Source organism: Artemia sp. Qi Xiang Cuo, chromosome 4, assembly GCF_049724085.1.
Source record: "Artemia sp. Qi Xiang Cuo chromosome 4, ASM4972408v1, whole genome shotgun sequence".
Classification (NCBI taxonomy): Eukaryota; Metazoa; Arthropoda; class Branchiopoda; order Anostraca; family Artemiidae; genus Artemia; species Artemia sp. Qi Xiang Cuo.
The window spans coordinates 6255464-6399642 of NC_142797.1; the positions used below are offsets into that span (position 1 = coordinate 6255464).

Genomic DNA, 144179 nt, shown 5'->3' on the forward strand with positions numbered 1-144179 from the left:
ATAAAGATGCATCCGCGATCTTTCTTCTGGCCAAAAAAAAAAAACAAACAAAATTCCATACTTTTGTCGACAGGAACTTGCAACCTATACAATAGAGTTCCCTGATATGCTAACTCTGATGGTGCGATTTTAATTATATTCCGGTGGATGTTTCTCCACTTTTTTCAAAAATCATCAGCTTTTCTCAGGCTCACAGCGTTTGACATTGACGGGTAACATTAAGCTGAATGAGTTTTGTATATCTGGTATCAGAATAAAAAGCAAAGGATATTCTGATTCATCCATTTTTAACAAAATTCCTTTTTTGTGTTTCAGTTACTGCTTGGCCGATTTGCTGTGTACTTACTATTCGTTACCACAAACTTTTTGATACCAGATAAACATATAAAATTGATTAGTAGTATGAATGAGAATTAAAAGTTAAGAAACGAGTCTTTTCAACAGAAAGTAAGGAGTCATTCTATAAAAACGACTGCTTCTTCTTGGAATGAGAAGCATTTTTAAGGGACGAATATTATTCTTCGAAGAAGCCTCGAAAAAGCTTCTTATTTAAATTTAACGCCCCATGTTTCAGCAGTTGTTCTTATGGAATGGGTCCTTAATTTCTTTTGAAAAAAAGGTTAAACTACTTAGCTACTTGTTTCAGCAGTTGTTCTTATAGAATGGGTCCGGTCCTTAATTTTTTTTGAAAAAGGTCTACTTAAGTTCTTTGCTCTTTTTGCCAAAATTTTTGAATTTGAACCTGAAAGATTATTTACCAGAATCATAACATTACTTTTGCTTCTTGAACGAAAAATACTGTAAATAAAAAGGGCCAAAGTTTTCCTCAACCTGAAAATAGAGGAAGGTTTGCTAGATGTTTTTTAAAGAAATTGCCGACGGATTATTTTGGATACCTGATTGGATAATCGTATCTCAAAGAGTAAGCTGTTCGAAAACGTGGGTCAAACCAGCTTTCTAAGCCTATAAGGAGAGAAAAGATGAGATGGCTAGGGAAAATTATGCAGATGAATTATGACAGACTCTTCTTGTCAGCCACTCGTCTAGGGTCCAATGTAAAGCAGGGTTCTAGGCGTTTTCCCCCCCCGGAAAATAGCCCCTCCCCCCGAATAAATACCCCCCCTGGTAAATACCCACCGGTAATACTCTCCCGTCCCCCGTGGAAAATAAGGCCTTCCGAATTTGAGAATTGTATTTGAGTTCTTTTTTTTTTTATTTCCGTAGGGGGAAGGAATTCTGGTACTGGTGTAGCCTATTGTGCGCCACTCACTCAAGTTTATGCTGCTTAAAACTAAAAAACAAATCGGTTTCTTCTTTAGTTTTTTCATCTTAGCGATAGAAAAGGAAAAGACAAGTGATAGAATATTTTTTAAATATATACTATGGGATATATATTTGACATAAGGGAGGGTGGTAAAGTATTTGGACAGTTTGAAGTCAGAAAACAATTCTTTCTAGGTATATGGCCACTAAAAAACCACAGACTAGTCTAAATGATTACATTTTGGTTGAGAGTTGTCCAGTTCCAGTTAATGTGGTTTATGGACAGGAGCTCGACCTTAAGCTGAATTTACCAACTAGATATTTGAAGTTGTGGATGAAGCTAAGTGCTAATTTGCTGCCAATTAGTTGTAGTTGAAAAGTCTTCATATTTACCTTCAAATTATAATAAACCAAATGGCCGTCTCAGAGTTTCATTCGGATGTCTTTTCGGGGGAAAGGAGGCAGAGGACTAGTTGCCCTTCATTCTGTTTGGTCACTTAAAAGACACTTACCTTTAAATTTTTTTGTTTAAATAAGCCCTCTCCCGATCTTTTAGGACCCTAGGTTTGATAAGATCATCCCTGGGGGGAGCTTTTTGTAAGCTTTATATGATTTACATAAATAAAGAATGATATAGAAGGGAGATACCAGCGGAGGACGGCGGGAGAACACAAGAGCGACGCTCCAGGGCTAACTCGAGGATTTATTGTTCGTGGGGGGAGTAAACTTTACAGGGAGGTACAAAAACTGTAAAAAACACATCAAAATTATGTTTTTATGCATTTTTCTTATGTTTATACAAGTTGGACAAACATTTCCACCCACAGAAGATAGATATATACAGTAGAATCATTCCATATCTCAACCATTATACAAAGCCGGGCCTAGATGCAAGTGCTCTGGAGAACGTTAAAACATATGTGACATTATTTTTTTTTTCACAGGTAGGCAAGTCAGATTTCTCTTGAACGCGAAACTTGGCTTCACCTTTGTAACACTAAATTTTAAAGAATCTAATTTTAAATTGATTTATACCAATACATATATAAAAATCGTTAATTAGTAATGCAATGTTATTATTAGAATATTTTTAGAAATTACAAGTAGGTTGCAAAGTCTCGAGCTGGCTTCAAAGGCATTTTGAGAAAGTTTCTGCCAAAATATGTGTTCTAGGGTAATATACTCTGGACCGCTGATGGCAGATCAAGTGAGAGCTGTTTGTACGCGCCGATACTAATTAAACCTTACGAAAATTAAAGTTTTTTAAAAGAATTATATACAAAAAAACAAGTTTTTTTCAACTGAAAGTAAGGAGCAACATTATAACTTAAAATCAACAGAAATTATTTCGTATGTGAAGGAGGTTGACTCCTCCTCAACACCTCGTTCTTTACGCTAAAGTTTTTTTAGTACTTTCAAAAAAGCGTCTAATTTTTCTATCTAAGCGAATCTTGTGTTTCACGAGTCTTTCTAGAAGATTTGGGGCAAAATTAGAACTTTATGGTAAAGTGGAGTTGTTGGAGGGGGCAACCCTCTTTATATACGTAATAATTTCTGTTCGTTCTGAGTTTTAATGTTGCTCCTTACTTTCAGTTGAAAAAACTTGTTTTTTTATTTATTTAATTTCTGATCGTTTTAAAATTATGCCAGTAATTTTGGCCCCAACTCCACGGAGAAACCTTCCTCCCCACGCAAATATCCTCTAGAAAGTTCAATCCCGCTGAAAATTTACCCCGGAAAATTACTCTTAACCACTCTGCGCGTAAAATTGAGACGGAAAAGAGAAAGCAAGACATAAAAAGAATTGTGTATAAGAATTCTAGCAAATTCTCCCAGTGTATAATTTCCCCTGACAAGTTCACTCCCTGGAAACTTCCCTCCCCATGAAAAAAAACTGCAGAAATCCCCCCCCCCCCGAACAAATATGCCTACATCCCAATAAAAAATACTATTCGAAAACAATGGGTAAATTTTATAGCTTAAAGATCTGTTCCTTGGGGCTGTGGGGGGGGGGGTCATGTTATACCCAAAGGCATAGTTATTGGGCCTTTCAACTATGATGAACAAAATGGCTATCTTAAAATTTTGATCGGAAGATTTTGGGAAAAAAATGGGGAGGCAGCCGAGTTGCCCTCAAATTGTTTTTGTCACTTAAAAAGAGAACTAGAACTTTTAATTTCCGTTCGAAAAAGCCCCCTCCCGATATTCTAGGACCATTGGCTCAATACGATCACCCAAGAAAAAAAACAGCAACAAACAAACAAACACGCATCCGTGATCTTTCTTCTGGCAAAAAGCATAAAATTCGATATTTTTACAGATAAGAGCTTGAAACCTATACAGTAGGGTTATATGATACGCTGAAGCTGATGGTGTGATTTTCATTAAGATCACTTGACTTTTAGAGGTTTTCCCTCTTTTTCGAAAATCAAGAAAATGTTCTCAGATTCCTATCCTTTGATGGGTAAGACTAAACTTAATGAAATTTATATATTTGAAATCACCATAAAAACCAATACTTTTGATATATCTATTGCTACCGACAGTCCGTTTTTTAGAGTTTAGGTTTCTCTTGAGCAGTGTCACTCCGCACTGACAGGTCTTGAAAACGAGCTATATGAACGTAAAGTACGTCACAAAACTCCCCTATCTCACTCCCCTCCCGGCGTATTATGCTTAACCCCCAGGGTGCAGATTATGTGTGTGTGCTGACGATAAATCTTTGCTTTTCACCTCTATCATAAGACTATTTTCAAAGTCTACAAAAGTACAATTAGACTAGATCGATAGACGAGGAAATCATTCGTTAAAACTTACCAAAGCATAAAATGTGTTTTTTTACGTCCTTAGAATTTCCGAACCTGATAAGGTTTAAACTGTTAAACTTTTCTTGAATAATTTAACTTATTCTATGAAATGTACTCATTTAAAATAGCTTTAGACTGTTAGACTAGTAATAATAGTTTTATTTATCATTCTAATTATAATTATTCGACCATTTATATAAAAATGACGTAGGCCTAATACTTTTAGAAAACTCACAATTTTTGTATGATTGCTCTACTAGTTCCTTTATTAGTTTCCTTATTGATATTTTATTTTAATTTTGTTTAACTAAACTGTTTTTCTTAACTATAGGGATAATGCATTCTACAGAATAACTCTCTGACGTTTTGACCAAGCCGAAACTCTTAGGCCCAAGGCCAATCGCTGAGGTGAGAAGGCTGACATAGAAGATTGCATAATTAAAATTTGGTATTGTGTGTTTCAGCTCCTGTGGGAAAGCAGAGAAATCAATTTTGATGCTAGATCTGCGTATAGACACTGGTTGTGAAGAGCTTTCACTAGTAGGGTGCAATATTTGCCTTACAGTAGCTCGTAATCACAGAACTTGTTTTGTGGAACGTTAGATGTGAGTGACAAGGATATGTCCTAATCGTCTATGAGAACAAATATGAAACAACATTTGATTTTATAAGGCTACTTTTTACCAAAAGTGCCAAAATTACACTGGCATTAGAATACATGACTAGTTGTTTCTTAGAATCTGTTTATAAACGCTGGCTAAAACTCTATTGAATTAGAAATCTGAAGCAAAAGTCTTAGACAGTCAGAGAAAATTTTAATAGTTGCTTGCAGAGTAAAGAGTACACACAATAGGAAAGACCTCAAAGAATACAAAAGGGAAAACCATAGAAATGTGATATTTGAAAGCGGAAATTTTCTCTGATAAGCTCTTTGAATACGCAACAAAGAATACGTCCAGGCGAAAAACCATTTAAATGTGATGTATGTCAAGAGAGCTTTTCTGAATGGAGTAATTTGAATAGGCATTAAAGAGTGTATACAGGTGAGAAACCATTCAAATGTGATAGACACAAAGAGAACTTTTCTCAACTGAGAAATCTGAATACGAAAAGTGGACTGCATGTAGATGAGAAATCGTTTATATATGATTTATGCAAAGAGCATTTCAATTTAAGTCAATTGAGAATCATCATCTGACTACCTGTTCTAGAAAAAAAAATTCAGCTTCTATGAATAGTGATTTTCATAGAAAAAAGAAGAATTGATAGAAAATTCAAGTTGCCCCTCATAAGCTAGCTCTCAGATCTGTATCGGAGTTTCGGTTATGCATCAATGAATGTACGACTGAGCTGGAGTTAGCAAAAAAAGCTTTCTACAAAGTAAGGCTTGAATTCCATCCATTGAGACTGCACAGTATAAACAAGTATTTATAAGACTGCGCTGCAAAAACAAATAAGTTATAAGTTTTTGATATAAGATTTTCTTAAGTTGAAAATTTGATCTGCAATGTCCTAAAAGGATGATAACCAGGATTTGTAGCATCTGAAAAAGTACCTAGAAAACAAGACAACACTTGGAAAGATGCCAACATTGTTAATTTTACTGAAAATCATGAAGAAGGAAGGGACAAGGAAAAACAGGGAAATCAGATTTGCCTAAATAGCCTTTGCACTGATGATACTAACAGCTGAGTATAAGTATAGAATTTGAAAGTAGCATTCTGTTTTGGAAACCTTTTTCGGCCTGATTTCTAGTAAACATAAAGTTAAGTTTTTTCTGTTTATTTTGTTTTATTTTTTTCTTAATTTGGAGTCAGTCCATATTGATTACGCCCTGTAATAACAATAGTAAAAAGACCCATGACACCTCATTCCCCGGTCTGTTAGTAAAAGTTTTTTTTTTAGAAATAACTTTAGTAAAAAGTAATATTATAAAATTGTAGTCATAAAATCTTGTGGCTTACTGGTTTGATGTCAAAATTCTCATAATCAAATAGAAATGCTTACCTGGAATTAGATTTTGCCGTGTAATGTGTTCTTTTTACGCTTAGTTCCCTTAACAAATTTTAATGTCGTCATTTAAAAATAAGCATATTTATATATATATATATATATTTATAAACATATTATATATATATATATATATATTCTATATATATATATATATATATATATATATATATATATATATATATATATATATATATATATATATATATATATATATATATATATATATATATATATATATATATATATATATATATCTGCGGGTATTCTTAATATTCCTAACTGAGACACTAGCTTGTTTTAAATCTTCTTAGCCCTTCAAACTGCCGTATCTGTGTCTAAACAGGATACTTTGTTCATCACGCCATCTGAAATGTTCCCTAACATGAATAAATACACAAATTGTAATTTTGCATTTCTTTTCTGTCCATTTTTGTTTTGTTGTTTTACTGACCATTTAGTATTCTAATTCTCAATGTCTTATTATTTATTGTCTGTTATTGTCTTACTCAAACAATGATTCAAAGTTGCCTTAAATGAAAGGCTCTTTTACGTGTATCCCATTTAAATGAGTCCTCATCTTGTGTATTCGAAGTACTTAGATGAGAGAAGTTCTTCTTGTGTATATCACATTTGAACGGGTTTTCACCTGTATGCACTCTTTTATGCATATTCAAATTCCTCGATACAGGAAATCTCTTCTAACACACATCACATTTAAATGGTTTTTCGTCTGAATGCACTCTTTGGTGCGTTTTCAAAGAGTTATCACAAAAACCTCTAATTTCAAATATCACATTTAAACGGTTTTCTCCTATGTATTCTTTGATATCTTTCCTATGTTATGTGGTTTTTACAATACATATGACAATATGTTATATGTCTATCTCAGCCCTTTGTTTAATAGTACATATTCAATTGAGTTAGAGCACACGATATAAACATATTCTATGAGACAATGTGTCGTGTAAGTCAATGTAAGTATACTTTATACACGTTTTTTTAAAATGTAACATTAAAAAGAACATGCTTTTTAATATAGCCAAATAGGTACCACGAAAAATTGGGGCCTCTCCTTTTCACTTCCACTTCACGTCCCCTCAAACAAAATCTCTGTAATCACGATCCATCGCTAGAAAAATATCGCAGCCTATTGGTGAAAGTTCTTCACAGACAGTATATATATGCAGATCTAGCATCAAAAATGATTTCTCTGCTTTTCCACAGGAGCTGCAACGCAAAATGGCCAGCTGTTAATTCTTCTATAGCCTTCTCTCTCAGCCTTTTCACCACAACGATCGGTTTTGGGTCTAAGAGTTTTGGTTTCATGACACCATCAGAGTTGAGCATTGTAGAATGTATTTATCTTTATAGTAAAAAAAAGTTTAATTATATTAAAAAAGATATATAAGTAAAAGAGCTGTTACAGCAATCATAAACTAAAAACGTTTAATAACTATTGCTCGATTTAGTTCTACATAGCAGAATAATTATAATTTAAATAACAAAGAAAATAATTTTCAAATAAAATAATTACAAAATAATAATAATTTATGGTCTAACGCTATAAAACTTATAACAGGTGCTAAGGAATAATTTCCCTTCTGTGTCTCTCCCCTCGTTGTATCTATGATAACTTTTAAAGTGTCTTTGTGATCGAATTATTCATCATGAACTGACCTTGACCCCTCAAAAGGTAAAATTTTTGCTTCGTATTTTACCGCTACTGGATTTTTATTGGTACTTCGTAGACTTAATCAAATTCTATTCTGCCTCCCTCCCAGAAATTCATTATGTCCGGACCTGGTTCCAGACTAGTGTATCATTAATTAAACTAATAGAGAATTTGAACATTGACCAATATATTTATACCGTCCATTTCATTCTTGTTACATTTTTTCCTTCCCCTTTTTTTTTATTTATCTTTGTTTTTCTTTTGAATTAATAAATTTTGTTTTCTTTTTTTTTTTTGTTGTTTTTGTGTGAAATTTTAAAATATGTTTTTGGAATAAAATAATTTTACTCATTTGCTATAATTTTAATAAATATAAATTCTTCTTTTGTACGTTTGTGCTTAGCTAATTATATTTTTAAACCAAGTATTTTAACCATTTTTTCTACTCAGAAAGATATTTGTCCATTTAAAAGTTTTAAATTTCATATTTTTGAAATTGAAAATAAATGTGTTCCACCTTGATGACGGTATTCTTCAGTCAGTACAAGTTCTTTGTCTAAAGTGACCTCAACACAGAAAAAAAGAAAATAAAAACAGAACCATAAGTTTTTTTCTAAATGCGAAAACTGTGAAACTAATGTGAAAACTACCTCCTTAAGTACTTGAAAAAGATGTTTTTTTTTCTCTTGACAACAAAATAATGTATGGAAAAATATTTTGATGTTATAGCGAAAGCACGTCACATCATTTCAACACTTTTTTGCCAAACTGGGCAAAATAATGCTTTTTTTTATTACCTTTAAACTTTCGGGTGGGTTTACTGGATCGACACGACTCTAAGTTTTATTTCAGATAAGGGAATGTGCTGTACACACCGCTCTTATTTATCGGCGGCGCCCTTACGTTCCACTGATACCAACGGGGCGGCACGCGGTTGGTCTGTCTGTATTTTAGCCTTATGGTTTTTGTGGTGATTTTTTGATAACTCTGTGCCAAGTAAGCTAGCGTGCTAAGAAACTTTGTAAAAGTCTATCGATACTGATTTCTAACCAGAAAATAAAAATAAGAGCTTACAGACAGATTAGGCAGTGGCATAATCAAGGGGTGGGCGGGGACCCTTGTCTTTCAAATGACTCAGGATGTCACGACGTGGCAAAATATTTGGAACTTAGAGGATTATAAAGTGTCCTTTTCTATAAACCTTTTCTTCCTTCATAAAACTACCCCACAATGTCATGTAGTAGCAAAAGATTTGAGCTGCTTGAATCTATAGAAGCCATTAATCTATAATGCCATTAAAATAAGCCATTAATCTATAGAAGCCATTACAGTTTTGGTTTGTTTCGAATTTTGTATATTAAAAACTTGGGGGAGGGGAGGGTGATACCTTCAATCGTTGTTTTTGTTTTAAAAACCAGATGAAAACTTTAACTCAGATCAACGATTCTAAGTTAAGAATATTTCTTAGGAGTCGCGAGTTGAAATTATATTCTTGAACTCTTGCAACCAAGGCCATTTTTGCTTATTTTATTTAATTGCTCACTTTTCAACTTTGGCGAAAAAAAGATGAAAAATTAAATAAGTCAAACTAATGCAAAAGAGAATAATTTAGGTAAGAAACAGATTTTACTTTCTTAACTTAAATTGGGCAGATATGGCAAAACTACAAAAATGCTAAGTTAATAAATTTTACGGTATCCGTTCTAAAAAATTTCGAAAAAGAGGAGAGAAAAATAAGATCAAAATCTTGAGCGAAATTCAGCCAGATCTCCGTGCAAATTCAACAATTAGTGCTACTACGCAAGCTAAGGGTATTAAGGTGAAACCTTCAGGGAATATTAAAGTAGATGTTGAACTAAATCAAAACAAACTATAAGCATATAGATTGTTAAACGGGTGACACAGCAATATTTCAAGAACGGCTTACATTAAGTCGGACCTTTCAGGATAAGTTGTGGTTGATTTTGAATTAGCCAGGAGGCACATTGTACATAATATTAATACTACTGCTACGATTGTTCTAGCTAATGCCGCTAAGGGTATTAAAATGAAACTTTTAGTGAATGTTTACGGGAGGTTTCAATTCCCCTAGGGTTTTGAAAAAGGTATATAAGTAATATTATAAGCAGCGCAGCGCTATCATAGATAGCAATATCATATAAATTTTAAAGGGGCTAATTTGATTGCAAATTAAAAATCCTAGTGTCGATTCTAAGAGTCAAAACTGATTAAAGGGCAAGGAGTCCTCCTTCCAAGCCCGTTTATTTTCCTACACATCTAATGAAAATTTTGAGATCGCTATTTTGTTCAGCATAGATGAACGGTCCAGTAACTACATTTCTGGAGGTAGACAAGTTAAATAGCTACACTTCCGGGGATGACAAAACCCCCCACAGCCCCAAGGGCGAACATTGTACGTTATATACGTTACCCATTGTTTATATATACAAGATTGTCTATTGAGAAAAGTGGGCGTGTTTTATACTGGGTCTCCAAAATGCTAAAGGTATTAAGGTAAAACTGTTGGAAAACGTAGGGGTGTCATTCATACACCATAGACATGGAAACTAGATAAATATTCCCTTTAGCCTACTAACCAATAAAAACACTGTCAATTAAAAACGAACAGATATTAATATAGAAAACTTTGCATAAAAAGAAGTTTTTCAAAGTGGAAGAAAGGTGTTATATTGAACTGAGGACCAGCATAAATTAATTCCTAGTTCATACGTAAAACGACCAGTAATTACTATTTAAGAATAAATGAAACTCGAAACGAACAGAATTAAATAAAATCAACCATCATAGAAAACAAATATAACAGGTTCACATATAAATGAATAAATAAATATTAAATAGCTTCCATTCCATATTTTTTTCCCTGAGGCACTTAACATGGAAGGGGTGATCATATAAACTTCGAAGGGGGTTTGTTCGATTGTAAATAGAAAGTTCAAGTGCCCATTTTAAGAACCCGAATTGATCAGAGGGAACCAGCCCCCCACCCTCATTTCCCCAAATGCACCTGATGAAAATTTTGAGATAGCCATTATGTTCAAAATAGTCCGAAGGTCAAATAATTATGCCTCCAGGGTGGACAAAACCTGTCATAGCCCTCAGGGCAAAGCTAGTAAATTAAGCAAGCTGTCCATTGTTAACTTATGCGGTTTTATGGAAGAGGTGGTCATATGCCTCCGGGGGGACTTTGGAGAAGGCTCTTTCGATTTAAAATCAAAAGTTCGAAGAAATAGTTCGAAGATCAGATAACAAAAGCTTCAGGGTCAGCACAGCCCCCCAAATACCCAGGGCAATAGTTTTAATTTATGCCCCGGGGGCATATAGGGTTTTTACGGGGAGCGGGGGGGGGGTATAAACATCAGAGGAGGCTCATTTGACTGAAAATTGCAAGTTCTAGTTCCCTTTTGAAGAGCCAAAAGTAATCAGGAACACCCCCCCCTACGCCCTCTTTTCCCCTAATGCATCCAATTAAAATTTTGGGTTCTTTGGTATTTCAAACATATTTCCTTAAGAAAAAAAAAACATGAGGGTCGATCCTGAGCAGGAAGCATTTCCAAAATACATCCTAGACCTGGGAAATGAAAATCTTCCCAAAAATGACTTTAGGGAAATCCAATTACCAGAATATATAATTTTCAGTGGTAATTTAATTGAGGAAGTATTTGGAGAATTTCTATCATACTAAAATTTCAATGTAATGAAGGATTGCGTTATTTTACCTTCAATCGACAACGAAGTTAGTAAAATAAATGCGAAATTGTCGATTACCTCCCAGGAGAGTACATATCTTATAAATGTTACGATTCTGTAAAAGATGAATAAAATAAGGATTCAAATTCACTCCAGAATTCCTCAATTCAATTGATACTGCAGCTACCACCCTATAACTTAAAAATACAGAAAAATACAATAGTTATACTTTTGCGTAATTTGATGTTTCACAAGGGATGTGTAACGGAGCCCGGCTTATTGTTACTGAACAATTTAACAACACAGTTAAGGCTGGGGAAAACAACACACAACACAGTTGCTGGGGGAAAATCAGGAAACGAAGTTCACATTTCTCTAGTTAGGCTCGACTTTAGCAAAGACCAACTTGGATGTACGGTTCAACGAGATCTATTTCCACTACGATCTGTATTTGTCATGACTACACATAAGTCACAAGGCCATATATATATATATATATATATATATATATATATATATATATATATATATATATATATATATATATATATATATATATATATATATATATATATATACATATATATATATATATATATATATATATATATATATATATATATATATATATATATATATATATATATATATATATATATATATATATATATATATATATATTTATATATATATATATATATATATATATATATATATATATATATATATATATATATATATATATATATATATATATATATATATATATATATATATATATATATATATATATATATATATATATATATATATATATATATATATATATATATATATATATATATATATATATATGAAGATTTATAAAGGCCTTACTACTACTACTAATACTAACAAAATTATAATAACATTTTGAACTAATGAGCTTTCACTCACCACAGCACTAAACCGCCTGATGCCAAAACAGCTACGCACCCTCGTCTTCCATCCCAATCTATTCAAAGCCTCCCTTTTTACACCCTCCCATGAAGTTCCCATTTCCTTTAAATCTTTTTTTTTTGACGTCCTTCCAACCCAGACGAGGACGACCTGCTTTCCGTTTAGCCCTAGACGGTTGGCCGGAAAGAACAATCTGTCATCCTTCATCCACACAACGTGGCCTAGCCACCTCAACCTTTCTTTCATTATAGCCCTAGAGAGCGGTATTGAACCATATTTTTCGTACAGCCTATAAAGGCCACAGTTCACTTTAAATATGTGTTATCTAAAAAGGAGCGGTCCGAAGTGACTGATCCTAAACAACTGGTTATTTATGGTAAATTCAATGGTGATTCAACATCTAGCCTAGCATGGCAAGACTATTTTTCGTCAGTTTTTAGTAAAATTAATTTTACCGTAGAGTCACAATATTCTCGGCTACATTCTGTAATTTTCAGCCTCATTAAGTCCATATTATTCCAGTGTCAGTAAAGCCAACAAAATGAATATCTGCAATATCGCGGGAACACTTTTGAGGACGATGTTGAAGGTTTTAGGTACTGTTAGGAAAACGAAGGGGAGAGACCTCTTCTAAGGTAAACGGAAAACGAAAAAAATGAAGGGGGGGACGTATTTTAAGGTAAACGGAAAACGAAAAGTTTTTAGGTCAAGGAAGATAAAAAATAAGAGCATGCAATATATGGATTTTGAAGACCTCTTCTGTGGTAAACGGAGAACGAACAATTTTTTTTATGTAAAACAAAATAAGAGCATAAAATATATGGCACTGCTTAACCACTAGACCAAACCAATGGTTCAAGCTTTTCATCATCCGGTAAAAGTGCATTTAACTCACTAGATAATTCTGTAATGTATTTGATATTCATTTCACATTTGGAGAGGGAGTGATTTATTTCACCAACACGAGAGAATCTTTCAGCAGCACGGGAATACATTTTTTGGCGTTCAGAAAACTGATGCATCAGTAAAGATATTGTCTCATCAATCTGGAAAAATTATAAGGCGATTATTAAAATATAAGGAAGAATAAAGTGGTAAATTAAAAAGAAATAAATCAAAATCTTTAATGAGATCAATTAATGAATTAAGAAACTAAAAAATAGAAAAACCAACTAAACTGATTTAAGATCAAAAGAATCACGCTTAAAGTATAATTTGTTGAATAGCCTATAAAATTGTCGTATTAGTATGATTACTTATAAGGTATAATTTGTTGAATAGCCTATACAATTGTCATATTAGAATACTAAGAAAGTCAAAATAAAAACATTTGTGATCACCTGGACCCATCTTAGGTCATTCAAAACTAAAACCACAATTTTTAATTCAAAAAAAGGAAATTAAAAGGATAAATTAAGCTGAGACCCTTAAATAAATAAATTAATTAAAAATATCTCTCATTAATTAATTTAACAAATTAAAAAGAAAGCTAAAAGTTAATAGACTGATTTAATTTCAAAAATATCACATTTAAAGTAATGAGAATGAAAAAAGGAAGTTATACTTTTTTAAATAGCCTAAAAAACTGCCGTACTAAAATACTAAGAAAGTCGAAATAAAAACATTTGTGATCCAATGGTCCCATCTTAGGTCATTCAAAACTAAAACCACAGTTTTTTAATTAAAGAAAAAGGAAATAAATTAAACTAAAACCCTTAAATAAATTAATCCAATTAATTCATTTAATTTAATAAATTAAAAGGAAAACTAAAAGGTAATAGACTGATTTAATTTCAAAGACAAATTGTCATATTGAAGTGCCAAAAACATTAAAATAAAACGTTTCTGTTTTTTCCTTTGGTTATTTAAAAAAACTGAAAACTACGAATTTTTAGGGCATTACAACACTTTCGTCAATGTTGCCACATTCAAACGTGAAACTATTTAGCAAAATTTGGAAACTATTTTGCCCGTAAAAACTAAAACATCAGCAACCTGTTGATTTCCAAAAACAACTATACCTTCAAAAGAAAGGGAGATGTTCCAAAGCTACTTAGTGCTATATATTTTTAAGTTATTTATAGCTAAATTTTTTACCAACGTTTCTCTTTTTTAAATTTGGCATCCACTGCTACCAAAAACTGCATAACTTCATCCATATGTCCTTTCGCTCTAAAACTGAATTGCTGATTTTTTCCTAATTTTTTATTATATATATGTGGATCTGCAAGTTTCCACTAAAACAATTGAAACTATCAGACTTTATTTCTTCATCACATTAGTGACACTGTGAATACCTGCTTCCGGCGTAGTGAAATTCCTCTGATTTCGAAAGGCTTTCGTTGATTTCCGAAAGGCTTTTAACACAGTTGACTTAAAATTTTGACTAAACGTTTAGAACGCCTTACTGTGAAGGGTGCTTGTTTGAACTGGTTTAACAGCTTTTTGTGCCGCTGGTCTAGTCAGGTTGTTATTAAAAGCGTTGTGTCGCCTCCTTTTGAAGGTAATTGTGGCACTCCTCATGAATCTGTCTTAGCACCACTTTTGCATCTACTGTGAATACCTGCTTCCGGCATAGTGATATTACTCTGACCGTGTACGTTGATTTCCGAAAGGCTTTTAACAGTTAATTAAAATTTTAACTAAACGTTTAGAACGGCTTAGTGTGAAGGGTGCTTGTTTGAACTAGTTTAACGGGTTTTTCTGCGGTTGGTTTAGTCAGGTTGTTATTAATAGCATTGTGTTGTCTCCTTTTGAAGCTAATTGCGGCGTTCCTCAGGGATCTATCTTAGGACCACTCTTGCATCTACTGTGATTACGGCCCCTCTTTCTTTACGATTAATTCTGACTTTTTTCTCGATTCTTTAAGAAAGAATTCACAAACATTAGGACCGCTTAATTAGAATGAACGGTTTGTCAAAGCTCATAGGGACTTCAGTTTAAAGAGCAAGGGATTTAGAAGGGTGCAGCCCCACAATTCTACCAAAAAAATGACCGGATATATAACAAATATAGAAAGTGAAGACATTGCTATATCTTTTAGTCAAATTATCGCTCAACAATTCCAATTTAAAGCGAATCATCTCATCGTAAAAATCATCTAATAACAAACTTGAAGTAAAACAGTAGTGCGCTTCGATTGTATGAGGTAATTGCCTATAGGCAGTAATGTTAGATAACCTCTGCAGTCACTTTGTCAACGTAGAATCAACCAGCAATACGAGAGTAGAATGTGACGTAAATCATGGTTGCAGCGGCAGCTGCAACCTAGTAAAGAGCGAACTACAGCCCATAGTAATCAAAAGTTTAAAAACGCGTTTCAAAAAAACTGTCTATTGAGAAAAAATTGCCATTCGACACTGAATCAGAAATCGTAACTATTGTTTCGGTTAGTCTTAGAAGTAAAATTTTATGGCAAAAATAATTTTATAGTGATCTCGAAAAAGAGCCTGAAACCCCCTTTCAAAAATGGCGTCAAATCGAAACGAAAAGCACACCATTGGAATCAGCATGGTCGGAAACCTTTTGAAGGATAATTACAGTCCCCCACCTTGAACACCAAGGAAAATGACTTTTTTGCAGGGGTAGCACCGATCTGTCTCCCTTTTTTTCCTTTCTTTTTTTTCTAGAAGGGCTAGGGGGTGGCCAGAGCATCATAGAGAGGTGTGTGATAGCTCATTCAAAAGGGAATTAAATTTGTAAGTGCCTTTTTTGAGTGACCTAAGAGATTGGAGGGCAAATAGCCCCCACCCCTCCCTACAGGCCCCCTCCTCCCAACTAGTCCTATAAAAATTTTGAGATAGCAAGTTTGTTTAAAATGGTTCAAAGGTCCAATATATATGGTTTTGATGATGATATGGCCCTCCACAGTCCCTGGGGAAGGGCCCCATGTGGAATCGGGCGTATCGATACCGCGCGAATCAGTATCATACGTATTAGCATCCCATATATAGCATCAGGTGTATCGTTATCCGCTGTTTTTTTTTTTCAGGCATTTTCTAGGCTCATATTTAAAGTCTGTCCAGACAAGGTATCATGGTTGCTGCAGTAGCTGCAACCTAGTAAAGAGTGAATCACAGCCCACAGTAACCAAAAGCTAAAACGCGTTTTGAAAAAAACTGCCTGATGAAAAAAAATTGCCATCTAACACTGACTCAGGAATCTTAACTATTATTTCGGTTTGTCTTAAAAGTAAAAGAAATTTAAAGTGATTTCGAAAAAAGCCTCAAACCCGGCGAAAATGGCATCAGATCAAAATGAAAAGTGTACCATTGGAATCAAAGTGGTCAAAACCTTGTACAGGGAAGTTACAGTCCCCCTCCCTGAACAACAATGAAAATGACTTTTTTGCATCAGTAGCACTGATCTGTCTCCCATTTTTGTTTTTTTTTAAACATATCTAGCGGGCTACCAGAACATCATAAAGATATTCTTAATTGCTCATTCAAGAGTTATTTCTTATATATACGTTCTTTAAGGTATAAGGAAATACATTTTTACTTTGAAACAAGTTGAGCTTTCTTGTCTGCAACATGAACACGCAGAAATATATGTACAAAAATTATCTTTTAACTTTTAGAATTGCTTCTTTTAAATACATTTTTTGTTAGTTTCTGTAAAGTAAAAGTTTATTGCAAAAAGAAATTTATGGCAAATAAACCCATCGAAAATGGTGTCAGATCAAAGTGAAAAGTCTACCATTGGAATCAGCAAGGTCGAAAACCTTGTACAGGGAAATTTCATTCCCCTTCCTTGAACAAAAAGGAAAATCACTTTTTTCATCGGTACAACTGATCTGTCTCCCGTTTTTTTTTTTGTTTTGTTTTTTTTCAACAGGCCTAGCGTGCTAACAAAATATCAGAGAGATGCTTAATCGCTCAATTTAAACCTATTACGCATATCTACGTGCTTTTTATCCATTTTACAATCCAAAAGTGCCATATAGCACTAAAAACATTGCAATAATTATGGTCCAAAGCCCCTAACTGGAGGTTTATTATACCCCTCATTTATACTCCCACTCCAGACCCTCTTAGTAAGTTTCATAAATCGCTTACTCATCTTAAAAGCAAAAGATTATTGCGAAAAAAAAATAAACTAAGACTAAATACTTTTCAACTGAAAAACTACCAAAAACTGAGTTTGAATGATCAACAGCTTTGAATTGACCCTTTAAACTTGACGCTGCGATAAAGCCTGTGCGCTAGTTCTAACGGCGGTAATTGAGGGGAAAGGACGTTCTTGTCCCCTTAGTTTTTTGCTCCTGCCTAGGTTTCGAAAAACACCTTTTTTGGGTCATTTCATTGGAAAAGATACTTTTTTCATTAAAAAAAATGGAGGAAACGAGCGAAAGTGCACTTTATGGGAATGTGCTATCAAGTCAAATTTATAAAAAGCGATTAGGTATAAATATAAGCTGTTAAATGAGCCCTTAAACAGCTTTCTTTTTTTACAGTAGTCTTCTATTTTCTGCTAGTCAGTAGGGGATTTATAAAGCCTTGTCTTCATTAAGGCTTTTTCAGGGGAAGTCGGCCGAGCAAAAACAGTTTTTTGTTCATCGAAAAACAAACATTCCTGCAAAACATGTATTGTTTTGTGAAGTATGGATGAACTCCATGTTATAGACTGAAAGTTTTTCCTAGCTGTCATGGTTGTTTTCAGTACTTCTTATAGATGTCTTGCCTCCTCTAGATTTGTGATAATTGAAACTACATTAAAATAAATTTTCAACTGAAACTTGGGAGCTCCATTAAAACTTAAAACAAACATACATTATTCTGCATAAATAAGAGAGATCATGGCAGTGTTGTTTCTACATTAAATTTTAATGATAAAACGAACAAAGATTAATTTAAAAAAACAAAGTTTTTTCGAAGGAAGTAAAGAGCGAAGTCGAAACTTAAAACGAACAAAAATTATTACTTCACAGCCTATCTAACATATATTAATAAAATTAGTACAAATAAACCAACTAATTGTGTTTCCCTATGCTTTTAGGATTATATAAAACAAGCGCTTTACTGAAAACACAAAAGTCAGGTATAAAAACAGGATTATTGATTTAAGAGTCGAAAGTGAGTATGCAGCCTGACAACGCTAAACGAATCTATATAGCTTTCCAAAGTCTTACACCAGTTGTGATATTGGTAACTTTCAGTATACAATTAAATTATCTTAAAAACATAAGCGTAAAACTAAATATTTTTTAATAGACGCAAAGTAATTGAACAGCATACAGAAATATTGGATTGATTTATCAAGCAGCATTTTGCTCTCACCAGCTATAATACCAATAGTGGGTAATATACAGTCTTAAATTGTAAGAAATGAGCTTTAGTATCACTTGAAATGGAGATCACATAAGACATAATACGAACTCTGGAAATCCGATTATTTCTCTCTATACAAGAATGAATTTCAAGCTATGATACAAATTCTAAAGCTCGTCTATAGTCCTAATGCTATCAAGATGGCCTTACTTCGAACTTGCATACTAACTAATCATGACAGATTGTCCTTTTCAGAACCAAAACGAGAGCCATTGAACTAAGTCATTGAACTAAGCCATTGTGCAGAAGTGATACCAAATTAAACGTAAAATAAAATAAAGTTAAATCCTAAAATGGATTGTTGCTTTATCTTAAAAGGAATTGATCCTAAAAGGGATTGATAATATTTTGATTCTATAAATAGTGACCTTAATTGGTTTGCTTTAACTGTACCGAAACTCCAATATTATTTTGTGTTTTCAGTAAAGGGCTAGTTTTTTTAATCCTAAAAGCATAGGGAAAAATAATCAGTTGGTTTATTTGTACTAGTTTTATTAATATATGTTAGATAGGCTGCGAAGTAATAATTTTTTTTCGTTTTAATTTTCAACTTCGATCTTTACTTCCCTCAGAAAAACTTTGTTTTTTTTTAAATTAATTATGCTAATAATGTACAAACTTTCCCTGAGGTTCTGCCTATAACTGAATAGATAAAATAAAATATCGTTCTCGCATCGTGAAACTCGCCAGCTATCAATGAACTTTTCTCTACTTCCAACGTTATAAATTTATTTTAAATTGCAAAGTTTATCCAAGGGAAGTAAAGGGCGAAGTTGAGACAAAAATGAACAAAAATTATTCCTTCCCAGCCTATCTAACATATCAATAAAACTAATGGAATTAAATCAGCTGGTGATATTTCCCTAGGTTTCCCTATGTAACACAAATTAATATAGGAGTTTTGGTACGGTAAAAGTAAACCTTTTAAGGACAATTTTAACAGTATAAAAGTAAAGCATTTTTAGATTGTTGTTTTGTTTATTTTTTTTTTCGTTTAATTTGGCATCACTTCTACACAATGAGCTCAGTTCAATGATTGAATGTTGTTTCGGATCTGAAAAGAACATTTCATGATTATTTTGCAGACAAGTTCGAAGAGAGGGAATCTTATTAGCATTAGGATGAAAAACTCGCTTTAAAATTTGTATCACAACTTAAACTCCTCCGTTTTAAAGAGAGAAATAACTGAATTTCCAGAGTTCATATTACGGTTGATATTTTCTTTATTTCGAGTAATACTAGGTGAGACCAAGATGTTACCTGATGAATCAATTGGTTATTTTATATACTGTGTAATCACTTTAAACGTGTTATTTTTATGCCTAAGTTTTTAAGAGAATTTTAATTCTATACTGAAAGTTACTGATATCATAGCTCCTGTAGGACTATGAAAAGCGTTATAGATTAGTTTGTTGTTGTGAGGCTACGTATTTACTTTTGACTCTTAAATGAATATTCTTGTTTTTATACTTGGCTTTTGTGTTTTCAGTAAAACTCTAGTTTTCTGTAATCCTAAAAACATAGGGAAATACCATCAGTTGATTTATTTGCATTAGTTTTATTGATATATGTTAGATAGGCTGGGACATAATAATTTTTGTTCGGTTTAAGTTTCAATTTTACTCTTAACTTCCCTCGGAAAAATTTAGTTTTTTTGAACAAATCTTACCTCGTTTATGATTAATATTTAATTTATAAGTAACAGTGCTATGATCTATCTTATTTATACGGAATAATTTATGTTCGCTTTAAGTTTTAATGTTGGTCCTTAGTTTCAGTTGAAAATTTATTTATTTATATAAATTTCTAATCACCTCCAATCTAAGGGAGATAAGACACCTCAACCCTTATTAAGGGGCTGAAATAAGAAGCCGTACAAGAATTTAAGGATAAAATAAGTTTAGAGTAGGGAAAAAAACATAGTGTTGTTTCTTTCTGAAAAGAAAAAAATACAAAAGAAGAAACAGATCTTTAATCCTTTGTTTTATAAAATTAAATTTAGTCACACTTAAGAAAGTAGCTCCAGGCGAGTAGCTTCGACACAAAAGGTTAACTGAGCGGACAGGTTTTGTATATCGACAAACTTACGAAAAATTTTGCTAGCTCAACAGAAATGTGCCTTTAGGCTTAGGGATTTTTTTGACCGGTCCCTTAATAATAAGCCACTGATTACTCAGAAATGGACGGAAAGTTCAGAAAAAGATCATTCCTTGTGTAGGTACGATAAATGGTATTACAAACTAAGTTTGATTTCATTTCAAAAATTTTGGGGAGGATTACCTGAATTCTCCTACAGAACTGTTTTCGTTTGTCTTTCTTCCTCTTTGGATGCACAATCTAACATATGGAGAGAATATTCCGGTGGAATTGTCAAGTAAATAATTTAAATAAGTAAGTATAACAATAAGTAACCTTTCTTTTAATTTACAACATTGAGTGGTTCCAGAACCACATGCTTACACTTCTCCAACCCCTTAGTGACAAGGGGTTGGGGCCAGGGGCGTAATTTTTTATGGGGCAGAGGGAAAACTTACCCTCCCAGACCTCAGTTTTCCTCCAACGCCAGTTTGCCCCCCTTTCCAGCTAAAATTTAGTTTCTCCAAAAATGTTGTCAAAATTAAGATAAGCATGCAGAATTCAAGCATCCACTGAGACAGGTCAGTTTTATTTAGTACATCTTTACCTTTTTTATTACTATACGGCTAGTTTTTCAGTTTTCTCTGTCATTTTCACTTGATTTGGGAAACTTGGCTCCAACTTTAACCCCTCCTTCACAGGATTTTGACAAAATTACGCCATTCGTTGGGATATGAATTTAGAGATCTGCTCAGAATGTCGTTGCAAACTATGAACTGGATGACCTCTACTCTCTTTTGAATCAAAATTCTTGAACAAATACCTTCCTGGAACAAGCTTTAAAAAAATGAGGGCATCACATTTACAAAAACAGTGAAATTATCTGAAAATGACCGTATAGAAGGGAGAAAACTATAACTGAAAAAAAAAAAACACCCAGTAAGGAATCGAACGCAAGACTTTCTATTTTGAAGTCGAACGATTTACCAACAGAATCACACCTCTAATAACGTGATTTAATATATTAGTGCTTGTACCTTAATTGCGTAGCTTATTAAGGGGCTTGCAGGAAGAACTTACGAGAGTTGTTCTTGCAAACCTCCAATTACGGGTTTTCGACCATAATTATTACAATGATGATTTCGTTTTATAGTTCCAAGCTTTTCTACTTAAGAAGTGACATCAAAAGTATTGTTTTTATCGTTCTCCACTTACGGATGGTAGAATTGGTAAACATCACGTAGATAGAGCAATAGCTATCAAATGAGCCATTAAACGTCACTCTTAAAAGTACTAGTAGCCCACTAGCCCCAGCTTTTCCACTTGAGACATGGCACCAAAAGTGCCGTTTATTGTGCAATTTGACACTTATGGATGGCAAACCCGATTAAAAGCATGTTGATATGAGCAACAGCTTTCAAATCAGCCATTAAACATCTCTCTAAGAAGTTCTGACAGATCACTAGCCCTTAGCTTTTCCACTTTAGGCATGGCATCAATAGTGTCATTTTTAATGTCATTTAGCACTTGCAGGTGGTGGAAGTTATAGATATGAAAAGTAAATTTTATGTGAGCTATTAAACATCTGTCTTTTGTAGCCCGCTAGACCCACTCCTTGAGAAATGGCAAATTATGTGCCATTTTTGTGCCATATTGCATTTGCAGATGGTGGAATTTATGAAAAGCACGTGAATTCAGAAATAGCTTTTGAATGAGCTATTAACCATCTCTCTATGATGTTCTGGTAAACCGCTAGGCCTGGAAAAAATACAAAAAAACGGAAGACAGATCAGTGCTACCCGTGCAAAAAAGTGATTTTCCTTGTTGTTCAATGTTGGGGACTGTCCCTGAACAAGGTTTTCAACTATGCTGATTCCAATTATACACTTTTCATTTTGATCTGACGCCATTTTCCAGGGGTTTCAGGCTTTTTTTCGAGATTACCATAAATTTCTTTTCGCACTAAACTTTTATTTTTATAACGAACAGAAATAAAAGTTACCATTCCTGAATCAGTGTCAGATGGCAATTTTTTTTTTCACTAGGCAGTTTTTTTCTAAACTCTTTTTTCAACTTTTGGTTACTATGGGCTGTTGTTCACTCTTTACTAGGTTGCAACTACCGCTGCAACCATGAAATGGTAAACTTCGAAGAAGTATGTTAGGTGTATTGAAAACAAATTAGGAATTTGTGGATGGCAACCACTTACCTGTTGTTACATTAAACTGCGTGACAACGCACTATGGGTAAGGAGTGACGCGGCTCAATAGTAACAGAAATTCTAAAAATGGAATTTTGACATCAAAATATATATAAAAGGAATTGGCTTATTATGTTGATTCTAAATGTATGAGATTCGTCAAGTTAAGCGTTACTCATAAAAAGCTACGACCCTGGTAAAATTTGCCTGATTTCAAAACAGGGGGAAAACACCCCCTAAAAGCCAATGAACCCTAATGATAAACACACCATCAGATTCACCGTATCTGAGAACCCGACTGTAGAAGTTTCAAACTCCCATCTGCAATTTTGTATTTTTTTGCCAGAAAAATATTACGGATTCGTGAAGATACATGTTCAGGGGGGAAAATTTTCAATTGTCAGGGGGAAAATTTTTAGCGGGTTGGGATTGTCTAAAGTATCTTTCCAAAGGGGCGGAGATTTTTCACGGGAGAAATTCTCCATTAGGGAATTTTCTATGGGTGCAACTTTCTAGTAGGGGGTGGAGGGTATTTGCGGGAGAACTTTTCCACGGAGTAAGCAATTTCCAGGATGATTTTAAAACAAACAGAAATTAAATTCTTTTTTCAAATGAAAGTGCGCTAAGAAAAATTTCTCACCCGGAATTGTCTGCAAGAAATTTTCCTGGGGAAATTTATAGCTAGAATGCTTACTTTCTCCTTACTTTCAGCTGAAAAAAACTAGTAAACTTTAATTAATGAGATGAAATGAGAAACGAGAGAGATCTTAACAAAAATTGGGAGTTTGTGGGTGACCAGCCCTAATCCGTTGTTACATACAACTTAGACACAGGAGCTTGAAACGAGAAACAAGAGATGCCTTGAAAAAAATTGGAACTTTGTGGATTAAGAACCCTTATTCCTATTTAAATGTAAAATTAGAAAATTTTTCTGGGGAAATTTTCAGCTAGAATAGAATTAACTGGGAGGAATTTTCAGGCGGGGGTATTTTGCACGGGAAGAACTTTCCATGGAGGGACTTTCCGTGGAGGGAAGGAATTTTCCATGGAGGGGGAACCGGATTTCCCGGCATATTTTAAAAATAATCAGAAATTAAATGAAACAAACGACTTTTTTTCAACTGAAAGTAATGACCAATACAAAAACTAAAAACGACCAGAGATTATTACGTATATGAGGGGGATTGACCCCACCTCAATATCTCACTCTTTACGCTAAAGTTTGACTTTTTGTCCCAATCCTTTAAGAACGGCTCCTGAAACACAATGGCCGTTTAATTAGTATAATAAGCCTTTTTAAAAGTTCCGAAAAAAAAACTTTAGCACAAACACCAAGGTATTAAGGAGGAGGCCACTCCCCTCATATACTTAATAATTTCTGTACGTTTTAAGTTTTGGTGTTGCTCCTTACTTTCAGCTAAAAAAAACTTGTTTCCATTATTTAATACAAGTTAAAAAACGACAGGTTAAAACAAGAAAAGAGAGATGTCTTCAAAATTATTGGGAAATTGTGGAAAACGAACCCTTATCCCTTGTTACATACAAGTTCGAAATGAGAACCCGAAACGATAAACCCCCAAAGTCCCCAATAAATTAACACTTTGTGCATGACCAACCCTAATCTGTTATCACATACAAGCTAGAAACAAGAGCTTGAACCGAGAAACAAGAGACGTCTTGAAAAAAAAAAATGGGACTTTGCGGATGAAGAGCCCTTACTCCTTTTTAGATACAAGTTAGAAACGATAGTTTGAAACGAAAAACGAAAGAAGTCTTCAAAAAATAGGGACTTTGTGGGTGACCAGCCCTAATCCGTTGTTACATACAAGTTAGAAACAAGAGCTTGAAACGAGAAACAAGAGGTGTATTGAAACAAATTATGGACTTTGTGGATGAAGAATCCTTATTCCTTTTTAAATATAGGTTAGAAACGAGACTTGAAACGAAAGACGAGAAAAGTCTTCAAAAAATTGGGACTTTGTGTGTGACGAAAATGTATGCATAAACGAAAACCGCAGAAAAACAGTGTTGCCAACTAGCCTGCCAAATTATTATCGCTAATCATTGTTGTCTGCTCGCAGTTTCAGATTAATTTAAAGATATGAAACCATTACAATGAGAAAAAAAAAACGTTTTCATAAACGAAAACCGCAAAAAACAGTATTATCAACTAACCTATCTAATTTTGTCCCTAATCATTGCAGTCCGTTATCAATTTCAGAATTAAAGACACAAGATCATTAGAATTAGAACAAAATAAACTTCAAAAATAAACAAAAAACACAGAAAAACAGCGTTTCCAACTAACCTGTCGAATTTTCAACCCTAATCGTTGCTGTTCGCAAGCAATTTCGGCTGCAGATTTTCTTAATGTAGCCTCCAACGACAAAGCTATCTTTTGCCATGCTGGAGTATCCAAGGAATGCATAATTTCATTATCTCGAGAGTATGTTGATGATATGGAAGATTTTATAACAGGCAGTAATAGAGGTAGCGCCTGAAATAAAGGTAAGTACAAACGAAAAGAACTATCCACTACAATAATATGATCCCAATATAACTGTTTAAAAGTTTAAAAGTTCTTGATTTGAGTGATCCAAAACAATAAATCAAACTTGATTTCCCAAATAAATTAATTTCCTGGTAAATTAGTATCAATAATCCGGTTTTATCGATATGATAATATCAATAAATTGAATTAACCTTCATAGATATAGAAGGAACTTGTATAAACAAAAATAAATTTGATAAATTGAAGTTGTTCTCACAAAACAATAGTGATAAGTTAATATAAACAAATAAAGTATTAAAAGTTAGAATAATTGTAGTGAATGTACGACCTTCTTTAAAAATCAGACATTCTATCATAGGCAGCGCGCTAGCGCCGCCTAAGTAAAGAACGATGTGGGCACAATGTGTTTTAGGTTTTTTTTCTCCATACCCGGGCACTTCGCATCGAAGGAATTGTCGTAGAATTTTAAAAAGGGCTCATTCGATTGGAAATTGGAGTGGCTAGTGCCCTTTTTAATAGTCAAAAGTGATTGGAGGGCAACTAGCCCCCCTCCCCCCCCCACACCTATCATTCCCCCAAACACACCCAATCAAAATTTTGAGATAGCCATTTTGATCAGCGTAGTTGATTTCCAGATAGAAAATATGTTTTAGAGGAGGAAAATCCCCCACAGCCCCCTGGGCAAGGATTTTAAGTTATGCCCCGGGGGTATATAAGGTTTTTATAGAAGGCGCTGCCGTAGAAACTTCAAAAAAGGCTCATTCGATTGGAAATTCAAAGGGCTAGTGCCCTTTTTAATAGTCGAAAGTGATTGGAAGGCAACAAGCCCCCCCCCCACGCCCATCATTCCCCCAAACACATCCAATAACAATTTTGAGATCGCAATTTTGTTCAACGTAGTTGATTTTCAGATATAAAATATGTTTTTGAGGAGGACACTCCCCCACAACCCTCAAAGCAAGGGTTTTAAGTAATGCACTGGAGGCATATAAGGTTTTTATAGAAGGCGTTGTCGTAGAAACTTCAAAAAAAGCTTATTCGATTGGAAATTCAAAAGGCTAGTGCCCTTTTTAATACTCAAAAGTGATTGGAGGGCAAGTAGCCCCCCCCACGCCCATCATTCCCCGAGACACAACCAATCAAAATTTTGTGATTGCCATTTTGTTCAGCGTATTTGATTTTCAGATAGAAAATATGTTTTTGAGGAGGAAACTCCCCCACAGCCCTCAGGGCAAGGGTTTTAAGTTAAGCCCTGGGGGCATATAAGGTTTTTAAAGAAGGCGTTGTCATATAAACTTCAAAAAAAGCTCATTCGAATGGAAATTCAATGGGCTAATGCACTTTTTAATAGTCGGAATTGTTTGGAGGGCAACTAGCCCCCCCCCCACACCAATAATTTCCCCACGCGCATCCAACATACACTTTGAGGTAGACTTTTTGTTCAGCGTAGTTGATTTCCAGATAGAAAACATATTTTTGAGGAGGACACTCCCCCACAACCCTTAGGGCAAGGATTATAAGTTATGCCCTGGGGGTATATAAGGTTTTTATGGAAATCTTTGTCGTAGAAACTTGAGAAATGGGTCATTTGATTGGAAATTGAAAGGAATAGTGCCCTTTTTAATAGTCGAAAGTGATTTGAGGGCAACTCACCCCCCCCTCATGCCCGCCTTTTCTCTAAACACATCCAAAGAAATATTTAAGATTGCCTTTTTATTAAACTTATTGAAGAGTTTTGGAAATTAGGTCTTTAAGGATGACACCCCCTCCCCCACAGCCCTCAGGGCAAGGGTTGTAAGTTATGCGCTTGAGTATATAAAGTTTTTATTGAAAGCGTTGTCGTAGAAACATCCAAAGGGCTCATTCAATTGGAAATTGAAAGGGATAGTGCCTTTTTTAATAATTGAAAGCAATTGGATAGCGACTAACGCCCCTCTCACGCCCACCATTTTCCCAAACACATCGAAATAAAATTTTGAGATATGCATTTTGTTCAACGTAGTTGAAAGTTCTGGAAATCAGGTCTTTTAGGATGATAACCCCCTCAGAGCCCTCAGTGCAAGGGTTGTAAGTTATGCCCTGGGGCATATAAAGTTTTTATTGAAAGCCCTGTCGTAGAAACTTCAAGAGCTCATTCAATTGGAAATTGAAAGGGATAGTGCCTTTTTTAATAGTTGAAAGTGATTGGAGAGCAGTGTGGTCTAATAAATTATTTAAGTTATGTCCAGGGGACATATAAGGCTTTTATTGAAAGCGTAGAAACTTCAAAAGGGCTCATTCAATTGGAAATTGAAAGGGCTAGTGCCTTATTTAATAGTTGAAAGTGATTGGAGAGCGACTAATGCCCCTCTCACGCCCACCATTTTCCTAAACATATCCAATCCAAATTCTGAGATATCCATTTTGTTCAACGTAATTGAAAGTTCTGGAAATTAGGTCTTTTAGGATGATAACCCCCTCAGAGCCCTCAGTGCAAGGGTTGTAAGTTATGCCCTGGGGGCATATAAAGTTTATATAGAAAGTTGTTATGGAAATTTCAAAAAGGGCTCATTTGATTGGAAATTGAAATTGCCCTTTTTAATAGTCGAAAGTGAGTGGAAAATAATTTACCTCCTTTTACACCCATTATTTCCCCAAAAATATTCAATCAAAGTTTAGAGATAGCCATTTTGTTCAACGTAGTTGAAAGTTCTGGAAATTATGAATTTAAGGATGACAAACCCCCCAGAGCCCCCTAGGCAAAGGTTGTATAAGTTCTGCCCTGGGGGCATATAAGGTTTTTATAGAAAGAGGTGTTGTATAAACTTCAAAAGGGGCTCGTTGAATTCGAAATGAGGGCTAGTGTCCTTTGTAACAGTCGAAAGTGATTGGAGGGTAAATAACCCCCCTCTCACGCCCACCATTCCTCCAAACATACCCAATCAAAACTTTCAGATAGCCATTTTGTTCAACATAGTAGAGAGTTCAGGAAATTATGTCTTTGAGAATGACACCCTCCCAGCAATCAGGGCAAGGGTTGTAAGCTATGCCCTGGGGCATATAGGGTTTTTATTGAAAGTTTTGTCGCAAGAAATTCAAAAGGGCTCATTTGGTTGGAAATAGAAAGTGTTAGGGTCCTTTTTAATAGTTGAAAGTGATTGGTGAGCGACTACCGCCCCTCTCACGCCCACCTTTTCCCAAAACGCATCCAATCAAAATTTCAAGATAGCCATTTTGTTTAACGCAGTTGAAAGTTCTGGAAATTTGGTCTTAGAGGATGGCAACCACCCTAACAGACCTTAAGGTAAGGGTTGTAATTGATGCCCTGGGGGCATATAAAGTGTTTATAGAAAGCGTTGTCGTTTCCAAAAGGGCTCATTCGATTGGAAATTGAAATTAGGTGTATTTGCTGAAGGTGTATTAGGGAAGAAAGCTAGAACTGCAGCTAAGAATAATAGTAAAAAGCTTTATGTTTAATAGAAAGGAGAAAGGACTTGTACAAGAATTATCTGAGTGATAGATCATGTGAAAACAAAAGGAATGTAAAGAAAGTGGAGAAAGCATTAAAATATGACCTAAGGAGGTGTGAAGTGGAGGCCATGGATAAAATTGCCGAGGATCTGGAAGATACAGCTAGACGGCATAATAGTGAAATATTGTACTGGCACGTTAACAAATTGAGAGGGAGTAGTCAATTCAGACTTGGCCCAGTTAAAGATAGTAATGGGGTCGCAATTAGCGATAAGGAAAAAACTAAAGAGAGATGGGCCGAACATTTTGAGAACTTGCTTAACAGAGCAAGAGTTACAGGAAAAAAAATAGAGGAAAATGAAAAAGTTTGTGATACCTTGGATGTGAAGGAAGATTTGTTTTGTGAGGAGGAAGTAGCAACAGTACTAAAAGGATTAAAAAATAATAAGGTTCCAGGTGCTGATAGTGTGATAAATGAGTTTCGTAAATATGGTGGCTCTAAGGTTAGAAATAAGTTACTGAAGATTATGAATATGATTTTTGAAAAAGGGGAAGTACCTAACGATTTTAGGAAAACTTTAATTAAGCCACTTTATAAGAAAGGTGATAAAAGTGAGGTTGGTAATTATCGAGGCATTAGTCTGGTCTCTGTAGGTAGTAAATTACTTAGTAATATTATGTTTAAGAGGTAATTACTTGGCAAAAAAAAAAAATAATAAAAAAAAAAAAAAAAATCCAGCAATTGAGACAAATGTGCACTTGAACGAGGCACTTGAATAGAAGAGCTTTAGTAAAGGTTTTATCCTTGTATGGTATACCAGACAAATACATTAAAGTGATTAGTGCTAGGTACGAGAATAACACTGCTGCGGTTAAGGTAGGAAATGAGGTAAGCAGCTGGGTTTGTATTTATTCAGGAGTTAAGCAGGGTTTTTATCTATCCCCCTTTATATGGATTATTTTGATGGACTTTTTTTTAAGGAGCACAGGAAAGGCAATGGGAGACCACGAATTCAAATGGGAATAAATTAGTCCTGCTAGGAGGCGTTACGCTGATGATTTAAGCAATTCTAGATAAACGTGTGAGCAATATGAATGAAGTTTAAGAAGTTTAACGAGTTCAGGATACTAGAATAGGTTTAAAAATTAATTTTAAGAAGACTAAGTTCCTAAGGCTAGGAATAAGTGAAGATGAAAAGGTGACTTTGGGTAATGAAAAAATTGATCAGGTGGGCAGCTTCACTTACCTTGGTAGTATTATTAGTAAAGATGGTGGGAGCAGTGAAAATGTTAAAAATAGAACAGCCAAGGCTCAGGGTGTTTTTTCACAGTTAAAAAAAGTCTGGAAGAATAGGAAGATAAGTCTCTAAACCAAGATTAGAATATTAGAAGCTACAGTGATGACAGTGGTCAAATATGGCTCTGAAGCATGGACGCTCCGAAAAGCGGGTGAAGATTTGCTAGATGCTTTCCAGAGAAATTGCTTAAGGATTGTTCTGGGTACCCGGCTGACTGACCGTATTTCAAACAATAGGCTATACGAAAAATGTGGTTCAATACCGCTCTCTAGGGCTATAATACGAGGTTGAAAGGAAAAGAAAGGTTGAGGTGGCCAGGGCACGTTGTGCGGATGAAGGATGACAGATTGCCGAAGATTGTTCTTTTCGGCCAACCATCTAGGGCTAACGGAAAGCAGGTCGCCCCCATTTGGGGTGGGAGGACGTCATAAAGAAAGATTTAAAGGAAATGGGAACTTCGTGGGCGGGTGTAAAAAGGGAGGCTTTGAGTAGATTGGGATGGAGGAGTGTGCGTAGCTGTGTTGGCCTCAGGTGGCTTGGTGCTGTGGTGAGTTTTTAGTAGTAGTAGTAGTAGTAATCCCCCTTATTTATTTAAAGTATTATTTTCTTTTTCCCTCAAAAGACTAGGCTATGTCAATATAAAACGTACAGAAATTAATTTAAAAAACTTTTTCCACAAAATAAGTTTTTCAAAGAAAAGTAAAGAACTTCATTTAACCAAAAATGAGCAAAAATAAAATCAAATAATCTACCAAGTGTGAAACTACCACATAAATGAAATAAATGAGATAAATAAATGAAACCCAAAACAAGAAAAAATTACACTAATTAACCAAGTCAAACTCAAAATGAGCAGAAATTAACATAAGTTGGGCGCAAAACCCCTATGCCTTCCCAAGCCCAGAAAAGAATTTGCTCTTTTCTGAAAATACAAATGAATTTGCATTGTCAGTTTAGTATACATATACGGAAATTTAGTAATTTAAGTGTTAATATTATTTGATTTATTAAAGTTATAAAAGTAAAAACATTAAAATTTTTTCCGTTAAGTGCAAATTTTGTTCTGGACTTGGAAGGCATAGGGGTTTTGCGCCCAACTTATGTTAATTTCTGCTCGTTTTGAGTTTGACTTGGTTAATTATTGTAATTTCTGTTTGTTTTTGGGTTTCATTTATTTATTGATGGTGATTTGCGGTAGCTTTACGTTTGGAAGTTTATTTGACTTTATTTCTGCTAATTTTTGGCTTAAAGGGGCTCTTTACTTTTCTTTGAAAAACCTATTTTGTGGAAAAAGTTTTTTAAATTCATCCATAACCATGTCCATACGGGCGAAGTGGATGGGACCAACTTCCTTCAATGGATCGGTAAAGGCCGTCGCTAAGAAAATATCCCCAGGTAAGGCCGGTAGGGTCTTCCCTAAAAGAAAGATTTTCAGATACAGGATATGATTTTTTTTCTTTTTTTAAGGCCGCTTTTATCTTAAAATAAGAATTGTGATCTACCGCAAGTATTGGCACGCTAGCATCTTTTGGCACCTTTCGGCTATAATCGCGTACTTCATCTGATGTATCTGTCAACGAAGATGCAATTTTTAATCCATGTTTATTCATATTAAAACCCAAATTATAACTCTAATTGTCAATACGTAATATACGCCGGTCTCTAAATGGTTCTATTCCATCTTTCTTTCCGATTCTTGACGAGTTTTTAATGCAACCAGATGTCATTCTTATGAACTTGTAATTTCGGTTGACTTCAACCTTCATTTTTATGACTGGTGGTCATCCTCGTCCTGTAATTTTCAGTCAGCTATGCCTGGTTGTGGATCATTACCTTCTGCATGTGTTCCAAGTCATGTAACTATAATTACAGCTTCTTTGCTTGATAATGTTTTTTCATCGTTGAAAATGGTGCAAAATTCAAAACTGTAAAGTAATATCACGAAACAATTTTCCAGGTTTTTTTTAAAGGTAAGAGTTTTCTGATTCCCTGCTTAGGAAGACCCACAGAGTTGGTTTTTATTCTTTAAAATTTAACAATCTAGAGTTGGCGGGTCATTCGTGAAGTATCTTTGAAATTGAATCCAACAAAGATTATCTGTTTTATTTGTTTGAAAGTAGTTATCTTGGATATATTTGATGCATCCCAGTCAAATCTAGCATCAATAAGGACTGCTTCACTTAACCTAAGGATGGCTCCTGAATTTCGTAAAATCTTAAGAAAGTGAAAGTCTTTGGAAGGTTTATAGCTCCTCTAATCCATCTTTGCGTGATTCTCACGTCAACTTTACAAAGCCTACAAAAGAGTTTGCAATCCGCTTTGCCAAAGGCTAAACCATCATTTTATTTTAGAAAATTCTCTGCAGTAAAGGCACTATGGAAACATGTCCAGTAATCAATTCTGCTATCTATCAGATCATTTTCTTTTCCTCCTTCTGTCCCTTCATATGTTTTGATAGACGGCGAAATCGTAAAAAGTGCGCTAAAAGTTCCAATTGTGTTTACTTTCTATTTAGCTTATAACAGCTTCTCCAGTAAAGAGCCTCTTCAGCCAAATAAAGAGCCTCTGCAGCCTCTTCTACATTCCTTCTTCTTCTTTACCTGATTTTAGGTCTTATCTAAGACATATTTGTCTTAAATCAATGGCTTTGAAAATTGTGTCTCTTTTTCCAGTATTTAATAAAATTCTGAGAAAGCTATGCTTTCTCGACTTCCGGATCATTTTTAACTAAATTTTTTTTTTCATGATTTCCTATTTAGTTTTAGGACAAAGCACTCAAATGAGCATTCATGTGCAACTCTCTTGAATATTTAATTTCAGTTGTTGACTCTTGCCTGATACCTGCTGTTCTGTTTCTCGATGTGCGAAAAGCTTTCGACTCAATAAAAGACAAGATTCTTCTTCGGAAACCATCCCATATAAGAGGGAATGCTTATTCTTGGTTTCTTTCATAATCACTTGGTCAAGTCATCTCGGTGGATCCACTGCTATGTAAAACTTTCGGAACAGAATTTGGCGTTCCGCAAGGATCTATCATTGGGCTGATACTCTTTTTAATTTATATTAATGGCCTTATTAATGTGGTTGAAAATCCAAAAACTACGATTTTTTGGTTGTCTTCAACAACCAGCATCCGCCACCAGCTGTAACACGAGTTTGTCTTTTCTGGGTACACTCATTGCTTTTGCTGATAACAATGCTCTTAGCATAACCAGTAGAACCTGAGTTTGATCTTTGTTCAAAGATGACAGTCCTTATTGAAAGAGCTATCAAGTGGTTTAATGTAAATTACCTTGTTTTAACTGTTGGAAAGCCATGCTTTCTCATTTTTTCATAGGTCACAAAGCCTTGTCCTGACTTGAATGAAATATACTTATCAAGGGTCTCTCTAAGTAGACCTAAGGAGCGTTGCTTTCTACTCCTAGGTATTTTGCTTTATTAAAAATCTTTCACTTAAGAATCATAATAATCTGATCATTATGAAAGTTTTTAAGAGTCTTTGAATTTATAGAAAGCTAGCACATACATTTCCAAGGTCAATTCTTAAAATCTTATTCTACAGCCTAGTTAAGTATAATGTTTCATATTGTCCTAATATATATTAGTCAACATATAGAAGTCACTGAAGCCACTTTCAAAACTTTAAAATAAAGCAAGGACTTTATTTATTCAGCCGTTTTAACGTCTATTTAAGGCCTATATCAAAAATTCGTATAATGAGTATAAAAAATATTCTATGTCAAAAATTATACTTAAAATCATAAAAACTACTTCTGCTTTTAGTCTGAAATTTTTTTCAAGAAGAAGTAAAAATTATTGGTTTTTTCCTTGCTTTGCACCATTATAAGATAATTTACCTGATTAGTGTCTGATACCTCTGTTTTTAATTCTTTACTGATCCTGCTCAAGTACCAAGCATTGTACCATTTGGAGATGGATAATTTGTCTGATAAATTTATAACATCCCTGGCTCTTCCTTCTTTAGTGACCCTGCATTGTACCATTTGGAGATAGACAATTTCTCTGATAAATTTACGTTATCCTTGGCTCTTCCTTCTTTAGTAAGCCTGCATTTTATCAATTGGAGATATACAATTTCTCTGATAAATTTCTCTTCCTTCTTTAGCAACCGAGCATAGCACCATTTTTCAGATAGACTATTTCTCTGATAAATTTATGTCATCCCTGGCTCTTCCATCTTTAGTAGCCCTGTTTGGCACCATACCCTGTATCATACAGAGATAAGCGGTTTTGATGACAAGCGGCTAGCATCCTTAGCTCTTCCTTCTTTATTAACCCTTTTTTGCATGACATGGAGATATATATTTTTTTTCCCTGAAAAGCGTCTCGCATCTTTGCCTCTTTTTCCTTTAGAAACCCTGCATTGTACCATTTGAAAAAAAACAATTTCTCTGAAACATGTCTGATATCTCTGCTCTTATTTCATTAGTAGCCCTGCATTTGCACCAAGCATTGCACCATTTGGAGATAGGCAATACTCTGAAAAGTATCTGTCATCCCTGGCTTAGCCTGAAAATTTTTTTTCAAATAGAAGCAAAAGCTATTGATTTTTACCTTGTGTTGCACCATTTAGAGTGCAACACAAATGTTGCACCAATCATTTTTATAAAAAATTATTCACATTTTTATGAAAAATGGTGGAATCATTTTACGTTGCACCAATCATGTCCTGCACCTCTGCCTCTTCTTCCTTTAGGAACTCTGCTTTTTCAGTGTACTTAGGCTAAATTCATATTGTGGTTTCTACCCTATGAATACTGTTGTGACCTGTGAGTCTTGGTATATTGTTCTACTCAGTAATTTGACCTAATTCTGTTTCTTATTTCTAAAAAAATACTCGTAAGGGGTTAGGAAAGTACTGTAGCTATTTTAATTAAAAACTGATATTCTTGTTCAAGTCAGCAAAAAAAAAGAACAAAATGTATTTTAATAGTAAAACTTTCCATAATACCTGAAGTCTTGATAGGTCAGTGTCAGATATACTTCGTTCAAGGATAGTTGGTTTTGAAACCGTAACAATGCCACCTTTCTTGTTAATACTTTCTATACTAGGCTGTCTTGTCTCACTTCTAGACCTTCTTAAGTTCGATATTGCTGGGTGTGGTTTCTTTTTTGAAATTGGAGAATCACCAGCTGAAATAGAACATTAAAGTTGTGAAGTGTATTGAAATAATTCAATTATTCACCTATTTATGGAAAATATATTGGTTTATTGAACCTCTACTTCTTGCAGAGGCAGTTTTAGGGGGTCAGCGGGGGCACTTGCCCGGGCGCAGAAATTTTAGGAGCGCAAAAATTAAAATAAATAATCTAATGGTCATACTCATTTTGTTACTTTTGAATTTTAATTTTAATAAAATGAAGTAGATGGCGCAGTTAATAAATAAAATAATTAATAAATTATTAATTAAGAAAATAAATTAATGGGTAAAAAATCATTAAATACAAATAATTAAAATAATTAAATAAAAAAAACGTTATTTGATTAACAAAATTGAAAATAATTTTATAAATAAATGATAATTTTGTTGAAATTTGGTCTGAAAATTTCATGAGAGATAGGGGGTGGGGCGCTAATCAAGGTTTTGCCCCGAGCACACAAGAAGCCAGAATTGCCATAGACTTCTTGGATCTAGGTAATGGCCTTATTCTGCTGGTACTGTCAATCTCTCTTTTGTCCTAGTGTCAATCAGCAAGCGGTTAGAAGTTCATGTGACTTTTTAGCTAGATAGAAAAGGTAAAAAGCAAGATAAAAAGGTTAAGGATAAAAACCTTAAATATCCAACTGAAATATTTGAACTTAACAACTTTTGAAAAGTGTCCACTCCACTAAATCTTTGGAGAAAAGGGTTAGCTTATAAATTTTAAATGGATTGCACAAATTAAGTGCAGCTATGTATTACTTTAAGGGCTGGGCACACGTAGCTGATTTCGGGAACTGATTTCCAAATCAGTGCCGATTTCCAAAGAAATCGGCGTCGATTTGAACTTGAAAAATTTTCTAGTTTTCGGCGCCGATTTTCATCATGATCATCACAAAAGAAACAGGGATAAAAATAGTCAGTCAGAGATGTCTGTGGTGAAAGACAAGCCCTTTATAAAGAAAATACTAAACTCAAAGAGTCAGTGATCAAAAGAATCCAATTGACCTTGTTACAGTACACATTAGGAGAAGGGGGAGGGGATGAAACCAGCCAAATTAGGGTAAGAAATAGATTGGGATTATGAACAGGAGATAGATTGTGCTTTTTCTTCTTTTTTTCCTGTTTTTGACCAATACTAAGACGAATATGCTTTTGACTTTGAAACCAGGTCTATTAATATTTACTTATATTTCTTAATTTCAGCTTTCCAAATAGTAACATAAAAGAATTGAATTAAAAAGTATCCCAAACTAAACGTGTTTACTCTGTTTTGAAATTCATGAAAAGTTGTTCTTTTCCATGAATATTCTAAAGCACTTTCTATAGATTATTAAATTAACTTAAATTATTACTCCTGTAAAAACATTAAAATGTTATGCCCGGCTATTCTAACCATTTCTTAACTTATGCACGTCACAAACGCATAACAGCAAGCAATTTTGTATCTACTTGAACAAATGTTGTTATGGTTGACTGAATAAATAAAACCAAAGACAAATAGGAATTTAAATAATCAAGTGAAACTTTAAACGAACATATCATAGGCAGCGCGCGAGCCCTGCCTAAGTAAAGAACGACGTTGGCACAATGTGTTTTTTTTTCTCCATACCCAGGCACTTCGTATCGAAGGAGTTGTCGTAGAAACTTCGAAAAGGGCTCATTCGATTGGAAATCGGAGTAGCTAGTGTCCTTTTTAATAGCCGAAAGTGATTGGAGGGCAACTAGACCCCCCTACGAACATCATTTCCCCAAACACTTTTACTTACTTAAAGCTCTTGCTCGGCAGCGTCGCCAGCGTAGAGGGAACCAGTCGTCAGCGCCGTCAGTCTTCTCCAGAGTGGTCGGTTCAAGGCGACGGTTGTCGCTTCAGCCGGGTTGATGTTTCTGGAGGCAAGCCGATCACGGATGAAGTCCGCCCATCTGGTGCGTAGTCTTCCCCTAGGACGCCTCCAGCCGTTTGCAGCCGGGTCTAAATCGAAGATGAGCCGGGCGGGTGTTTGGGCAGGCAGACAGAGAAGATGACCATACCAACGCAGCGAGCGAGACTCAAGCTGCTTGGACAGGGGTGGGAGTTTGAAGGACCTGAAGATTTCCGAATTTCGTACCCTGTCGGACTATCGGGAGCGTTCGATTTTTCGGAGGTGTTTCGTCTGGATGGCATCTACCTTCAGCGTCTGTGTCTGAGTCAGCGACCAAGTCTCGGCAGAATAGAGTATAACGCTGGCAACCGAAGCAGAATATATTCGTGCTTTGGTGAGGTGGCTGATCTGGGGCTTATGGAAGACTGTTTTTAGAAGGTGACCGAAGACAGAGTTTGCTTTTGCCGCTCTTGCTGATATTTCGGCATCTAGGCATCCCTTTGAGCAGACAATTGAACCAAGGTAGGTAAACTGCTTAACTAACTCTACAGTCTGGCCAAAAATTTCCACAGATGACAGGGGGTTGGACGGCGTTTTCTCAACGGGTATTATCTTGGTCTTCGACCAATTTATTTTCAGACCGAGTTTCTCAGCGGCAGAGGCCAGTGTTTCCAGTGTAGTTTTGAGGTCACTAATGTTTTCGCATATTAGCGCCACGTCGTCGGCAAAGTTGACGTCTGAAAGAACTCTTCCAGCAAAGCCTATGCCAAACGGCTGCTCCTGCTGTGTTTTATTCAGGATGTGGTCTATTACACAGTTAAAGAGCTCAGGTGCAGCGGCACATCCTTGCCGGACACCGTTTCTAATTTTGAAATATCCGGAAGGCCGTCCATTTACGATCACCGCACTTTCAGTGGTTTTATACAGCTCTTTGAGGAGACGGAAGATTTTCGTGGGTACGCCAGCAGACTGGAGGATTAGCCATAGTGACTGCCTATCGACAGTGTCGAAGGCAGATCGAAAATCGACAAAGGCAATGTACGCCTTCCTCTTATATTCAAGAGTTTTCTCTACTAGCTGTCTAATCGTATGGATTTGCTCGGTGGTGGACCTGCCTGGCATGAAGCCAGCTTGCTGGGGGCGACGGAGGGCATGAAGGTAGCTTGTTGCCCGTTTGAGAAGCAGCATAGCGAAGAGCTTTCCAGGAACTGAGAGTAAAGTTATACCACGATAATTGCTACATTCTGCTTTGCTCCCCTTCCTCTTGTAGATTGGTACAAGTAGGCCCTTCTTCCAGTCTGAGGGGATTTTTTCAGAGTGCCACACAAGGTTAAACAGCATTTGTAGCCAGAGGATCATGGCTGGACCCCCATTTTTAAGGAATTCCGATGTTAGGCCACATATTCCTTGCGATTTGCGCTTATTCTTTAGCTTGCGGGTGGCAGCTTTTATCTCCTCCGCTGTAAATTCAGGACCATCAGGAGCAGGTATGGTAGTAGCCACAGCAGCTGCTAGCTTGTGGTCTGTCTGGTCTGGTGGATCTGAGTTGAGCAGTTTCTCAAAGTGGTCCTCCCACTGGAGGAGGCATTGGGATTGGTCGTAGATATTCTCACCGCTAGCGCTTCGAAGGTATGACGTAGTTTGAGTGTGCTGACCTGACAGCTCACGAAGAATCTTGTAGGTAGCTCCACTGTCCTTTTTCTTGGCGGCCTCTTGCAGTTCAGATGCCTTGCTGTCAATAAAAGCCTTGCGGTCTTTACGCAGCATGGAATTGCGCTCTTTGTTTAGCAGTCTGTATGTAGCCATGTCCCCGCCAAGACGTGCTTCTCGCCTGAGCTCTATGATGGCAAGGGAGTGATTACTGATCCAGTCCTTTTTCTTCCGTTGCCTCATTCCAACAACGTCAGTTGCTGCCGCAAGAATGTTCTCTTTGAAGGACTTCCATGCAACTTCACTGTCATCGCATTGGCCAAGGACCTCAAATCAGTTGGATATCTCCAAATGGTACCGATCAGCCAGAGGGGGGTCCTGTTGGATACGACCGGCATCAATTTTCCGAGAAGACTGGCTGCTCTTCATAGCTTTGAGGCGGAGCTTAATTTTGGCTGCTCCCAGTTGGTGGTCGGTGTTCGCGAGCTCAGCGCCACGGTAGGTGCGGCAATTCTGGACAGCCGACAGCCATCGTCGACGTACGATGATGTAGTCGAGCATCTTCTTTGTTGATCCATCATTGCTATACCAGGTGTACTTGGCTATATTCGGTCTCTGGAACCATGTGTTCGCAATCGTTAGATTGTGGGCCAGACAACAATTCAGCAGCCTCTCAAAATTTTGAGATAGCCATTTTGTTCAGCCTAGTGTAGTTGATTTCCTGGTAGAAAATATGTTTTTAAGGAGGAAAATCCCCCACAACCTTTAGGCCAAGGGTTTTAAGTTATGCCCTAGGGGTATATACGCTTTTTAATGAAGGCTTTGTTGTAGAAACGTCAAAAAGGGCCCATTGGATTGGAAATTCAAAGTTCTAGTGCCCTTTTTAATAGTCGAAAGTGATTGGAGGGCAACTACCCCCGCCCCCCCCCACCCCACCCCACATCATTCCCCAAAACACATCCAATCAGAATTTTGGGATAGCCATTTTGTTCAGCGTAGTTGATTTCCAGATAGAAAATATCTTTTTGAGGAGGACACTCCCCAACAACCCTCGGGGCAAGGGTTCTAAGTTATGCCCTGGGGGCATATAAGGTTTTTATAGAAGGCGTTGTCGTAGAAACTTCAAAAAAGGCTCATTCGATAGGAAATTCAAAGGGCTAGTGCTCTTTTTGATAGTCTAAAGTGATTGGAGGCCAACTAGCTACCCCCACGCCCATCATTCCCCCAAAAACATCCAATTAAAATTTGAGATAGCCATTTTGTTCAGCGGAGTTGATTTCCAGGTAGTAAATATGTTTTTGAGGAGGACGCTCCCCTACAACCCTGAGGGTACCGGTTTTAATCCATACCTTGGGGGCTTATAATGTATTTGTAGAAGGTGTTGCCGTAGAAAGTTCAAAAAAATCTCATTAGATTGGAAATTCAAAGGGTTTGTGTCCTTTTTAATAGTCGAAAGGTATTGGAGGGCAGCTAGCCCCCCGCCCATCATTCCCCAAACACATCAAATCAAAATTTTGAGATAGCCATTTTGTTCAGCGTACTTGATTTCCCGATAGAAAATATGTTTTTGAGGAGGACACTCCCCCACAACCCTCGGGGTAAGTGTTGTGAGTTATGCCCTGGGGGCATCCAATCAAAATTTTGAGATCACCTTTTCCCCAAACACATCCAATCAAAAATTTTGAGACAGCCATTTTGTTCAACGTAGTTTTAAGTTCTGGAAATTAGGTCTTTGAGGATGACAACCCCCTCACAGCCCCCAGGACAAGGGTTATAAGTTATGCTCTGGGGTCATATAAAGTTTTTATTGAACGCGTTGTCGTAGAAACTTCAAAAAGGGCTCATTCGATTAGAAATTGAAATGGCCTGTGCCCATTTTGATAGTCAAAAGTAATAGGAAGGCAACTAACACCCCTTCCACGCCTACCATTTCCCCAAAAACATCCTATCAAAATTTTGAGATAGCCATTTTGTTCCACGCAGTTAAAGTTCAGGAAATTATACCTTTGAGGACACTCCCCCCACAGAGCAAGGCTTATAAGCCTTGCTTCAGAGCAAGGGTTATAAGTTATGCCCTGGGGATATATAAGTTTTTATTGAAACCTTTGTCGTAGAAACCTGAAAAAGAGAAAATTTACGACTGAAAATTCAAAGGTCTAGTGCACTTTTTAATAGTCGAAAGTGATTTGAGGGCAACTAGCCCCCCTCTCTCGCCCATCATTCCCCCAAACACATCCAATTAAAATTTTGAGATAGCCATTTCATTCAGCGTAGTTGATTTCCAGATTAATAAGAACGATGTAAACGAAATAAAACAAAGTTTAACGAAGTAAAGAACGATGTGGCCACAATGTGTTTTTTTTTCGTACCCGGGCACTTCGTATCGAAGGAGTTGTCGTAAAAACTTCCAAAAGGGCTCATTCGATTGAAAATTGGAGTGGCTAGTGCCGTTTTTAATAGTCGAAAGTGATTGGAGGGTAACTAGCCACCCTACTGTACCATGTTGACACAAGATCAATGTTGACACAAAGTACAGTTTATTATTTTTTTTCTTTGAAGTAGGGCACTTCATATACAAGGGGTCGCCGTAGAGACTTCAAAAGGGGTTCATTCGCTTGGAAATCGAGAGTTCTAGTGTCCTTTTTAATAGTCGAAAGTGATTGGAGGGCAACTAGCCCCCCCCCCTCACGCCAATCAGTCCCCCAAGCACATCTAATCAAAATTTTGAGATAGCCATTTTGTTCAGCGTAGTTGATTTCCAGATAGAAAATGTGTTTTTGAGGAGGACATTCCCCCACAACCCTCAGGGCAAGGGTTTTAAGTTATGCCCTTGGGGCATAGAAGGTTCTTATAGAATGTGTTGCCGTAGAAACTTCAAAAAAGCCTCATTCGATTGGAAAATCAAAGGGCTAGTGCCCTTTTTAATAGTCAAAAGTGATTGAAGGGCAACTAGCCCCCCCCCCGCCCGTCATTCCCCCAAACACATCCAATCAAAATTGTGAGATAACCATTTTGTCCAGCGTAGTTGATTTCCAGATAGAAAATACGTTTTTGAGGAGGACACTCCCCCACAACCCTCAGGGCAAGGGCTTTAAGTTATGCACTTTTTAATAGTCGAAAGTGATTGGAGGGCAACTAGCCCCCCTCTCTCGCCCATCATTCCCCCAAACACATCCAATCAAAATTGTGAGATAGCCATTTCGTTCAGCGTAGTTGATTTCCAGATAAAAAATAACGATGTAAACGAAGTAAAACAAAGTTTAACGAAGTAAAGAACGATGTGGCCACAATGTGTTTTTTTTTCGTACCCGGGCACTTCGTATCGAAGGAGTTGTCGTAAAAACTTCCAAAAGGGCTCATTCGATTGAAAATTGGAGTGGCTAGTGCCGTTTTTAATAGTCGAAAGTGATTGAAGGGTAACTTGCCCCCCCCCCCCGCCAATCATTCCCCCAAACACATCCAATCAAAATTTTTAGATAGCCATTTTGTTCAGCGTAGTTGATTTCCAGATAAAAAATATATTTTGAGGAGCACACTCACCCACAACCCTCAGGGCAAGGGTTTAAAATTATGCCTTGGGGGAATATAAGGTTTTTATAGAAGGCGTTGTCGTAGAAACTTCAAAACAGGTTCATTCGATTGGAAATTCAAAGGGCTAGTGCCATTTTTAATAGTCAAAAGTGATTTGAGGGCAACTAGCCCCCCCCATGCCCATCATTCTCCCCATCACATCCAATCTAAATTTTGAGATAGCCATTTTGTTCAGCGTAGGCTTGTTGATTTCCAGATAGAAAATATTTTTTTGAGGAGGAAATTCCCCCACAACCCTCAAGGCAAGGGTTTTAAGTTATGCCCTGGGGGCATTTAAGGTTTTTTATAGAAGGCGTCGTCGTAGAATCTTCAAAAAAGGCTCATTCGATTGGAAATTCAGAGGGCTACTGCCCTTTTTAATAGTCGAAGTGGTTGCAGGGCAACTAGCCACCCCCCCCCACGCCCATGATGCCCCCAAAAACATACAATCAAAATTTTGAGATAGAAAATATATTTTTGAGGAGGACACTCCCCCACAACCCTAAGGGAAAGGGTTTTAAGTTATGCCCTGGGGGCATATAAGGTTTTTGTGGAAGGCATTATCGTAGAAACTTCAAAAAAGGCTCATTCGACTGGAAATTCAAAGGGCTAGTTTCCTTTTAATAGTCAAAAGTGATTGGAGGGCAACTAGCCCCCCGCCACGCCCATCATTCCCCCAAACACATCCAATCAAAATTTGGAGATTTTCCATTTTCTTCAGCGTAGTTGAGCTATTTTCTTCAGCGTAGTTGATTTCCAGACAGAAAGTACATTTTTGAGGAGAAAAATCCCCCAAAACCCTCAGGGCACTGGGGGCATATAAGATTTTTATAGAAGGCGTTGTCTTAGAAACTTCAAAAAAGGCTCATTCGATAGGAAATTCAAAGGCCTAGTGCCCTTTTTAATAGTCGAAAGTGATTGGAGGGTAACTAGCCCCCCGCCCATCATTCCCCAAACACATCCAATACAAATTTTGAGATAGCCATTTTGTTCAGCGTAGTTTATTTCCAGATAGAAAATATGTTTTTGAGGAGGAAACTCCCCCACAACCCTCAGGGCAAGGGTTATAAGTTATGCCCTGGGGGCATATAAGGTTTTTATTGAAATCTTTGTCGAAGAAACTTGAAAAAGGGCTCATTCGATTTGAAATTCAAAGGGCTAGTACCAATTTTAATAGTCGAAAGTGTTTGGTGATATTTTTTGTTGTTTAGACCAGGGCACTTCGTATCGAAGGAGTTGTCGTGGGAACTCCAAAAGGGGCTCATTCGATTGAAAATAGAAAGGTCTGACGCCCTTTTTAAGAGTCGAAAGTGATTGGAGGGCAACTAATCCCCCTTCAACTCCCACCCACCCACGCCCACTCTCCAATTTGCCCATCATAGGCAGCACGCTAGCGCTGCCTAAGTAAAGAACGATGTGGGCACAATGTGTTTTTCTTTCTCCATGCTCGGGCACTTCGTATCGAAGGAGTTGTCGTAGAAACTTCGAAAAGGGCTCATTCGATTGGAAATTGGAGTGGCTAGTGCCCTTTTTAATAGTCGAAAGTGATTGGACGGTAACTAGCCTCCCCCCCCCACGCCCATCATTCCCCCAAACATATCCAATCAAAATTTTGAAAGCCATTTTGTTCAGCGTAGTTGATTTCCATATAGAAAATATCTTTTTGAGGGGGACACTCCGCCACAACCCTCGGGGCAAGGGTTTTAAGTTATGCCCTGAGGGCATATCATGTTGACACAATGTACCATGTTGACACAAGATCAATTTTGACACAAAGTACAATTTATTTTTTTTTTCTTTAAAGTAGGGCACTTCATATAGAAGGGGTCGTCGTAGAGACTTCAAAATGGTGTTCATTCGATTGGAAATCGAGAGTTCTAGTGTCCTTTTTAATATTCGAAAGTGATTGGAGGGCAACTAGCCCCCCCCCCCCTCAAACCAATCACTCCCCGAAACACATCCAATTGAAATTTTGAGATAGCCCTTTTGTTCAGCGTAGTTGATTTCCAGATAGAAAATGTGTTTTTGAGGAGGACACTCCCCTACAACCCTCAGGGCAAGGGTTTTAAGTTATGCCCTGGGGGCATAGAAGGTTTTTATAGAAGGCGTTCTCGTAGAAACTTCAAAAAAAGCTCAGTCAATTTCAAATTCAAGGGGATATTGCCATTTTTAATAGTTGAAAGTGATTGGAGGGCAACTAGCCCCCCCCGCGCCCAGCAGTCCCCCAAACACATCCCATCCAAATTTTGAGATAGCCATTTTGTGCAGCGTAGTTGATTTCCAGATAGAAAATGTACTTTTGAGCAGGACACTCCCCCACAACCCTCAGGGCAAGGGTTTTAAGTTATGCCCTGGTGGCATATTAGGTTTTATAGAAGGCGTTGTCGTAGAAACTTCAAAACAGGCCGATTCGATTGGAAATTCAAAGGGCTAGTGCCCTTTTGAATAGTCGAAAGTGATTGGAGGGCAACTAGCCCACCCCCGCCCTTCATTCCCGCAAACACATGCAATCACAAGTGGGAGATAGCCATGTTGTTCAGCGGAGTTAATTTTCAGATAGACACTCCCCCACAACCCTTAGGACAAGGGTTTTAAGTTATGCCCTGGGCATATGGTGTTCATTCAATTGGAAATCGATAGTTCTAGTGCCCTATTTAATAGTCAAAAGTGATTGGCGGGCAACTAGCCCCCCCCCCTCACTCCAATCATTCTCCAAAACACATCCAATTGAAATTTTGAGATAGCTATTTTGTTCAGCGTAGTTGATTTCCAGATATAAAATGTGTTTTTGAGGGGACACTCCCCCAAAACCCTCAGGGCAAGGGTTTTAAGTTATCCTGGGGGCATATAAGATTTTTATAGAAGACGTTGTCCTAGAAACTTCAAAACAGGTTCATTCGATTGGAAATTCAAAGGGCTAGTTCCCTTTTTAATAGTCGAAAGTGATAGGGAGGGCCACTAGCCCCCCCCCCCAGGCCCATCATTCCCCCAAACAAATCCAATCAAAATTTTGAGATAGCCATTTTGTTAAGCGTAGTTGATTTCAAGATAGAAAATGTGTTTTTAAAGAGGAGACTCCCCCACAACCCTCAGTTCAAGGGTTTAAAGTTATGCCCCGGGGGCATCTAAGGATTTTATAGAAGGCTTTGTCCTAGAAACTTCAAAAAAGTCTCATTCGATTGGAAATTCAAAGGGCTGGTGCCCTTTTTAATAGTCGAAAGTGATTAAAGGGCAACTAGCCCCCCCCCCCCCATGCCAATCTTTCCCCCAAACACATCCAATTAAAATTGTGATATAGCCATTTTGTTCAACGTAGTTGATTTCCACATAGAAAATAGGTTTTTGAGGACACTCCCCCACAACCCTCAGGGCAAGGGTTTTAACTTATGCCCTGGGTGCATATAAGGCTTTTACAGAAGGCAATGTCGTAGAAACGTAAAAACAGGCTCATTCGATTGGAAATTCAAAGGACTAGTGCCCTTTTTAATAGCCGAAAGTGATTGGAGGGTAACTACCCCCCCCCCCCCCACACCCATCATTCCCCCAAACACATCCAATCAAAATTTTGAGATAGGAATATTGTCAGCGTAGCTGATTTGAAGATAAAAAATATCTTTTTGAGGAGGACACACCCCCATAACCCTCGGGGCAAGGGTTTTAAGTTATGCCCTGGGGGCATATAAGGTTTTATAGAAGGCGTTGTCGTAGAAACATAAAAACAGGCTCATTCGATTGGAAATTCAAAGGGCTACTACGCTTTTTAATAGTTAAAAGTTATTGGAAGGCAACAAGACCCTCCCCACCTCCATCAGTCCCCAACACACAGACAAACAAACTTGGGAGATCTCCATTTTGTTAAGCGTTGTTGATTTCCATATAGAAAATTTGTTTTTGTGGAGGACACTCCACCACAACCCTGAGGGCAAGGATTTTAAGTTATGCCCTGGGGGCATATAAGGTTTTTATAGAATGCGTTGTCGTAGAAACTTCAAAAAAAGCTCATTCGATTGGAAATTCAAAGGGCTAATGCCCTTTTTAATAGTCGAAAGTGATTGGAGGGTAACTAGCCCACCCACGCCCATCATTCCCCCCAACACATCCAATCAAAATTGTGATATAGCCATTTTGTTCAGCATGGTTGATTTCTAGATAGAAAATATGTTTTTGAGGAGGACACTCCCCACAACCCTCAGGACAAGGGTTTCGAGTTATGCCCTGGGGGCATATAAGGTTTTAATTGAAGACATTGTCGTAGAAACTTCAAAACAGAATCATTCGATTGGAAATTCAAAGGGCTAGTGCCCTTTTTAATAGTTGAAAGTGATTGGAGGGCAACTAGCCCCCCCCCACGCTCATTATTCCCCCAAACACATCCAATCGAAATGTTGAGAAGGCTTTGGTTTTTATAGAAGGCGTTGTCCTAGAAACTTCAAAACAGGCTCATTCGATTGGAAATTCAAAGGGCTAGTGCCCTCTTTAATAGTCGAAATTGATTGGAGGGCAAATAGCCCCCCCCCCCACGCCCATCATTCCCCCAAACACATCCAATCAAAATTTTGAGATAGCCATTTTGTTCAGCGTAGTTGATTTCCAGATAGAAAATATGTTTTTGAGGAGGACACTCCCCCCCAGCCCTCAGGGCAAGGGTTTCAAGCTATGCCTGGGGGCATATAAGGTTTTTATTGAAGGAGTTGTCATAGAAACTTCAAAAAAGGCTCATTCGATTGGAAATTCAAAGGGTTAATGCCCTTTTTAATAGCCGATTTCATTCCCCCCCCCCAAACATTCCCCCTATTTTTTAATAGCCCATTATTCCCCCAAACACATCCAATCGAAATGTTGAGATAGCCATTTTGTTCAGCTAAGTTGATTTCCAGATAGAAAATGTGTTTTTGAGGAGGGCACTCTCCCACAACCCTCAGGGCAAGGGTTTTAAGTTATGCCCTGGGGGCTTATAAGGTTTTTATAGTAGGCATTATCCTAGAAACTTCAAAACAGGCTCATTCAATTGGTAATTCAAAGGGCTAGTGCCCTTTTTAAAAGTCGAAAGTGATTGGAGGGCAACTAGCCCCCCTCCCCACGCCCATCATTCGCCCAAACACATCCAATCAAAATTGTGAGATAGCCATTTTGTTCAGCGTAGTTGATTTCCAGATAGACACTCCCCCACAACCCTTAGGACAAGGGTTTTAAGTTATGCCCTGTGCATTTGGTGTTCATTCGATTGGAAATCGAGAGTTCTAGTGCCCTATTTAATAGTCAAAAGTGATTGGAGGGCAACTAGCCCCCCCCCCTCACTCCAATCATTCTCCAAAACACATCCAATTGAAATTTTGAGATAGCTATTTTGTTCAGCGTAGTTGATTTCCAGATATAAAATGTGTTTTTGAGGAGGACACTCCCCCACAACCCTCAGGCCAAGGGTTTTAAGTTATGCCCTGGGGGCATATAAGATTTTTATAGAAGACGTTGTCCTAGAAACTTCAAAACAGGCTCATTCGATTGGAAATTCAAAGGGCTAGTTCCCTTTTTAATAGTCGAAAGTGATAGGGAGGGCAACTAGCCCCCCCCCCCACGCCCATCATTCCCCCAAACAAATCCAATCAAAATTTTGAGATAGCCATTTTGTTAAGCGTAGTTGATTTCTAGATAGAAAATGTGTTTTTAAAGAGGAGACTCCCCCACAACCCTCAGTTCAAGGGTTTTAAGTTCTGCCCTGGGGGCATATAAGGTTTTTATAGAAGGCTTTATCCTAGAAACTTCAAAAAAGGCTCATTCGATTGGAAATTCAAAGGGCTGGTGCCCTTTTTAATAGTCGAAAGTGATTAAAGGGCAACTAGCCCCCCCCCCATGCCAATCTTTCCCCCAAACACATCCAATTAAAATTGTGATATAGCCATTTTGTTCAACGTAGTTGATTTCCACATAGAAAATAGGTTTTTGAGGACACTCCCCCACAACCCTCAGGGCAAGGGTTTTAACTTATGCCCTGGGTGCATATAAGGCTTTTACAGAAGGCAATGTCGTAGAAACGTAAAAACAGGCTCATTCGATTGGAAATTCAAAGGACTAGTGCCCTTTTTAATAGCCGAAAGTGATTGGAGGGTAACTACCCCCCCCCCCCCCCACACCCATCATTCCCCCAAACACATCCAATCAAAATTTTGAGATAGGAATTTTGTCAGCGTAGCTGATTTGAAGATAAAAAATATCTTTTTGAGGAGGACACACCCCCATAACCCTCGGGGCAAGGGTTTTAAGTTATGCCCTGGGGGCATATAAGGTTTTATAGAAGGCGTTGTCGTAGAAACATAAAAACAGGCTCATTCGATTGGAAATCCAAAGGGCTAGTACCGTTTTTCATAGTCGAAAGTGATTGGAAGACAACTAGCCCCCCCCACATTTTGCCTTCCCCACCACACCGCCACTCCAGAGTTAGAGATAGCCATTTTGTTCAGCGGTGCGGATTTCCCTATAGAAACTGTGTTTTTGAGGAGGACACTCCCCCACAACTCTCAGGGAAAGGATTTTAAGTTATGCCCTGGGGGCATATAAGGTTTTTATAGAATGCGTTGTCGTAGAAACTTCAAAACAGGCTCCTTCGATTGCAAATAGGAGTGGATAGTGCCCTTTTAAATAGTCGAAAGTGATTGGAGGGCAACTAGCCCCCCCCACGCCCATCATTCCCCCCAACACATCCAATCAAAATTGTGATATAGCCATTTTGTTCAGCATGGTTGATTTCTAGATAGAAAATATGTTTTTGAGGAGGACACTCCCCACAACCCTCAGGACAAGGGTTTCGAGTTATGCCCTGGGGGCATATAAGGTTTTAATTGAAGACATTGTCGTAGAAACTTCAAAACAGAATCATTCGATTGGAAATTCAAAGGGCTAGTGCCCTTTTTAATAGTTGAAAGTGATTGGAGGGCAACTAGCCCCCCCCCACGCTCATTATTCCCTCAAACACATCCAATCGAAATGTTGAGAAGGCTTTGGTTTTTATAGAAGGCTTTGTCCTAGAAACTTCAAAAAAGGCTCATTCAATTGGAAATTCAAAGGGCTAGTGCCCTTTTTAATAGTCGAAAGTGATTGGAGGGCACCTAGCCCCCCCCCCACGCCCATCCTTCCCCCACACACATCCAATCAAAATTTTGAGATAGCCATTTTGTTCAGCGTAGTTAATTTCCAGATAGAAAATATGTTTTTGAGGAGGACACTCCCCCCCAGCCCTCAGGGCAAGGGTTTCAAGTTATGCCTGGGGGCATATAAGGTTTTTATTGAAGGAGTTGTCATAGAAAATTCAGAAAAGACTCATTCGATTGGAAATTCAAAGGGTTAATGCCCTTTTTAATAGCCGATTTCATTCCCCCCCCCCAAACATTCCCCCTATTTTTTAATAGCCCATTATTCCCCCAAACACATCCAATCGAAATGTTGAGATAGCCATTTTGTTCAGCAAAGTTGATTTCCAGATAGAAAATGTGTTTTTGAGGAGGACACTCCCCCACAACCCCCAGGGCAAGGGTTTTAAGTTATGCCCTGGTATATAAGGCATATAAGGTTTTTATTGTAATCTTTGTCGAAGAAACTTGAAAAAGGGCTCATTGGATTTGAGATTCAAAGGGCTAGTACCAATTTTAATAGTCAAAAGTGTTTAGTGATATTTTTTGTTGTTTAGACCAGGGCACTTCGTATCGAAGGAGTTGTCGTGGGAACTCCAAAAGGGGCTCATTCGATTGAAAATAGAAAGGGCTGACGCCCTTTTTAAGAGTCGAAAGTGATTGGAGGGCAACTAATCCCCCTTCAACTCCCACCCACCCACGCCCACCCTCCAATTTGCCCATCATAGGCAGCGCGCTAGTGCTGCCTATGTGATTGGAAGTGTTTTGTACAATGTGTTTTTTTTCTCCATACCCGGGCATTTCGTATCGAAGGAGTTGTCGTAGAAACTTCGAAAAGAGCTCATTCGATTGGAAATTGGAGTGGCTAGTGCCCTTTTGAATAGTCAAAAGCGATTGGAGGGCAACTAGCCCCCCCCCCCGCCCATCCTTCCCCCAAACACATCCAAACAATATTTTGAAAGCCATTTTGTTCAGCGTAGTTGATTTCTAGATAGAAAATATCATTTTGAGGGGGACACTCCCCCACAACCCTCGGGGCAAGGGTTTTAAGTTATGCCCTGAGGGCATATCATGTTGACACAATGTACCATGTTGACACAAGATCAATGTTGACACAAAGTACAGTTTATTTTTTTTCTTTAAAGTAGGGCACTTCATATAGAAGGGGTCGTCGTAGAGACTTCAAAATGGTGTTCATTCGATTGGAAATCGAGAGTTCTAGTGTCCTTTTTAATAGTCGTAAGTGATTGGAGGGCAACTAGCCCCCCCCCCCTCACGCCAATCATTCCCCAAAACACATCTAATCGAAATTTTGAGATAGCCATTTTGTTCAGCATAGTTAATTTCCAGATAGAAAATGTGTTTTTGAGGAGGACATTCCCCCAAAACCCTCAGGACAAGGGTTTTAAGTTATGCCCTGGGGGCATATAAGGTTCTTATAGAAGGCGTTGTCCTAGAAACTTCAAAACAGGCTCATTCGATTGGAAATTCAAAGGGCTAGTGCCCTTTTTAATAGTCAATAGTGATTGAAGGGCAACTAGCCCCCTCCCCACCCATTATTCCGCCAAACACATCCAGTCGAAATTTTGAGATAGCCATTTTGTTCAGCGAAGTTGATTTCCAGATAGAAAATGTGTTTTTGAGGAGGACAATCCCCCACAACCCTCAGGGCAAGGGTTTTAAGTGATGCCCTGGGGGCATATAAGGTTTTTATAGAAGGCTTTGTCCTAGAAACTTCAAAACAGGCTCATTCGATTGGAAATTCAAAGGGCTAATGCGCTTTTTAATAGTCAAAAGTTATTGGAGGGCAACTAGCCCCCCCCCCCCAAGCCCATCATTCGCCCAAACACATCCAATCAAAATTGTGAGATAGCAATTTTGTTCAGCGTAGTTGATTTCCAGATAGAAAATATGTTTTTGAGGAGGATACTCCCCCACAACCCTCAGGGCAAGGGTTTTAAGTTATGCCCTGGGGACATATAGGGTTTTTATAGAAGTCGTTGTCGTAGAAACTACAAAAAAGGCTCTTTCGATTGGAAATTCAATAGGCTCGTACCCTTTTTAATATTCAAAAGTGATCAGAGGGCAACTAGCCCCCCCCCCGCCCATCGGTCCCCCAAACAAATCCAATCAAAATTTTGAGATAGCCATTTTGTTAAGCGTAGTTGATTTCAAGATAGAAAATGTGTTTTTGAGGAGGAGACTCCCCCACAACCCTCAGGGCAAGGTTTTTAAGTTATGCCTTGGGGGCAAATAAGGTTGTTATAGAAGGCGTTGTCGTAGAAACTTCAAAAAAGGCTCATTCGATTGGAAATTCAAAGGGCTGGTGCCCTTTTTAATAGTCGAAAGTGATTGGAGGGCAACAAGCCCCCCCTCATGCCTATCTTTCCCCCAAACACATCCAATCAAAATTGTGAGATGGCCATTTTGTTCAACGTAGTTGATTTCCACATAGTAAATAAGTTTTTGAGGACACCCCCACAACCGTCAGGGCAAGGGTTTTAAGTTACGGCTTTTACAGAAGGCGTTGTCATAGAAACGTCAAAACAGGCTCATTCGATTGGAAATTCAAAGGGCTAAGGCCCTTTTTAATAGCCAAAAGTGATTGGAAGGCAACTAGCCCCCCCCCCCTCTACGCCCATCATTCCCCCAAACACATCCAATCAAAATTGTGAGATAGCCATTTTGTTCAGCGTAGTTGATTTCCAGATAGAAAATGTGTTTTTGAGCAGGACACTCCCCCACAATCCTTAGGGCAAGGGTTTTAAGTTATGCCCTGGTGGCATATAAGGTTTTATAGAACGTGTTGTCGTAGAAAATTCAAAACAGGCCCATTCGATTGAAAATTCAAAGGGCTAGTGCCCTTTTGAATAGTCGAAAGTGAGTGGAGGGCAACTAGCCCCCCCCCCCAAGCCCATCATTCCCCCAAACACATCCAATCAAAATTGTGAGATAGCCATTTTGTTCAGCGTAGTTGATTTCTGCATAGAAAATATGTTGTTGAGGAGGACACTCCCCCACAACCCTTAGAACCAGGGTTTTAAGTTATGCCCTGGGCATATGGTGTTCATTCGATTGGAAATCGAGAGTTCTAGTGGCCTTTTTAATAGTCGAAAGTGATTGGAGGGCAACTAGGCCCCCCCCTCATTCTCCAATCATTCTCCAAAACAGATCCAATCGAAATTTTGAGATAGCCATTTTGTTCAGCGTACTTGATTTCCAGATAGAAAATGTGTTTTTGAGTAGGACACTCCCCAACAACCCTCAAGGCAAGGGTTTTAAGTTATGTCCAGGGTGCATATAAGGTTTTTATAGAAGGCGTTGTCCTAGAAACTTCTTAACAGGCTCATTCGATTGGAAATTCAAAGGGCTAGTGCCCTTTTTAATAGTCGAAAGTGATTGGAGGGCAACTAGCCCCCCCCCCTCCACGCCGATCATTCCCCCAAAAACACATCCAATTAAAATTTTGAGGTAGTCATTTTGTTCAACGTAGCTGATTTCCAGGTAGATAATGCGTTTTTGAGGAGGTTACTCCCCCAAAGCCATTAGGGAAAGGGTTTTAAACTATGCCCTTAGAGAATATAAGGCTTTTGTAGAAGACGTTGTTGTAGAAACTTCAAAAAAGGCTCATTCGATTGGAAATTCACAGGGCTAGTTCCCTTTTTAATAGTTGAAAGTGATTGGAGGGTAACTATCCCCCCCCCCCCCACGCCCATCATTCCCCCAAACAAATCCAATCAAAATTTTGAGATAGCCATTTTGTTAAGCGTAGTTGATTTCAAGATAGAAAATGTGTTTTTAAGGAGGAGACTCCCCCACAACCCTCAATTCAAGGGTTTTAAGTTATGCCCTGGGGGCATATAAGGTTTTTATAGAAGGCGTTGTCGTAGAAACTTCAAAAAAGGCTCATTCGATCGGAAATTCAAAGGGTTGGTGCCCTTTTTAATAGTCGAAAGTTATTGGAGGGCAACTAGCCCCCCCCCCCTGCCCATCTTTCACCCAAACACATCCAATTAAAATTGTGATATAGCCATTTTGTTCAACGTAGTTGATTTCCACATAGAAAATAGGTTTTTGAGGACACTCCCCCACAACCCTCAGGGCAAGGGTTTTAACTTATGCCCTGGGTGCATATAAGGCTTTTACAGAAGGCATTGTCATAGAAACGTCAAAAAAAACGCCAAAGGCCTGAGGTTTTTGATTCCGCCTTGGCGCAACATGCGTACGAGAGTCCACACCATTTCATTTTGTTGGACGAGGCCTCCATCGTTGCCCCCGTTAAGGTTCTCACGCAAGTTTTCAGGGAGGCAGTTGAAATAAAAAAGCACATTCACCAAAAGGTAGCTCTCAATAGAGACACTGGAGAAATTTTTCTAAGTCCCATTTATGACAAAATTATTAATTCTGATCGTTTTTACATACATCCACAAAGTTATATTGTGCAATCGAATACGAGTCTCCGATAACAATCAAACTGGAAAGCGATCAGCCTTTAAAAGTGCTTTACGCAAAATAAAATTCTGAAATGCCATTTAAACTTATTTTTTATTCAGTTACCCTTTCACCGTTACTAGGAAAGGGTCGTCCAATTTTAGTTTGGTGTTTTTATTTTTAGGTTTGTTTTTTATATTTTTTTATCAGTTTTATTCTGCACTGAGGACGGTCAAGCGGAGGTCTTGACCGAAATATTTGCATAATTTTTCAATTTTTTCACTGGCTGTTAATTGTTCTCGTTTTCTTCCTTTCTTCGCGATTTTTTGTTTTATCATGATTAGCCAGTGTGGTCTCAGAAATTATTTAACATATCCAATCAAAATTTTGAGATAGGAATTTTGTCAGCGTAGCTGATTTGAAGATAGAAAATATCTTTTTGAGGAGGACACTCCCCCATAACCCTCGGGGCAAGGGTTTTAAGTTATGCCCTGGGGGCATATAAGGTTTTATAGAAGGCATTGTCGTAGAAACTTCAAAACAGGCTTATTCGGTTGGAAATTCAAAGGGCTAGTGCCCTTTTTAACATTCGAAAGTGATTGGAGGGCAACTACCCCCCCCCCATGCCCCTCATTTTCCAAAACGCATCCATTCACGATTGTGAGATAGCCATTTTGTTCAGCGTAGTTGATTTCCAGATAGAAAGTATGTTTTTGAGGAGGACACTCCCCCACAACCCTCAGGACAAGGGTTTTAAAATATGCCCTGGGGGCATATAAGGTTTTAATTGAAGGCGTTGTCGTAGAAACTTCAAAACAGGCTCATTCGATTGAAAATTCAAAGGGCTAGTGCCCTTTTTAATAGTCGAAAGTGATTGGAGGGCAACTAGCCCCCCCCCCCCGCCAATCATTCCCCCAAACACATCCAATCAAAATTTTTAGATAGCCATTTTGTTCAGCGTAGTTGATTTCCAGATAGAAAATATATTTTGAGGAGCACACTCACCCACAACCCTCAGGGCAAGGGTTTAAAATTATGCCTTGGGGGAATATAAGGTTTTTATAGAAGGCGTTGTCGTAGAAACTTCAAAACAGGTTCATTCGATTGGAAATTCAAAGGGCTAGTGCCATTTTTAATAGTCAAAAGTGATTTGAGGGCAACTAGCCCCCCCCCCCATGCCCATCATTCTCGCCATCAAATTTTGAGATAGCCATTTTGTTCAGCGTAGGCTAGTTGATTTCCAGATAAAAAATATGTTTTTGAGGAGGAAACTCCCCCAAAACCCTCAGGGCAAGGGTTTTAAGTTATGCCCTGGGGGCATTTAACGGTTCATTCAATTCATCGAGACAGGCTTGTTTAATAGTCGAGTATTGGAGGCAACTAGCCCCCCCCGCCGTCCATCATTCTCCCAATCACATCCAATCTAAATTTTGAGATAGCCATTTTGTTCAGCGTAGGCTAGTTGATTTCCAGATAGAAAATATGTTTTTGAGGAGGAAATTCCCCCAAAACCCTCAAGGCAAGGGTTTTAAAATATGCCCTGGGGGCATATAAGGTTTTAATTGAAGGCGTTGTCGTAGAAACTTCAAAACAGGCTCATTCGATTGGAAATTCAAAGGGCTAGTGCCCTTTTTAACAGTTGAAAGTGATTGCAGGGCAACTAGCCACACACCCCCCCACGCCCATGATGCCCCCCAAACACATACAATCAAAATTTTGAGATAGCCATTTTGTTAAGCTTAGTTGATTTCCAGATAGAAAATATGTTTTTGAGGAGGACACTCCCCCACAACCCTAAGGGAAAGGGTTTTAAGTTATGCCCTGGGGGCATATAAGGTTTTTGTAGAAGGCATTATCGTAGAAACTTCAAAAAAGGCTCATTCGACTGGAAATTCAAAGGGCTAGTTTCCTTTTAATAGTCAAAAGTGATTGGAGGGCAACTAGCCCCCCGCCACGCCCATCATTCCCCCAAACACATCCAATCAAAATTTGGAGATAGCCACTTTCTTCAGCGTAGTTGATTTCCAGACAGAAAATACATTTTTGAGCAGAAAAATCCCCCGAAACCCATAGGGCAAGGGTTTTAAGTTATGCACTGGGGGCATATAAGTTTTTTATAGAAGGCGTTGTCTTAGCAACTTCAAAAAAGGCTCATTCGATTGGAAATTCAAAGGCCTAGTGCCCTTTTTAATAGTCGAAAGTGATTGGAGGGCAACTAGCCCCCACACGCCCATCATTCCCCAAACGCATCCAATAAAAATTTTGAGATAGCCATTTTGTTCAGCGTAGTTGATTTCCAGATAGAAAATATGTTTTTGAGGAGGACACTCCCCCACAACCCTCAGGGCAAGGGTTATAAGTTATGCCCTGGGTGCATATAAGGTTTTTATTGTAATATTTGTCGAAGAAACTTGAAAAAGGGCTCATTCGATTTGAAATTCAAAGGGCTAGTACCAATTTTAATAGTCGAAAGTGTTTGGTGATATTTTTTGTTGTTTAGACCAGGGCACTTCGTATCGAAGGAGTTGTCGTGGGAACTCCAAAAGGGGCTCATTCGATTGAAAATAGAAAGGGCTGACGCCCTTTTTAAGAGTCGAAAGTGATTGGAGGGCAACTAATCCCCCTTCAACTCCCACCCACCTACGCCCACCCTCCAATTTGCCCAACATAGGCCGCGCGCTAGTGCTGCCTAAGTAAAGAACGATGTGGGCACAATGTGTTTTTTTTCTCCTTACCCGGGCACTTCGTATCGAAGGAGTTTTCGTTGAAACTTCGAAAAGGGCTCATTCGATTGGAAATTGGACTGGCTAGTGCCCTTTTTAATCGTCGAAAGTGATTTGACGGCAACTAGCCCCCCCCCCCCCACGCCCATCCTTCCCCCAAACACATCCAAACAATATTTTGAGAGCCATTTTGTTCAGCGTTGTTGATTTCCATATAGAAAATATCTTTTTGAGGGGGACACTCCCCCACAACCCTCGGGGCAAGGGTTTTAAGTTATGCCCTGAGGGCATATCATGTTGACACAATGTACCATGTTGACACAAGATCAATGTTGACACAATGTACAGTTTATTTTTTTTTTCTTTAAAGTAGGGCACTTCATATAGAAGGGGTCGTCGTAGAGACTTCAAAATGGTGTTCATTCGATTGGAAATCGAGAGTTCTAGTGTCCTTTTTAATAGTCGAAAGTGATTGGAGGGCAACTAGCCCCCCCCCCTCACGCCCATCATTCCCCCAAACACATCTAATCGAAATTTTGAGATAGCCATTTTGTTCAGCATAGTTAATTTCCTGATAGAAAATGTGTTTTTGAGGAGGACATTCCCCCAAAACCCTCAGGGCAAGGGTTTTAAGTTATGCCCTGGGGGCATATAAGGTTCTTATAGAAGACGTTGTCCTAGAAACTTCAAAACAGGCTCATTCGATTGGAAATTCAAAGGGCTCGTGCCCTTTTTAATAGTCAAAAGTGATTGGAGGGCAACTAGCCCCCCCCCCCGCCCATCATTCTTCCAAACACATCGAATCAAAATTCTGAGATAGCCATTTTGTTCAGCGTTGTTGATTTCCAGATAGAAAATATGTTTTTGAGGAGGACACTCCCCCACAACCCTCAGGGCAAGGGTTTTAAGCTATGCACTGAGGGCATATAAGGTTTTTATTGAAGGTGTTGTCTTAGAAACCTCAAAACAGGCTCATTCGATTGAAAATTCAAAGGGCTAGTGCCCTTTTCAATAGTCGAAAGTGATTGGAGGGCAACTAGCCCCCCCCCACGCCCATCATTCCCCCAAACAAATCCAATCAAAATTTTGAGATAGTCATTTTGTTAAGCGTAGTTGACTTCAAGATAGAAAATGTGTTTTTGAGGAGGAGACTCCCCCAAAACACTCAGGTCAAGGGTTTCAAGTTATGACCTGGGAGCAAATAAGGTTTTTGTAGAAGCCGTTTTCGTAGCAAATTCAAAAAAAAAAGGTTCATTCGATTGGAAATTCAAAGGGCTAGTGCCCTTTTTAATAGTCGACAGTGATTGGAGGGCACCTAGTCCCCCCCCCCACCCGCCCATCATTCACCCGAACACAGCCATTCAAAATTGTGAGATAGCCATTTTGTTCAGCGTAGTTGATTTCCAGATAGAAAATATGTTTTTGAGGAGGACACTCCCCCACAACCCTCAGGACAAGGGTTTTAAAATATGCCCTGGGGGCATATAAGGTTTTAATTGAAGGCGTTGTCGTAGAAACTTCAAAACAGGCTCATTCGATTGGAAATTCAAAGGGCTAGTGCCCTTTTTAACAGTTGAAAGTGATTGCAGGGCAACTAGCCACACCCCCCCCACGCCCATGATGCCCCCCAAACACATCCATTCAAAATTTTGAGATAGCCATTTTGTTCAGCGTAGTTGATTTCCAGATAGAAAATATATTTTTGAGGAGGACATTCCCCCACAACCCTAAGGGAAAGGGTTTTAAGTTATGCCCTGGGGGCATATCAGGTTTTTGTAGAAGGCATTATCGTAGAAACTTCAAAAAAGGCTCATTCAACTGGAAATTCAAAGGGCTAGTTTCCTTTTAATAGTCGAAAGTGATTGGAGGGCAACTAGCCCCCCGCCCCGCCCATCATTCCCCCAAACACATCCAATCAAAATTTGGAGATAGCCACTTTCTTCAGCGTAGTTGATTTCCAGACAGAAAATACATTTTTGAGCAGAAAAATCCCCCGAAACCCATAGGGCAAGGGTTTTAAGTTATGCACTGGGGGCATATAAGATTTTTATAAAAGGCGTTGTCTTAGCAACTTCAAAAAAGGCTCATTCGATTGGAAATTCAAAGGCCTAGTACCCTTTCTAATAGTCGAAAGTGATTGGAAGGCAACTAGCCCCCACACGCCCATCATTCCCCAAACACATCCAATCAAAATTTTGGGATAGCCATTTTGTTCATCGTAGTTGATTTCCAGATAGAAAGTATATTTTTGAGGAGAACACTCCCCCACAACCCTCAGGGCAAGGGTTATAAGTCATGCCCTGGGGGCATATAAGGTTTTTACTGTAATCTTTGTCGTAGAAACTTGAAAAAGGGGCTCATTCGATTTGAAATTCAAAGGGCTAGTACCAATTTTAATAGTCGAAAGTGTTTGGTGATATTTTTTGTTGTTTAGACCAGGGCACTTCGTATCGAAGGAGTTGTCGTGGGAACTCCAAAAGGGGCTCATTCGATTGAAAATAGAAAGGGCTGACGCCCTTTTTAAGAGTCGAAAGTGATTGGAGGGCAACTAATCCCCCTTCAACTCCCACCCACCTACGCCCACCCTCCAATTTGCCCATCATAGGCAGCGCGCTAGTGCTGCCTATGTAAAGAACGATGTTGGCACAATGTGTTTTTTTTTCTCCATACCCGGGCATTTCGTATCGAAGGAGTTAAAGTTAAGTTCTTTATTAATAAATAAAAAAAAAAAATTTGACAAAACTATCAAATTAATTACCCACAGTGAGAATAACTCGTGAGTGGGTTTATATACACTCAACAATAAATAACTAATACTATCTCCAGATACCATAATAAAAAGATTGCTCTTCAACTCTCCATATGGTAACAACAAACAAAATCCGCAAAAAATCAAAGTAACCAAATAAATAAAATGAAATGAGGAGCATCCACCCCAGAAAATAAATCAAATTAATAATTACTAATTAAATGATTCATTAATCTAATTTTATATTAACCAATGAATTATTCAAATCTATAAGAGTTGTCGTAGAAACTTCGAAAAGGGCTCATTCGATTGGAAATTGGAGTGGCTAGTGCCCTTTTGAATAGTCAAAAGCGATTGGAGGGCAACTAGCCCCCCCCCCACGCCCATCCTTCCCCCAAACACATCCAAACAATATTTTGAGAGCCATTTTGTTCAGCGTAGTTGATTTCCATATAGAAAATATCTTTTTGAGGGGGACACTCCCCCACAACCCTCGGGGCAAGGGTTTTAAGTTATGCCCTGAGGGCATATCATGTTGACACAATGTACCATGTTGACACAAGATCAATGTTGACACAAAGTACAGTTTTTTTTTTTTTTCTTTAAAGTAGGGCACTTCATATAGAAGGGGTCGTCGTAGAGACTTCAAAATGGTGTTCATTCGATTGGAAATCGAGAGTTCTAGTGTCCTTTTTAATATTCGAAAGTGATTGGAGGGCAACTAGCCCCCCCCCCCCTCACGCCAATCATTCCCCCAAACACATCTAATCGAAATTTTGAGATAGCCATTTTGTTCAGCATAGTTGATTTCCAGATAGAAAATGTGTTTTTGAGGAGGACAGTCCCCCACAACCCTCAGGGCAAGGGTTTTAAGTTATGCCCTGGGGGCATATAAGGTTCTTATAGAAGGCGTTGTCCTAGAAACTTCAAAACAGGCTCATTCGATTGCAAATTCAAGGGGCTCGCGCCCTTTTTAATAATCAAAAGTGATTGGAGGGCAACTAGCCCCCTCCCCGCCCATCATTCCTCCAAACACATCCAATCAAAATTGTGAGATAACCATTTTGTTCAGCGTTGTTGATTTCCAGATAGAAAATATTTTTTTGAGGAGGACACTCCCCCACAACCCTCAGGGCAAGGGTTTTAAGCTATGCACTGGGTGCATATAAGGTTTTTATTGAAGGTGTTGTCTTAGAAACCTCAAAAAAGCCAAAGGCTCAGGTTTTGATTGCGAAATTGGCCAACATGCGTGCTGAGTGCCCTTTTTAATAGTCGAAAGTGATTGGAGGGCAACTAGCCCCCCCCCCCACGCCCATCATTCCCCCAAACACATCCTATCAAAATTTTGAGATAGCCATTTTGTTCAGCGTAGTTGATTTCAAAATAGAAAATGTGTTTTTGAGGAGGACACTCCCCCAAAACCCTCAGGTCAAGGGTTTCAAGTTATGCCCTGGGGGCAAATAAGGTTTTTGTAGAAGCCGTTGTCGTAGCAACTTCAAAAAAAAAGGTTCATTCGATTGGAAATTCAAAGGGCTAGTGCCCTTTTTAATAGTCGAAAGTGATTGGAGGGCAACTAGACCCCCCACGCCCATCTTTCCCCCAAACATATCCAATCAAAACTTTGAGATAGCCATTTTGTTCAACGTAGTTGATTTCCATATAGAAAATATCTTTTTGAGGGGGACACTCCGCCACAACCGTCGGGGCAAGGGTTTTAAGTTATGCCCTGAGGGCATATCATGTTGACACAATGTACCATGTTGACACAAGATCAATGTTGACACAATGTACAGTTTATTTTTTTTTTCTTTAAAGTAGGGCACTTCATATAGAAGGAGTCGTCGTAGAGACTTCAAAATGGTGTTCATTCGAGGGCAACTAGCCCTCCCACGCCCATCTTTCCCCCAAACACATCCAATCAAAATTGTGAGATAGCCATTTTGTTCAACGTAGTTGATTTCCATATAGAAAATATCTTTTTGAGGGGGACACTCCCCCACAACCCTCAGGGCAAGGGTTTTAAGTTATGCCCTGGCGGCATATAAGGCTTTTATAGAAGGCGATGTCGTAGAAACGTCAAAACAGGCTCATTCGATTGGAAATTCAAAGGGCTAAGGCCCTTTTTAATAGCCAAAAGTGATTGGAGGGCAACTAGCCTCCCCCCCTATGCCCAACACTCCCCCAAACACATCCAATCAAAATTTTGAGATAGGAATTTTGTCACCGTAGCTGATTTCCGGGTAGAAAATATCTTTTTGTGGAGGACACTCCCCCACAACCCTCGGGGCAAGGGTTTTAAGTTATGCCCTGGGGGCATATAAGGTTTTTGAAAAAAGGTGTTGTCGTAGAAACTTCAAAACAGGCTCATTCGATTGGAAATTCAAAGGGTTGGTGCCTTTTTTAATAGTCGAGTGATTGGAGGGCAAATAGCCCCCCCCCCGCCCCCATCATTCCCCCAAACACATCCAATCCAAATTGTGAGATAGCCATTTTGTTCAGCGTAGTTGATTTCCAGATAGAAAATGCACTTTTGAGCAGGACACTCCCCCACAACCCTCAGGGCGAGGGTTTTAAGTTATGCCCTGGTGGCATATTAGGTTTTATAGAAGGCGTTGTCGTAGAAACTTCAAAACAGGCCGATTCGATTGGAAATTCAAAGGGCTAGTGCCCTTTTGAATAGTCGAAAGTGAGTGGAGGGCAACTAGCCCCCCCCCGCCCATCATTCCCCCAAACACATCCAATCAAAATTGTGAGATAGCCATTTTGTTCAGCGTAGTTAATTTTCAGATAGACACTCCCCCACAACCCTTAGGACAAGGGTTTTAAGTTATGCCCTGGGCATATGGTGTTCATTCAATTGGAAATCGAGAGTTCTAGTGCCCTATTTAATAGTCAAAAGTGATTGGAGGGCAACTAGCCCCCCCCCCTCACTCCAATCATTCTCCAAAACACATCCAATTGAAATTTTGAGATAGCTATTTTGTTCAGCGTAGTTGATTTCCAGATATAATATGTGTTTTTGAGGAGGACACTTCCCCACAACCATCAGGCCAAGGGTTTTAAGTTATGCCCTGGGGACATATAAGGTTTTTATAGAAGGCGCTGTCGTAGAAACTTCAAAAAAGGCTCTTTCGATTGGAAATTCAAAGGGCTAGTTCCTTTTTTTATAGTTAAAAGTGATGAGGGGGTAACTAGCCCCCCGCACACCCATCAGTCCCCCAAACAAATACGAACCAAATGTTGAGTTAACACTTTTTTTCAGCGTAGTTGATTTCAATAGAGAAAATATCTTTTTGAGGAGGAGACTCCCCCACAACCCTCAGTTCAAGGGTTTTAAGTTATGCCCCGGGGGCATATAAGGTTTTTATAGAAGGCGCTGTCGTAGAAACTTCAAAAAAGGCTCATTCGATTGGAAATTCAAAGGGCTGGTGCCCTTTTTAATAGTCGAAAGTGATTCGAGGGCAACTAACCACCCCCCTATGCCCATCGTTCCCCCAAACACATCCAATTAAAATTGTGATATAGCCATTTTGTTCAACGTAGTTGATTTCCACATAGAAAATAGGTTTTTGAGGACACTCCCCCACAACCCTCAGGGCAAGGGTTTTAACTTATGCCCTGGGTGCATATAAGGCTTTTACAGAAGGCGATGTCGTAGAAACGTAAAAACAGGCTCATTCGATTGGAAATTCAAAGGGCTAGTGCCCTTTTTAATAGCCGAAAGTGATTGGAGGGCAACTACCCCCCCCACTCCCATCATTCCCCCAAACACATCCAATCAAAATTTTGAGATAGGAATTTTGTCAGCGTAGCTGATTTGAAGATAAAAAATATCTTTTTGAGGAGGACACACCCCCATAACCCTCGGGGCAAGGGTTTTAAGTTATGCCCTGGGGGCATATAAGTTTTTATAGAAGGCGTTGTCGGTGAAACTTCAAAACTGGCTCATTCGATTGGAAATTCAAATGGATAGTGCCATTTTTAATAGTCAAAAGTGATTGGAGGAAAGCTAGCCCCCCCCCACGCCCAGCATTCCCCCAAACACCTCCAATCAAAATTTTGAGATAGCCAGTTTGTTCAGCGTAGTTGATTTCCAGATAGAAAATTTGTTTTTGAGGAGGACACTCCCCCACAACCCTGAAGGCAAGGATTTTAAGTTATGCCCTGGGGGCATATAAGGTTGTTATAGAATGCGTTGTCGTAGAAAATTCAAAACAGGCTCATTCGATTGGAAATTCAAAGGGCTAGTGCGTTTTTGAATAGTCAAAAGTGATTGCAGGGCAACTAGCCCCCCCCCCCACGCCCATCCTTCCCCCCAACACATCCAATCAAAATTGTGATATAGCCATTTTGTTCAGCATGATTGATTTCCAGATAGAAAATATGTTTTTGAGGAGGACACTCCCCCACAACCCTGACGTCAAGGGTTTGGAGTTATGCCCTGGGGGCATATAAGGTTTTAATTGAAGACATTGTCGTAGAAACTTCAAAACAGAATCATTCGATTGGAAATTCAAAGGGCTAGTGCCCTTTTTAATAGTTGAAAGTGATTGGAGGGCAACTAGCCCCCCCCCCACGCTCATTATTCCCCCAAACACATCCAATCGAAATGTTGAGAAGGCTTTGGTTTTTATAGAAGGCTTTGTCCTAGAAACTTCAAAACTGGCTCTTTCTATTGGAAATTTAATGGGCTTATGCACTTTTTAATAGTCAAAAGTGATTGGCGGGCAACCAGCCCCCCCCCCCACGCACATCATTCCCCCAAACACATCCAATCAAAATTGTGAGATAGCCATTTTGTTCAGCGTAGTTAATTTCCAGATAGAAAATATGTTTTTGAGGAGGACACTCCCCCCCAGCCCTCAGGGCGAGGGTTTTAAGTTATGCCTGGGGGCATATAAGGTTTTGATTGAAGGCGTTGTCATAGAAACTTCAAAAAAGGCTCATTCAATTGGAAATTCAAAGGGTTAATGCCCTTTTTAATAGCCGATTTCATTCCCCCCCAAACATTCCCCCTATTTTTTAATAGCCCATTATTCCCCCAAACACATCCAATCGAAATGTTGAGATAGCTATTTTTTTCAGCGTAGTTGATTTCCAGATATGAAATATGTTTCTAAGGAGACCACTCCCCCAAAATCCTCGGGGCAAGGGTTTTCAGTTATTCCCTACGGGCATATAGGGTATTGATAGAAAGTTTTATCGTAGAAACTTCAAAACAGGCTAAATGGATCGGAAATTCAAAGGACTAATGCCATTTTTAATAGTCGAAATTTTTTGGAGGGCAACTAGCCCCCCCCCCCCACGCCCATCATTCGCCCAAACACATCCAATCAAAATTTTGAGATAGCCATTTTGTTCAGCGTAATTGATTTCCAGATAGAAAATCTGTTTTTGAGGAGGATACTCCCCCACAACCCTCAGGGCAAGGGTTTTAAGTTATGCCTGGGGGCATATAAGGTTTTTATTGAAGGCGTTGTCATAGATACTTCAGAAAAGGCTCATTCGATTTGAAATTCAAAGGGCTAGTGCCCTTTTCAAAAGTCGAAAGTGATTGGAGGGCAAATAGCCCCCCCCAAACATATCATTCCTCCAAACAAACCCAATCAAAATTACGAGATAGCCATTTTGTTAAGTATAGTTGATTTCCAGATAGGAAATTCAAAGGGTTAATGCCCTTTTTAATAGCCGATTTCATTCCCCCCCAAACATTCCCCCTATTTTTTAATAGCCCATTATTCCCCCAAACACATCCAATCGAAATGTTGAGATAGCCATTTTGTTAAGCTTAGTTGATTTCAAGATAGAAAATGTGTTTTTGAGGAGGAGACACACCCACAACCCTCAGGTCAAGGGTTTTAAGTTATGCCCTGGGGGCATATAAGGTTGTTATAGAAGGCGTTGTCGTAGAAACTACAAAAAAGGCTCATTCGATTGGAAATTCAAAGGGCTAGTGCCCTTTTTAATAGTCGAAAGTGATTGGAGGGCAACAAGCCCCCCCCTCCCCCCTGCCCATCTTTCCCCCAAACACATCCATTCACATCCCAAACACACACAAACACATCCATAAGGTTTTAATTGAAGACATTGTCGTAGAAACTTCAAAACAGAATCATTCGATTGGAAATTCAAAGGGCTAGTGCCCTTTTTAATAGTTGAAAGTGATTGGAGGGCAACTAGCCCCCCCCCCCACGCTCATTATTCCCCCAAACACATCCAATCGAAATGTTGAGAAGGCTTTGGTTTTTATAGAAGGCTTTGTCCTAGAAACTTCAAAACAGGCTCATTCGATTGGAAATTCAAAGGGCTAGTGCCCTTTTTAATAGTCGAAAGTGAGTGGAGGGCAACTAGCCCCCCCCCCCCAAGCCCATCATTCCCCCAAACACATCCAATTAAAATTGTGAGATAGCCATTTTGTTCAGCGTAGTTGATTTCTGCATAGAAAATATGTTGTTGAGGAGGACACTCCCCCACAACCCTTAGAACCAGGGTTTTAAGTTATGCCCTGGGCATATGGTGTTCATTCGATTGGAAATCGAGAGTTCTAGTGGCCTTTTTAATAGTCGAAAGTGATTGGAGGGCAACTCGGCCCCCCCTCATTCTCCAATCATTCTCCAAAACAGATCCAATCGAAATTTTGAGATAGCCATTTTGTTCAGCATACTTGATTTCCAGATAGAAAATGTGTTTTTGAGTAGGACACTCCCCCAAAACCCTCAGGGCAAGGGTTTTAAGTTATGCCTGGGGGCATATAAGGTTTTTATTGAAGGCGCTGTCGTAGAAACTTCAAAAAAAGCTCATTCGATTGAAAATTCAAAGGGCTAGTTCCCTTTTTAATAGTTGAAAGTGTTTGGAGGGCAACTAGCCCCCCCCCCCCATTCCCATCATTCCCCCAAACAAATCCAATCAAAATTTTGAGATAGCCATTTTGTTAAGCGTAGTTGATTTCAAGATAGAAAATGTGTTTTTAAGGAGGAGACTCCCCCACAACCCTCAATTCAAGGGTTTTAAGTTATGCCCTGGGGGCATATAAGGTTTTTATAGAAGGCGTTGTCGTAGAAACTTCAAAAAAGGCTCATTCGATCGGAAATTCAAAGGACTGGTGCCATTTTTAATAGTCGAAAGTTATTGGAGGGCAACTAGCCCCCCCCCATGCCCATCTTTCACCCAAACACATCCAATTAAAATTGTGATATAGCCATTTTGTTCAACGTAGTTGATTTCCACATAGAAAATAGGTTTTTGAGGACACTCCCCCACAACCCTCAGGGCAAGGGTTTTAACTTATGCCCTGGGTGCATATAAGGCTTTTACAGAAGGCATTGTCGTAGAAACGTCAAAAAAAACGCCAAAGGCCTGAGGTTTTTGATTCCGCCTTGGCGCAACATGCGTACGAGAGTCCACACCATTTCATTTTGTTGGACGAGGCCTCCATCGTTGCCCCCGTTAAGGGTCTCACGCAAGTTTTCAGGGAGGCAGTTGAAATAAAAAAGCACATTCACCAAAAGGTTGCTCTCAATAGGGACACTGGAGAAATTTTTCTAAGTCCCATTTATGACAAAATTATTAATTCTGATCGTTTTTACATACATCCACAAAGTTATATTGTGCAATCGAATAGAGTCTCCGATAATAATCAAACTGGAAAGCGATCAGCCTTTAAAATTGCTTTACGCAAAATAAAATTCTGAAATGCCATTTAAACTTATTTTTTATTCAGTTACCCTTTCACCGTTACTAGGAAAGGGTCGTCCAATTTTAGTTTGGTGTTTTTATTTTAAGGTTTGTTTTTTATATTTTTTTATCAGTTTTATTCTGCACTGAGGACGGTCAAGCGGAGGTCTTGACCGAAATATTTGCATAATTTTTCAATTTTTTCACTGGCTGTTAATTGTTCTCGTTTTCTTCCTTTCTTCGCGATTTTTTGTTTTATCATGATTAGCCAGTGTGGTCTCAGAAATTACATAACATATCCAATAAAAATTGTGAGATAGGAATTTTGTCAGCGTAGCTGATTTTAAAATAGAAAATATCTTTTTGAGGAGGACACTCCCCCATAACCCTCGGGGCAAGGGTTTTAAGTTGTGCCCTGGGGGCATATAAGGTTTTATAGAAGGCGTTGTCGTAAAAACTTCAAAACAGGATCATTCGGTTGGAAATTCAAAGGGCTAGTGCCCTTTTTAACAGTCGAAAGTGATTGGAGGGCACCTAGCCCCCCCCCCCACACGCCACTTATTTCCCCCACCACCTCGAATCCAAAGTGGGTTATAGTCCTTTTGTTCAGCGGAGTTGATTTCCAGATAGAAAATATGTTTTTGAGGAGGACACTCCCCCACAACCCTCAGGACAAGGGTTTCAATTTATGCCCTGGGGGCATATAAGGTTTTAATAGAAGGCATTGTCGTAGAAACTTCAAAACAGGCTCATTCGATTGGACATTCAAAGGGCTAGTGCCCTTTTTAACAGTTGAAAGTGATTAGAGGGCAACTAGCCCTCCCCCCGCTCATTATTCCCCGAAACACATCCAATCAAAATTTTGAGATAGCCATTTTGTTCAGCGTAGTTGATTTCAAGATAGAAAATGTGTTTTTGAGGAGGAGACTCCCCCACAACCCTCAGGGCAAGGGTTTTAAGTTGTGCCCTGGGGGCAAATAAGGTTGTTATAGAAGGCGTAGTCATAGAAACTTCAAAAAAGGCTTATTCGATTGGAAATTCAAAGTGCTAGTGCCCTTTTAATTGTCGAAAGCGATTGGAGGGCAACTAGCCCCCCCCTCATGCCAATCATTCCCCAAAACACATCCAATCGAAATGTTGAGATAACCATTTTGTTCAGCGTAGTCGATTTCCAGATAGAAACTGTGTTTTTGAGGAGGACACTCCCCCACGACCCTCAGGGCAAGGGTTTTAAGTTATGCCCTGGGGGCATGAAAGGTTTTTATAGAAGGCGTTGTCCCAGAAGCTTCAAAACAGGCTCATTCGATTGAAAATTCAAAGGGCTAGTGTCCGTTTTAATAGTCGAAAGTGATTGGAGGGCAACTAGCGCCCCACACCCATCCTTCCCCCAAACACATCCAATCAAAATTTTGAGATACCAATTTTGTTCAGCGCAGTTTATTTTTTGATAGAAAATATGTTTTTGAGGAGGACACTCCCCCACAACCATCAGGGCAAGGGTTTTAAGCTATGCCTGGGAGAATATAAGGCTTTTATTGAAGGCGTTGTTGTAGAAACTTCAAAACAGGCTCATTCGATTGCAAATTCAAAGGGCTACTGCCCTTTTTAATAGTCGAAAGTGATTGGAGGGCAACTAGCCCCCCCCCCCCGCCCATCATTCCCCCAAACAAATCCAATCAAAATTTTAAAGATAGCCATTTTGTTCAGCGCAGTTGATTTCAAGATAGAAAATGTGTTTTTGAGGAGGAGACTCCCCCAAAACCCTCAGGGCAAGGGTTATAAGTTATGCCCTGGGGGCATATAAGGTTTTTATTTGAGGCGTTGTCGTAGAAACTTCAAAAAAGGCTCATTCGATTGGAAATTCAAAGGGCTAGTGCCCTTTTTAATAGTCGAAAGTGATTGGAGGGCAACTAGCCCCCCCCATGCTCATCTTTCCCCCAAACACATCCAATCAAAATTGTGAGATAGCCATTTTGTTCAACGTAGTTGATTTCCACATAGAAAATAGGTTTTTGAGGACACTCCCCCACAACCCTCAGGGCAAATGTTTTAAGTTAAGGCTCTTACAGAAGGCGTTGTCATAGAAACGTCAAAACAGGCTCATTCGATTGGAAATTCAAATAGCTAGTGCCCCTTTTTAATAGCCGAAAGTGATTGGAGGGCAACTCGCCCCCCCCCCCACTCCAATCATTACCCCAAACACATCCAATCACAATTTTGAGATAGGAATTTTTTCGGTGTAGTTGATTTCCAGATAGAAAATATCTTTTTGAGGAGGACACTCCCCCACGACCCTCGGGGAAGGGTTTTAAGTTATGCCCTGGGGGCATATAAGGTTTTTATAGAAGGAGTTGTCTCAAAAACTTCAAAACAGGCTCATTCGATTGGAAATTCAAAGGGCTAGTGCCCTTTTTAATAGTTGAAAGTGATTGGAGGGCAAATAGCCCCACCCCCACGACCCTCATTCACCACAACACATTCACAAAGAATGTTGGGTTAGCTCTTTTGTTCAGCGTAGTTGATTTCAAGATAAGAATATGTTTTTGAGGAGGAGACTCCCCACAAACCTCAGGGCAAGGGTTTTAAGTTGTACCCTGGGGGCATATAAGGTTGTTATAGAAGGCGTAGTCATAGAAACTTCAAAAAAGGTTCATTCGAAAGGAAATTCAAAGTGCTAGTGCCCTTTTTAATAGTCGAAAGTGATTGGAGGGCAACTAGCCCCCCCCTTCATGCCAAACATTCCCCAAAACACATCCAATCGAAATGTTGAGATAGCCATTTTGTTCAGCGTAGTTGATTTCCAGATAGAAACTGTGTTTTTGAGGAGGACACTCCCCCACGACCCTCAGGGCAAGGGTTTTAAGTTATGCCCTGGGGGCACAAAAGGTTTTTATAGGAGGCGTTGTCCCAAAAGCTTCAAAACAGACTCATTCGATTGGAAATTCAAAGGGCTAGTGCCCTTTTTAATAGTCAAAAGTGATTGGAGGGCAACTAGCCCCCCCCCACCCGCCCATCATTCCCCCAAACACATCCAATCAAAATTTTGAGATAGCCATTTTGTTCAGCGTAGTTGATTTCAAGATAAGAATATGTTTTTGAGGAGGAGACTCCCCCACAAACCTCAGGGCAAGGGTTTTAAGTTGTACCCTGGGGGCATATAAGGTTGTTATAGAAGGCGTAGTCATAGAAACTTCAAAAAAGGTTCATTCGAAAGGAAATTCAAAGTGCTAGTGCCCTTTTTAATAGTCGAAAGTGATTGGAGGGCAACTAGCCCCCCCCCCGTCATGCCAAACATTCCCCAAAACACATCCAATCGAAATGTTGAGATAGCCATTTTGTTCAGCGTAGTTGATTTCCAGATAGAAACTGTGTTTTTGAGGAGGACACTCCCCCACGACCCTCAGGGCAAGGGTTTTAAGTTATGCCCTGGGGGCACAAAAGGTTTTTATAGGAGGCGTTGTCCCAAAAGCTTCAAAACAGACTCATTCGATTGGAAATTCAAAGGGCTAGTGCCCTTTTTAATAGTCGAAAGAGATTGGAGGGCAACTAGCCCCCCCCACACGCCCAGCATTCCCCCAAACACATCCATTCAAAATTGTGAGATAGCCATTTTGTTCAGCGTAGTTGATTTCAGGATAGAAAATATGTTTTTGAGGAGGACACTCCCCCACAACCATCAGGGCAAGGGTTTTAAGCTATGCCTGGGAGAATATAAGGCTTTTATTGAAGGCGTTGTCGTAGAAACTTCAAAACAGGCTCATTCGATTGCAAATTCAAAGGGTTAGTGCCCTTTTTAATAGTCGAAAGTGATTGGAGGGCAACTAGCCCCTGCCCCCCCACGCCCATCATTCCCCCAAACAAATGCAATCAAAGTTTTGAAATAGCCATTTTGTTAAGCGTAGTTGATTTCAAGATAGAAAATGTGTTTTTGAGGAGGAGACTCTCCCACAACCCTCAGAGCAAGGGTTTTAAGTTAAGCCCTGGGGGCATATAAGGTTTTTATAGGAGGCGTTGTCGTAGAAAATTCAAAAAATCCTCATTCGATTGGAAATTCAAAGGGCTAGTGCCATTTTTAATAGTCGAAAGTGATTGGAATGCAACTAGCCCCCCCCCATGCCCATCTTTCCCCCAAACACATCCAATCAAAATTGTGAAATAGCCATTTTGTTCAAAGTAGTTGATTTCCACATAGAAAATAGGTTTTTGAGGACACTCCCCCACAACCCTCAGGGCTAGGGTTTTAAGTTAAGGCTTTTACAGAAGGCTTTGACGTAGAAACGTCAAAACAGGCTCATTCGATTGGAAATTCAAAGGGCAAGTGCCCCTTTTTAATGGCCGAAAGTGATTGGAGGGCAACTAGCCCCCCCCCCCACTCCCATCATTCCCCCAAACACATCTAATCAAAATTTTGATATAGGAATTTTGTCAGTGTAGCTGATTTCCAAATAGAAAATATCTTTTTGAGGAGGACACTCCCCCACAACCCTCAGGGAAAGGGCTTTAATTTTTTCCATGGGCTCACATAAGGCTTTTACAGAAGTAGTTGTGATAGATACTTAAAAAATGGGTCTTACGATTGGAAATTCAAAGGGCTAGTGCCCTTTTCGATAGTCGATAGAGAGTTGATGACACCTAGCCCCCCCCCACCCACAACCTTTCCCCCCAACAATCCAAACAAAATTTTGATATAGCCATTTTGTTCAGTGTAATTGATTTCGAGATAGAAAATGTGTTTTTGAGCAGGACACTCCCCCACGACCCTCAGGGCAAGGGTTTTAAGTTATGCCCTGGTGGCATATAAGGTTTTATAGAAGGTGTTGTCGTAGAAACTTCAAAGCAGGCTCATTCGATTGGAAATTCAAAGGGCTAGTGCCCTTTTGAATAGTCGAAAGTAATTGGAGGGCAACTAGGCCCCCCCCCCACGCCCCCAAACACATCCAATCAAAATTGTGATATAGCCATTTTGTTCAGCGTAGTTTATTTCCAGATAGAAAATATGTTTTTGAGGAGGACACTCCCCCATAACCCTTAGGACATTTAAGTTATGCCCTGGGCATATGGCGTTCATTCGATTGGAAATCGAGAGTTCTAGTGAACTTTTTAATAGTCGAAAGTGATTGGAGGGCAACCCCCCTCACGCCAATCATTCTCCAAAACACATCCAATCGAAATTTTGAGATAGACATTTTGTTTAGTGTAGTTGATTTCCAGATAGAAAATGTGTTTTTGAGCAGGACACTCCCCCACAACCCTCAGAGCAAGGGTTTTAAGTTATGCCCTGGGGGCATATAAGGTTTTTATAGAAAACGTTGTCCTAGAAACTTCAAAACAGGCTCATTCGATTGAAAATTAGAGGGGCTAGTGCCCTTTTTGATAGTCAAAAGGGATTGGAGGGCAGCTAGCCCCCCTCCACGCCTCTCATTTCCCCAAAATACCCAATCCAAATTTTAAGATAGCCATTTTGTTCAGCGTAGTTGATTTCCAGATAGAAAATATGTTTTTGAGGAGGACACTCCCCCACAACCCTCAGGGCAAGGGTTTTAAGGTATGCCCTGGTGTCATATAAGGTTTTTATTGAAGGCGCTGTCGTAGAAACTTCAAAACAGGATCATTCGATTGGAAATTCAAAGGGATAGTTCCCTTTTTAATAGTGGAAAGTGATTGGAGGGCAACTAGCCCCCCCCACGCCCATCGTTCCCCCAAAAACATCCCATCAAAATTTTGAGATAGCCATTTTGTTCAGCGTAGTTGATTTCAAGATAGAAAATGTGTTTTTGAGGAGGAGACTCCCCCACAACCCGCAGTTCAAGGGTTTTAAGTTATCCACTGGGGGCATACAAGGTATATAGAAGGCGTTGTCGTAGAAACTTCAAAAAAGGCTCATTCGATTGGAAATTCAAAGGGCTGGTGCCCTTTTTAATAGTCGAAAGTGATAGGAGGGACACTAGCCCCCCCTCCATGCCCATCTTTGAAACAAATACATCCAATCAAAATTGTGATATAGCCATTTTGTTCAACGTAGTTGATTTCCATACAGAAAATAGGTTTTTAAGGACACTCCCCCACAACCCTCAGGGCAAGGGTTTTAACTTATGCCCTGGGTGCATATAAGGCTTTCACAGAAGGCGTTGTCGTAGAAACGTCAAAACAGGCTCATTCGATTAGAAATTCAAAGGCCTAGTGCCCTTTTTAATAGTCGCAAGTGATTGGAGGGCAACTAGCCCCCCCCCACTCCCATCATTCCTCCAAACACATCCAATCAAAATTTTGCGAAAGGAATTTTGTCAACGTAGCTGATTTGAAGATAGAAAATATATTTTTGAGGAGGATACTCCCCCATAACCCTCGGGGCAAGGGTTTTAAGTTATGCCCTGGGGGCATATAAGGTTTTATAGAAGGCGTTGTCGTAGAAACTTAAAAACAGGCTTATTCGGTTGGAAATTCAAAGGGCTAGTGCCCTTTTTAATAATCGAAAGTGATTGGAGGGCAACTAGCCCCCCCCCACTCCCATCATTCCCCCAAACACATCCAATCAAAATTTTGAAATAGGGATTTTGTCAGTGTAGCTGATTTCCAGATAGAAAATATCTTTTTGAGGAGGATACTCCCCCACAAACCTCGGGGCAAGGGTTTTAAGTTATGCCCTGGGGGCATATTAGGTTTTTATATAAGGAGTTGTTGTAGAAACTTCAAAAAATGCTCGTTCATTTGGAAAATCAAAGGGATAGTACTCTTTTTAACAGTCAAATGTAATTGAAGGGCAACTAGCCCCCCCCCCACGCCCATGCTTCCCCGCCCACCCTACCAACAAAATTTTGAGATAGCCATTTTGTTCAGTGTAATTGATTTCGAGATAGAAAATGTGTTTTTGAGAAGGACACTCCCCCACGACCCTCAGGGCAAGGGTTTTAAGTTATGCCCTGGTGGCATATAAGGTTTTATAGAAGGTGTTGTCGTAGAAACGTCAAAACAGGCTCATTCGATTAGAAATTCAAAGGGCTAGTGCCCTTTTGAATAGTCGAAAGTAAGTGGAAGACAACTAGCCCCCCCCCACGCCCCCAAACACATCCAATCAAAATTGTGATATAGCCATTTTGTTCAGCGTAGTTGATTTCCAGATAGAAAATATGTTTTTGAGGAGGACACTCCCCCACAACCCTTAGGACAAGGGTTTTAAGTTATGCCCTGGGCATATGGTGTTCATTCGATTGGAAATCGAGAGTTCTAGTGAACTTTTTAATAGTCGAAAGTGATTGGAGGGCAACTATCCCCCCCTCACTACGAATTTCCAATCGAATGAGCCTGTTTGACGTTTCTACGACAACGCCTTCTGTAAAAGCCTTATATGCACCCAGGGCATAAGTTAAAACCCTTGCCCTGAGGGTTGTCGGGGAGTCTCCTCCTCAAAAACACATTTTCTATCTTGAAATCAACTACGTTGAACAAAATGGCTATCTCACAATTTTGATTGGATGTGTTTGGGGGAATGATGGGCATGGGGGGGGGCTAGTTGCCCTCCAATAACTTTCGACTATTAAAAAGGGCACTAGCCCTTTGAATTTCCAATCAAATGAGCCTGTTTTGAAGTTTCTACAACGCCTTCTATAAAAACCTTGTATGCCCCCAGTGGATAACTTAAAACCCTTGAACTGCGGGTTGTCGGGGAGTCTCCTCCTCAAAAACACATTTTCTATCTTGAAATCAACTACGCTGAACAAAATGGCTATATCAAAAATTTGATTGGATTTGTTTGGGGAAAGATGGGCGTGGGGGGGGGGCTGGTTGCCCTCTAATCGCTTTCGACTATTAAAAAGGGTACTAGCCCTTCGAATTTCCAATCGAATGAACCTGTTTTGAAGTTTCTACGACAACACCTTCAATAAAAACCTTATATGCCCCCTGGGAATAACTTAAAACCCTTGCCCTGAGGGTTGTGGGGGAGTGTCCTCCTCAAAAACATATTTTCTATCTGGAAATGAACTACACTGAACAAAAAGGCTATCTTACAATTTTGATTGGATGTGTTTGGGGGAATGATGGGCGTGGAGGGGGGGGCTAGTTGCCCTCCAATCACTTTTGACTATTAAAAAGGGCACTAGCCCTTTGAATTTCCAATCGAATGAGCCTGTTTTGAAGTTTCTAGGTCAACGCCTTCTATAAAAACCTTATATGCCCTTCAGGGCATAACTTAAAACCATTGCCATGAGGGTTGTGGGGAAGTGTCCTGCTCAAAAATACATTTTCTATCTGGAAAGCAACTACGCTGAACAAAATGGCTATCTCAAAATTTCGATTGGATGTGATTTGGAGAATGATTGGCGTGAGGGGGGGCTAGTTGCCCTCCAATCACTTTCGACTATTAAAAAGTTCACTAGAACTCTCTATTTCCAATCGAATGAACACCATAGGCCCAGGGCATAACTTAAAACCCTTGTCCTAAGGGTTGTGGGGGAGTGTCCTCCTCAAAAACATATTTTCTATCTGGAAATCAACTACGCTGAACAAAATGGCTATATCACAATTTTGATTGGATGTGTTTGGGGGCGTGGGGGGGGGGAGGGGGGCTAGTTACCCTCCAATCACTTTTGACTATTCAAAAGGGCACTAGCCCTTTGAATTTCCAATTGAATGAGCCTGTTTTGAAGTTTCTATAACAACGCCTTCTATAAAATCTTATATGCCCCCAGGGCATAACTTAAAACCCTTGCCCCGAGGGTTATGGGGGAGTTTCCTCCTCAAAAATATATTTTCTATCTTCAAATCAACTACGCTGACAAAATTCCTATCTCAAAATTTTGATTGGATGTGCTTGGGGGAATGATGGGAGTGGGGGAGGGCTAGTTGCCCTCCGATCATTTTTGGCTATTAAAAAGGGCACTAGCCCTTTGAATTTCCAATCGAATGAGCCTGTTTTGACGTTTCTACGACAACTACTTCTGTAAAAGCCTTATATGCACCCAGGGCATAAGTTAAAACCCTTGCCCTAAGGGTTGTGGGGGAGTGTCCTTAAAACCTATTTTCTATGTGGAAATCAATTACGTTGAACAAAATGGCTATATCACAATTTTGATTGGATGTGTTTGGGGGAAAGATGAGCATGGGGGGAAGGGGGCTAGTTGCCCTCCAATCACTTTTGACTATTAAAAAGGGCACCAGCCTTTTGAATTTCCAATCGAATGAGCCTTTTTTGAAGTTTCTACGACAACGTCTTCTATAAAAACCTTGTATGCCCCCAGGGCATAACTTAAAACCCTTGAACTGAGGGTTGTCGGGGAGTCTCCTCCTCAAAAACACATTTTCTTTCTTGAAATCAACTACGCTGAACAAAATGGCTATCTCAAAATTTTGATTGGATGTGTTTGGGGGAATAATGAGCGTGAGGGGGGGGGGGGGGGCGAGTTGCCCTCCAATCACTTTAAACTATTAAAAAGGGCAATAGCCCTTTGAATTTTAAATCGAATGAGCCTGTTTTGAAGTTTCTACGACAACGCCTTCAATTAAAACCTTATATGCCCCCAGGGTATAACTTAAAACCCTTGTCCTGAGGGTTGGGGGGGAGTGCCCTCCTCAAAAACATATTTTCTATCTGGAAATCAACTACGCTGAACAAAATGGCTATTTCACAATTTTGTTTGGATGTGTTTGGGGGAATGATGGGCGTGGGGGGGGGGCTAGTTGTAAATAATTTCTGAGACCACACTGGCTAATAAACAAAAAATCGCGAAGAAAGGAAACGAGGACAATTAACAGCCAGTGAAAAAATTGAAAAATTATGCAAATATTTCGGTCAAGACCTCCGCTTGACCGTCCTCAGTGCAGAATAAAACTATATGCATAATTTTTCAATTTTTTCACTGGCTGTTAATTGTCCTCGTTTCCTTTCTTCGGAAGCTAGTTGCCCTCCAATCACTTTTGACTGTTAAAAAGGGCACTAGCCCTTTGAATTTCCAACCGAATAAGCCTGTTTTTAAGTTTCTACGACAACGCCTTCTATAAAACCTTATATGCCCCCAGGGCATAACTTAAAACCCATGCCCCGAGGGTTGTGGGGGAGTGTCCTCCTCAAAAAGATATTTTCTATCTTCAAATCAGCTACGCTGACAAAATTCCTTTCTCAAAATTTTGATTGGATGTGTTTTGGGGAATGATGGGAGTGGGGGGGGGGGGTTAGTTGCCCTCCAATCACTTTCGGCTATAAAAAAGGGCACTAGCCCTTTGAATTTCCAATCGAATGAGCCTGTTTTGACGTTTCTACGACAACGCCTTCTGTAAAAGCCTTATATGCACCCAGGGCATAAGTTAAAACCCTTGCCCTGAGGGTTGTGGGGGAGTGTCCTTAAAAACCTATTTTCTGTGTGGAAATCAACTACGTTGAACATAATGGCTATATCACAATTTTGATTGGATGTGTTTGGGGGAAAGATGGGCATGGAGGGGGGCGAGTTTCCCTCCAATCACTTTCGACTATTAAAAAGGGCACCAGCCCTTTGAATTTCGAATCGAATGAGCCTTTTTTGAAGTTTCTACGAAAACGCCTTCTATAAATACCTTGTATGCCCCCAGTGGATAACTTAAAACCCTTGAACTGCGGGTTGTGGGGGAGTCTCCTCCTCAAAAACACATTTTCTATCTTGAAATCAACTACGCTGAACAAAATGGCTATCTAAAAATTTTGATTGGATTTTTTTGGGGGAAAGATGGGCGTGCGGGGGGCTAGTTGCCCTCCAATCAATTTCAACTATTAAAAATGGAACTAGCCCTTTGAATTTCCAATAGAATGAGCCTGTTTTGAAGTTTCTAAGACAGCGCCTTCAATAAAAACCTTATATGACACCTAGGTATACCTTAAAACCCTTGCCCTGAGGGTTGTGGGGGAGTGTCCTCTTCAAAAACATATTTTCTGTCAAGAAATCAACAACGCTGAAAAGAATAGATGTCTTAAAATATTTATGGAATGTGTTTGGGGGACTCTTGGGCGTGGAGGGGGGGGGGGCTTGTTACCCTCACCTCATTTTTAACGACTAAAAAGGGCACTAGCCTTTTAAATTTCCAATGGAATGAGCCTGTTTTGAAGTTTCTACGCCAATACCTTCTATAAAACCTTATATGCCCCCAGGCCGTAACTTAAAACCCTTGCCCTGAGGGTTGTGGGGGAGTGTCCTCCTCAAAAACATATTTTCTATCTGGAAATCAACTATGCTGAACAAAATGACTGTCTTAAAATTTCGATTGGATGTGTTTGGGGGAACGATTAGCGTGAGGGGGGGGGGGGGATAGTTGCCCTCCAATCACTTTCGACTATTAAAAAGTTCATTAGAACTCTCGATTTCCAATCGAATAAACACCATATGCCCAGGGCATAACTTAAAACCCTTGTCCTAAGGGTTGTGGGGGAGGGTCCTCCTCAAAAACATATTTTCTATCTGTAAATCAACTACGCTGAACAAAATGGCTATATCACAATTTTGATTGGATGTGTTTGGGTGCGTGGGGGGGGGCTAGTTGCCCTCAACTTACTTTCGACGTAGTTGATTTCCACATAGAAAATAGGAATTTAAGGACACTCCCCCACAACCCTCAGGGCAAGGGTTTTAACTTATGCCCTGGGTGCATATAAGGCTTTTACAGAAGGCGTTGTCGTAGAAACTTCAAAACAGGCTCATTCGATTGGAAATTCAAAGGGCTAGTGCCCTTTTTAACAGTCAAAAGTGATTGGAGGGCAACTAGCCCCCCCCCCACTCCCATCATTCCCCCAAGCACATCCAATCAAAATTTTGAGATAGGAATTTTGTGAGTGTAGCTGATTTTAAGATAGAAAATATGTTTTTGAGGAGGAAACTCCCCCATAACCCTCAGGGCAAGGGTTTTAAGTTATGCCCTGGGGGCATATAAGGTTTTTATAGAAGGCGTTGTCGTAGAAACTTAAAAACAGGCTCATTTGATTGGAAATTCAAAGTGCTAGTGCCCTTTTTAACCGTCAAAAGTGATTGGAGGGCAACTAGCCCCCCCCCCCCCACGCCCATAATACTCCCAAACACATCCAATCAAAATTGTGAGATAGCCATTTTGTTCAGCGTAGTTGATTTCCTGATAGATAGTATGTTTTTGAGGAGGACACTCCCCCACAACCCTCAGGACAAGGGTTTTAAGTTATGCCCTGGGGGCATATAAGGTTTTAATTGAAGGCGTTGTCGTAGAAACTTCAAAACAGGCTCATTCGATTGAAAATTCAAAGGGCTATTGCCCTTTTTAATAGTTTAAAGTGATTGGAGGGCAAGTAGCCCCCCCACGCTCATTATTCCCCCAAACACATCCAATCAAAATTTTGAGATAGCCATTTTGTTCAGCGTAGTTGATTTCAAGATAGAAAATGTGTTTTTGAGGAGGAGACTCCCCGACAACCCTCAGTTCAAGGGTTTTAAGTTATGCCCTGGGGGCATATAAGGTTTTTATAGAAGGCGTTGTCGTAGAAACTTCAAAAAAGGCTCATTCGATTGGAAATTCAAAAGGCTGGTGCCCTTTTTAATAGTCGAAAGTGATTGGAGGGCAACTAGCCCCCCCAATGCCCATCTTTCCCCCAAACACATCCAATCAAAATTGTGATATAGCCATTTTGTTCAACGTAGTTGATTTCCACATGGAAAATAGGTTTTAAGGGCACTCCCCCACAACCCTTAGGGCAAGGGTTTTAACTTATGCCCTGGGTGCATATAAGGCTTTTACAGAAGGCGTTGTCGTAGAAACGTAAAAACAGGCTCATTCGATTGGAAATTCAAAGGCCTAGTGCCGTTTTTAATAGCCGAAAGTGATTGGAGGGCAACTAGCCCCCCCCACTCCCATCATTCCCCCAAACACATCCAATCAAAATTTTGCGATAGGAATTTTGTCAGCGTAGCTGATTTGAAGATAGAAAATATCTTTTTGAGGAGGAAACTCCCCCATAACCCTCGGGGCAAGGGTTTTAAGTTATGACCTGGGGGCATATAAGGTTTTATAGAAGACGTTGTTGTAGAAACTTCAAAACAGGCTCATTCGGTTGGAAATTCAAAGGGCTAGTGCCCTTTTTAACAGTTGAAAGTGATTGGAGGGCAACTAGCCCCCCCCCCACTCCCATCATTCCCCCAAACACATCCAATCAAAATTTTGCGATAGGAATTTTGTCAGCGTAGCTGATTTGAAGATAGAAAATATCTTTTTGAGGAGGAAACTCCCCCATAACCCTCGGGGCAAGGGTTTTAAGTTATGACCTGGGGGCATATAAGATTTTATAGAAGACGTTGTTGTAGAAACTTCAAAACAGCCTCATTCGGTTGGAAATTCAAAGGGCTAGTGCCCTTTTTAATAGTTGAAAGTGATTGGAGGGCAACTAGCCCCCCCCACGCCCATCATTCCCCCAAACACATCCAATCAAAATTTTGAGATAGCCATTTTGTCCAGCGTAGTTGGTTTCCAGATAGAAAGTATGTTTTTGAGGAGGACACTCCCCTACAACCCTCAGGAAAAGGGTTTTAAGTTATGCCCTGGGGGCATATAAGGTTTTAATTGAAGACGTTGTCGTAGAAACTTCAAAACAGACTCATTCTATTGGAAATTCAAAGGACTAGTGCCCTTTTTATTAGTCGAATTTGTTTGGTGGGCAACTAGCCCCCCCCCCACGCTCATTATTCCCCCAAACACATCCAATCAAAATTTTGAAATAGCCATTTTGCTCAGCGTAGTTGATTTCAAGAAAGAAAATATGTTTTTGAGGAGGAGACTCCCCAACAACCCTCAGTTCAAGGGTTTTAAGTTATGTCCTGGGGGCATACAAGGTTTTTATAGAAGGCGTTGTCGTGGAAACTTCAAAAAAGGCTCATTCGATTGGAAATTCAAAGGGCTGGTACCCTTTTCAATAGTCGAAAGTGATTGGAGCCCCCCAGGCACATTATTTTCCTAAACACATCCGATAAAAATTGTGAGATAGCCATTTTGTTGAGCGTAGTTGATTTCCATATAGAAAATATGTTTTTGAGGAGGACACTCCTCCATAACCCTCAGGACAAGGGTTTTAAGTTATGCCCTGGGGGCATATAAGGTTTTAATTGAAGGCGTTGTCGTAGAAACTTCAAAACAGGCTCATTCGATTGGAAATTCAAAGGGCTAGTGCCCTTTTTAATAGTTGAAAGTGCCCTAGTGCCCTCCTGTTCATCTTTCCCCCAAACACATCCAATCAAAATTGTGAGATAGCCATTTAGTTGAAAGTTGTTGATTTCCACATATAAAATAGGTTTTTGAGGACAAGCCCAACAACCCTCAGGGCAAGGGTTTTAAGTTAAGGCTTTTACAGAAGGCGTTGTCGTAGAAACTTCAAATCAGGCTCATTCGATTGAAAATTCAAAGGGATAGTGCCGTTTTTAATAGCCGAAAGTGATTGGAGGGCAACTATCCCTCTCCCCCCGCCCATCCGTCCCCTAACACCGCCAATCAAAATTTTTAGATAAGAATTTTTTCATCGTAGCTGATTTTCAGATAGACTATATCTTTTTGAGGAGGATAGTCCCCCACAACCCTCGGGGCAAGGGTTTTAAGTTATGCCCTGGGGGCATATAAGGTTTTTATAGAAGGAGTTGTCGTAGAAACTTCAAAACAGGCTCATTCGATTGGAAATTCAAAGTGATATAGCCCTTTTTAATAGTCAAAAGTGATTGAAGGGCAACTAGCCCCCCCCCCACGCCCCTCATTCCCCCACACACATCCAATCAAAATTGTGAGATAGCCATTTTGTTCAGCGTAGTTGATTTCCAGATAGAAAATGTGTTTTTGAGAAGGACACTCCCCCACAACCCTGAGAGAGAGGGTTTTAAGTTATGCCCTGGGGGCATATAAGGTTTTTATAGAAGGCGTTGTCGTAGAAACTTCAAAACAGGCCCATTCGATTGGAAATTCAAAGGCATAGTGCCCTTTTGAACAGTCGAAAGTGATTGGAGGGCAACTAGCCCCCCCCACGCCCATCATTCCCCCGCCCACATCCAATCAAAATTGTGAGATAGCCATTTTGTTCAGCGTAGTTGATTTCCAGATAGAAACTATGTTTTTGAGGAGGACACTCCCCCAGAACCATCAGGGCAAGGGTTATAAGTTATGCCCTGGGGGCATATAAGGTTTTTATAGAAGGCGTTGTCGTAGAAACTTTAAAAAAGCTCATTCGATTGGAAATTCAAAGGGCTAGTGCCCTTTCTAATAGTTGAAAGTGATTGGAGGGCATCTAGCCCCCCCCCCCCCCGCTCATTATTCCCCCAAATACATCCAATCAAAATTTTGAAATAGCCATTTTTTTCAGCGTAGTTGATTTCAAGATAGAAACTGTGTTTATGAGGAGGAGACTCCCCCGCAACCCTCAGGGCAAGGGTTTTGAGTTATGCCCTGGGGGCATATAAGGTTTTTATAGAAGGCGTAGTCGTAGAAACTTAAAAAAAGGCTCATTCGATTGGAAATTCAAAGGGTTAGTGCCCTTTTTAATAGTCGAAAGCGATTGGAGGGCAACTAGCCCCCCACACCCATATTTGCCCTAAGAACACATCCAATCAAAATTGTGAGATAGCCATTTTGTTCAGTGTAGTTGATTTCCAGATAGAAAACATGTTTTTGAGGAGGACACTCCCCCACAACCCTCAGGGCAAGGGTTTTAAGTTATGCCCTGGGGCATATAAGGTTTTTATTGAAGGCTTTGTCGTAGAAACTGCAAAACAGGCTCATTTGATTGGAAATTCAAAGGACTAGTGCCCTTGCCCTGGGGGCATATAAGGGTTTTATAGAAGGCGTTGTCATAGAAACTTAAAAACAGGCTCATTCGATTGTAAATTCAAAGGGATGGTGCCCTTTTTAATAGTCGAAATTGATTGGAGGGCAAATAGCCCCCCCCCCCCACGCCCATCATTCCCCCAAGCACATCCAATCCAAATTTGAGATAGGCATTTTGTCAGCGTAGCTGATTTCCAGATAGAAAATATCTTTTTGAGGAGGACACTCCCCCACAACCCTCGGGGCAGGGGTTTTAAGTTATGCCCTGGGGGCATATAAGGTTTTTATAGAAGGCGTTGTCGTAGAAACTTCAAAACAGGCTCATTCGATTGGAAATTCAAAGGGTTAGAACCCTTTTTAATAGTCGAAATTGATTGGAGGGCAACTAGCCCCCCCCCCCCCAAGCCCATCTTTCCCCCAAACACATCCAATCGAAATTGTGATATAGCCATTTTGTTCAACGTAGTTGATTTCCAGATAGAAAATATGTTTTTGAGGAGGACACTCCCCGACAACCCTTAGGGCAAGGGTTTTAAGTTATGCCCTGGGGGCAAATAAGTTGTTTATAGAAGGCGAAGTCGTAGAAACTTCAAAAGAGGCTCATTTGATTGGAAATTAAAAGGGCTAGTGCCCTTTTTAATAGTCGAAAGCGATTGGAGAGCACCTAGCCCCCCCCCCCCCGCGCCAGTCATTCCCCAAAACACATCCAATCAAAATTTTGAGATAGCCATTTTGTTCAGGGTAGGCCAGTTGATTTCCAGATAGAAAATATGTTTTTGAGGAGGACACTCCCCTGCAACCCTCAGGGCAAAGGTTGTAAGTTATGCCCTGGGGGCATACAAGGTTTTTATAACAGGCGTTGTCGTAGAAACTTCAAAACAGGCTCATTCGATTGGAAAATCAAAGGGCTAGTACCCTTTTTAAAAGTCGAAAGTGATTGGAGGGCAACTAGCCCCCCCCTCCCGCCCATCATTCCCCCAAACACAATCCAAAAAATACAAATGAATGTGCATTGTCAGTTTAATATACATATACTGATATTTAGTAATCAAAATGTAAAAATTATTTGATTTATTAAAGTTATAAAAGTAAAAACATGTATATTTTTTTCAGTAAAGTGCAAATTCTTTTCTGGCCTTGGGAAGGCATAGGGGTTTTGTGCCGATTTATGTTAATTCCTGTTCGTTTTGAGTTTGACTCGGTTATTTATTGTAATTTCTGTTCGTTTTGGGTTTCATTTATTTATCGATGCTGATTTGTGGTATAACGCTTGGTAGATTATTTGATTTTATTTTTGCTCATTTTTGTTTAATGGAGTTCTTTACTTTTCTTTGAAAAACTTATTTCTTATTTTGTGGAAAGTTTTTTTAGTTCATTTTTATAAGGAACCAAACCTTCCTAATGAATAGTGTCAATTATACTGCATTCTCTTCCTTCTCTGTATTATGTTATACAGACCACCCTAAATGTCTTTTTACCATGAAGACTAAGCAAATTGATGGAAAACTGCCAAATTATGATTTAAAAGATTAATTTAGCTATGAGTTCCCAGAATTTGAACAATCTTCAGTTGCCACAAAAGTTTCACACCTGCACTTCAGAAGACACTTACAAACAATATGAAACCAGTTTAAGTCTATTAGTTCTTAAGAGAAACGTAAAGATGTGGTGAATTAAACAACATATTTTTATGAAAGATTATATTGACAATGAAGTCACTAGAAATAAATAATTATGAATTGGTTAATGATGCTGCTAGTACCAAGAAAACTGCCATAGCTTATTGGTGTCTGTAACAACTCTTTATTGACCTGTTTCATTTTCACACCTGTCTGTATATATAAACAAAAAATTAGCTAATATTATTACTCTTCTATTTATAGGTCCTAATTTGTACTACCCCTTTACTCTTGGCCTATATCAAACAGTTCGTGGTAACGAACTGTAAGTAAGGAGTGACCCGGCTCAATGGTAACCGAAACTCTAGAAAACGGTAGTTTGATACAAATAGATCGATCAAAAGAATCAGATTTTAATGCTAATTTCAAATATATAAGTTTCATTAAGTTTAATGCTACCCTTCAAAAGTTACGCGCCTGAGAAAATTCGGCTGATTTTCGAAAAAAGGGGGAAAGACCCCCTAAAAGTTATAGAACCTTAATGAAAATCACACCATAATATTCCGCGTATCAAAGAACCCCACTTTGAAGGTTCCAAGTTCCCATCTATAAAAATGTGGAATTTTGCATTTTTTGCCAAAAGAAAGATCACGGGTGCGTGGTTATTTGTTTGTAGTTTTTTTTTTCCCAGGGATGATCGTTTTAAACCAGTTGTCCTAGAATATCGTGGGAGCACTCATTAGAATTGAAATGAAAATCTATAGTGCCCTTCTTAAATAACCAAAAAAATTGAGGGTAACTAGGCCCCCTCCCACGCTCATTTTTTTCCCAAAGTTACCTGATCAAAATTTTGAGATAGCCATTTTGTTCAGCATGTTCGAAAATATTATAAGTATGTCTTTTAGGAAGACTTAATCCCCCGAAGTTCCCGGGGGGAGGGCTGAAAGTTATGAACTTTACCCAATGTTAACATATAGTATTGGTTATTTGGAAGTATACAGACGTTTTCAGGAGAGATTTTTCCTGGTAGTGGGGGGTGGGGGGGGGGGGGGGGGGGTGGGGGGGTATGTGGGAGGATCTTTCCATGAAGAAAGTTTTCATGGGGGAAGGGACATTGCTATGAAGGGGACGCCGGACTTCCCAGCATTATTTAAAAAAAGATCAGAAATTTAATATAAAAAAACAAGTATTTCAACTGCAACAGCAGCAATAACAAAACTTTAAACAAACAGAAAGTATTACATATATAATTGGGTTCACCCCGTAGTCAATGCCTCGCTCTTTAAGCCAGAGATTTTTTAGTACTTTCATAAGAGCTATTTATTCTAATTAACGGCCTTTGTGATTAAGCGGTCATTTTTAAAGAATTGGAACAAAATTCGAACTTTCGCTTAAAGAGCAAGGTATTGAGTATGGGGCGAAACCCCTAATAAACGTATTAAAAATATATGAATATAGAAGTTCGTTACGTAAGTTAATTCGTAAGTTACGTATATTTATTACTAATAAAAACGTTCGTAATTAAAATTAAACAAGTTTCGAGAAAGCCATAACTAAATAAAAGTCAATTAATATGAAAATTTTGTTTTAATTATTCATGTACGGTGAGCCAAGATCAAAACCTGCATTTATTCAAAAACGTTCAAAAATTAAATAAAAAAACAAGTTTTTTAAACTGAAAGTAAGGAGCGACATTAAAACTTAAAACGAACAGAAATTATTCCGTATATGAAAGGGCTGTCCCCTCCTCAGCGCCTCGCTCTTTACGCTAAAGTTTGACTCTGTCTCACAACTTTATTTTTTAAAACAATAAAAAACTTTAGCTTAAATAACGAGGCGTTGAGGAGGGGACAGCCCCTTTCATATACGGAATAATTTATGTTCGTTTTAATTTTTAATGTCGCTCCTTACTTTCAGTTTAAAAAACTTGTTTTTTTTATTTAATCTAGATTAAACCTGCCCTCTTTTCAGCGTTTCTTGGAAAGCAATTTTTTATTAGTTCAAAAAAAACAATTCAAAATCACACGTCAGCAGTATAAAGATAACTAAAGCAGCAAAGTGAGTAAACAGTTTTGAATTTCTGGCATAACGTTGTTTAATTTAGAAATGCGTTTGAAAAACGCCTTTTTCAAAGCCTGGAAAAATGTTAAAATAAAATTTCAACCCAAACAATAATTGACAGATACAAGCCTACAGTCCCTCCCCCTTGTCACCTGAAAAAAAAGTAATTTAACTTCAAGGGTAAAAGTAACTCCATTTTAATAACAAAACTTAACATAATCCAAATATTTCAAATTTTAATACAAAATAGAATACAAATAACAACAAATAAAATACTGAAGAAAAACTCACAGCTTATAGGTCTATTTGCTGTATAAGATATATAGGGCACATCTGGTTCAGAGATGATACTAGGTCCTGGAGAGCTTCTTCCTTCAACATCCCCTTCTGATGTGATAGACTGCACTGATTTTAAAGTCCTTCCTCTTTGACTTCTAAGTTGGCTTTTTGGGTCTATAGATCTTCCTGTGCTTTGTTCAATACCCATCTGAAAATTACATTATGGTTATTGGAAATGATCAAGATTTCAAATAAAAGAACTACCTAGCATCAAAAGATACCCCAATGATTAAACACACCATACTGAAATTTGCAAGTTAACATGTCTCAAAGTTAAAGAAAATAAAACACAAGCAGAGCAATGGTAGTTTACAAAATTATGTAACTCATATTCCTAAAAAAACAGTACCTTTTCTTAGTGCACTAGTTTCATGGTGTGTCTTGCAATAGTGACAGAAAGCATGTATTTAGATTGCAAAAGTTAGTTACAAATACAATACAAATGGTTATTTTTCTATACCCAATATAAGAAGTAGCAAATCAATACTGCTTACTTGATTTCTCTCTCTCTCTCTCTCTCTCTCTCTTGTTTTTCATTGTACAATGGAGACATAATTGCTTAAAAATTCAGGAGCCAGTTACATAATATCACATGGTTCTTTTCAGAAGTGATTAGCTGGGAGTTACTAACATTACCAATTAAATAAAGTGAGGTTGCAAAAGACGCAAATATTAAGCATAGACAAATGTCAAATATCCACAGAGTATTGATTTCTGAATCAAATGGTATGCTATTCAAGATGGAACACAAAAGATTCTGTATGGACATTAATTTTGCTTCAAAGTGTAAATTAAGATATTATCTCAGCAATCCTATATAGAAGACTGAATTCTAGATTATGGAATGGATTCAGAATCAAAATTATGCCTCAAAAACGTATTTTGAACTATTTAACTCTACTACCTTTCCCTACTAATGTAAATTAGCTTAGATAAACTTTATGTTATAAAAGTGAAACTTCAGGAAATACAGCTGTAGCACAATGAGGCCATAAGAAAATGTTTTGAGTCTCATAGCTTTGCTATATCCTGATATGTAATATTCTTAACTTGTTTTTAAAATCTGGCATAAAAAGAATCAGGGGTGCCAATTAGGGGGAGGGGGGGGCAATAGTCCCCCCTAGACTCTGAAAAATACCTTCTTATTTCTATTACATAGCTATTTTATATCTTTGGTAACTGGTTATTTTGCCCCGTCCCCTACATTATTGTGAATTGGCACCACTAAAAAGAATCTTTATATGTCTCAAGCTCCTACTCATATTATTAGGAATTGTGTTTTCAAAACTTGTTCAAGACAAATAAACTTAAACCAAGATTAGGAAGAGCATTTTGTAAGCCTTATGGATAAAGTAGGAGCAGAGCTATGAGCTTGAAAGCACCTTCTTAGTGCATAATATAGGCCCTGAATCAATTTCTTGAAGCTTCATTCTTCTAACTCAGCTACTTTCACAAATTTAAAATGCCTGTCATATGAAATTTTACTCAAAGAGATATAAAAAATCATGCATGGAACACCTTTGAAATGAAAAAAGTCATTTGCAGAAATAGCAATGAATAAATTTGGAAACACTGAAAAGTTTAGTAAAACTCTATTTGAAGTTTTTTGGCAATCTTGGAAAATAGTTACATTAGAAGGATGAAACTGTTGGGAATGAACTCAGAGCTTCAGTTATGCAATACAAAGCTGTTTCCAATTCCCTATCACTACTCCTTCCTTGTTTCTAAAGCTTACAAAATTATATATACTATATATCAGTTCTTGTTCAGCTCCCGTGCTGTGAAGATCTAACCAAATAAATAGCATTCGTAATCGGATTATATTTGAAGTGACAAAAAGGATAATTTATTTAGCAACCCAAGTATATTTCATAAGGAATGTAAGTGATTGTAATTCGTGACCTAGATTCAGTGTGAGATTATCTTTTTAGATTTTGAAATATCATTAAATCAGTGACCTTGAAAGCAATTTCTCGGACTACAAAGCTTTAACCCCAATGTGATGTCACTGCCTGCTTGATTGGATATGATTTACGGATCGTGCTTTCAACTATTTGCGATTGCAAGGTAAATTGTGCGCTATGGCGGAAAAGCTGATTCTGAGCCCTGTCTTGAATTTCCTGAGTCGGTCTTTGACTGATGGGGTCAAACAAGAGACAATTCAGAAGGCAGCTATTGCGTTTTTTGAACACAATGAAATTATACAAGCAAAAAAGATTCTATACACAGAGTTAAGCATCACATTGTGAGTTGTGATTCATGCTAGGGATGAAGAGAACATTCTTGATATGTGTAAGAACCTGGTCTCACAGGCTAAGCAAAATGCCAGTATCCCAAAATTCGTGATTTTAAACCCAGGTGACGTTCCGACTGTTGGTGAGGCTGTCAATTCTACAGTTGTGTCAAAAGTTAACGAAGTGTCCAGAAAACTTGATTGTTTTATTACAAACGTCACTCGTCCCTCATCAAGTGCCCCGCCCCCCTCAGCATCCCAACCCCCAAGCCTTTATTTGCAGTGATTTTGAAAAATCCACCAAAAGACCTGAAGGATCCATCTGAGCAAAAAGCGTATATAGACAATCTAAGCCCTACTTCTGGTGGTGATATATGTGAACTCATGCGTCAAAAAGATGAATGGAAGCTCGTCGTCTCGTCAAAGAAAGCTGCAAATCAAATAGCTGATACCGTAAAACATTCTGATCCCAGTCTGAATCTCTCTGTCAAAGAACCAATATTTGTTGCCATTCTGACGCAAGTTCCAGGGGATTTAAATGACACTACACTTAAAGACTGAATCCCAAAGTGTCGCAAAATTGGACAATGCGGAAAGTCTTGTGTGTTCAAAGTTTATTTTCAAACTCGTGCTGACCAAGGTCAATTTCTAAGGGACTCTCTGAAAATAGGATATGAGAGACTATCGGTTTAAGAATATGTTTTTATGCCCCGTCGCTGCTTTAATTGCCACATGATTTGCCACGTAGCTGCGAATTGTTTAAACAGTGCTATCTGCTCTAAATGCGGTACCAGTGACCATAAGTCAAGCTCTGACTCTCCCCGCAAGAAGAGTCCTTTCTGTGTAGATTGCAAAGTTCTTGGGCATACATGCTACAACGTTAGTTGTCCTAAAAATCGCAAGGCAGTGAATCCATGAGCTCATCAGTTTGGTTTCTATCCTGGAACATCAACGGCTCTTTTGCAAATAGACTTCCTGTGCTTAATGGTTTTTGTGCAAATTATAATGTAATTTTTATACAAGAACATTTCCTAACTAAGTATAGTGTAAATTTACTTAAGCTACAGGGGTCTTTGTCTTAATATGTACCTGCTCAACAGCATAAGAATAGAGGCAGGCCATCAGGGGGCCTCAGGACTTTTGTATGTGTTTCCCTTCGCTCTAGCCTCTTCAAAACAAGTGATCACTTCTTGGCTGTCTGAGTTGAGGGTGTGTATTTATTAATGTTTATTTACCTACCAATTATTGTTGTGATGAATCCAAACGTCGTTTTGCTATATCGTGTGAGAAATTAGGTTCATGTCTTGATAAAGTTGAGCATTTAGAGCTGTTGTGTGTAGTAGAGGGAGATTTTAATTGTAATTTAACAGAAAGGGATACCCAAGGATCCCTGCAAACTATCCTCATTAGGGGTATATTTGGTGATCGGGTTAGAGTGGTTCATAAGGATTCCGATTTTACTCACATTCATACTTCATCTCATACATCTAATCTGGATTACATTGCAATATCTTGCAACCTTGAGACAGAACAAATTTCTGTTTTGAGTGAATACCAGCTATCAGACCATTTTCCCATTTCATCTTCCATTACAATTCACACACCACCCCAGCATAGGGTCTACACACCAAACTAATCCTCGAACACCTCCACTTTTGTGTGATTGGTCAAAAGTTAATAGTGAACTTTTCAAATCTTCTTTGGATTTTATACTAAATAAAATTCGAGTACCATCTTCTACAGATTTCAGATAATTTATTGAAAAAAGAAACACACCTTAGCCTGGACATGTATTCTGCCAAGATTTACCATGCCCTTTGTTTTGCAGAGAGCCAAGTAGTTCCTTTCTGAAGAAATAGCAAAGGTATTATCACAGGTTGGTCATCAAATCCTGATCTAGTTAGATCATGGAGAAATGCAAAATTTTGGTTCAATCTGTGGAAAGATGGCAATAAACCACAATCTGGTATTGTGAATGATATACGCCTCAGTACAAAAAGACTATTTTTGAAGGCTCATGTTTTTCATTGGAAGATGTTTGTTGATCAGCACTCTGCTAGAGCCAGACATGACTGTACACTACTTTTCAAATTGGTTTCCCAGTCACGTAACCATGCCCCCTCTGTGCATCCCTCTGATATCCCTGATGATGCATGGTATGCTCACTTTGAATTGGAGTTTTTGTTTCCTGATCCCCATCTTCAGGATCAGTAAGATAAAGATTTAGATGCCTTCTTAGCTTCTTCACCAAAAACACATTACACCATGACAACTCAAGCAATAGAAAAAGCAACCCGAAAATTAAAGTGGAAATCTTCCAGCAGCTTTGATTGTGTGGAATCTATGCATCTAAAGAACAGAAGCCCTCTTTTAACCCAACATCTCACACTGCTAATGCAGATGATATTCACTCAATGCACTGTGCAATCAACATTCTGTATTGGTGACCTTACTCTGATCCCTAAGAAGGGAAAAGCAGTACCCCAGTGTACCTTGTTTTGGCCCATCACTGTTGCAATCTCTCTTTTTAAGCTTTTTGAGCTTATCTTTAGGGACAAACTCGTAGTATTTTGTTATACACCCCCACACCAATTTGGCTTCAAACAAGGAACTGGCTGTGCTGATGCTCTCACTGTAGTAGCAAACACTCTTATTGATGTCAATTCTGCAGGAAGAAGTCTAGTTCTTGCTGGCCATGATGTAAGACGTGTATTTGACTCACTCATTAACTGTGCAATGTTTCTTAAAGCTGGTAGGCGTGGATTGAACCCAGATATAATTTGTACACTTAGGGATATGTATACATGGTTATCCATTTGACTGAAACTTCCGCCAGAGAAAAATTTGCCTCCAATTCCTAATAAAAGGCTCATACTAGTCTTAAAGAGCACTCAACAAGGTGCAGTTTCTTTCCCCAAATTCTTGAATAATTATGTCCTTGAGGCTCAAGACCAATGCCCCCCTCTTTAATTTTGGCATCTACTAATCTGTTGTTTGTGTGCTATGCAGATGATATTCTGAATCTCAGTTGTATGCTACCATGAATCAGTGAAATTTTTGCTATCCTTCAAGATGAATACCTCAAGGTTGGGCTTCAGTTCAATTTGGCAAAGTCTGAAATAATTCTTTTCAACTGGAAGAGTCCTACTCCCCCTTCAATAGCACTTGGGAGCTTAACAGTTCAGCCTGCTGATCATATAGTATACTTAGGCCTCCCCATTGGGTCCTCTTTATGTCACACTAGATCTCTTCTCATTGAGCATCTTAACCATTGAATTTCAGCATCTTATGCCTCTACTGTCACTTGCAAATTCCGCTTCAATCACCATCTCTTAGATAGCCTGTTCAATGCAGTAGCCCTCCCCATATATTGTACATCACCCCATTTTCGAAAATATTTACAAAATCTGAAGAGTCAAAAGTCTGTTTGCTGTTTTTCCGTTTTGTAAAATATTTACTATGTCTACCACCTTGGCAAAGAAATGAAAAAAGAAACACACCTTAGCCTGGACATGTATTCTGCCAAGATTTACCATGCCCTTTATTTTGCAGAGAGCCAAGCAGTTCCTTTCTGAAGAAATAGCAAAGGTATTATCACAGGTTGGTCATCAAATCCTGATCTAGTTAGATCATGGAGAAATGCAAAATTTTGGTTCAATCTGTGGAAAGATGGCAATAAACCACAATCTGGTATTGTGAATGATATACGCCTCAGTACAAAAAGACTATTTTTGAAGGCTCTTGTTTTTCATTGGAAGATGTTTGTTGATCAGCACTCTGCTAGAGCCAGACATGACTGTACACTACTTTTCAAATTGGTTTCCCAGTCACGTAACCATGCCCCCTCTGTGCATCCCTCTGATATCCCTGATGATGCATGGTATGCTCACTTTGAATTGGAGTTTTTGTTTCCCAATCCCCATCTTCAGGATCAGTAAGATAAAGATTTAGATGCCTTCTTAGCTTCTTCACCAAAAACACATTACACCATGACAACTCAAGCAATAGAAAAAGCAACCCGAAAATTAAAATGGAAATCTTCCAGCAGCTTTGATTGTGTGGAAGCTATGAATCTAAAGAACAGAAGCCCTCTTTTAACCCAACATCTCACACTGCTAATGCAGATGATATTCACTCAATGCACTGTGCAATCAACATTCTGTATTGGTGACCTTACTCTGATCCCTAAGAAGGGAAAAGCAGTACCCCAGTGTACCTTGTTTTGGCCCATCACTGTTGCAACCTCTCTTTTTAAGCTTTTTGAGCTTATCTTTAGGGACAAACTCGTAGTATTTTGTTATACACCCCCACACCAATTTGGCTTCAAACAAGGAACTGGCTGTGCTGATGCTCTCACTGTAGTAGCAAACACTCTTATTGATGTCAATTCTGCAAGAGGAAGTATAGTTCTTGCTGGCCATGATGTAAGACGTGTATTTGACTCACTCATTAACTGTGCAATGTTTCTTAAAGCTGGTAGGCGTGGATTGAACCCAGATATAATTTGTACACTTAGGGATATGTATACATGGTTATCCATTTGACTGAAACTTCCGCCAGTGAAGAATTTGCCTCCGATTCCTAATAAAAGGCTCATACTAGTCTTAAAGAGCACTCAACAAGGTGCAGTTTCTTTCCCCAAATTCTTGAATAATTATGTCCTTGAGGTTCAAGACCAATGCCCCGCTCTTTAATTTTGGCATCTAATAATCTGTTGTTTGTGTGCTATGCAGATGATATTCTGAATCTCAGTTGTATGCTACCATGAATCAGTGAAATTTTTGCTATCTTTCAAGATGAATACCTCAAGGTTGGGCTTCAGTTCAATTTTGCAAAGTCTGAAATAGTTCTTTTAAACTGGAAGAGTCCTACTCCCCCTTCAATAGCACTTGGGAGCTCAACAGTTCAGACTGCTGATCATATAGTATACTTAGGCCTCCCCATTGGATCCTCTTTACGTCACACTAGATCTCTTCTCATTGAGCATCTTAACCATTGAATTTCAGCATCTTATGCCTCTATTGTCACTTGCAAGTTCTGCTTCAATCATCATCTCTTAGATAGCCTGTTCAATGCAGTAGCCCTCCCCCATATATTGTACATCACCCCATTTTTGAAAATGTTTACAAAATCTGAAGAGTCAAAAGTCTGTTTGCTGTTTTTCCGTTTTGTAAAATATTTACTATGTCTACCACCTTGGCACAGAAATTCACATATAGTTAAAATATATAAAATTGCAGACCCAGAAATAGCTAACTCTCAAGTTATTGGAAAACATATTAGAAAAGTAGCTGGTCATGAGCTAGGCCTACTTCTAGTGCAATAACTTTGTCTGATGTTGATATTTTTTTTGTCATTCTTTTTTCTTTTTTTATATATATATAATTATGTATGAATATGTTGATGTTGTATGTGTGAATTTGCTTTTGCTTTGTTTGATTTTGTTCCTATTTTATCCTTGATTTATTTATAATTGACCTTCTTGTTTGATCTTATTGGTTTTGTAGATATTTGTCTTGTACTATTGTTTTCTTTTCTTTTTTTTTCTTATATTTTGCTCTGTCCTTTTCAAGTTTTTGTAGACGGGTTTCCAGTTAATAAATAAATAAATATATTACTATATATAAAAAAGTCTATTACCTGTCTTAACTTTGAAAAAAAATATGGTTACCCTAAATTTTGGGTTATGATTTCTTTTCTTTTACTCTAGGTTCTTAAAATGTAATTCTAATGGTTTGAGTAGAATATAATGGTCATTACAATGATAATTGTGCCCCAGCCCCCCTCCCTACATAATGGGGCCAGATGTGGCCCAAGGCTATTGTAAAACGTCTGTTATACCAAACAACATGATAACTGTAGCTTTACTTTATAATATGCGGAAAACTTCTATTAGTTCTGCTTTCATGGCCCCTCTTACTTTATCTTATGATTTCTGAACCATTTTTTTAAACTATAATATATTTACTGTTCATTTCAGAGTGTTTCCATATTTGAAATATTTACATGTCTCTCAATTTCCCATGATTCAAAGATTTGAGAAATCTTGAGAAAGTGAAAGACAAAATATTGCTAATACAAACCATTCAGAAATGGATCAGTGGGTAGAATGTACAATTTCAGAGTTTGAAAAAAATGGTGTGAAAACTGTGAATCAAAGTGGTAAATATATTTTTAATAGGTAAATAAAGCTTTTTGCATATTAGAAAGAAATTATTTTTTTATTATAGTTTTTTCTTCAGAAGTTTTGTACTTAGCCTAGCGCTATACCTGGCCCTATTAGGGGGGTGTTCTGTTTATACAGTGTTTCAAATTGGGAACAAATGGTCAAAATTATGAAAGTTTGTCCAAGGTCATCCAAATGTCAGAATCCTTAAGGGTGGGTGGTGGTAGATACTTCAAAAGACCTTCCAGTTTACAGACCTTTCTAGAACACATTTTAGGCTCTGAAAAAATTCCTGGAAATTTCTCTACTTAACTTTACTGATTCCACAGAGAGAAAAAATTAGCCCAAAGATAGGCTACTTTGAATGGTATGCTAAACAAATAAAGGAAACATGCTTAATAAGCAAAAGCAGCCTAGGCTATCATTAGATTCCTTATTATAGCCTATACTAGCCTATTTCGAAATATCATGGTTGTTTTTGGACAATGCACTTTGTCTTCCCTCCCCTACCATGGTGGTTCTAGATGTAGCCCTAATAATATATTCCATGGTATAATTCTAGACAAGCTACTTTTGGCTATCTTGCAAAGGGGTTAGGTTAAGAAAATGTACTTTCAGTAACGAACTCCAGGGCAAAAACATACTTAGGGAAGGTATTGCCAAGCTGCTATGTCAACCCTCTTCTAATTTCTAAGCCTTGGAAATTTGCACACTTAACAGGTCTATAGGCTACCTATATATACCTGGTGTGTGGTGCCAACATGCTCATTGTGTCCTTTCTACTTTCTAATTCTTCTAACGGTAAAGGTGTATATCTCTGTACACTTCATATTTCAAAGGCTTTTGATTCTGTTGTTCATAACCAGCTTTTCTTTTCTTTGGCTTTTTCTGGTGTTAATTTTTTGGTTATTTACCTTCTATGGTTTTGGTATTCTAATTCTTACCTCTGCCTGAAATCTTCTCCAGAAACAACTATTAAAGTGCTTTGTGGTGTTAGGCAGGGAGGTGTTTTATCACAAACCCTTTTCAAAATCTGTATTTCTACTATTCTGGAAAAGATCTCAGGCACTTATTTTTCTGGTTCTACTGATATTTCTTACATTGCCTATGCTGATGACATTCTGTTGATAAGTCATACTAAATCTGCTCTTTTTGTGATGGTTTCCTTAATTTCTTAGTCTTTCCTAAATATTGGTCTATCCCTGAATCTTGACAAGTGTGAATTCTTATCTTATTTATTTATTTATTAATACCAAGATACGGTAAGCTTTAACAAGCTTGTTGCACAAAACAATTATAAAAAAGTCTATAACAATGTCAATGTTATAACAAAAACATACAGTAACTGAAAAACATTGGAAAAACAATATTACTGAAACATACAATAACATACTATGTTAACTGAAACATATCTGTTAATAATTGAAACCTACAAAAAAGTAAACTTACAAAATAACTGTCACACTTTCACAAATCAGGTAATACAAAAGTAAAAATAATCTCAAAATGGATTGAGATAGGACCTAGTATAGAAATCTGTAGAGGCTGAACTACTTTTGAAAGACTGGACCGTGGTACTTGCAACTATTTCTGATGGAAGTGAATTCCAAGTCTTCCACACTTGGCTAGACAAAGAGTTTTGGCCTAATCTTTTCTGTGAACACGGTGGGTAAATTTTGTGTTGGTGTTGACGGGTACTACTGTATCCTGTAAAAGTGAAAAAGTGAGTTGGGGTGATATTATCAATATTCCTAACAATGCAAAATGTATTTATTACGTCAGCTCTATCATGTCTGAACTGAGAGAAGGCAACTGTAGTCTTTGCATTCTCTGGTGGTAAGGTAGATGACTCAGGTATGGTATGAGTTTGGTGGCCCTACATTGCACTCTCTCAATCCTTTCTCTAACTCTCTTATTAAGGGGATACCATACTGATGAGCAATACTCAAGTACTGGACGTACAGTGGATACATAAAGTGAGATCAGTGAATGAAGATTAAACTTAGAAAAAGTATGCCTTAGATGTAATAATTGGTAATTAGCCTTATGGGTGATATCTGATACATGTTTATTAAATTTGAGACTTGAATCAAAACAAATCCCAAGGTCACAAACATATTCTACACTTGAAATTAATTTACCAACAACAAAGTAATGGTAATGTTGAGGGAGTCTACGCAAATAGTGCACAGCATTGCACTTTGTTTCATTAATGAACATAGAGTTTGCAGTACACCACTGGCCAAGAGCAACCAAATCCTCTTGAAAGTAAAGAAATCTCATGTTCACTCATAACTGACCAGTAGATTTTTACATCCTCTGTAAACATTTTTAAGGTCGAATTCCTAACAATACTTGGCAAATCATTGACAAAGAGACAGAAGAGTACTGGCCCAAGACAACTGCCTTGTGGAACTCAACTTCTGACAGAAATAGGTAATGACAAAGCATAACCTACTGCAACCTCTTGGGTTCTATTTGTAAGATAATCTGTCTATGGCTACTCCTCTGGTATGTAATGAATTTTCTGTACTTTCTGACTCTTCCTTTTGGTGGCTTGGTATTACTGTTTCTAATTCTCTAGCTCTCTTTTGTAAACATATTGTTGCTGATTCAGTAAGAAAAATTCAGTTCCGTTATTCAAAAATTGTAGCAAACTGTGGAAAATATAACAGAAGATCTCTTGGGCACTTATTCTTGACTTTTTCTGATCATTATGTGCTTTATTTTTGGGGTGTTCATCCTGTTCTTAAGCTAAAGCATTTAAATAAGATTAAAGTTACATATTTCAACTTTTGCAAATTTCTTCTTTCTCTGCCACCATGGACTAGAAATTGGTATCTAGTTAAAAATTTCTATGTTATGGATGTAACTCAAAAGCTTGGTGACCTACACAAAAAGCTTGCTGCTGATGCATTTTGTAATATTGGCCCTGACCACAGTCTTTTACAGTTCTTTTCTTAGTTTAATTGAATTGCTAGTGTTTGTTGAGTTCTTTTTTGTTTTTCTTTTTATTAGGGTAAGACACCCAGTAGTCGGACACTTTAATCACTTTGAAAACTTTTTGACATTTAAACTACTCTAATTACTGTAGTATACCACCTAGAAACTTAATTTTTGTATCAAAAAATTTCTGAAGAACTTCTGAACAAGTAGGTTACTAATTCAAATAGTTTCACTTGTACAGCGCCTCCTATTTTTGAATTTACTAACAAGTGACAATTCTGCCTAAACTCGGACATACAAACAGCTCATTGTAAATTGGTTATTAAAATAGTATAAAAGATTCTGTCCAAGAATAGGCAGGTGGCCGACTACTGGGTGTCTTACCCTATTATGTTTATACTCCACTTGTACTTGTTCTCTTGTAGTTGTGGGTAATAAATGATTGATTGATTGATTGATTAGCCTAGAAATTGGATGAAACAACATTATATCTTAATTTTAAGTTTTCAGTTTCTTTTTCTCTAGCTTTAGTTCTGGAAATGCAATTCCTGTTATTTGAGTAGAATTTTAGGTAAAATTCTACTTTAGTTACTTTTACCTATCTTGGAAAGGGGTGAGGTTAGGAAAATGAAACTTTCAGAGATGGGTCTACAGGCTAAAATATGTCCTGGGAAGGTATTTTGAAGTACTTATCTCCTCCCCTGCTCCCTCTAGAGGATCCTGAAATTTGCCTATTGAAATTGAAATTTTGACAAAATAACATTTTACCTTAATTTTCAGTTATGAGATTCTTTTTCTCTGGCTTTAGTTCTGAAAATGCAATTCCTGTTATTTGAGTAGTATTTTAAGCCATATCAAGGTTAATTTTCAAATTTAGGAAATGTATTTGCATATCTTTAAAACTCTATAAATCAGGATTGAGCAAAGTTGTGAGGCTGAAAACAATTTTGTTGGACCTCATTTTAAGCAGAAGATCTATTTTACAAGGTTTCACTTTTATAACACACAGATTTTTAAAGGTCATCAAAGGTCAGGACCCTCTAGAGCGAGAAGGAGCAGAGATAGGTACTTCAAATTACCTTCCCAGGACATACTTTAGCCTTTAGATCTATCCCTGAAAGTTTCATTTTCCTAACCAAACTTCTTTCCAAGATAGCCTAAAGTAGCTAAAGTAGAATTTTACCCTTATAATAATGAAGGGTATACAGATTAATATTGGCAATCAAATTTGACCAAAAGTCATGTATGCAAAAGTGAAGCAATAAAGCATGACATTGATTTTTGAATATGTTTGTCAAATACGTAAACAGTTGACGAATTAAATTTTTTATCCATTCTCTCTTTTCCAAGTGAAACCCCTACTGCTTTTTTACCCTTTCGGGCGGCTGCAGTCTCTTATTCGCGGCGCTTTTACTGCCGATTATTATTTTACTAAGTTTTTTTGGTGATTTCTGTCTCATTTAGAATAATTTTTGGTAATAAAATCCAATCAGATTCGTATTTATTAAGCAGTTTCCACTTTCCTGCTAATCAGCCCAAAGAACTCAAAATGTTATTATTTTATAAGGTTCTCTTATTTTCCATGACATTCGTTTAGTATGAATATTCTTTCAGAATCTCCTTCTCACCACAACCTTATAAGTAAAACCGTAAGTGATTGTCTCTAGTTGAAAAAACTTTTACAAAAAGGATTTTATCATAGGAAGTGCAATAGCGCTACCTAAGTAAAAAGCGATGTGGATACAATGTATTATTATTTTTCTTTGTTCATTTTTTGGTTTTCAACTAGGACACTTCCTATAGAAGGAGTTGTTGCAGAAATTTTGAAAGGGATTCATTCAATTGGAAATTGAAAGAGCTATTGCCCTTTTAATTGTTCAAAAGTAATCGGAGGGCAATCAGTCCCCCCCCCACGCCCATCATTTCCCCAAACACATCCAAACAAAATTTTGTGATAGGGATTTTGTTCATCATAGTTGAAATGTTCAGTAATTGTTTCTTTGCGGATGACAATCCCACTACAGTCCTCAGGGCCAAGGCTGTAAGTTATGCCCCGGGGGCATATAAGGTTTTAGGGAAAAGGTGGTAGTATACACTCCAAAATAGGCTCATTGGATTGGAAATTAGAACGACTAGTATAGTTTTTTAAGAGTCAAAGTGATCAAAGGAGAACTAGCCTCCCTCCCCATCATGTCTTTTTTTCCTCAAATGCATCTGATAGAGATATTGAGATAGCTATTTTATTCAAAATACTCCCAAGGTCTTATGAAAAGACCCTTGGGATTAAAACAACCCTTCAGACCCGAGGGCAAGGGTTGTAAGTTATGCCCCGGGGCATATAAGTTTTTTTTTTAAGGAAAAGGTTGTAAGTTATGGCCTGGGGTATGCCCTGGGGGACTTTGATTGGAAATTAAAAGATATAGTGCCCTTTTTCATAATTAAAAAGCGAAGTGGACACAGTTTTGTTTTTGTTTTTTTTTTCATACCAGGGCACTTCATATAGAAGCAGTTGTCGCAGAAACTTTTAAATTGCTTATTCGATTGGAAATTGCAAGCGCTAGGTCTCTATTTAATAGTCAAAAGTGATTGGAGGGCAGAATATGTTCACCGTAGTTGAAAAACCCAGAAATTATGTCTTTGCCCATTAAACTATACCCCAGAGCCGTCAGGGCAAGGGTTGTAAATTTTGCCCCGGGGGCATATATGGCTTTTTGTTGAAAGGGTGGTCCGATAAAACTCAGAGGGGGCTCCCTGTATTGGGAATTAAAGGTTTAGTGCCCTCGTTAATAGTCAAAAGTTGTTGGAGGGCAGCTACTCCCCCCCGCCCATCATTTCCACAAATACGCCCAATTAAAATTTAATATATCCAAAATGTTCAGCGTAGTTGAAAGGTCCACCGATTATGTCTTCGACGATTACCACCCCCCCCCCCGCCCCACCCAGAGCCCTTAGGGCAAGGGTTGTAAATTATGCCCTGGAGGCATATGAGGTTTTTATGCAAATGGTGTTCATATAAACCTCCTTGCTCATTGGATTGGAAATTGAAAGGTCTGATGTGCTTTTTAATAGTGGAAAGTGATTCGAGGGCAAAGAGCAGCTCCCCATCTCAACCATAATTTCCCCAAACATCTTTTGCCATTTTGTTCAGCATATTTGAATGGTCCTGTAAATATGTCTTTAGGGATGAGGCCCCACAGCCCTCAGAACAAGGGTTTTAAATTATGCCCCGGGGGTATATAGGGTCCAATGGAAAGAGTGGTCTTATACACTTTCGAGGAGGCTTATTGATTGGAAATCAGAAATGCTAGTGCCCTTTTTAAGAGTCAAAATGATCAGAGGGCAATTAGCCCCCTCTCTTACAGTCTATTTTCTCCAAATACATCCGATGGAAATTTTGAGATAGCCATTTGTTCAAAACAGCCGAAAGATCACATAGCTAGTCCTTTGGGGTTGACACAACCCCCCTGACTTTGGAGGCAAGGGTCGTAAGTTATGCCCCGGGTTATATAAGCTTTTTATAGAAGGCGTGGTTGTGTGAACCTTAGAGAAAGCAAATTTGATTGGAAATTTATAATTCCCTTTTAAAGAAATTTATAGTTCCCATTTAAAATGCATTTTCAATGTTTTCAATTTTTTATATTAATGAATCAAAAATTTTTAAGAGATAAGGAATAAATTTCTGTATGTGTACATTAAACAGACAATCCACGGTCATTTATGTTTTTTTTTTTTAATGATTTGCAAATTACGGTCTCGTCTTGAGAAGGCATGGGGTTTGTTAGCCCTACTCATATTAATTTTTGCTCGTTCGAGTTTGACTCGATGTAATTATTTAAAAAAACTTTTTCCACAAAATAAGTTTTTCAAAGAAATGTAAAGAACTCCATTAAGCAAAAAAATGAGCAAAAATAAAATAAAATAATCTACCAAGCTCGAAACTACCACAAATCAGCATCAATAAATAAATGAAACCCAAAACGAACAGAAATTACAATAAACAACCGAGTCAAACTCAAAACGAGCAGAAATTAACATAAGTTGGGCGACAAAACACCTATGCCTTTCCAAGGCCAGAACAAAATTTGCACTTTACTGAAAAAAATATAAATGTTTTTACTTTTATAACTTTAATAAATCAAATAATTTTAACATTTTGATTACTAAATATCAGTATATGTATATTAAACTGACAATGGACATTCATTTGTATTTTTTCAGTAAAGTGCAAATTTTGTTCTGGCCTTGGGAAGGTATAGGGTTTTTGCGTCCAACTTATGTTAATTTCTATTCGTTTTGAGTTTGGCTCGGTTATTTATTTTAATTTCTGGTCGTATTGGGTTTTATTTATTTATCAATGCTCATTTGTAGTAGTTATGAGCTTGGTAGATTATTTTATTTTGCTCATTTTCTGTTTAATAGAGTTCTTTACTTTTTTTTGAAAAACATATTTTGTGTAAAAAGTTTTTTTAATTTATTTCTGTTTGTTTTATATTGACATAGGCCTAGTCTTTTCAGGGAAAAAGAAAATAATACTTTAAATCTTTTCGGTTTTTAAGACTTTATAGTTTTTCATGCTATTTGTAGGCGGGAGAAAAATTTTCAGCAATTTTTAACAACATACACCATTTTAAAAATCTCGACACAAATAGTACTGTTTAATTTAGTTTCATAACTCCTCTAGTTGGCCTGCAATAGAAAACTTGATACCATTCGCAAAAAAATCTGTTTACCCTCTTTGATAGATTGGATACACTTACGCTATTTTTATTTGGTTACATCTTAAGAGCAGAAGTAGCCCCGAAAGTTTGAACATAATACCCTCAGTCGTTCTTGGGATACTGCTGAGATGCCTTATCGGGAATTAGCATTATCACTGTGAATTTTGATTAAATCTTTAGGCAACATTTATTTTTTAAAAATAATGGGAAAATGGGAGGGTGGGAGTGGAAGGGGGATTAGTTGCCCTCCAATCGCTTTTGACTATTAAAAAGGGCATCAGCCCTTTCTATTTTCAATCAAATGAGCCCCTTTCGAAGTTCCCACGACAACTCCTTCGATACGAAGTGCCCTGGTCTAAACAACAACAAAAACAAAAAATATTAGTGATCACTTTCGACTATTAAAAAGGGCAATAGCCCTTTGAATTTCAAATCGAATGAGCCATTTTCTGAATTTTCTACGACAACACCTTTTATAAAAACCTTATATGCCCCCACGGCATAACTTAAAACCCTTGCCCTTAGGGCTGTGGCGGGGTATCCTTCTCAAAAACATATTTTCTATCTGTAAATCAACTACGCTAAACAAAATGGCTATCTCAAAATTTTGATTGGATATGTTTGGATGAATGATGGACGTGGGGGGGCTAGTTGCCCTCAAATCGCCTTCGACTATTAAGAAGGGAACTAGCCCTTTGAATTTCCAATCGAATGAGCCTGTTTTGAAGTTTCTACGATAACGCCTTCTTATAAAAACCTTATATACCCCCAAGGCATAACTTAAAACCCTTGCCCTGAGGGTTGTTATGGAGTGTCCTCCTCAAAAACATATTTTCTATCTGGAAATCAACTACGCTGAATAAAATGGCTATCTAAAATTTTGATTGGATGTGTTTGGGGGAATGATGGGCGTGGGGGAGGGGCTAGTTCCCCTCCAATCACTTTTGACTATTAAGAAGGGAATTAGCCCTTTGAATTTCCAATCGAATGAGCCTGCTTTGAAGTTTCTACGACAGCGCCTTCTTATAAAAACCATATATGCCCCAGGGCATAACTTAAAATCCTTGCCCTGATGGTTGTGGGGGAGTATCCTCCTCAAAAACATATTTTTATCTGGAAATCAACTATGCTGAACAAAATGGCTAACTCAAAATTTTGATTGGATGTGTTTGGGGGAATGATGGGTGCGGGGAGGGGCTAGTTGCCCTCCAATCATTTTCGACTATTAAAAAGGGTACTAGCCCTTTGAATTTCCAATCGAATGAGCCTGTTTTGAAGTTTCTACGACAACGTCTTCTATAAGAACCGTATATATCCCCAGGGCATAACTTAAAACCCTTGCCCTGAGGATTGTAAGGGGGTGTCCTCCTCAAAAATATATTTTTTATCTGGAAAACAACTACGCTGAACGAAATAACTATCTCAAAATTTTGATTGGATGTGTTTGGGGGAATGATGAGCGTTGGGGGGGAGGCAGGAAGGGGGGCTGGTTGCCCTACAATCACTTTCGACTATTAAAAGGGGCACTAGCCCTTTGAATTTCCAATCGAATGAGCCTGTTTTGAAGTTTCTACGAAAACACCTTCAATAAAAACCTTATATACCCCAGGGCATAACTTAAAACCCTTGCCCTGAGGGTTGTGGGGGATTGTCCTCCTCAAAAACACATTTTCTATCTGGAAATCAACTACGCCGAACAAAATGGCTATCTCAAAATTCTGATTGGATGTGTTTGGGGGAGTGATGTGCGTAGGGGGGGGGCTAGTTGCTCTCCAATCACCTTTGACGATTAAAAAGATCAGTAGTCACTCCAATTTCCAATCGAATGAGCCCTTTTGAAGTTTCTACGACAACCCTTTCAATAAAAACTTTATATGCCCCCAGGGCATAACTTACAACCCTTGCTCTGAAGGGGTTATCATCCTAACGACAAAATTTCCAGAAGTTTCAACTACCTTTAACAAAATGGATATCTTAAAATTTTAATTCGATGTGTTTGGGAAAATGGTGGGCGTGAGAGGGGTGTTAGTCGCTATCCAATCACTTTCAACTATTAAAAAAGGCACTAGCCCTTTCAATTTCCAATTGAATGAGCCCTTTTGAAGTTTCTACGACAGCTTACTTGACTTGACTTATGTCTCCTGCCGGGCGCTGCTCGCCATAGAGAGTGACGTCTGCCTTCTCCATCCCCTTCGGTCCTTGGCAAGCGTTTGCACATCGCTCAGCCTGATATTTGCCTATTCAGGAACTCGGAAAAGCTGTCAGACCATCGTTTCTTTGGTCGGCCGCGAGGTCGCTTCCAACCGGCTTTGACGGGGTCAAAGTCATGGATCGTTTTCGCAGGTATGTGTGGAGGCATTCGAAGTAGGTGTCCGAACCATCGTAGTGTTCGCTCGGCTGCTTGGGTCGAAAACCGACCTTGGGTCGGCTGCTTGGTGAGCTGCAGCAGCTTCTTGTTGCTGACGAAGTCGAACCATCGTAGACCTTCGATCCTTCTCAGGCTCTTCGACTGAAAGACATCAATTGCCTTGAGGGTTGCGGCTGAAGCTTGCCACGTCTCAGCTCCATAGAGCATCACAGAGCCGACGAGGGCGTTGAAAATCCGCAGCTTCGTTGTGCGACTGATGTTTGGTTTTCGCCAAAGGTGACAGTTCAGTCTGCCCATGGCAGAAGACACTTTGGATATTCTCGCTTGTAGTTCAGAAAGAAGCGAGCCATCTGAAGAAATTATGGAGCCCAGGTAGGTGAACCTTTGGAAAACTTCGATGCTAGTGGTGCTATCCAGGCTAACTGAAGGATTGGTATCAGGGGAGGATAGGTCTATGGACATAATTTTCGTTTTAGTCCAGTTTATCTGCAGTCCTACTTTTGCAGCCTCTTCTCGTAGGATTCAAAGCGCTTCCAGCAACGGCTCCATGGAGTCCGCCAGAATGGCCAAGTCATCGGCAAAATCAGCATCTGTAATGACACGATCTCCAAACTTGAGTCCAAAGCTGAGACGTGAAGTAGTACTTGTCATAACGTAGTCTATGATGACATTGAAGAGCTCTGGGGCCACTGCACATCCTTGGCGCACTCCTGTCGTGATTCGGAAGAACGGGCTGCGCCGGCCGTTTACTTGAACACAGCTCTCTGTCCCATGGTGTAGAGCTTTGAAGAGTCTGCAGTATTTCTCAGGGAGGCCTGTCGATTCTAGAATCCGCCAAAGAGCTTCTTGGCCCACTGAGTCGAATGCAGCACGGAAGTCGAAGAAGGTAAAAAAAGCTTTTTGTCGGAACTCCGTGGCTTTTTCTATGATTTGTCGGATCGTAAAAATCTGCTCGATGGTTGAACGGTCTGACATGAAACCAGCTTGCTCCGGTCGCCGGATCTTACGAATGATATTTCGACATCAATCTAGCAGGACCATTGAGAAAAGTGTTCCTGGTACAGACAGTAGGGTTATTCCACAGTAGTTCGAGCAGTCGCTTCTAGAGCCTTTCCTCTTCCATAAAGGGATAATGACACCCTTCCCCCAATCTTCGGGAATTATCTCGGCTTGCCAGATTGTAGAGAACAGGGTGTGGAGAAACAGGAGCATAACAGGACCTGCATATTTTAGCAGCTCCGAACTCAGGCCACAGATACCGGCAGCTTTATTGTTCTTGAGCCTTTTTACTGCATTTCCAATTTCTGAGGGGCTGAAAGGCTCGTCTGGAGGAGCATCTGCTTCGGGTCTTGGACTGCCAGGTTGGCTGGGACTATCAGTAGGAGGCATAGACGGGCTAGTGTTGTTCAGGAGTGAACAGAAGTGGTCCTTCCACCGCTCGAGACAAGAACCCTCATCAGAGAGAAGTGTCCCATCCATGGATAGGACGGGTCCCAATGCTGGTGTTTTATTTTCTGTGAGATCACGGAGGTTCTTGAACAGGCTACCCACGTCTTTCTTTTTTGCTGCTAGTTTGATTTCATCGGCTTTCCTTGCAACAAACTGAGTTTGGTCTCGGTGAATAAGTCTGTTCCGCACTCCATTCAGCCTTCGATAGGTGGCCATGTCCCCAAGAAGTCTTGCCCTCCGCCATTGCTCTATGACCTGCAGTTTTTCGTCAGTTAGCCACGATTTCTTCAGGAAACTTCGCTTGCCAAGCACCAGCTGTGCAGCTTCGCTGGTCTACGATTTAAAATACTTCCAGGCGTCTTCGCTGCTGTTGAGTGTGCCAAGGAGCTCAAAGTGATTTGATATCTCAACACTATACTTCTGACGAGTATCTGGCTCCTTTTGCTTCCCAATATTCCGCTGCTACTGGTTTTCTTTCCGATCGCCGTGCATGGAGGCGAAGCTGGACATCAGCACACACAAGCCTGTGATCTGCATTTCCGAGCTCTGCTGATCTGTAAGTTCTGCAGTTCTTCAGCGATGATCTCCAGCGTTTAGAAATAATGACGTAGTCAATCATCTTCTTTGTGCAACCGTCATTACTATACTACGTGTATTGGTGGATAGTCTTACGTTGAAAGTAGGTTTTTGCGATCACAAGTTCATGGGATCGGCACAGTTCGAGTAGGCGAAGGCCGATATTGTTCAGTGGGTCGGGGGATACAGGTCCAATTGTGCCACGCCAAACACCCATATCATCTCGCACTGTAGCATTGAAGTCACCGAGAAGAACAGTGACATCGTGGGGGGACACTGTTGACAGACATCTGGACAAAGCAGAGTAGAACTCTTCCTTGGTTACGTCGTCGGAATCGTTGGTCGGGGCATAACATACGAAAATTGTCATCTTGCCATGCTTGTGCCCAAAGCGGGCCTTCATTATTCTGTCCGATACAGCTTCGTGCAAGAGTAAGGCCTTTCTTGCAAGGCCGTTTAGTGCAAGGCCAACACCATTTCTTCTCATGCTCCCTCCAGACCAGACAAACGAGTGATTATCTCGTATTCGCTCTTCTCCACTTCCAGTAAGACCGGTTTCTGTGAGACCTGCAATCGCCACTTTATTCTTACGAAGTTCTTGAGAAAGTAGGTTCTTTGATGCAGGTGCATTCAGGGTCAAAACATTCCAGGTGGCTATTCGAAGCCCCCTTTGGTCTAGAAGATTTAGTCTGTCAGTCTTTCTTACGTCGTCAGCATTTCCGTTGACGCGCAATGGTCGAGATCTTAAAAGGGGTTCCGGATCCGAGGCTATGTAGTCACTTTTCGTAGCACTTGATTTTCAGGTGGAGGGTCGCTAGCCCCTCAATAAAAACCTTATATGCCCCCAGGGCATAACTTATAATCCTTGCCTTGAGGGTTTTGGGGGAGGATCCTCCTCAAAAATATGTTTTCTATCTGGAAATCAACTACCCTGAACGAAATGACTATCTCAAAATTTTTATTGGATGTGTTTGGGGGAATGATAGGTGTGGGGGGGGGCTAGTTGCCCTCCAATCACTTTCGAATATTAAAAAGGGCACTAGCCCTTTGAATTTCGAGTCGAATTAGCTTTTATTGAAGTTTCTACGACAAAGCCTTCTTTAAAAACCTTATATACCCCAAGGGTATAACTTAAAACCCTTGCCCTGAGGGATATGGGGAGTGTCCTCCTCAAAAATATATTTTCTATCTGGAAATCAACTACGCTGAACAAAATGGCTATCTCAAAATTTTGATTGGATGTGTTTGGGGGAATGAAGGGCGTGGGAGGAGCTAGTTGCCCTTAAATCACTTTTGACTATTAAAAAGGGTACTAGCCCTTTGAATTTCCAATCGAATGACCCTGTTTTGAAGTTTATACGACAACGCCTTCTATAAAAACCTTATATGCCCGCAGGGCATAAATTAAAACCCTTGCCCTGATGGTTGTGGGGGAGTGTCCTCCTCAAAAATATATTTTCTATCTGGAAATCAAGTACGCTGAACAATACGGCTATCTCAAAATTTTCGATTGCATGTGTTTGGGGGAATGATGACGTGGGGGGGCTAGTTGCCCTCTAATCACTTTCGACTATTAAAAAGGGCACTAGCCCTTTGAATTTCCAATCGAATGAGCCTGTTTTGAAGTTTCTGGACAACGCCTTCTATAAAAACCTTATATGCCCCCAGGGCATAACTTAAAACCCTTGCCCTGAGGGTTATGGGGTGTCCTCCTCAAAAACATATTTTCTATCTGGAAACCAACTACGCTGAACAAAATGGCTATATCAAAATTTTGATTGGATGTGATTGGGGGAATGATAGGCGTCGGGGGGGGGGGCTAGTTTCCCTCAAATCACTTTTGTCTATTAAAAAGGGCACTAGCCCTTTGAATTTCCAATCGAATTAGCCTGTTTTGAAGTTTTTACGACAACGCCTTGTATAAAAACCTTATATGCCCCCAGGGCATAACTTAAAACCCTTGCCCTGAGGGTTGTGGGGGAGTGTCCTCCTCAAAAACATATTTTCTATCTGGAAATCAACTACGCTGAACAAAATGGATATCTCCAATTTTGATTGGATGTGTTTGGGGGAATGATGGGCGTGGGGGGGGGGGCTAGTTGCCCTTAAATCACTTTCGACTATTAAAAAGGGCACTAGCCACTCCAATTTACAAGCGAATGAGCCCTTTTCTAATTTTCTACGGCAACTCCTACGATACGAAGTGCCCGGGTATGGAGAAAAAAAAAAAAAAAAAAACACATTGTGCCCACATAGTTCTTTACTTAGGTAGCGCTAGCGTGCTAAACTGGAAATTGCGATTGCAGGACATATATGAAAGGAAACAGCACTTTAAATCCGATTCTAAATCTGCACTGTTAATTTGTCGTTTAAAGGATGTTATTGGTATAATATAGATGTTTTTACACTTTTAGAAAAAAGGAGCAAAAAAGGAAGCTTTCAACAGGAAGCGTTATGTTGATGAATATCACCCATTAAAATTCAATAAGCTGAAAGCCCTAGAACAAAGTTTTCAAACCGCTATTTACGAGTGGAAAAAAATGAATTTATTATGAGAAGAAGATGCGTGTTAGTTTTTTTAGACTGATTATATCCATCAACTGGTTGTAGTTTATTGGGAGAATGTTCATTCAAACAGACCCTTTACCATAAAATACTGAAACATACAATTAAATTTTTTACCCTTTTGAGCCGTCTTAGCCAAGCGGTTAGCACGATAGACTTGAAATCCAGTAAAGGCTGGGGTTTGTGTCCTGGTTGTTTGGTTTGGAACTGTGGTCATCAGTTTGACTCTGTAAACTCAGCCATAGTCGACCAAGTTCCAAATTGGTGCTTCGAGAAATCTGTGAAATAACACGGGAAGCGCCCGATGATTTGCTTCCAACCATGCAATGCACACCGACTGAATGCAAAGAATCAGGTGATTGGTACCTGTGCTACGTATACCATTTGTCAGCATGCGAAAACGTTTTGTCACTTTTGCCAAACTGTGCAACTCTATTCTTGCACTGTTTACATATTTAAAACTAAAGACCATCAAGTACAGGCTTTATTTCTGGCATCCCTTATATTATCGGTTAAGATGTTTGCTTGTTCGTCACAGAAATAAACTGATCAGCTGGGTAGTATGTTATTATCACTATCTTTAAGAATTCGCACATAAGAAACTCACTTATTTTTATAAAATTGGAAATAAATAAATACCATTTTATTCATTATGTGTTTTTTAAATACTTTCTATAGTTTTTATTTGCAAAGGTGGTAGTTGAGAGAAAACATAGAAAAGGGAGAATGACAACCTTCGATCAATTATGTTGAACCACAAAAATTACAATAGTACCCTCGTATGCTTCTTAACCGTTCCATTCCAGAAATGGCACCAGCAAAGGTCATATTGCATTACGTTACTGTACGAAGCAGTTATGAAAACGAATTTGTAAGAGACGGTAGTTTTAACTAGGACATAAAGTATCTCTCTACGATCTTGCGGTATCGTGTTAGTACTTATAGAACTTTCTTAAGCTATTAACCTATATAATGTCAACAATTACAGCAAAATATTGACTTTACAAACGGTTAGTTACCACGACCTGTTGGCGAGTGTATTTGATCACATACTTTATCTAAATCAGGCAGAAACCTCCAGAATCATTCGTTTTCAAAACTATCACACTGATTTTTTTCAGTTCCGCAAGAATTTAATCTTGGTATTGATTGGTGGATCATTTTTAGGTAGCCAATTATGGGCTACTTTATATTCTCATGTTAAGGAATTTACGTTACAAAATGACGATGGGATGCGGCTTTAACTACATTGGCTCAGTAAGCCTATCAGACTACAGTGACCTACTAATTTACTTAAAATCCATACAAAATAGAGGGTAAACTTGTTTATGATTGGTGAATTATTTTTTTAGATAACCAATCATCGAGCATTTTCACCTTATGTAGCTTATTTTGCGGGGTAGCGACGCGAAACTATAATTATCGGAAACATGCAACGAAAAAAAGACAATGAAAGTCATTATGGCTATAAAATAATAAAACTGAATGATTCATATTAAAATTAATATAAAACTATAAACACAACCATAAAATAGAATTAAATAAAACATTAGTTAAATTAAAACGGCTTAAAACCACTAAATTTGAATGCCCTTTTTTGGATTATGTGAACTGTATAATTAACTCAGACAGTTCATTGCTTTCCCTTATATCTCTCAGAACGACGTGCAATTAAAAAAATTTTATTAGCTTGTCACTAGATAGTGATCTTTACTTATTCATTATCTAATTATTTATTTTAAAGCTTACCTAAGATCGGCTTATCATGATCGTAGCTGTACCAGCAATGTCGATAATCTTGAGATTTATTTTTGATGTTGAACTCCTGGAAGAACTAGAAAGAAATTAACGTGTTCAGGCTAACTTTTGACCACTTGACAATTTCTCATGGAAGATCTTCAGAGAAGAGCTGAATCTGCGGTATGATTTAATATAAGTCTAACTTTATGCCTCGTCATAAATAGGCTAATTTCATTTTCAAGTCATTATTGAAGTAGAGCTTGTACCTTTCGAGGACTAAGGCTAGGCTATAAACTAGCTTATAGGCTACCTTGAAAATTTTTGTAAAATTGTAGACAAGGTAATTTTTGATGCTATCTTGGATATGAGTTAGGGTAAATTTTAAAATGGCCTTAAATGATGGGGGTAGCCTAAATTTTATTTCTGATGTAAATGAGACATAAGTTTAAACTTTACCCCCACTCCCCCTAATGTGCAAATATATACTCTGAATGGTAAATATTTACCAAATCATATTATGGACTTACAAATAAAGTGAATATAGCCTACCACTCAATGCCTTTTTTATATTCTTTCCAAATATAGGCTAATAGGCCTACACATTTTTGTTGGAAATGAATTTTACCCCCACCCCTATATACCAATTAAGGGTATATATTTGCACATTAGGGGGGTGGGGTTAAAGTTTAAACTTACCTCCCATTTACACCAGAAATAAAATTTGCCCCCACCCCGCTAATGTGCAAATATATACCCTGAATTGGTATGTATAGGGGTGGGGGTAAAATCTATTTCTGACTAAAATGATTATTATATTTGGAAAGAGCATAAAAGAAGGCATCAATGGTATATTCACTTTATTTGTAAGTCAATGGGCCTAATATGATTTGGTAAATATTTACCCCCTGAATTGGTATATATAGGGGTGGGGGTGAAATTTATTTCTGACAAAAATGATTAAAATATTTGGAAAGAGCATAAAAAAAAGCATCAAGTGGTATGTTTAATTTATTTGTAAGTCAATAATATGAACTGGGAAAAATTTGCCAAAAGTAGCTTGTCTAGAAACTTGCCAAAATCTCATGGAAGGCCAAGATTAATCAATAAATTTATACTTTTTATATAATTTAGCTAGGAAGAAAGTGAATAGCCTACCTCACTTGGTGGCTTTGTTAGGCTATGCACTTTCCAAATATAGGCTAATGATTATTTCTGGGGCAAATTCCATGTTGAGCTGTTAATGAGGTCTCAAGAGATAGCTTATTATAGTTTTTAGACTAGATTAAGGTTTTAATGCACAATTAGGGCTCTTGAGAAGACAATTCTTGCTTCATAACATACAGATGGATATTTGATTAATTCTACTGCTCTGTAGGGGTTTCCTCCAGGCCACTCAGTACATCCCCTAGGGCAGATAAGGAAATACCCTACAGATATTTATGGTATCTCCATATGAGTTGCAGATGAAGGGGGTACCTTGTTCCTTGGGGCCCATAATAGAAACTGGGACACTCTTGCTTAGGGATATAATACTGGCAGAAGAGAAAGAATGCCCCTTGAATGTACTCTCTGTAGAACCCATCAGCATATTGACATATCTCATGAGTTACAAAATTCATCCCAGTAATGGTTTAAATTGCATGGTGTCTCAGAATACCATTATAGAAGATTATTTGTAGGAGGTTGACTGCAACAGAGTATAAGATCCAGATATCTGGACAACAGCCTTTGCAAAGGGCTGCCTGAAACCTGTTGGGGTACCCACAAGACTAGGGACCTTGTGGTCAACTCTATTCCCACTTTTGGGACACAACTCTATTAGTTGTGCCCCAAAAGTGGCACAACTACTGACCCCAACTCTATTATTTTGTTATGAGATTTTAATCCCCAGGTTGGTAGAAATAAGGATAGATGGTATCCTAGCCTAGATAAATTTGGCGTAGAAAAAGAAACATTAACGGCTACTTACTGCTGCAATTTTGTAGATATAATAGTCTAGTTATAACCAATAAAGTAGTTGGTAATAAAATGGCCAGCTAACCTTATTATGTTATTGTAAACCAAAGATTGGCAGGATCAATACAAACTACTAGGGTATATAGGAGTGCTGTGATTAATATTAAAAGTAAAGATCATCATCTAGTACTGTCTAGGTTTAATTTAAAGCTGATACTTTGGAAGCATAACTACCTTCTGGGAAGTTATGATGTTGGTAGACTCCATGATGAAAATCTGAGAGAAACTTTCCAGGAATAGATGAATACTGAACTGGAGAGTTTTAGATTTGACAATGTAAATACTGGGTGGAATCATTTTAGGAAAATAATTTTGTGAAGTTGCTCATGGCCTCTTTGGGAAGACAGTTAGGAATGCAGCTAGGAATATTAGTGAAAATGCTTTTTGTTTAATAAAGAATAGAAGGGGCTTGTGCAAGAATTATTTGAGTGATACATCATATGAAAATAAGAGGAATGTAAAGAAAGTGGAGAAATCATTAGAATATGAACCCAAGGAGGTTTGAAGTGGAGGCTATGGATAAAGTGGCCAGGGATCTAGAAGATGCACATAGACAGCACAATAGTAAAATTTTAAGCCAGGTTTAGCAAGGGTAGAGGATGTGTCAACCAGATTTTCACTCTTAGGTTAATAATTAGGTAATTAATAATTTTGATTCAGCTGATGGAAGAGCATTAGCCAAGTTCTTATGCTTCTCTATTTTCTACAAGAGAAATACATTAAAGGGTTTAGTGCTATGTGCAAGAATAGTAATGCTGTGGTTAAAGTAGGAAATGAGGCTAGTTGCTGATTTCTTATTAAATCCAGGAGTTAATCAGGGTTGTGCTCCATCCCCATTTTGATGGACTTTGTCTTAAGGAGCACAGGATAAGCAATGAGAGAACACAGAATCAAATAGGGAAGACAACTTTTCTGGACTTCAATTATCTTGATGATTTAAGCATCCTAGATGAAATTGTGAGCAATATGAAGGAACTTTTCAAGGTTTTGCTAGTTCAGGATGCTAACTGTGTTGTTTTCACAGTTAAAAAAAAAAGTTTAGAAGAATGGGAAGATAAGTCTGCAAGCCAAGATTAGAAATTAGATGCTACACTGATGACAGTGGTCAAATATGGTTCTGAAGCATGGGTGCTCCAAAAAACAGAGGGACATTTTCCCAGAGAAATTGCCCAAAGATTGTCTTGGGCATCTTCTGTGGCTGAAGGATGAAAGATTGTACTTTTTTTCCAACTGTCTAGGGTTGAATGGAAAGCAGGTCATTCTTGGTTGGGGTGGTAGGATATCATAAGGAAAGATTTAAGGGAAATGGAAACTTCCTGGGAGGATGTAAAGAGGGAGGCTTTGAATAGACTGGGAACGAGGAGGAGTATGCATAGCTGTGTTGCCTCAGGCTAGATGATGCTGTGATGAGTTATTAGTAGTAGTAGTATATATGTTTTCACTCCTTACTGCATGTGTGTTTACAGGTTCTTTATTTTGTCAGTATTGATTCAAATTATGGGGATTAAGCTTAAAAAAGAGCAAAATAGGACACATATATTATTTGTGCTAATATTGGCTTATTTTTACCGTCGGGCAGGGTGGGGGGGGGGGTTACAATATAATTAAATTGGCTTCAAAATTTGTTAATTACAATCTTTCTATACATTGTGAAATAAGAATTTTTTTTAACATGTTTTCTGCTCAAGAGCCCCAATACAGTATATGAGCCCCAATAATGTACCAATACTTGGTACATTAGTACCAAGTAAAAAAAAAAAAATAGTTAAAAACCAATTAGACATAAAAGTTGGCTTTTAAATGAGCCCTAGAACAACCCTACAATGTTTCACTGCCCTGCTAGCAACAAAAAAAAAGAGATCTATGCTACCCATGCAGGTGTGATTTTCCTTGTTGTTCAATTTGTTGACAATAACTTTCCTGTTTGGCATGTTAATAATGGTGTATTTTTGTTTTGCTATGATGCTGTTTTTGAGTGGTTTTGGGGTCTTTAAAATTCCCTCAAATTTGTTTCCAAAATAACATTTTTCTATTAAGATTAATCAAAACAATAATTATCATTCCTTAGTCAGCTACAAATGGCAATCTTTTCTCTCTAAATAGTTTTTTTTTAGAAATGAATTTTTTCAATTTTGGTTCCTATGGGCTGTTTGAAGTCCCTTTAAGGGCTCAGAAAAAAATTTGCCCCTGGAACAATTATTATATTGGGAAAGAGTGTAAAAAAATGCATCAAAATGTTTTCTGCTGTTCAGCATAAATCTCATGTGATTTTTTGTATCTATGGAAGGAATAAACCTACTAAGTTTCATCAAATCATTGGGCTTTGATGAATTACATGTGTAGAGGCATATTTACTTCCAGAAAAAAAGAGGAAACTTGCCAAAATTGGAATGTTGCCAAACTTTGCAATTGTACTTCATTGTACCATCAGCCAGAAGTGGACCTCTAACTTTTAGACACAGTTTCATTTGCCAAAGAGAAGATATGTTTCTCATCTGTAAAATAGTTCTACTTAAAAACTTTTGTCTCTAAAAAGTAAAAACTGATGCAAACTTAAAAATTTGACAAGAGTTTTGTTTGCTTCTAGGGAAAACTTCTGAAAGTTTTCACTAAATATTCCAAGCAAAACAAATGACCCATTTCATCTTTAACTGTGCAAGGTTTTTTACGAAGTTATATGAGTTTTTTAATTTTTTTTTTTTTGGAATTGAAGAAAATAAATAAAAAAAAGTTTCTGCTGAGCACAAAAGAATTGGAAGCACTTAATATTTATCAAATCTAAACAGTTATTTTTAATATTGCACAGACTCCCTCAACACTATCTTTACTTCATTGATGGTAAATCAATCTCAAGCATGGAATACATTCATGACCTTAAGGGCTAGGCACATATTGCTGATTTTGGGAACCAATTTCAGCAAGGGCATATTCCAAGTTGAATGATTATAATTAATGATGGTAAGAGGCGGGCTTACTGATATTTTTTTGTTATCAATCATCATTAATTAAAATTAATTTAAAATAATAATTAAATACGTTTAACTAAATGCCTAAATCTTTAAATCCCTAGTACATTCCTTTTCTAGAACATGATTAATGATTATAAAACACCAAAAACCGTCACTAAGCCATGCCTCTTACCATCATTAATTAGGATCACTCAATGTGGAATACACCCTTGCTGAAATCAGTTTCCGAAATCAGCTACGTGTGCCTAGCCCTTTAGGGTTTGACTTTGGGTATACCCAAAGTATACCCTTTGACTTGGGCTATGACCTTGACTCTATGACCTTGGGATTTCATAAACGTGTTTAAAGTGTTGCCCATCAGGCGAATTACCGATTATTAATCTAAGTGCAAATTCTCTAAGTTTAACCTTTATACATTGATGTCAATTTATGTGTCTACTGTAATTCAAATGCTTGCGTGTTTCTCATCAATATGGTGCCCTCTTTATGAGAGAAATGAAGCAAAAGTCAAGAAAGCACAACAAAGGACTGTGAAACTTGAACCTTATCTCAGATATATGCCATACCTTCAGAGAATGCAGAGACTACAGTTGCCTAGTCTTCAGCTTTGATTTGACAGAGCTAACTTAAGAAATGCAGTCTGCATTGTTGAGAATGTTCTCAAGTCACTTCCCCACTTTTAAAAAATATACCCACCATGTCCACAGAAAAAAGTTAGGTCAAAAATCTTTATCCATGTGTATGTGGAAGTCTTGGGGGCACAATACTGCTGGAAACAGTTGTAACTGTCACAGTACAGTCTTTCAGAAGTTGGTGAGCCTCTACAGAGCTTCATACTAGGTTCTGTACCAAACATAGTACCTACACACACTTTGACCATACTATGTTCAGAGTTCCTTACTATATTCTTTTAGAGTAATCTTTGCCACATTGACCATTCTTGTGAAATGTGTGTTGTCATAAAGTGTGTTTCATCATTGTCTTCAAATGTTGTAATGTTAATTGTGAAAAGTTCTGTAAAGCTTACCACATTTGGTATTGATAAATAAATAAATAGCATTTTAATATTAAAAATAACAAAAACTGTTTTTATGCTTTGTTTTTATTGCTTGTATTCATTTATCTTTTTTCTGAGGAAGAAAAACTAAATAATTTGTACTATTTTGACTGCGAGATTTTACCCAACAAACCCGTTTTTTTAAGGTTTTACAGAATTAGATAATTTTGAAAACCACACTGCCTTTCTGTGATGATAGATAAAAGTTCAAACAGGAATAAAATCCTTTAATAGACAGTGATAAACTTCACAAAAAAAAAAAAAAAATACTATTTTGGTCCCATATGCAGTGACTATCATCAGTAGTAATGCTCAGAGTATTACTAATGATGATGGTCACTGCATATGTGACCAAAATATCTAGTATGTTTTGTGAAGTTTATCACCGTCTGTTAAAAGGAAATTATGCCTATTTGAACTTTTATTTATTTACAAGAATTTCTTTTTTTGGAAGGTGCACTACAAAAATTAGTTTTACCCTTTTTATGTATGCATTTATACTTTTTCTGACAAAGCTTCTGAGCTGAAACAAATCATTTATTTCATTATTGATGGTGTGAGGTTTTTTCCAAGAAATATATGTTTTATTTAAAAAATTTAGTGGGTTTAGGCAAAACCAAACTTTGTGCTGAGCTCAAAATAAATGGAAGCACATAATATGCACCAAATCTATACAAATTCTATTGAATGGAACATAGCAGACCTTAATGGTGGTATTTTTATTCATTAGTGAGCTTTTAAATCATTGTTGATGTATTCTAACAGGTCTAGTATAATTCTCATGAATCCATGCTCCATTTCCACATAATATTTCTGAGTTTAACTTGCTGCTAACACGGCCTTTGCATTTGAAAATTCCTCAGCAAATTTCTGAAAAACCCACTTTTGAAACCAAGAAACATAATATGACATTAAGCCATTTTTTAATTCAAACATTTTACAATCTTTATTGGGGTATTCTAACACCTCAAGTATACCACTTTAGAAACCAAGGAACATAATACAATGTTAAGCCACTCTTTAGTTTAAAATGTTTCAAAATTTTTGTTTGGAAAATGTCAAGCATAATTCTCAGAAATCTATATTCCATTTCAGCATAATGTTTCTCAGCTCACCTTGTTGATAAGCTCACACAGCCTGTTTTGGAAACCAAGAAATATAATGTAATGTTAACCCCCCCCCCCAATAATTTAACAATACTTGACAATTAATTTTTAACTACTGGCTATATATGTGGTTTCCTGATATTCAAAGCAGTACAAGAAATGTTAATACTCAGTAATATCATATTGATGTATCAGTAGCCTACTCTTGAAAAATATTCAAAACATAAATGTAAAATGGCTATAAGGTTTTTTGGGACAACAATATGTTGATTTCAAAACTGTACTAACCCTCTTTATTCCAGGAAAATGAGATTAAACAACTGATGTCAAAGATTGAAGAGCTCCGAAAGCAAACTACAACAGTAAAACCTACAAATGACTTAGAAGAAATTGAAAAATTAAAAGTTGAGAATGACAAATTGAAGTACAGAATAAATATCATGAAAAGAGTACGTTAAGAAGTATTGTATATTGAATGTGTAGTTTAGATATGGTTTATACAGAGGGTGGCATTGCTATTATACAGGTTTATTTTCATCATTATTATCATTTATGTATATCCTGACCAGGCATCTACACATGACAGGAGAAGGTTCTTTGGGTGCCCCTTGCCCAAATCACTTGGTCCTTGCGACTCCCCACATACTTTTCTGCATTTTTAATGTATCTAAATTATCTGTTTCAAATCTGTGCTCCCCACAAATGATTTGTTGTCAATATGCCTGATCACCACCTTGTTTATATTTCTAGAATTTACTCCAAAAGTGTCAAAATTACTTGTGTAATTTTTTTATATTAATTTTTTAATTTAATAATTAATAATATTATATCTATGATAATATTAATATTGTATATAATAATATATAATATATATAATAATAATATTATAATTTTTATAATATTTATAATAATTTTCTTTTTCATAACCCTTGTTGTAAAACTGTGAACTCATTTCAAAATTGTCTTCCCAGGATATTCTTTAAGTAAATTGTTTCGAGAGTTTTTCTGGCATTTTATTTTATAAATAAAGAGTAGGGGAAAGGACAAGGAAAACAGTCCTTGGTTATTTGATAATTTGAGCTGATTGAAAGTAAGGAGAAGAAACTTTAAATACTTTTAGGAGTTGAGATTTTAATCTTGTTTTATTGCTCTGTAGATAATTACAAAAAAAAATTGCTGAGGCTCTAAATTGTTAGAATAAACACATACTATTAAAAAACCAAAAAAAGAATGGGAAACAACAGATATTTTTTTTAGGTTTATTTTTATTACGTGACTTTCATTCAGCCTGAACCATTTCTGTTTCATTTTTTTTAATTTTTTTTGGTTTTTTAATTTAATGAAAATTAAAGTTTTATATAATTAAAGTAAATTTCTGTGTTAATTGTTTTTATTTAGCGTAACCATTATTTACTTTTTGATATTATAAAAAAGTTTTAGTAACATTAAGCCTATTTTTGTTCCTTTAGTGCCCATATGGAGGTGGGGAGGGGGGTCTCCTCCAGATAGGTCTAAAAAACCCCTTGGTTAAGTTCTTTGTCAAAATTGAAGTATTCCAGTCTGAATTTTTTTCCTAATTTCTAGATACGCCCCCCCCCCCTGAGGTTTAGGAATCTGAGCAATTAACACCTAATCAAGTGGCTTTGATATCTAGCATCTTCAGTTGATCTAGTCGGTACAATTTGGCCAGATTGAATAATAACAGGTCTTGGGTGTACTTCTATGGTACATTTCTAAATTTTACAAAATATAGGGCAGTTTGCAAAGATCCAAACATTTTTATGTTTTTTTTTTTTTTTTCGTTTTTTTTTTTAGGCGGTAAGATATCTTAAATGATCACTCTGTCTCATCTATTATAATCTATCTTAATTTGTGTTACCATAAATATTTAGGATTGATTGGATTGTCTTGCCATAAGTCTTAAAGCCTGAATATGAGATCTAAATAAACGACAGAAAACTAAAAGCTGGCACCTACTTTCCCAGAAATTCCAGAAAAACCATTTATTTTCTGCTGTTTTGTGCCAAAGTAAGAGATAGTCGGTTTTAATGAAACTTGCATCATTAAAAAGTATGATCTTTCTTTTTATTTCTTTCTATTTATAGATCTTTCTATTTATTGATCTTTCTTTCTAAAGCAGAATTTAGTTTTAAAGTTCTGGAAATGGCAATCTCTAAAACTGTTAGAGCATGGCTGCTAGGAAAATGCAAAAGTTCAGTTCAAGGACAATTTCATTTGAATAATTTGGGAGCTTTGGGAGCTACCTGTGCCATGGGCGTTCGTAGAAGGGGGGGGGGGCTACTGCTCCCCCAAGAACTTCAAATTTATTGCTGAAAAAGCAGTTGAAAGAATGTAGATGGCTAAAAAAAGCAGTTGAATAAAAGTAGATGGTTGAAAAAGTTGGAAATAAATAGCCGAAATGACAGAATAAAAGTCAAACAAGAAAAAATTATCCATAAAGTCTTGGAAGGATTTAGCTCTAATCTAAGAAGATTAATGCTGAAGCTTATTGATGATTTTTGGTGATTACTTATTAATAAAGGTTTTATAGGTATGATAGAACTTGCTGGTAATGTAAGGTTTTGTGAACTGACAATATAAATTCAGCTTTCTCCCCCCACCCTTCATCACAGAATCGGCTGCACCCCCCCCCCCTAGACAAGAAGCTACGTACGCCCATGCCCTGTGCTGATACCCGCTTTGATTGAAAAGCTTGCCAACGCAGGCGACCTAAATTTTTAATTCTTTTTTTCAATCAAATTTTATACTCAAACCACAGATTCTCAATAGCTCAATGGTGGTAAGTCCCGTGGGGGAATTCGCTATTGTGTGCTTTGTCTTTGAGACGGACAGCTGATGCTTTGGCTCGCCAAACTATTTTAAGGTATTGAATCCCTCTAAGATTGTTATTATATTGTTATTGTACTCTAAGATTGTTTTTGTTATTATATTCCACGTTTTCAGGACTTTAGTGTGGAGTTTTACTTGTCTAATTGTACTCTCCAAATCCTTGTATTTCCTGCTCAAGTGCAGTGTTGTCATTTGGGTGGGAGCTTTGGAAGGTAAATTTTCGTAAATTGTATCGGAGAACCAAGGACATTGAAATAAAAACTATTTACCTCCCACAAACCCATCTTAGGATTAATTTTAAGTGAAAACCATGATTTTCCGATTTTTCGTTGGGTTGTTTCAAAATTATGAAGTTATTATTGGAGTACCATATTTTCCTCAGTGTTGCCATGTTGAACCATGGAAAAAGTAAGTAAGACTATTCTGTTAAATTTAACAAGGATTTGTCTGTTTTAAGATTGGAACATAAGTAATCTGTGGATTCCTACACCTTCAAAGAAAAATCTTCACCTTTTTTATCTGTTAAAGTCACTTGTTTTTCGCTCTCTTTTAAGCCGCAATTCATTTTTTTTAGGGGGGGGCGGGCCACGACAAAAAAATGTATAACTGCATGTGGAAGCCTTTTTCTTTAAAAATTAAATCTCCAATTGTTCCTATTTTTTAGATAAACTTGGTTGCTTAAATTTTCAATGAACAAATTCAAACTGTCAGTTTTTATTTTCACTGTCTTGGTAGTTTAAATATGGTCTAATATGTTAATATGTTCTGGTAGTTTAAATGTTTTAAATATGTTCTAACAATGAAGGTGGAAGTTGAAATAGTATTATTAATGAAACGAACTTCAATTGTTAATTGTATAATTAAATGAAGGGTAAGTATTTGAATTTAAAATAGCATAATTAATTACCGACAGATACAGAGTATTATTATAGTAAAATAACATAACGTATGCAAAGTTCTTAACTTGGAGATATTTTTGAAAAATGACATGAATTCCCTTCATGAAAGAAGCTGGACATGTGCGAAAATATGTTTTTCTTAACGTTACTCCGATTTGCTCAATGGAATGCTAGAGAGCACAATGTAAAATATTGTTCATATTTTTTAAACAACATACTGCTAAGTATTATGAAAAAATACTATGGACACCTCTCAAGAGAGCTTAAAGAAGAAATTTTTTACTCGGAATATCTACAACAAAATCTATATCCTAATTGAAACAACCTTAAAGAACTTCAGCTCTTGTAACCGAGAAAATAAATGACTAGATAAAAATTTTATTTTTAATTGAATTAAAAACTAAATGTAAATTAAATTCGTAAAATAACTATGCAAAGCGTTTCTTTGTTTCATTAAAGATAAGCTGTGACCTTGTGTAAAGGCAGGGCTTATGAGACTTAGCGTGATGTAAACATGATTGTTCAAATATCTTCAATGAAGAAATAAATAGCCAACAGTTTTAGGATATTAGCCTGGCCTAAGAGAGGGATGGGGCTAGTTTACCGGTAGGTAGGTGAAAATAAAACTTCAAAGAAAGCTTTAGAAACAGAGACAAACTCAATATTATATACAATGGTAGAATAGGTGCTGTTAGAGAGCATAGGGAGAACTCCCCGGGAAAAATGCCTGGGGTCTCTCCGTAAGAACTTGGCCATAAGACATTATTTAAAAGATCCTCCTCAACCCCTTCCCCCAAAATCCTTGTCTCTGAAATGTTGGCTATTGGGGTGTAAGTACGGGTGTCGCCACTTATTGATGCAAAAATGGCGCAAAAAAGGTTGCTATGCCACTTACTCGAAGGGGAGAACCCCTTGTCGGCCCAAATGTTAGTGAGATTCCCACTCTTACCCCAACGGTTCTGCAAATATCAGGTTTGGTACTACCCGATTTACAGTATACCCTGTCCCAGGGTATGATAACGCGATCGAGTGGTCAAATGGCCACTTTCTAAAGCCAAATATACCCGCCTTGGGTTACGGCTAACAATCTCTACTCTCTCCTTGGAGGTAACAACCCTCCCTGTCAATATAATAATGATGGTACCTAGTAGCTCTATTCCTACCCTGCCTGGGTTACGGAAAATAGTACACAGTTTGTAGAAAATACCTTACTTGTATTCTTCCAAAAAGGGTCACAAACACCACAAATATATATATATCCCCGACTGGGGTCAGAACGCAGACTAAAAACATATAATAATTTGTACAGCACTGTTTGTATGGGTGGACCTCAGCTTGGCCCAGCCAATCAGCTGCATCCTCATTCAAACCCAATTTTACCTCTTAGATTTATCTTTCAATGACTCCCAAACCAGGAAGTAAAAATAAACTTGGTTCCCAGCTTACCTATTGCAAAACCACTATCGCTTAGTAGCGGGAATTTAACCTGTCGTTTGAAATTTTACTATAAGCAAATGTAATTAAGAAAAGGAATACAAATCATTTACCTGAAAGGAAAAGAAACAGAGGTTGGAACCCGAACACCTCCCCCCGTAAGATAAATGACCACCCAAACTCTACCTTGGTCCACCTTTGCAAACATCAATACACAACTTCAACTTTACAAAATCCATTTGCCTTCTCTCTTCCACCGCTTGGCTCTGCATCGGTCGTCCTCGACACGTCTCTACTGTAGGACAACCATGGTCTAAAACGCATAGCATCCGCACTAGATTTTGAAAGTTGAAATTTTCAAGTTTCGTAGGTATTGATTGTGTTCAGCACAATTCCAAACAACAAATTTTATCGTTTTCCCGAATTTACATTTGAGAGGAGCAGAAAATCAGTTTCTGGCCCATATGATGATGCCAACCATCGTAAAAAATTGGCTGCACTAGCCTCTTAATTTCCATCTGTGGAAACAACCCCACATCTCAATCAAAAAGTAAATTGCCCCTTGGCATAATTTCAAATAATCTAAGGCCGAAAATACAAAGGCCTGTGAAAACGATAAGGGTACTGGAAATGAAGTAAAATTTTTCGCGAACCATGAATCGCCTTTTTTCTGGGTTCCCTCCCCTGGGATAATTAACTGAAGAATATACGTTGATGCTAATTGAAGATGAAACTTAGATACATCTCCCACTGAATTCAATTTGCCGGAATTAATTGTCGGTTCCCATGAAGAATAACAACTATGATTAGGGTTACTGGACAAAGGTTTGGGTGAAGTATGAAGTGACTGAGAGAGAGCATCCCCCAAGGACTCCAGATCAGAAAGGCAAAATCTCGGTAAAGGGATCACAACTTGTCCGCCAGTTGTGCATTGAGGAAAAGGGCTATCTTTTGCGACTTCCCGCAAGAGATCTTGCCCAGGGGATTCCTCCCCCTCATAAAGGAAAAACACCTCTTTTGAGTTGATCAAACCAATATAAGATTTCTTTATAAATCTTTCCAATCTGACTCGACATTCCATATTTCCCCACATTCCCCCAACCCTTTGTAGGTCATTCATCTTTCTTTTGTAACCATCTCGTTTTCTTCCCCATGGATCTTTGGCCTCTTTTTCCCCCTTATTATCTATGTTTTCGAGTCACAGCCCCTCCAACATTTTATTTTTGTCCCTATTATTTATGTTTTCAAGGCCAAGCCCATCCAACATTTTTTTATTTTTCGCCACTGCAGGCTGAATCTCCAAATTTTGTTTCTTCTTTGCATTCCTCTTTGCGTCTTTATTTCTCTCAACTCTGTCATTCACGCAAAATAATATATCACCGTTATATCTAATTTGGACTCCAGTGTACACTGTCTTTGACTGAATAATTTCATTGTAGCTCCGTTTAATATCTCTTTTCTCTCTCTTAGTTTTCTTTTGTTTTGTAGTAGCATTAAATAAATCGTCATGAAATCTGAATTGGACTTCAGTGTTCATCCTTGACTGCATTTCTTCATTGTATCTCCGTTTAATATCTTTTTTCTCTCTTTTAGTCTTCTTTATTCTTACCTCAGAAACAATTATTTCGTCATCAAATGGGAACTGTACTCCGACATTTGGTTTTTCATATTCTACAAAAATTTCTCGAATTTTCCGAGGAAAAGCGCGTACAATAAATTTTGTCTCCTTTTTCTCTGGTACAATCGGTGTTTCATTTTGGCCTGTACTTGTTCGCGTCTCATATTCATTAAAAGTGTTTTCCAGTTTTCCATTTTCTGGAAATTTTCCCGAAAAATCATTCTCGCGCGTCTTGTTTTCAATATTAAGTGGTCTTATTGCTTCCGCATCCCATTTTTGTGGATTATCAACATTTTGAACACGCGTAACATGTATTTCGTTTTTCCGATAGGGTGGCACAGCTACCCCATTTGTTTTATGGGCCGGTCCACCTCCCACCGTAGTTAACGGAGTATTATATTTTTCCGGGCTTCTAACCCATGCGGTTCTCTTATACGTTTGAAAATTGCTCCCTGCAACCATTTCGATTATGTATTTCCTTTCCTCTCTGTCTGCCTCCTCCTTTTTTTCTCTGGCTATCCTATCAGCCTCTTCTTTTCGTTCTCTATCTATCCTCTATTTCTCTCTTTTCTATCTTATTCCTCCTTTCGTTCTCTGGCTATCCTATCAGCCTCTTCCTTTCGTTCTCTCTCTTGTCTATCTTTCTTTCTCCAAATTTAATATACGTTGTCTCATATCTTTCTCCCTTTCTTTTCTATCTCTCTCTCTTTTTTTTCTACGGGCTTCCCTCGCCCTTTTAATCTCATCTCTGTCCGACATAATCTCAGAGTTTCGTTAACTGAAATTACCTCTTCAGTCTAAATGAAAATTCTTTTATCATTTAACTTCCGGTCTCTCGCGAAAAATTGTTTTGACACGCAGCAATTTTAGCCTTATATTTTTGAATACTAATTAGTTGCGTGATATATTGATTCGTAAATTTTCCAATTATGATCTCACAAGGCATACCCATTAATAGATCTTCATAATTGTATTAATTGATTCAGTATTTCTTTCTTTTCTCTTTATATCTAATCACAATAGGCTAATTTTGTAGGCTAAATTACTTGTCTCTTCGAAAATGTAGAATTCTTTTATTATCAACGCTGTTAATAATTCCTGTTTTTGCTGCCACAAATGTTCGTTGTGCACAGCTCAGATATAAAATTTCTCTTTGCGATTTTTTATATATAGCCTCTGTAACCACAATAGGCTACTTTTGTGGGCTAAATTAACCTGTCTCTTCGAAAGTGCGGAATTCTTTTATTATCAGATTTACTGATAGGACCTTAACTCGCTGCCACCTCTTGTTGGGGTGTAAGTACGGGTGTCGCCACTTATTGATGCAAAAATGGCACAAAAAAGGTTGCTATGCCACTTACTCGAAGGGGAAAACCCCTTATCGGCCCAAATGCTTGTGGGATTTCCGCTTTTTCCCCAAAGGTACTTCAAATATTGGGTTTAGTACTACCCTATTTACAGTACACCCTGTCCCAGGGTATGATAACGCGATCGAGTGGTCAAATAACCACTTTCTAAAGCCAGATATACCCACCTTGGGTTACGTCTAACAATCTCTACTCTCTCCTTGAAGGTAACAACCCTCCCTGTCAATGTAATAATGACGGTACCTCGTAGCTCTATTCCTACCCTGCCTTGGTTACGGAAAATAGTACACAGTTTGTAGAAAATACCTTACTTGTATTCTTCCAAAAGGGTCACAAATACCACAAAAATATATATATCCCCGACTGGGGTCAGAACGCAGACTAAAAACATATAATAATTTGTAGAGCACTGTTTGTAAGGGTGGACCTCCGCTTGGCCCAGCCAATCAGCTGCATCCTCATTCAAACCCAATTTTACCTCTTAGATTTATCTTTCAATGACTCCCAAACCAGGAAGTAAAAATAAACTTGGTTCCCAGCTTACCTATTGCAAAACCACTATCGCTTAGTAACGGGAATTTAACCTGTCTTTTGAAATTATACTATAAGCAAATGTAATTAAGAAAACGAAAACAGGTCATTTATCTGAAAGGAAAAGAAACAGGGGTTGGAACCCCAACATTGGCCATATGCACTTTAGAAGTCATACTTAGAAAACCAGTCTGTAGACATAAATTAGAAAACGATTTTATTCCTGAGAGGTTTATATTAATATTCGCCTAATTCATTCGCCTTTTTCCTGCTTTAAAGCAAATCTTAGAATTTTGTGTCATAGATATTCTCTCAAAACAAAGATCAGGTTTTCAAAATGGCGAAAACGTTTTGCCAATTTACTGCTTATTATTTTTTAATCTAATTTGTCCATCTTTGTATTTCTTCAAATTTCTTAGGGGTGACAATTGGTGCACTAGAAGCAAAAGTAGCAATAACCTAATGTACCTCTACTGTCGTGCTCTCGATAACCGAAGGCTAAATTTTTGTACGGCGTCTTAATGACATACTGAGGAGTCGTTTATTTTTGGGGATGCTGGGAGAGGGCTCACCAATTAAATTCTATTGTTAATTGCTCGTTTATTCAAGACATCTACTTTTAAGGTCTGCAAATATAGATGGCGATAGTGTTTAAATAACTAGCTGTAAATTTCCTTGCTTGTACATTTTACAATAGTATATGTTTCTTTAATTCTGGTTGATCATAACGCAAACTCTCGTTTGAAGACATAACCATACTTTTAGGCGCAATAGCTGGCAAATTACCTTAAATAATCTTTGCCAAAGGTTTGTTTATAAAATTTTTTGTTCCAGAGAAGTTCATTTTTATAAAGTTAATCGATTGGATAACTGGGCAACTAATATTTATATTGATTTTTGCTTTCAAGTTAACTCACAGCTGAATTTGTATAATCAAGAAACAAAAATTTGAAGTTGCAGACATTTTCATAATGACTTACTTCTAATTTATTTTTTGCGTCCTAACCAATGGGTCGTGAAGCGCAGGTATCCATCATCTGATTCTGCCTTCGGACGGGAATGCAATCCGTGGTTCGGGGAAGTCTTCTGGCACTTCTCGTTTTTTTTCCATATATCTCCAGGGAGCCACTTGAAACTGAATTCATACCGTACTCTAGGTAATTTTTATTGTAACTTATTTTATAATATGTAACTATATTATTTTATAAAATAGTAGCTTATTTAACTTGTTTTAGGCGCTGACGGAAACTGGAGAAGGGCAATTTTCCATCATTGGAGAGCTAAAGAAAATTTTCAAGAAATCTCTTATGAAGTCCTATCCAGTATCGAACGATTTCAATATCGAGGTGGTGATATCTTCTCCATCTAAATTCGGTGACTATCAATGTAATTCTGCTATGGGACTTTCAAAGGTATTGTCTTACTTGATTCAGGATTTTATTTACTTTTAGTTTTTTATGTATTTTTTTTCTTTTATTTAATTGCTCATTGATTATCAGCACTTCAGCACTGTGCCTCATTGCCAAGACATTACTTATCAGAGTCTCAAACGCTAGAATTATTTTTAAATTTCAAGGGAATTCAAATCAAACCTTTTTTCCCCGGAATCATCTTAGGTTTGTTCATAAATGGAAAATCATGATTTTCACTTTTGTTGTCTCACCCTGGGTTCCCACATATATGATTTTTTTTATTGAGAAATATCGTACTGAAAAATCGGACAAGAAATTTGCATGTTAGTGTGATAATTTTTATATGGAGTCACACTAGATAATTTAATTGCGTCGGATTTGGAAAAAAACCCGCATATTAATTCACCTTCTTAAAATAGCCCACAGAAACTAGATTCATGATATTTTGAAAAATCAGATAAATTTTTATCTAAATTTGCACACAGCTGCGACATTCGCATATCTGGCAGAATAATCATATTTGCATGTGAATAATCATATACGTATGTGGGAACCCAGGGTCAAAATGATGACGTTCTTAGGGCAATGTTCCAATCTTTTTTCAGTGTTGCCATTTCGAACCGTCAAAACGAAAAAACGAAGGACACTACTTAAATTCGACTTCGTCAGTAAGTCGTCCGTCGTCGATTTCATACGGACTTCGTCCGTAAAAATTCAGACATTAGCAGTCTGTTGACTCTCAAAGACAACCGCACATTCAAAGAAAATCTACACCTTTTTAAAGGGGGTTCGGAACGTTCTACCCACAAGAAACATAAAAAGGTTTCCTTTTTTTCTTTTTAATTTAGCACCCTCTACTACCAAAAGCTGCATAACAGTATATAGAGGTCTTTTTCATTAAAAGTTCCGTATTTCCCTATTTAAAAAAAAAGATATATGTTGTTTTGTAAATTACCACTTAACTAATTAAAGTCATCAGATTATATTTTCACTTGGTACTTGAAGATTTTCAAATATTCCTTAGGAACGATATGGATAAGTATCAGGTGTGCATGCGCTAGGGTTTACTGTTGCGACGCGAGGAATTAGTTATAAACGTATTTTTTTTTGTCTCTATGAAATTAAATTCCTAAGCTAAAATCATATGATATTTGCTTCCACATTAACTTTTAGCGCGCCAAAACGCACTTACCCAAAAGGACGGTAGTTCTTGCAAATAAATCTAAAAGATTTGGCAGATTTTTCCTGGATTCGAAAGTAATGCGAACCCTTTCCCAAATGGACAGCGGTGTTTCTTGGCCAAAAAGATTCCTGATTTAAATATTAAACCTGAATGTACATTGAATCGTGTCACGTATCCTGAAAATTCTTCTTTAATCACGAACCAATACAAGTTCTTTTATTAGACAGTGAAACAAATACAAAAAGTTCTGGATATTTTGATCATATATTCAGTGACCGTCATCAGCAGATAAACTGCAATTAAAACAAAAGATGTTTATTACTATAATTACTGTATAAAAAACTATAATTACTTCCGGTTCACAAATAGTTTCTGGTTCATTGGATGAGAGGGTTCAACAACAAGGTTCATTCCATGTCTTGAGTTGTAAAATATCCAGATTTTTTTTTTTCTGTTTCACTGTCTAATAAAAGGACTTATCCCTCTATTGAACTTTAATTTTTTCGTCATATAAAGACAGTGAGGTCCTCGAAAATATACCTATTCTTTTTTTCCATAAATAAAAGTTCGAATAGGGATAAAATCCTTTTAATAGATAGTGATGATGATAACAGTGATAGAAATTCACAAAAAAATACCAGATATTTCGGTCACATATGCAGTGACCGTCATCAGCAGTAAAACTCTCAGTAGTAAATGCCAGAATTGTCTAGTATTTTTTTGTGAATTTCTGTCACTGTTATCATCATCACTGTCTATTAAAAGGATTTTATCCCTATTCGAACTTTTATTTATCGTCATGGAAAGGCAGTGTGGTCTCCGAAATTATCTATATTCTTCTTTTATGACAAGAATCTTTGCGTCAGGCCGCTAAAAAGTTATGGCCCTCCTCAATCACTTATTTAGGTTTTCTTTAGTGGTTGTTGAATCTACTTTAGTGGTTTTCTGTTGAATCTACTTTTAAAGGAACCATCAGACTGCTTTTTAGGGATAATATCATTTGGGAGACCATTCGAAACAAAGGTTGAGTGTATTACAGAGCTGTTCTTCAACTGCTTAGTTCGGAATGTCTCCTCTAGGTAAATTGTAGGTAACCGTACAGTAGGTTGAATAAAATAAGCTATTAAGTGTTTAAATTCAAATGGGGAAAGCTTTGGTAAGATCAAGATAGTGTAAAAGGAAACATTTTTTTTTTTTTTAGTAGTTATGTTTAATTATTTTGAAATATTTTGATTTTCGCTGAATCGTAATATAGTTTTGCTGCTGGAGTTCAATGGAAACAATATACTGTCACCTTGTTTCTTCAATGCCGCATTTGGCCAATTGTGCGAATGATCCTCAGCCTCTTCCCTCTTACTTAATCACTTAACACTCATGACGAGGTGGCGAGAGCCTCGTCAGCCTTCTCCACGTGGGATGATCCGCAACAAGGGCCACTGCATATGATAGCGGAATTTCAGCCTGGTCCTGGAATTTCCCAAGACTCTTATTCCACTGTAGACTCGTTTCTTCCTCTTGGACGTTTCCAGTTGCTATTGATTGTGTCAAAGTCATAAAATCAAAGTTGGAGTATCAGCATGCAGATGATGAAGATGTCCGAATCAGTGAAGTGCCCGCTGGGCAGCCTGGTGTGGAAAGAGCAACCTGGAAGTCATACCTAAAAGTGTTCATTTATGACAAAGTCATTGGATTTCCTCGATTCTTCAGAGCCTCCTTCCTCCCAAAATATGAAAACGCATGCTTTTCGGCTGTGTAATGGATCAAGTGACCTAAAAGTGACATTTTGACATTTTGAATAGTGGAAATCGCACCGCTAGTGTAATGTCTGCAGCTCTTAAAAGTTTTAAGATATCCTTAACATGTATGTTATTGAAGATACGAGTTTTAACACGCAAGTCTTTAGGGAGCAGGTATGGTAAGGGTCAGTACAATACTGCGACTAAAATTTCATAGGTATTGCTCAACATGATTCATGTTGATTTTTATCATCTATTTTATGTTTTACTTTTATTGTCCTGTTGTATTTATTTTTATCTTTTTGTTTAATCGCTTATTGATTATTAAGGCTGTGATTCTCCGCTTTTCGGATATGCAAGATCAAAAGGCGTTTCGAAAGGGCAGAGTTATATATAATAATATAAGTATCAGGAATTAATATGCTAAGGACTGCTGTTGCCACCCTTAATGATCTGTCACGAGTTTTAATGGTCATTATTATGATTTTTATGGGAGGACGGACGAAAGTTGAGGCTCAAATCACAAAAGCCGATCTACTTCACTAAAGATGCTCGTTAACTATCTTTAGTAATATGTGTTCAATATTATTATATATATATTCAATATTATTTTTAAAATATTTTCAATATTTTCAATCTGACAGTTATAACGACGATGATAATGACGAATATTTACTTCACTATAGAGGTCGTTAACTATCTTTAGTAATAGTTACAAGACAAAAATGAATTCATAGTTACTTTTCAGTCGTTCCAGCTATTACCATAGCGTCAGCTGGAACGACAAAGTTAGTTTTTAGTAACTAATTTATCGAACCTGGAATGCCCCAAAAGGCTCAAAACGGAATTTCTAAGCGGACAATCATGTTCACTCTGCCCAACGGAAATTCGACTTACAGTTACATATGCAGATAAAAAGCCAGAATTTATGAATGATGTGGGTTTTCCCCCTGATTTTAATTTCAAACTTATTGTTTATATGTTTAGGGCCTTATCTTTGATTGTGATAGGCTCTGCCACCGATCGGCATGACCATGTAAGGCGGTTGACAATAAAATTGTTTGATTCGTCAAGTATGACAGAAACTGAAAATTGAAGTGGAAAGTAAATTGTCCGAAGAACTTAAATAAACAAAGTAAAAACGAGTTAAATAATCTATTCCTAATTATTCTCTACTAAATGGCAACGTTTTTCAAATGACCAAAGAAAACACAAAAATATTAATTAAAAAAATAAGGCTACTTTATCAAAACTGTGGAATGGAAAACCAAAGGTTAATACATTTCAGACCGTGTCTGTATCTCTTGCCAAATTCATAATTCATGCAGAAAAATTGATGTTCCAAATGTATGCAAGGCCATTGAAGAGCCTATGCGTAGAACTCAAGGCAAATACATAGTTCCTTATAAGTTTAAGTTGCAAATGAAATCCGTGATAGACAGAAAAATTTGAAAAATAACAATATTTTTCGTTAGTGCAGGAGTGTGGATGTGATCTAGTGCATGTGGTACAGTGCACGTGAAAGAGAGGGGAGAACAGCCAATCGGCACTAGACCCTCAGAACAGCATACCACCCAGCAACAGCAAGGCCATTTCCTTCCAAGGCCACTTCCCTTCAAGGCCACTTCCCCCCTCCCTCTTTTTTGTCCTTCTGTTTGATTTTAGTAATATTGTTAAATGTAATGTTTAGCCTTCCACTCTCACAGGCCAAAGATCCTTTGCGGGGGTCTATAGCTTTGTTGTTTTTCTCTGTTTACTTCAAATGAATTGATTGATTGATTCTCCCATCTTGAATTCCTTCTCTGTAATATTTTTTACACCATTGTCGGATCTTTATAGATCCAGGGACATCCCCCGTGCATGATTTAGGTAGTCATTTCTGGCTTCATTGTTTCCATTTTCGGCAGCTTATTCCTTAAAATACCGTGCCTCATGGTCAGACACTGGGCAGGACGGCCGATGGCTAAATGGTGATTAAAATTAGCTGTTGTAGACCGCTATTGATCCATCCTACTCTTGAGGACTCTACAAGAAGGTTGCCGCACCCCCCCCCCCCCCAAGTTTTTGCACTACTCCTTATTTGCATCTAAGAAATATTTTCTGCCTAGCTGACTTTTCCTCTAGTTCTGCCGTACATTTTTCGAATAGAGGAGCAAAGGATCAATAAATATAAAGAAATCATATATTCAAATCATATACTCACAATAAAATTTTTAAAGTTTTTCCTTTCGATTGCTTTGTTTTCTTGTTGTGATTTTTAACGATGTTTCTTATTTCTTCTGCCTCCTATCTTGGGCTCTTTTTATTCAAGTCCACGCAGCCGTCTTATTTTCTTATTTTATTCAAGTCCACGCAGCCGCAGCTGCATTTAATTTTATTGTTCTTCTAGTTAACTTCTTCTTCTTCTTTATTTTGATGTGCGATTAAGAAAGAAAGAACTGAAGAAATAAAAGCTATTTAATATCAAACTATAATAACTTTAATAAGGAGAGTATTTCAGATATGCAAATAATTATCCCAAATAGCAATCGTGTTTTATGTTTTCTAAATATATGACCGGATAACTGAATGCTAAAAGAGTCCCCCCCCAAAAAAAATAAAAAATAAATACCAAATAGTCGTTAATAATATTATGAGTAAGCTATGATATTTCTTTAAAATAGTAACAAATAAGGTGATAAACCGTTATTTTAAGAGTCTGCATCAAACGAAAGATAAGTTATGGTACATAGTGGTTGCCATTGGCTCATATGCTTACTATACCTACGTACAGTTAAGCAGTGGCGGCGCTAGATCTTTTGGGACCCTGTGCAGTATCAATTTTCCAGGCCCAATAGCTATTACTGTAAATTGGGGAATTACGCTTATGTCCCTCCTTTAATTATATGTTATTGTAAAGGTGTTTCTGTGGTTTCAAATCTGATTTCAGGGTAAGTTTTCGTCATTCAATATAAGGGATTGTTCTTTTCGGTATGTCCATGCTCCACAAAGATGGCAGAGTATTTATGCAGCCTTGCATTTTTAGGTTATGCCTACACTGAGTTGCGGGTCCCCTGGTGGTACGGGCCCCTTTTTGGCTGTGCAGGTCTTATATGCCTAACGCCTCCACTGCACTTAAGTTGATTGGGAGTGGGATTACTCCAAGATTGATTCACAGAAAGAATGTGCAAATTTCGGGCTTATAGTATTACTTGTTTTATTTTTGGGTTTCAAGTCTCCTTCCTTTTAGAAAATCACTTCCTGTTGCATGATTCAAGCCGGTTTTAGCATATACTTAACAGGTGGAATGGAACCACTTCGCTGATTAAGAGTGGTGGGTAATTCTTAATAGCTATGAAGAATTACCCTTACTCCTACAGTTATGCTAAGTACTATCCCTGAGTAATGTCTTTATTGCTTACGCTTCTGCGCTCCTTTCAGTGGAAGTCATCACTATCCCCTCGAATTGTCAGATTTTAAATCCTATTTCGATCCTTTCTCTGGATCAAGTGGAGTTGAGCGTAATCCTGCCTAGCGGATAAAAGATCTCTTGACATTATCAAGTCAGATAAAAGGCTCCCTTTCATCTGACTTGATCGATAAAATAAAAAGAGTCACTGAATAATACAGTAATCCCTTTTATATACATCTGTTGTTTATTTGCAGATACTCAAAGAATCCGGCACCAAGGTATCCCCAGTTGAAGTGGCTAAATCACTAATCGAACATATCCCTGCCAATGAAATTATTGGGTCACTGTCTATTGCTGGCCTTGGTTTCATCAACATCACCCTTTCTCAAAAGTTTGTGGTCTGTCAAATTACGAGTTTGTTTGTGGAGGGTGTCAGTCCACCGAACGTTGACAAGAAAAAGGTCGTTATTGACTTTTCCTCTCCCAATATCGCAAAGGAGATGCACGTAGGCCACTTGAGGTAAGTTTGAACATTGGTAAGTCCATCAAAGGTTGGTAAAAAAAAGATCGTTATTGAGTTTTCCTCTCCCAGCATCGAAAAGAAGATGCATGCAGGCCCATTTGAGGCAAGTTCGAAAGAGATACCTGGTAACGGGTCAAAGACATACAGATAGTGCATTTAAGGACCTTAATTCTTTAATTTGTCTTGAACAGAAAATCTTTGAACCAGTCTTACAAGAAGGGGGAGAAACTCACCTTAAGGCTTGGTTGCCCAGAGAAGCGCAGAAGGAAACAGTATGGCAATAGATGTACACAGATGTGTACATCTGTAATTTTCGTGCCACAATTTTTCGAACTTACTTGGACTGAAAGACCCTCGGACTAATCTTTGGAGGAGGGTAGAATTTCTCTCACTATGTGTGCAGATATGATTATGCTATTCTCACAAAAATAGGATGCTTTAATTAAATTATCAAACTTTTATAGCAATCTTGAAACTTGTTTTAATGTACTTAAGGTCTATGCCTCGATATTAAAAACAAAACAAAAATTTCAGTCATGACGACTTTACTGTAAGAGATATAAAATAGAAGGTTTAGCTATTAACTCAATAAGTTTGTATAAGTAATGTAGGATGTGAAACTGAATTTCCTTTCCTCAGAGTGTTTTTCACTTCTGAACGTCTCCAAAGTCGATCTCAAATTTTTGGAGCTGGTGTCTGGAAACAGGCACCAATCACGTTCTTGAGTTTAAAATTTGTGCTATTCCTAATAGGAAAAAAGGTGTTACACCAGCATCTACCGATTTATTGAGTATATCCCCTAAACACCATCCACACCATTTCGCAGTCTTAAAAAGTCTTCCTAAGTTTGTATGTTGGTCCTCGTATTATCCCTTTCGTATATATGATTATTTCTTTTCCTTTTCAGTTTTAACGTTGTTTTTAATTAAATAAAAAATTTTTAAAAATTTAATTTCATGTTTGTTTTTTATTTAATGCTTGATCGTTATTAAAACTATGAATTAAGTTTGTTCACATTAAAAGTGCGTCAGCTGAAATCGTGTTAGTCCAATGTTTATCGATATTCTACTGATTCATGAAATGTACCCCTCAACATCCTCTACATTGCTTCCTAGTCTTGTTCAGTCTGTTCAACCTTCCAAAGTTTGTATGTTAATCCTCATTATCTCATATACATGATTCCTTTCCTTTTCAAATTTAACGTTGTTTTTTGATTTGAAAAAGCCTTCCTTAAACTTGAGAAGAGAGACGTTACTAAGAAGTAACTTGATGATCTTTTTTATTGGATGTTATTGAGAAAACAATTGATCGGTTCAAATAGTTCATTGCCACAAATAGTTCATGGACTAATAGAAATCTATCAGACTGATGTCTACCAGTTTCTCTTTTCTTTACTCACTTTAGTCATCACGCCAGTCTCTTAAGTCTTCCAAAAGTTGTATGTTGGTCCATCCCTTTCGTATTTATGTTTATTTATTTTCATTTTCAGTTGTAACGCTCTTTTTAATTAATAAAATTTGTTTTAATTTTAATTTTTAAATTTATATTAAACCACTGATTATCGATATTTATATTCATAAAATCCAACCCCTTATACGCCCCTGAACTACTTTGCAATATTTCACAGTCTCTTCAGTTTCCAAAGATTGTCTGTATCTTGATCCTCCCTTTACCCCTTTCATATTTATAATTGTTTCTGATTGTTTTCGGTATTAACTGCTTTTTTAATCCAAAATAAATTGTTTTTCAATTTAATTTATGTCTGTTTTTTATTTAATGTCTGTGTGTTATTAGTAAAAATATTTCTTTCTGTTTAATCTCAAATTCTCCCTATATTTTTACCAGAAGCAGTTTGGAGATTTGGATCCTCATAGAAGGAAGGAGACCAACGTTTACCAATATTTACCAATTTAACAAAATTTATCGAACATTTACTGATGAGAGGAATATATTCACTCGTACACTCTCTATATCACTTAACAATCTTGTACAGTGTTGGTTTGTTCACAACACTTTGCTCACCCCTCGCACTGATTTTGCAGTACAACCAGACTAAAGAACAAACCGTGGGTGTTTTTTTGCACCTTTGTTGAAAGCGACTTATTATGCTACAAACAAGGCTGTATCCAGGGGGGGGGGGGGGGGGTTTACCCGGTTTGCACCCCCCCCCCCCCAAAAAAAAAAATTGACCGAGTCGAAAATTATTCTATAAGATACCTGTAAAGACAAATCCTTACCAGAAAAAAATATTCTCCCACACTAAATCCTATTGCATTTTGTGGGTAAGCGGTTCTGATCAGCTTACGCAGGATGTTAGACAAAGTCCACGGGAAAAAATTGGGTAAGCCGAGCAAAAATTCTGGATCCGCTCTTGGCTTCAAAAGCGGATTTATTGGTGCTTTCACACAATGCCATAAAACCTTTCACATTAGCGTTACGTAAGACTTGACGTTGCGTTATATAATCTTGTTGAGTAATTTTTTTCAGTAGTGTTGGCAGTTCCAATTAGAATTGATTTGACGTTATATAATTTGACGTTACGTAAGTTTATGTCATATTACGGAATAGTCAACATAGTAGCAGTAAAATGGAACTTCTGGATAAGCAATCAACAAAGTTTGAAGTAATAAGTAGTAAACTTCTCATAGAAAGCCTCTCACGCTTGATTTGAGCTCGAATTTCCAACTCTATTCCACATTTTTAATTTTGAATAGTTTGCTAATGATGATTGTGATGATTTAGATGATGACTGTGATGGTTTTATAGATTTTGCGCTAGTCTGGTGCGAAAAGGCTTGTTTAAGTTTTAAAGGTTATGCTTAATGTAACGTAACTTAATCACGTAGCGTAAAAATACATCCGTAGTATGAATGCACCTTATGTCTTAAGCGAAAGGGAAACTTTCGATTATTGGGAAGAAATTTTTGTATCTCAAAAATTGAACTTGTTTGTATTTTTTCTGTTAACTGTTTTGCTAACAGTTTATAAAATACAAATTTTAGCGATTCAGCAGCCAAATGGATTAAATATACCTCTTTTTTCGTGACATTTATTTTAAAATAACCGAGATAAAAATGTTTCGCAACTATTTCCCAGATTACTGGACTCACCATGTGGCAAAACGCAGTCATATTATTTAGATTCATGTAATAATACTTGGATATTTTGTCCTAATTTGAATCATCCCAAAAATATGCTCACAAAGCACAAATATCAATCTAACAGAATATTAATTAAAAAAACTTTTCCCACAAAATAAGTTTTTCAAAGAAAAGTAAAGAACTCCATTAAACAAAAAATTAGCAGAACCAAAATCAAATAATCTACCAAGCGTGAAACTACCACAAATCAGCATTGATAAATAAATGAAACCCAAAACGAGCAGAAATTAACATAAGTTGGGCACAAAACCCCTATGCCTTCCCAAGGCCAGAACGAAATTTGCACTTTACTGAAAAAATACAAATGAATGTGCATGGTCAGTTTAATATACATATACTGATATTTAGTAATCAAAATGTTAATATTATTTAATTTATTAAAGTTATAAAAGTAAAAACAATTATATTTTTCTTAGTACAGTGCAAATTTTGTTCTGGCCTTGGAAAGGCATAGGAATTTTGCGCCCAACTTATATTAATTTCTGATCGGTTTTGTGTTTGACTCGGTTATTTTTTTTGCAATTTCTGTAAGTTATGGGTTTAATTTATTTATCAATGCTGATTTGTGGTAGCTTCACGCTAGGTAGATTATTTGATTTTATTTTTGCTCATTTTTTGTTGAATGGAGTTCTTTACTTTTCTTTGAAAAACTTATTTTGTGGGAAAAGTTTTTTTTTGATTAATATCTGTTCGTTTTATATTGACATAGTTTTTTCAGGGAAAAAGAAAATAACACTTTATATCTTTTCGTTTTTTAAGACTTAATAGTTGGATGTGTTTGGAGAATAAAAGGGCGTGAGAGGTGGGTTAGTTGCCTTCAAATCACTTTCGACTATTAAAAAGGTCACTAGCCCTTTGAATTTCCAATCGAATGAGCCTGTTTTGAAGTTTCTACGACAACACCTTTTATAAAAAACATATGCCCCCTGGGCATAACTAAAAACCCGTGCCCTGAGGGTTCTGTGGGATTGTCCTCAAAAACATATTTTTTATCTGGAAATCAACTACGCTGAACAAAATGGATATCTAAAATATTGATTGGATGTGTTTGGAGAAAAGATGGGCGTGAGAGGGTGGTTAGTTGCCTTCAAATCACTTTCGACTATTAAAAAGGGCACTAGCTCTTTGAATTTCCAATCGAATGAGCGCTTTTTCAAGTTTCTACGACAAAGATTTCAATACAACCTTATATAACCCCACAGCATAACCTGTAATCCTTGCCCTGAAGACTAGGAGGGGAGTCTCCTGCTCAAAGGTATAGTATTCCAGACTTGAAATGATTGAAACATAAAGGTCATTTGAAAATTTGATTAAATACGCGTGGGGATATAGTTGGCACGAACGTGATATTAGTTACCTTCCAGTCACTTTTGACTATTAAAAAGAGCGCTATCTCCTTGAATTTCCAATCAAATGAGCCCTTTTGAAGTTTCTGCAACAAAGCTTTCTATAAAAACTTTATATGCCCCCAGGGCATAACTTATAACCCTTGCCCTGAGGGCTCTGGGGGGAGGGGTTGTTATCCTTAAAGACCTAATTTCCAAAACTTTCAACTACGTTGAATAAAATGCCTATCTAAAAATGTTGATTGGATGTGTTTGGGGGAAAGGTGGGCGGGAGAGGGGGGTTAGTTGCCCTTAAATCTCTTTTGACTATTAAAACGGGTACTAGCCCTTTGAATTTCAAATCGAATGAGCCCTTTTTCAAGTTTCTACGACAAAGATTTCAATAAAAACCTTATAAGCCCCAGGGCGTCACTTACAACCTTTGCCCTAAGGGGGGCTGTCCTCGAAGTCATAATGTCTATCTGGAAATCAAGTAGAGTGAGCAAAATGGGTATTTCCAAGTTATGATTGGATGTATTTCGGGAAATGTTGGGCGTGCAAGGGGTGTTAGTCAACTTCCAATCGCTTTTGACTAAGAAAAAGGGCACAAGCCTCTCCAATTTGCAATTGAATGAGCGCTTTACGAAGTTTCTACAACAACTTCTTTGATACGAATGGCCCTGCTCTATAGGAAAAAAATAATAAATAATACATTGTTCCAACATCATTCTTATGTGCCTCCAGGGCATAACTTAAAACCCTTGCCCTGAAGACTGTGGGGAAGGGTCCTCCTCTTTACTTAGTCCCCGTATCTTGTCTCGTTCTCGAGTGTCCCCGTTCTTTACTTAAGCAGCGCGACCGCGCTGCCTATTATTTATGCAACAACTTTCTATATAAACCTTATATGCCCCAAGGGCATAACTTACAACCCTTGCACTGAAGGCTCTGAGGGGGTTATAATCCTAAAAGACCTAATTTCCAGAACGTTGAACAAAATGTATATCTCAAAATTTTGATTGGGTGTGTTTTGGAAAATGGTTGGCGTGAGAGGGGCGTTAGTCGCTATTCAATCACTTTCAGCTATTAAAAAAGACTCTAGCCCTTTCAATATTCAAGTTAATGAGCCCTCTTGAAGTTTCTACAACAACGTTTTCAATAAAGACTTTATATGCCCCCAGGGCATAACTTATAACCCTTGCCCTGAGGGCTCTGAGGGGAGGGGTTGTTATCCTTAGAAACCTAATTTCCAAAAATTTCAACTACGTTTAATAAAATGGCTATCTAAAAATGTTGATTGGATGTGTTTGGGGAAAAGGTGGGCGGGAGAGGGGGGTTAGTTGCCCTCAAATCTCTTTCTATTATTAAAATGATTACTAGCTCTTTAAATTTCAAATCGAATGAGCCCTTTTTCAAGTTTCTACGACAAAGATTTCAATAAAAACCTTATAAGCCCCAGGGCATAACTTACAACCTTTGTCCTAAGGGGGACTGTCCTCAAAATCATAATTTGTATCTGGAAATCAATTGCAGTGAGCAAAATGGCTCTCTCAAAGTTATGATTGGATGTGTTTTGGGAATTGTCGGGCTTGGAAGGGGTGTTAGTCAACTTCCAATCGCTTTTGACTATTAAAAAGGGCACAAGCCACTCCAATTTGCAATTGAATGACCGTTTTACGAAGTTTCTACAACAACTTCTTTGATACGAATTGCCCTGCTCTAAAGAAAAAAAATTAATAAACAATACATTGTGCCAACATCATTCTTATGTGCCTCCAGGGCATAACTTGAAACCCTTGCCCTGAAGACTGTGGGGAAGTGTCCTCCTCTTTACTTAGTCCCCGTTTCTTATCTCGTTCTCGAGTGTCCCCTTTCTTTACTTAAGCAGCGCGACCGCGCTGCCTATTATTTGTGCAACAACTTTCTATATAAACCTTATATACACCAAGGGCATAACTTACAACCCTTGCACTGAAGGCTCTGAGGGGGTTATAATCCTAAAAGACCTAATTTCCAGAACGTTGAACAAAATGGATATCTCAAAATTTTGATTGGATGTGTTTTGGAAAATGGTGGGCGTGAGATGGGCGTTAGTCGCTATTCAATCACTTTCGGCTATTAAGAAGGGCACTAGCCATTTCTATTTTCAATCGAATTAGCCCTTTTGAAGTTTCTACGACAACGCTTTCAATAAAAGCCTTATATGCCCCCAGGGCATAACTTATAACCCATGCCCTGAGGGCTGTGGGGGGAGGGGTTGTCATGCTTAGAAACCTAATTCCCAAAACTTTCAACTACGTTGAATAAAATGGCTATCTAAAATTTTTTATTGGATGTGTTTGGGGGACAGATGGGCGGGAGAGGGGGGGTAGTTGCCCTTAAATCTCTTTTAACTATTAAAACGGTTAATAGCCCTTTGAATTTCAAATCGAATGAGCCCTTTTTCAAGTTTCTACGACAAAGATTTCAATAAAAACCTCATAAGCCCCAGAGCGTCACTTACAACCTTTGCCCTAAGGGGGACTGTCCTCGAAGTCATAATTTCTATCTGGAAATCAACTACGGTGAGCAAAATGGCTATCTCAAAATTTTGATTGGATGTGTTTCGGGAAATGGTGGGCATGGAAGGGGTGTTAGTCAACTTCCAATCACTTTCGACTATTAAAAAGGGCACAAGCCACTCCAATTTCCAATTGAATGACCGTTTTTCGAAGTTTCTACAACAACTTCTTTGATACGAATTGCCCTGCTCTAAAGGAAAAAAATAATAAATAATACATTGTGCCAACATCGTTCTTATGTGCCCCCAGGGCATAACTTGAAACCCTTGCCCTGAAGACTGTGGGGAAAGGTCCTCCTCTTTACTTAGTCCCCGTTTCTTGTCTCGTTCTCGAGTGTCCCCGTTCTTTACTTAGGCAGCGCGATCGCGCTGCCTATTATTTGTGCAACAACTTTCTATATAAACCTTATGTGCCCCCAGGGCGTAACTTACAACCCTTGCACTGAGGGCTCTAAGGGGATTATCATCCTAAAAGACCTAATTTCCAGAACGTTGAACAAAATGGATATCTCAAAATTTTGATTGGGTTCGTTTTAGAAAATGGTTGGCATGAGTCGCTATCCAATCACTTTCAACTATTAAAAAAGGCCCTTTCTAGCCCTTTCAATTTCCAATTGAATGAGCCGTTTTGAAGTTTCTACAACAGCGCTTTCAATAAAAACTTTATATGCCCCAGGGCATAACTTACAACCCTTGCACTGAGGGCTCTGAGGGGGCTATCATCCTAAAAGACCTAATTTTCAGAACTTTCAACTACTTTGAACATAATGGATATCTCAAAATTTTAATTCGATTTGTTTGCGAAAATGGTGGTCGTGAGAGGGGCGTTAGTCGCTATCCAATCACTCAATTATTAAAAAAGGTACTAGCCCTTTCAATTTCCAATTGAATGAGCCCTTTTGAAGTTTCTACAACAACGCCTTCAATAAAAACTTTATATGCCCCCAGGGCAAAACTTACAACCCTTGCCCTGAGGGCTGTGGGGGGAGGGGTTGTCATCCTTAAAGACCTAATTTCCAAAACTTTCAACTACGTTGAATTAAATGGCTATCTAAAAGTTTTGATTGGATGTTTTTGGGGAAAAGGTGGGTGTGACAGGGGGGGTTAGTTGCCCTCAAATCACTTTCGACTATTAAAATGGGTACTAGCCCTTTGAATTTCAAATCGAATTAGCCCTTTTTCAAGTTTCTACGACAAAGATTTCAATAAAAACCTTATATGCCCCAAGGGCATAACTTAAAATCCTTACCCTGAGGGTTGTAGGGGAGTGTCC

General features: G+C 38.0%; 2 protein-coding genes across 3 annotated transcripts in view; one reads left to right on the plus strand and one right to left on the minus strand.

Annotated features, from left to right (window-relative positions):
• Nucleotides 1–12353: 12353 nt before the first annotated feature.
• BORCS5 (BLOC-1 related complex subunit 5) lies at nt 12354–99635 on the minus strand. 2 transcript variants are annotated; one of them, XM_089087378.1, is made up of 5 exons: nt 99563–99635; nt 86964–87159; nt 35240–35421; nt 25316–25504; nt 12354–13448 (listed from the first exon to the last, which is right to left on the minus strand). In XM_089087378.1, the coding sequence occupies exons 2-5, from the start codon at nt 87157–87159 to the stop codon at nt 13233–13235; spliced, it is 783 nt and encodes a 260-aa protein (XP_088943504.1). In that variant the 5' UTR covers nt 99563–99635; the 3' UTR covers nt 12354–13232. The 2 variants fall into 2 exon arrangements, with proteins under 2 accessions (XP_088943504.1, XP_088943506.1); XM_089087380.1 differs by having other exon boundaries at nt 99542–99623.
• A 12202-nt stretch (nt 99636–111837) lies between these two features.
• Nucleotides 111838–144179, plus strand: part of LOC148952721 (arginine--tRNA ligase, cytoplasmic-like) — an 88905-nt gene continuing 56563 nt past the window's right edge. The window contains 4 exon segments of the mRNA XM_089088054.1: nt 111838–111952; nt 119223–119369; nt 128855–129031; nt 135596–135861. Of these exon segments, the coding sequence (XP_088944180.1) occupies nt 111920–111952; nt 119223–119369; nt 128855–129031; nt 135596–135861 (623 nt within the window). The 5' untranslated portion in view covers nt 111838–111919.

Bases quoted from the DNA above. Each gene is read 5' to 3' on its own strand.
- BORCS5 (XM_089087378.1), bottom strand. From the start codon at position 87,159: ATGGGTATTGAACAAAGCACAGGAAGATCTATAGACCCAAAAAGCCAA. The intron at 25,505-35,239 runs GTATTATGGAAA...CCTTTATTTCAG, and splicing joins CTGACCTATCAAGACTTCAG to GCGCTACCTCTATTACTGCC. The intron at 13,449-25,315 runs GTTAGTTGGAAA...TAATTTTTCCAG, and splicing joins TAGGGTTGAAAATTCGACAG to ATTGATGAGACAATATCTTT.